At 42.2% G+C, this 144,179-nt stretch overlaps 1 protein-coding gene across 1 annotated transcript; it reads left to right on the forward strand.

Moving 5' to 3' along the window:
- The first annotated feature begins 1,061 nt into the window (after positions 1-1,061).
- On the forward strand, positions 1,062-65,037 carry SLC28A3 (solute carrier family 28 member 3). Its single transcript, XM_065406533.1, has 18 exons — positions 1,062-1,127; positions 11,143-11,226; positions 19,016-19,095; positions 29,197-29,288; positions 31,355-31,544; positions 34,578-34,722; positions 38,141-38,254; positions 40,609-40,686; positions 48,920-49,000; positions 49,120-49,200; positions 49,979-50,104; positions 51,450-51,580; positions 52,487-52,655; positions 54,403-54,600; positions 57,565-57,646; positions 58,604-58,702; positions 61,547-61,670; positions 64,911-65,037. The coding sequence occupies exons 1-18, from the start codon at positions 1,062-1,064 to the stop codon at positions 65,035-65,037; spliced, it is 2,067 nt and encodes a 688-aa protein (XP_065262605.1).
- Positions 65,038-144,179: the final 79,142 nt, after the last annotated feature.

The raw sequence follows: 144,179 nt of genomic DNA on the forward strand, positions 1-144,179 counted from the left end.
CACTACAAATAAAAAACTGTAGGTTCTCTTTTTGATATTGTTTTCTATTCATTGGATCTAATTATGTATCAGTCTTTGTAAAGGTAAAATTCTTTGATTCTGTAGTCAATTCTCTCCACAATGGGTATAAATAGGCTAACTCACAGGAACACTAATGGAAGTTACTTGTGTATATGGAAGAGACAATGGGCCCTTCAGTTCAGTAATCCTTCCAGTTCCCAAAATGACTAGGAAACCAATAATTGTTTTTGAGACAGTCCCATTTAAAGGTGATCTGCATAGAAGAAAAAAAATGTTTTTGACTTTTAGTGTCTTTATACTGGATAAAGAAGAGCTGAAGGGGCTGGTGAGGGTGGAGGCTGGTTGCGTGCTTTGACTGTAGAAACACCTGGGATCTATTCTTTTGTACACAAAGGCCCCTTTACACTACACAAGGCAGAGACTCGGCTGGTGTAAGTTGTCATATTAATTTGCAGGTACAACTACATTCACAGTGCATGCCACTTAAACGTGCAATTGCACACACTTGTACATTATCTCAGGGCCTGATCTTTTAAAAAGCAAGCTTTTTAATATCCTAGGTCTCTGGCTATTTTGACTATTTTTATTAGTCATTTGTTTCAATAGCTGCCAACGGATATTTCATATATTTTGATTGGCATTTTAAGACAAGCATCACAAAAGAGTAAGTGAATGCTGCCTCTCAAAGATCTGGATGAGGAGGATTTTCTGTGCACTACATGCTTTCTGTGTGTGAGTGAATGAAGGCTATGTAAAAATACATGGTTTGCTTTTGGATCACTCAGGAAGGCATTTTTCTTTTGTTGCATGCATGAATCCTTCTGTCATTTTAATAGGCTTGGAATTCTGCTTCACCCTGCCTTTATGTGCAGGGGGATGTTTCAAAAGAGCTAGAAGGTGGGGCCTTGAAGTAACAGGATGGGAGTGGTCACAGGTAAACTTTAAGTAATAGTTAATCTATCTAGTATTCTGTTTCTAAGTGCTGCTGCCAGCCTGCCTTTTTCAACAGAGAGGTAGAAATCCCTGTCCAAGTTACACACATGGAGCTGAAAGAAAATAGCAGTGCTCTTTCTGGGGCGGATGGATTCTATAATTCTTCATTTCAGGTAAGCCTGATTTTTGTAGGGGGTTGGAAAGTAATTACTAGGCTTTTGGAATCTGCACGGAGAGAACAATTTCTGCTCTGCACCTACAACTATTTTACAGCACACTTGCAGACCTATCCTGCCAGTGTGCCAGGCTCTTAAATAAAGGGACTGACCAGAACTGGCACACTTTCAGAGGCTCCATTTACTGCCTTCCTTTGTTACCCAGTGTGCTGGGATAGCTGAGAAGTCTCTTGTTCACATTCAGCCTCCTGCATTCAGTGTGTCACCTGTGCTCCCAGATCTCACCACTGACTTTTCCCACTATCTTCTCTGTGCAGAGCATCTCAGACTAAAATTGTATTCAGTTGTTATTAGGATTGTTAATTTACAGTGCCCGCTTTGATTGCAGCTGAGGGCGTTGGAATAAGTCATCACTGTGGTGCAAACAACTGCCCCATCAAAACAAGGAAAATTAATAGGAGGAAAGCATTAGACCCCCCAAACCTTAACTTCTAATCAAAGAGCTGCCCTTGCCTTAAGAGAAACAGTCACACACATAATCACTCAGGGCAAGTCTTGCTCCTTCACTAAATGCAGTGGCTGCAAGAGCACATTCTGCTACAGGGAGGGACAAGGAGCAGGTAGGATGTAGGGAACCCACTCAGAGGGCCACATGCTGTGCACAACATGGAGCCCAGCTTAGCAAAGGTTCCCTGCATATCCATGCACAGCAAGACATGAGTAGCAGGGCAGGGACAGGAGAAGAAGGAGCAGAGAGGCCAATGGATCCACCATCAGGCAGCATTGTCACCTAAAGTACTGGGGCATACGTGTGGGAGGGGACAGACTATGGTCCTGAAGCTGCTCTGTGCTGGACAGACTCCTTCCTCTCCTTCCACAACCCCCAAACCCACCTTGTTCCAAGTTCAGTGAGAGGGATCAGCAGGAAGGACAGTATTTGGCTTTTACTGTTGCGGGCCATGCACATAAGCCAGTCACAGTTCACATAGGGCATCAAGCTGATATTACAGAGCATCCAGAATAACATGTGACTCCTTTTATACTCTGCATGAATGTTGGGAACATTCACACCAACCAGATATCATCTGTAGAGTTTTTTGCCCCAAATAAACGTTTTTGCTGACTGAACTAAACCCAGCAATGGTATATAGTTATTACTAGTGCAGTGTCTTACAGTGAGCTCAGACAGAGAGAAACCCCAGTCATAGTGAAGTGAAATTACCTCATTGCACAAAGTGCACATTGCAATTCTGGTGCTACAGCTAAATCACAGAACAAATTCAGACTTGGTATAAGAGGGCTCAAATTCTAGGAAGTCAATGAAATGAAATGCACTTAGGACCTGATCCAAGTGACTTCAGTGGTGCATACTCCAGATTATCATATCTGAATTTGACCAGTAGTGACGTTTTTGCTGGAAGAAAACAAAAAGATTTAATTATATAGGGATTCTATTTGTAACACATTACTCATTCCCTCAAAGGACGAAAATCAGAAGATGATGTTTAGCTTCCTGTGCACAAAAATAAATCACTTGACAGGGGCCAAGGAGAAAAATAGGATCATCAGCTCCCCCTATTTCCTTCTGTCTGTTTCTCTTAAGCACAGAGTAGGCCCTTATTGTCTTCAAAGACATGATATCTGGTAGTTTCTGTTGTACTGATTGTATTATATTAAACAACCGATAATTTCCCTGCTATACAATAAAAAGGTCAAAGTAGTCAGCAATTCTCCAGGCCCTAAATATAATGGCACTGAGGAAAGTGATTAATTTAATCTAAACCCCTTTGAATCTGTTGTACCTCGCTATAAACAAACTCTCAGATGTGTATGAACTGTTTAATGATTAAACCACAAAATAACAGAAAATAAAGACAGGGACAAAGTAAATCTGCTGCAGTAAGTTTGTTTTAGAAAGTAAATAAGACAGCTTGCAATGGTGCTCAGTGGACTTGACTGGTAACTGGTTTGTGGTCAAAGGGTCATATCTGCATTTCCCTTCATCAGGCATGAAAGACTATTTGCTTCGCAATGTGGAGAGAGTGTACTTTAACAGACAGGCTAGAACACAAGTAAAGAGAACAATTTATTTTACTTATTATTTCTTACTTATTTTTATTATTTGTATAAATATTTGAGCTTTTTTCAGTTTCCATTTGGCTACAGATACTTAAACAATTCACATAGCCCTAGATAATAGAACAGCATTCTCACTGTCCCACATGAGTATAACCTTTTCTATTGATGTCTTTAGCTGTTCCTGCTTTCAGCCCTTCTTAGGATCAACTTCTTCTCATTTGTGTTACATGGATCCCACTGGAGCTAGTTGTAGTAATGGCCCCAGTGCACCTCCCCTCCCAACTGCTTTGTGATGATACATATGTCTAAGAAACTGCAGTCTTTGTCATATAAGCACTTTCCCCTCATCATTTGCAGCTTCAGCTTCCAATAAGTGTCTCTAAAGAACAAGAGGAATGCCTGTGATTTGTACAGCAGCCATTGCACTCCTTACAAATCCAACTACAGTTAAAACCATATCAGGGAACTGGCACCGTTTAGTGTATAAAAATCATTTTGAAGTAGCAAAAAGGAGTGATGGAGATTCATAAGTGTCAGCTGCTTACATGTATGGCTCACAACATATGTAGTTCCTCCTGCACTGAATCTTATCCATCCCCCATAGCACACTTTTACCCCTGCAGTATAACACAAGATGGCCTCACTGCAACTATAAAACCTACATGCTAAATTCCTTGTTTCAATAGATACCTTGTAGCTAGAACTCATGAATTAACACAAGTCATTGTTGTCAATGTCTTCAGGCTTTTAACAGATGTATTCATTGGAAAATGTCACATAATTTAAGGAACATAAATCGTTATTGTGTATGTTTAAGTATAGATAGCTGCTATGTATTTATTGAACAGAACGTCAGTGTTAGATGTTGAAATATCTGTGTCTCACCCATCTGTCTCTCTCTCTATATATCTATCTAGAATATACATTAGTAGTGTGGTACGGAGGTTATGCAATATTGTGTCATCTAACTTTGAATACTGTTAATGTCACACTTGTGAACACCTCACGGATTTAATTTCTGGATATCTGTGCCATGCTATCGCCTACTCAAGGCTGTGGCATTAGAGCCACAATCTATTCAGTAACAAAATTCAGTTCCCACTGTATAGCCATGGGGCTAACTTGGCTCATCATTCAAACACCCTAATTGGGTTGTTATCTGAAGATTGCTCTAAGTCAGTGCTAAGACTCTGGGCTCTCATTAAAACTGCTGATAATCAAGAAGTTTCAACTCCTCCTCCCCAGACCTATGGGAGGTGGTACATACTGAGGAGTTGTGAGAAGGACTCCAATACACTCAAAACCACCAGCAAAACATAAAGTATAAATTGAGTTAAACACAGATAGGTTGTGAATGTCACAGCAATGGGGACGTCAGGAGGTAGGCAGAGTCAGACTGCCAGGAGATGAGAGCCCGAGACAAGCCAGAGGGCAGACCAGGGAGTCAGGATCATATTTATGACTCTGACTTTTTTTTTTTTTTTTTTAAATGAGCAGCTTCAAGAGTTGCTTCTTCTCTTTCCGCTTCAGTTCCTCTGGTTTTACTTCTCTGCCTGTCTAAAGTGTTGTCTGCTGTGACAGTGAGCAGCTCTCTATTGGTTTCTATAAGCCAGGTTATGCAACACACTTAGCCTGTCTGTCACATCATTCTTACTTGTCCACCCACTGTATCATGGATTTACAGCTGCCTTGTTCTGCACAGCTGATTTAAACCTTTAAATTAAGCCCACTTGTGTACATTTGATATTTTTACACTATTTGTGCACCTTCACTTTGGGCCCACTGAATTTAAATCTGCTGGCTCATCATCCATCTCTCTGTGCTGTACATGGGAGGGCCATTTGCTTGAATTCAATACAAAAATCATCAATGTTTCTCTCTCTTGTTCAGTAACTTTGAACTCTTTCAGCATATGCTGGCAACAATTGATTTAAAAATCCCTAACTCACTATTCCTGGACCTCAGCATTACTGATCTGGAAAATTGTGTCTCAGGATAGAACATGCAGATTGATGCCTTTATAAATGACATGCTAGTTAACAGAGAAGGCAGGATGAAGAACGAAGCCAGGATGAACAATGTGCTGCGGGGGGGGAAATGGAATTTGGTGAATCACATAAAAGACATCTTAATTTGCAACTGGCTGAATGAATGAATGTCTGAAATTTTGAGGAGATGGACTTTACAGGTCAATTAAAAACCGAAGGATCTGGATGTCCAGACAGAAAAAAGCATGAGCAATTATGTACTTATATTTGAACATGCAACTATTCTGATTGTGCAAACAAATCAAATATTTCCACACACTAAAAGCAACTAAGCATCATTTGCGTCAGTAGACACCAGATATGCACGGGGGTTCAAAATTATCCTGACTAATCTCTAACAACAATATTACAGATCCTTCCTAAATAATCTGTAACCCCTAAGTAGTTACCACTGTGCTCTGTCAGCCCATCTTTCATCATCATCTGGAAAAATTCTTGGGTGTGTACTATGTCTAGACAGAATACTAAACACTGATAATGGAAACTATGCTGGCTTTGTTTAACAGATTGCTGTGGAGTCACATCTAGAATATTCTTATTCAAAACTGGTATGATAGAAGTGGAGGAAGTGCAAAAGAAGTGAACCAAATGGTTCCAAATTCAAAGAACGTGGTTACGTAGAAAGGCTATGGCAAATAGACCTGTCTTCTGAGACTAAGAGGATGTCATTTAGGCCTCGTCTACACTGGCAAGTTTCTGCATAGTAAAGCAGCTTTCTGCGCTGTAACTCCCGAGGTGTACACACTTAGTGCACAGAAACTGCACAGTTGTAGTGCTCTAAAAAAAAACAAAAAAAAAAACACCCCGCCGATAGGGGTACAGCTTTCTGCGGCGGGGCTACAACGCTGCAGTGCCAGTATAGACACCGTCGCGATTACAGCGCTGCGATTGGTCTCTGGGAGGTATACCACAATGCCTGTTCTCACCTCTCCGGTCATTGATTTGAACTCTACTGCCCTGCCCTCAGGTGACCAACCCGTCTTAGGGACACTGATTTTTATATAGCCTAAAGTATTCCTTTGTTTAACTTTAAGGAAAATATGTATAGTTGGGAAATATTTTGGTTATATCTAAGGTCACATTTCCACTTAAAAGGTGGAAACCTTAGATTGTTTATTCCTTAAATGCTTAAGATGCTATAACCTTCTTTTGTTATGTTCACTTGCAAATGGTTTGTATTTAAATTCAACCATGTAAGACAATTTACTGATAACCAATGCTGTGTGAGTAGTAATATCTTTTATGTACTGATATGGAATAAAGTAATCTTATAAATGGTTACTATATAAGAAGCCATTTGAGTATCAAATATTTATATTATTTGGGGAATTAGTTAGTTTTCAGGCAACGGTTAAGCAACTTCCTGACCAAACTCAGTTTCACGACTGGATGTGAGCGATCTGACTTAGTGGTCAGAGAAGTCAGGAGCCAGGTTGGGTCTGGATACCAGGAGACAAGAATCTGAAACAGGCCAAAGGCCAGACCAGGAGTCAGGTGTTAGCAGGGGTGAAAGCCAGTACAGGCTGGTACGGCATACCAATAAAAAGTGGCCGCCAGTACTGGCCCGTGCCCAGCTGACTTTAAACCACTGCTGCGGCAAAGGACCCTGCGGCAGTGCTTTAATGTCATTGTCCCTTTTGCCTCCCCCCCTCCCCCCGGCTGCCCCGGGGGGGGGGGGGAGGAGCAGCTGCCCTGGGGCCAGCGATTTAAAAGGGCCCGGGGCTCTGGCCGCCAGCCGCTGCTGCTACTGCCATGGCAGCGGCCAGAGCCCTGGGCCCTTTAAATCGCCGCTGGAACCCCGGGCGGCATGGGCCAGGCAGCGTGGAAGGGATGGAGCGTGGAGCCGGCCCCCGTACTGGTAAGTCTTCGGCTTTACTTTCACCCTGGGTGTCAGGAGCCAGGCAGAGTCAGGTTACCAGGTGATCAGAGTCTGAGACAAGACAGAGGGCAGACTGGAAGTCAGGGTCAAGTGTCAGGCTGGATCAGGATATCAGGAGGTCACAGTCAGGCAGCAGGATCAGGTAGTGTAGGGGAGGCATTCCTAAGCAGGGAACACTCCAGTTCACAAATGACTTCCTGTTCCTCTGCTTGGTTTAAATAGAAGCAGGGAACCAGTCAGGATCCTTCGAGCTTTGCCAGTCAGATCCCAGGACTGGCATCCTCTGCCGAGCTGAACTTTGAATTCTAGCAACTGTTAACAGATCACTGGGAGGCGGGTCAGAACATATGGACTCCTAGAGAGTCCTGGGCTGGCAGTTGAGACCTGTGGACTCTGATGCTCAGACGAGAACCACCTTTCCAAAGATTGTTAAGAAGAGGTAATACCTTCTTTGATGACCACATAAGTTTAAAGACTCTCTAAGAATCATTTAAATTTAAAAGGACATATTTTGAAAGCTCAAAGACTTCTATATGGTAAAAAGGAGCTTTTGGACTCATTTGAAAGGGAATTTCAACGTGTCCAATCTTGATGGAACTAAAGGGGCATTTCCGAAAATGAGTTGAATAAAAGAAAGAGTTAAACTCTATAAAGATGTTCTGAAAATGTCATACCACAAAGACAAAAGTAATGTGAGGTGACGAAAATTTACAACTTTGCTGCATATGCTTTAGCAGATTACATATTCAGGAGCTGACTATCCCATAAAGGAGCCTGTGAAGAGGTGACAGCAACAGGTATTTGCATCCAGCGAAGCCTCTGAAAGAGGTGTGTATATAGTATCTTACTGACGCCTCAAGATAAATCCTTTTTTTGGCAGAACCATGAACAGCAATGAGGAAACAAACTTCCTACTGCTTTGTGTAACTGCAGCCTGCAACGGGGCTGCTTTTGTTTCTGTCCCAACAGGAAGTGCATCCCAGGAAACCCAATACTGCATCTAGAGTACACACGGTGTGGCATCTCTACGTTTTCTGGAAGACTTACTCTGTAGCACAGTGTGGCTGCCACCTTTAGTGAGACTATGGAAAGAGAAGGGTATAAATCTATCTGAACTGAGATACCACTCAGCACTGTCATTTCAGGCTGTTCATCTCATCTCAGCCATGCAAGTAAACAGAATCAAGCCGACAAAGAACAAACAAGCCACAACACAGCATTGTTAAGAAGCAACCTTCCAGTCCAGCACTACTTCTGCAATGTGATGACATCAACATCGTTGATGACTTAATGTTTCAAAAGCACTGCCAATAGACTAGACTTAAATAATTCCTGTAATAATTTTCATATTGAAATGCTATTGTAATTAAAGGTACCAACAACTTCTGTTAAACACCAGATTGTTTAGACTATGTACTCCTGAAGAAGAGATATAAAGTAACCTCAGGGAAAAGAGAGAAATATTGGGACTTATTTGAATTTAAGATTCTTAGCATTCATATATTTGCCTGTGTCAAGATCCTTAAAGCGATTGGATGAGTTCATAAGAAATATTGCTATTTCAGTTGAGTAACTCTTAAATGGCTTCTTTTAAGTAACCGAGTGAAATATTTACTTCAGGTCATGGGACTTAGGGCTTGTCTACACTTACCGGGGAATCCACACATGGTGATCGATGCATCGGCAGTCAATTTAGCGGGTCTAGTGAAGACCCACTAAATCAACCGCAGATCGCTTTCCTGTCAACTCCTGTACTCCACTGAATTGAGAAGAGTAAGGGGAGTTGACGAGTGTAATGGTGCGGGACTCACCCCTGCGGCACCTCCTGCTGGTCATCCTGGGAATTAGCTCGCCAGCCGTCGGAGCGCCCTCTGCAGGCCAGTGTCTTGCTACCGCTGGGCCCCCCGTGTCCCTCCCGGACCCCAGTGCCCCTTTCCACTGGGGTGCTGCCCCCTGGCAGTAACCCCACCATCTCAGGGTCTCCCCGTTCCAGGGGAACCCCCACCCACTTTCCCACCTCACCTCAGTTGTAGGCTACTGCCAGTCACCAACTAGCCCCCGCTCACTGGGGCTGACTGCAGTATAAGTCACTCATCACAGGCAAGGTTGGGTTTGGACCTGCTGCCTCTGCCTAGCCTTGGGCTGCCCTCTGCGACCCCAGTACCTGTTTGGCCTTATACTAGGCCACAGCCTGGGGGGTTTCCAGGCCAGAGCTCCCCAGCTCCCGTAGCCTTCCCCCAACCCTGCTCCACTCCAGGTACCTTCTCTAGCTTCCCAGCAACCAGGCCCGTCTCCCTCTACAGCTAGAGGAGACTGTCTTTGCTCCTGGCCCACTGCCCTCTTATAAGGGCCAGCTGAGCCCTGATTGGGACGTGGCCACAGCTGAGGCTGCTTCCCCAATCAGCCTGGGCTGCTTGCCCCCTGCCACAGCCCTCTCCCAGGGCTGATTTCAACCCTTTAAAGCAGGAGCGGGTGACCACCCCCCACCTCAAGATCCCCTCCACCAGGGGGTCAGGGGGCTCGTTTAAAGTTGCGCAATACTCCCCTATAACGTTGTTTGGCAACTGCCTGCTTTGTCCACTGCTTGCAGAAAGAGCAGCCCGTTGCAGCTAGCTGGTGGGGGCTTGGAACCAGGGTGGGCCGGCAGCCCCCCTATCAGCTCCCTGCTCCCCTAAGTTCCCTGTGCGGCAGCCACCCAGCAGGCTATCAATTGCTGGGCAGTTCAGGTGTCCCTCCCCCCACTGCCATGTGCTGCTCCTGCCCTCTGCCTTGGAGCTGCTCCCGGGAGCCTCCTGCTTGCTGTGCATGGGGTGGGGGGGGAGAAGACAGAGGGGTGCTGATGTCAGGGTATCCCCCTCCCCTGCTCCTGTACCCCATCTCGACAGACATGGGGGGGACACTACAGAGCTAAGGATGGAGGGAGCTTGCTGGCAGCAGCAGCTGTCTCAACTTGCTGATCTACTTAAAAAGGCAGTGGACTTAGAGTGGGGTCAGTGGACTTAAAGGGGCAATGCGCGTCTCTCTCTCTCTCTCTCTCACTCACACACACGCGCGCACACTCACCAGCACTTTGGAAAGTGGAGGGAATGGTGCGCTCCAGTGGAATAGCGTGGGTTCATCACGTTCAATTTCCGCACGGAATGTTTGCAGCCACTGCCATGCGTCTATTGTGTCTCCTCCCTCCATTTGTGCTGCCTTGTAGAGTGTGAGGCTACATTAACAACATGTTAACCCTTGAGGGCTCAGCCGAATGCTAGTTCATCATTTAGCACAAGGCATTCCCTGGGAAATATCCCACCCTCTTCCATCCTCTGACTCCACCACCTCAACCAAGCTTCACAATCATCATTGCTGTGTACAGTATTAAATTGTTTGTTTAAAACTTATACTGTGTGCACACAGTATACATATATATATTTTTTCTCTTGGAACCTAATCCCCCATTTACATTAATTCTTATGGGGAAATTGGATTCGCTTAACATCATTTCGGTTAAAGCAGAAATTTTCAGGAACATAACTACAATGTTAAGCCGGGAGTTACTGTAGATCTAAGCTACATCGACTTGAGTTACGCTATTCACATAACTCAAATTTCGTAGCTTAGACTGACTTTTCCCTGTAGTGTAGACAAGGCCTTAGTTAAGACAACTTACCTCTGTCCATCCATGATTCACCAACCCTTAAATGAAATTCCCTCACCCATCTATAAACTGTTTTTATTATCTCTCATACACTTAGATTGAACTCACTACTGATAGGGGGAATAATATACTTTGGTCTTAATCTATCTAGAGAACAGCACCCCTTTCTCCTCCATTCTCCCCTTGAGTTTTTCATGCAGATCAGTATCTGAGCACAGAGCAACTCTGTACTTTTGCTGTCTTGCTAAGGTAAAGCGCAGAAGCATGATTGTCACAACTGGAGTCAACTATTCCTACATTAAAGAAAGATGTTTGATTCTGGTTTTGAACTAACGTCTTGTTTACAATTTTGATATTTTTCAGAATGACTCTGAAGATGAGGTTATAAATGAGGAGGGGTTAAGAAGCAGGAATTCACAAAATAGGGATGCTGTGCATAGTAACCCGGTAAGTTTTTGTTTTTCTTCAGATTAAAATAATATCCAGTCACTAGAGTAACCATGTTTACACTCAGAACGAACCAGAAACATAGTAGGGTTAGTAATACTGTCAAGGCAGAAAATAAATATGCACTTGTGATAGTATATCCAGGAATAAAATGAATAACTGAATTAGAACTGAAATCAGTAAGCCAGTCCTGTTCTCAGAAATCCATCAAAAATACATGGAGACATTGACATCACTACCGTGATTCCTGAAAATGTTTTATAATTTCATAACAGCTCTACCCAAAATGTACATGGGGCATAGCAATGCTGGTCATGATGAGTACTAAAGGCAGAGAGCTGACATATGGTATGTCTGCACTTTGAGTTGTAAATGTAATTTCCAGCTTGAGGAGACATTGCTAGCTCTGAATGAGCTAGGAAGCTAAAAACAGCAGTGTAACCATAGCAGTGGGACAGACTAGCCATGTCAAGTATATGCCTAGCTTCTTGGATGGGTACATACTCAGGTGGTTAGCCCCTTCTGCTGCTTTCGCACCTCTGTGGCTCCACTGCCGTTTTTAGCTTCCTAGCTCGATCAGATCTAGTAAGGGTATACCTTTTAAATCTGGAAATTACACCTCCAGCTCAATTTGCTGATATACCTGTAAAGGGGGTGGTGACAATTTTCCATAGAAAGTATTATAAATAGTCTAAAGTTTTTAATTCAATGGAGCTCTTCCAGATTCAAATCTATGTAACTGAGAGTAGAATGTGGTCCTTTATGGTAAATTCTTTGTTACTATGAGGCCCCTGATTTTTTTTCTTTGTCTTTATCAGAAGAGTTTTTATGGGTTTTATTTAACTTATTAATCTAAAACCTCATGGGCAGATTCTACACTGTAAACATTTTTGACTATGAGCAAATGGAATTCCACTTTCCAGAATCCACTGAAAGAAGTATTTTCTTCCTCTTAGGTTTGGCTGGTTTTTGGAAAACCACAGTGAAAATGTTGGTCTGGCTCGCCAACACTTTTAGTGAAGCTATTTTTCAGACAGGACATAAAATTAGACCCTTTCTCCCTGAATTGAGCACATACTTAGTTTTGCGTTGTAATTACCCATCCACTAGATGGCCCAAATCCCAGGGCAACAGTAAATAAGCGGCAACATCCAATGGTCAAAGGGTGACAGAAATGCTATACAGATGGTTTTACATCAAATGTTTCTATTTCATTTCCTTTGGCTGTATGACTTGGCCCATGTGGTGAGTCACTAATCACTTAGATATACTAGAGTTAGTCAAAAAATGTTGAAATTCAAAACTTTTCTTTCCTTCCTTTACCTTCAAAAGGGCAGACAATTCCGGAACTTGAACTTAGGGCTTGTCTGCATGGTGAAGTTAGTGCACAGCAAAGATTTCATCAATATTTTCACAAAAATATCTTAATATTTCAAGCAGCTCCATTAGATGCTTTAGTTAATACATTTGCCTATATTGAAGTCTTGTCCAGTGACTGAGTTTGGTGGCAAGAGGCCTACAAGCAGTGGTAACAAGTTTTTCATTTGCTGCCCTTAAATGCAAGGAGTAAGGCGTGAGTGTGCAAGGCCAACATTTTTTTGACTTCATCCACTAGCTACTCTGATTGCCTACAATGGCTCTGCTCTTCCACTGGTGACATGTTACGCCAGGTTCTGATCTAAAATACATGGGTCAAGATGAGATCAGAATCTGGCCCACTGCATTTGTGGTGGGCCCAACAATACTGTTTTTTGGAAGTAAATCCAATCACTTGGAGAAATATGGGGTAAATGCTCACTAGCAGAACTCCAACAGTCTGTACCACACTCCAGCAACTCATACGCTAGAGTAATTTCCAGCAGTGCTGGGGGGTTAGGGTCCTCAGGTTAAAATATTGTAGACTTAAAAGGGCACAGCAGTGTGGGACCCCTAACAAATGCTTTCAGACACAATGAGTCTGAAAGCCAAAAAAATCAAATTCTATTCCAAGTTCATATTTTTTAAACATTTTAACTCAATAGACGTAGATTCAGGGATATTTAAAGAAATTGCTAACATTGTAGACCCAGTGGGGGTGGGGGAGGGTGTTACCATTCCGTCTCTGTGCTGATCCCCTGAAGATATGAGTTGTTACAAACCACAGCTACAGAGCTATAGCTCAAGCTGCAGTAGTTCATGTTTTTAATTCTGGAGGTCACCCAACGCATTCAGTCCCTGGTGTGTCAGCCAAGAGAGCTGGTGTCACATGAGACAATTCCAACTGCTTCTGAAGCAAATTGTAATTATTTTCAAAACCTTAACTATTCAGTACCTTTGTTATAGTCTACTTTAAATAGGAGCGGGGGACAAAAGAATCCCACTTTACAAACAGCCCTTCCTTTATAAGGATGTTATGTATTAGAGATAAATAAAAATCTTTTTTTTAAAGTGGAACTACAAATTAATCTAAAGAGCCATCAGTGAAATTCTTCAGGTTAGAAAGAGTACTGGTAAGGTAAGATTGGGCCCTTAAGACCCAGCCCATGCTAGACAATCTCTCAGTCCCAGCTCTGGGATTGTGTCTGGCCTTGTCACAGGAAAGAAAGGAAGTAAGTTTCTTACCCCCTCTTCCCTCAGATGCTTTTAGACCTGCGCAGGGCCAGACACAGCGTAGCCTTTAACTTTTGTTTCTTTTATCTCTGTTTTTCTTGCTGTTCTAGGAAGGCAGATTGACAAAGGTATCATAAATTAGTATCATAATATTGTATTTTAAACATTTTCACCGGTGCAAATAGGTACTCTTTGTTATTTTGAAAATCCAAAAGAAAAAAGTTATTTGGCAAAATCCCTGATATATAACCATTTGAATTAATTTTCCCCCCTCAGTTCCTGAGTATATTAGCCTACCAATGTATTATACCAGTTCAAAGGGGAGGGAAGTTATGCCTGGAACATCATAGCCTTGGATGTTCTGTGTAAAGTATTATCCTATTTATTGCACCATCTATGCAGTTACCACATTATGTTTTTAGATGTGTTTAGAATTGTACGTGTGTTCTGGAAATACCTCTCAATTTTTTATGCATCTTTCACAACAGGGGCTTCAAACTCTAGGAAGAGCTAAGTACATCTATTTTACTTACAGTTTGTCTACATTGCACCACAGTCTGGAGTATGGGAGCGTGATTTGTAGAGCACACTAAATGTTGTGCTCTACCTGTCCCATGGAGACCTTGCTTGGACAAACAACTTTAATTCAAATTAGGTACCTTTTAGTTTGTGCCAGCAGGGTCTACATGAGGCAATTAGAGCACAACGCTTCAAAGCGCTTTACAGATCAGACCCCGTATTCTGGATTGCGGTGCTGTGAAGACAAGCCCTTAATCTCTGTGAAATGAATTGCATTTAGTTCTAGAACTATTAGCAAGAGATCTGCCTTTTATGATCTATCACAAACAAATGGCTGAAAACCCAGGTTTCACTGCATTTAGGGCCCTGTTGATTTCTAGGGCACTGCTTGTGTGAGTAAAGTTACTCTCATCCATAAGTTTTTGTAGAACCAGGCCCTTGGTGGATCTCTGACATCACAAGACAACTGACCATTATATAGCACCAGCAAATGCCAGCAGAGTAGCATGAGAATGAACATCCTGTAAGTTTCTAGTACAGTGGTGGGCAACCTGTGGCCCGCGGGCTGCATGCAGCCCATCAGGGTAATCTGATTGCGGGCTGCAAGACATTTTGCTGACATTGACCATCCACAGGCACAGCCCCCCGCAGCTCCCAGTGGCCGCGGTTCACCATTCCTGGTCAATGGGAGCTGTGGGGACCCCCCTGCCGCTACCATGGTAGCAGGGAGCTGGGGGGGGGTCTCACTGCCCCACTGCGGCGGCGGGGAGCTGCGGGGGTCGCCCTGCCCCATGGCAGCAGCTAGGGAACTGCAGGGGTTCCTCTGCCCCGCGGTGGCAGCCGGGGAGCTGCGGGGGTCCCTCTGCCGCTTTGGCTGGCAAGGAGCTGCATGGTACCCCTCCCTGCCTGTGGCGGCTGGGAGCTGCAGAGTACCTCTGCTGTCCATGGCGACTGAGAGCTTGGGAGCCTGCTGCCTCAGGTGGCAGTGGTACCTTACAGCTCCCTGCCACTGCGGGAGGTGGTGGGACCCTGCAGCTCCCAGTTGCCGAGGCTGAAGTCATGGAGGTCTTTGGAAATCATGGATTCCGTGACTTCCGAAACCTCCATGACAAAACTGTAGCCTTAATTATGACTCCCAAGAATGCTCCCTTTCCAGGACACTCAGAATCATATTTTAGCCCCCACTGTTTTGGGTAGTGTGACTCAAGCATTTTAAGCATGACTGTATCATGGCAAAATTGAGAGTTAAGAGGTCTGACTTGGGAAGATGGAATGAAAAATGGGCACATTTACTTCGCTCTATGTGATCAGCTGTAATTTAGGTTTGAGTGTCTTGATTCCACCTATCCAAAATGAACAGATGCAGTATAACCCTAATTTAATTATAGAGAAAATGGCACTCTGATAGCCTCATCCCTTTAGATCCATCAGGATAGAACCCTGCTACAGATGTACAGTGGAAAAGAACCCCTTGGTTGGCAAATACTACCTACAGTACGAGTGGCTTGATTCACGTTTGATCTTCATTTTATTTCCCAGTGAATATCAAAAAGAGAGTAATCAAAGTTAAGTAGAATAGGGCAGATAATATACAACAGTCTAGCTCCACAGAGCTGAAAGGCTTTCAAGACCCTCTCATGGAAATTTGAATCACGAAGGCTAAAAACAGACCTCTATCCATGTAGTTTTGGACTATCACATAGGAAAATGAGTGGCAGCTTCTGAGCAAATTTTTTTTCCCCTATATGCCACTTTAATTATTTTGTTAGTTTTCCCATTGAGCTGTTTTGCTTCATATGGTCTCCCTGGAAACTAACTTAGGGCATTTCAGAGCTTTCAGCAGAGTGTATAATATGCAGCAGAAAAAAAATAGATTGAAGAGGAGAAAAAACAGTGATAGGTCTTGATTTATAAACTAGTTTTGTGAATGTAAGTAGCATAAATATTTATGGCATACAAAGACTAAAATTACTCAACACACAATTGCTCCAAACTACCAGCCAACCTGAAAAAAACTTCTTTGGAGACTAGTGTATAGTCCATAGTATGGTTGCATCAGTACATATTTTTAAGAAAACATTGTCCTGCTTCACAATATAATTGCACACTGTAATATTTCCAGCCCCATACCAAGTAGTGTACAATTGATTATTACAATCTCTTTCTTCACATGCTAAAATAACACATTGAAAGGGGATAAGAACAAAAACAACATATGAGCACTACTTTCCTTGTATTACAGAAAATTCAGTTAAATATGTGAAAACCTTCAGTTTCTTTGTCAGCTGAAAACTGTAAAGTGAGAACAGAATTTACACTAAGGCCTCTTTTCACCATTCTGGCAGTGTAAAAGGATCTTACAGGGAGTGTAAGTGTAATACTCTTCCAGAATGGTTTAAAGGGCAGTAGTATAAATGCAAATCAGGCTCAAGAATTGTAGCTGAACTTCAGAAATAAATTTGGCATTGATATATTAAGACAAAATTGTGATATTGTTTGTACAGATTTATTTTGGTTAATTTCTATTTTTAACATTTTAATTTATAAAGGACAAAGAACAACACCTTATGTTGTGATGTACTGAAAAGAATCTATGTTTCATATCTATATCTATATCTAGAGAGAGAGAGAGAGAATGAATTATAGATATAGATATATAGAATATGAAAGCAGGTGACATTAGGAACTTTGAGTAGAAAGGGCAAAAAGAACATAAATGACTGGAAGGTACTGAGTTGATATTGGTAGAGAGGAACCAGTCCCAGATATAAGTGGTGTTTTGGAGGAAATCCCATTGTAATGTAAACTAAACTGTATTCTACTGTTCAGCTACTAATTGGCAGTGTGTGTAAAATACCTTATTTAAAGCAAACCTTAGCCATACCTGGCAGCGCATTAAAGGATCTTATAATGGACATATCCGCTGTGTATAAGCGTGCTCTGTGACCAGTCCATATCTGGGACAGAAGTACATGAGATGGTGTCAGGAATAAACTAAGAACAGAAACAGAAGGAAAGTCGTAACAAAGCTGGCAGGATCTCATGAACATGCCACTCTTCAGTGCCCCCAGAGAATTTCGGCTGTGACAAACCTTCAGAATGGACAAACTAGAAACAATATTTTGAAATATTTTTACATTGCTACCAAGCACCACAAAGAAACTAGAGATATATAGGTATCTTCTTTAATTTATGCTATGGGGAAGCAAGCAGATCATATCTTTAAATTCTTTGACTTTACTGAAGTCAGACACAAAGATGACTGTGAAAGTGTTCTGGCTATGTTTGATGCATACTTTATACCTCAGAGAAATATGGTTTATGAAGGAGCATGTCCCCGCCAACTTCTAGTCAGTTTCTCCTCCCCCAAGTAACTGTCTCAATCTACTTCTTTCCCTCCCCCAACACTGCCTTTTGTCCCCTCTGCATTCAAATCAGGTGGTTTCCTCCTTCCCACTGTCTGGGTGCCAGCAGGGGGGAGGGTCACAGAGAGCACAGGAGAGACAGGCTCCTTGCTTTCAGTTCCAGTACCTGGCCCCACCCCAGTCTTGAGCTGTTGGGAACTGCTATTACAGGGAAAGTCCTTCTGAGCCTCCATATCACTGGTCTGGAGCATGCTCAGTCACTCTTTGGGGATTGGGCATGTCCAGTTTGTTTACCTGTAGAAGTTGTGAGGGGATGGAGCATGCTCAGTTTCTCAATGTGGATTGCACATGCAGTCTGGTCAGCACTAGGAGCTGTGAGAGGCTCAAGCATGGTCAGGGTGGATAAAATCTTTAGAGTTTTTAGCTGTTAAAATCAAAAGCTGTCATATGTAAACTACAAAATTTCAAAGGCTTATAACTTGGCCAGATGTAGTTGTTTCTATGAAAATCGGCTTAAAAGGATATCCCTGACAAAAAGGCTACCTCCCTGCCAAACTTCAAGTCCCTGTTCTAAAGCATGGGGGTGCTAGAGATTTTCAAATAAAACGTTTCCAGAATTTTTTAAACATGGGCAAAACAACATAGTCTTTCCTAGCCACCTTCTTGGAAGCAGCTGGACCACTTTGACTGAAACTAGCCAAAAAACATTGAGCCTTGGGCAGACACCTGACATGGCAAATTTCAGCCCAAGTGGTTAAAGTTTGGCAAAGTTATAATTAACTGAAAACAGGGTCTTATAATGAGAAGTGTCAGGTAACCTTAATAGGCAGTGCTACAAGATCCACCCAGAATATAAGATTCACTTTTGATCATCTATACAAAACTATTCTGTTCTTGGCTCTTTTCCTCATCTAGTGACAGAGGGGACAGGCTAATCTCCTTCTTTACCTCCCCCTTTTACATTTTGTGGGCTTTGAGAAGGTTCAAAATTCAAAAAGCTCATCACTTGACAGCTATGCTATATAACTACTGGGTTTGCTTGATGTTAATAACAGTGTTGGTACCACACAGCAGAATCAGAGCTGTGTATGCAAAATGAGAGAGAATGTGTGTCATGAATAGAGCAAGTGGAATGAGATGTTACTCTTGAGAGTTCCTGTTGAGACTGCATGCCGATTGTGATTCAGCTACAGAATGAAACCAAATTTTGCCCTGTGAAACCACCTCACCCAGCTGTCTTTAAGAGAATCTTCTCTTTTGAAGATTACTCAAGAAATATGTCAGACTCATTATATTTTTATGTATCTGTTTTCCAGGAGGATACACACATCAATATCGAGAGTGATCAGCATAAAAACAAACAAGACTCCGTAGCTGAGAGAACATTCTTAAAAGGGTAATTTTTTTTTTTTAATGAGCAAGTTTTCCACCCATTTCACCCCCACTCCAAGCAAAAATTTGCCAATGTCTCAGCCTCCTGCATGACAGGCCAAAATTCAGCTGCCACATTACTAAGCCAGGCAGTCCTTTGTATCTCCTAGTAATTTGTGTATTGAAAAAACTACATTATATTTAAAATTATTATGCCTTGCAACTGACGTATATGATCATGGAACTGAGCATGTGATTATGATCAGGAATCTTTGCAAATTAGAGAAGCTAATATTTTTACATAAACTAGATTTGCCCGTTTGATCCAACAGCACCACTTTTGCATAGTAGCTTATATAATAGTTGAGCCTGTTAATGGATTCCTACTGAAAGTTCAAGATTCATCATTGCCATGCATACTATATAGTAATTCACACCAGTGCAAAGTAGATAGAAACCACTACCATCCGGATTCGGTAGTGTTTTACACTACTTTGCACAGGTGTCTGTGATTACACAATGAACTGAGCTGATAGTCCCTGTGTGTGTGTACATCCAATCTCCATAAAAGAGGTTCCTGAGCTTGAGATAAAATACTGACTTTTGAATTAACATGCTTCTGCCATATTGGGATGGGAGAAGTTTTCATATAAGCACATTGTGCTCTGCGCTTTACTCTTTCCTTCAATTTCTATCACGGCTTTGTTACGTATTGTCTTCACAACTTTCAGTTTTGAATCTCAGTCTTCCTGTTTTATAATTCAGCAAGCTCTAGAAACTCAGCTGCTGGGTAGCCAGGTATTATTTTGAATTTATCTCATTCAAACTGGGTTACTTGACCTGGCCATGTGCATGTAAAATTACCTAATTTATATGCACAAGTTGGGAATTTGGATCCATAAATTAAGTATATGCATAAAATATGCATTACACGCTTAACTTGGAAAACCAGGCCCATAATTTGGTCACTTTCACAAGCAGTCATAACATTAAAATATTTATCTTAAGCAGTTAGCATTAGTTTTTATGCCACACAACTTGTAAAGTAATTAACTATTTTTACATAATCAAATGAACTATTCTTCTCTAGTCACTCCTCCCTGCTCTTTGGAAATTTGTGGTTTTACTAGCATTTATGAAACTATTGCCCATTTTAAACTTTTAGGGCCATGTTAAAAAAAAAAAAGGGTGGAAATCGCTGTAATTGTGAGTGCAAATTAAGCATTTGAGTGTCTAAATAACCATTTGCAATTACCATAGTTGTGTGTACAAACGAAGCATCCGCAAACACGCAGTTGTGTGCACATTTTTGAGCAGACACTCCCATTCTCAGAATCAGGCCCTTAAAGTTTAGAATGTTATAATCATAGAACTGGAAGGGACTTTGAGAGGTCATCTAATCCACTCCCTTGCACTCGTGGCAAGACTAATTATCTAGACCATCCCTGACAGGTGTTTGTCTAACCGGCTCTTAAAAATCTCCAATGATGGAGATTCCACAACCTCCCTAGGCAATTTATTCCAGTGCTTAACCATCCTGACAGTAGGAAGTTTTTCCTAATGTCCAACCTAAACCTCCCTTGCTGCAATTCAAGCCCATTGCTTCTTGTCCTATCCTCAGAGGTTAAGAAGAATAATTTTTCTTCCTCCTCTTTGTAACAACCTTTTATGTACTTGAAAACTGTTATGTCCCCTCTCAGTCTTCTCTTTTCCAGACTAAACAAACCCAATTTTTTCAATCTTCCCTCATAGGTCATGTTTTCTAGACCTTTAATCATTTTTGTTGCTCTTCTCTGAACTCTCTCCAATTTGTCCACATCCTTCCTGAAATGTGTGCCCAGAACTGGACACAATACTCCAGTTGAGGCCTAATCAGAGTGGATTAGAGCAGAAGAATTACTTCTCATGTCTTGCTTACAACACTCCTGCTAATACATCCCAGAATGATGTTCAATTTTTTTGCAACAGCGTTACACTCTTGACTCATATTTAGCTTGTGGTCCACTATGACCCCCCAGATCCCTTTCTGCAGTACTCCTTCCTAGGCAGTCATTTCCTATTTTTTATGTGTGCAACTGATTGTTCCTTCCTAAATGGAGTACTTTGCATTTGTCCTTATTGAATTTCATCCTACAGTATTTACTTGAGACCATTTCTCATCCAGATCATTTTGAATTTTAATCCTATCCTCCAAAGCACTTGCAACCCCTCCCAGCCTGGTATCGTCCGCAAATGTTATAAGTGTACTCTCTATGCCATTATCTAAATCATTGATGAAGATATTGAACAGAACCAGACCCAGAACTGATCCCTGATCTCTGCGGGGCCCCACTCATTATGCCTTCCAGCATGACTATGAACCACTGATTACTCTCTGGGAACGGTTTTCCAACCAGTTTTGCACCCACCTTATAGTAGCTCCATTGCATTTCCCTAGTTTGTTTATGAGAAGGTCACGCGAGACAGTATCAAAAGCTTTACTAAAGTCAAGATATACCACGTCTACCTCTTCCCCCCCATCCACAAGGCTTGTTACCCTGTCAAAGAAAGCTATCAGGTTGGTTTGACATGATTTGTTTTTGACAAATCCATGCTGACTGTTACTTATCACCTTATTATCTTCTAAATGTTTGCAAATTGATTGCTTAATTATTTACTCCATTATCTTTCCGGGTACAGAAGTTAAGCTGACTTGTCTGTAATTCCCCGGGTTGTCCTTTTTCCCTTTTTATATATGGGCACTCTTTTTGCCCTTTTCCAGTCTTCTGGAATCTCTCCTGTCTTCAATACTTCTCAAAGATAATCTCTAATGGCTCATATATCTCCTCAGTCAGCTCCTTGAGTATTCTAAGATGCATTTCATCAGGCCCTGGTGACTTGAAGACATCTAATTTGTCCAAGTAATTTTTAACTTGTTCTTTCCCTATTTTAGCCTCTTCTGATCCTACCTCTTTTTCACTGGCATTCACTACGTTAGACGTCCAATCAACACCAACCTTCTTGGTGAAAACCTGAACAAAGAATAGTAATGAATCTATAATAGGTAGGAGTGGAAAGATGAGTAAGGGCAAAGAAGATGAAGGGCACATGTTTAGGAAGTTATTAATTCTGATTTATTTATAATACCATTGAAAGTTCCAAAATAATTAAGTTTTATCCACAGTGCTTTATTATTGTTCCCCAGGTCATTTTGTTCTTCCATCCGCAGCTCAATATAATTACTTGCAGTAAAGAAATCTCTATTTACACAGTAATCCAAAGAGCACTTTGCTTCACTTGAATTACTCTGAAGCTAGCTTTTGATGTCACTGAACATAGAGTGGGAGTAGAATATCAGGCATTCGGTGGGGGTAGTGGTATGTCTATAAAATTGTTATTCGTGAATTAAAACTTCAAGATGGACCTAACATTTAGCCTGACTTTTTTCCTCTGTTCTTGAAAAGTCCATTCATTATGTGTCCTTTATTTTGAAGGCCAATGCCTCACTGATTTATTTAAAAAAAAAAAAAAATCACTGCCAATAGCCAAGCATTCCTGTGTCGCAAGCCTTGAAACAAATCAATCCATTAACAACAACATATACAAGGAGGAGGAAGAAAAATTGCTTTTCTTAACCTCTGAGGATAGGACAAGAAGCAATGGGCTTAAATTGCAGCAATGGCGGTTTAGGTTGGACATTAGGAAAAACTTCCTAACTGTCAGGGTGGTTAAGTACTGGAATAAATTGCTTAGGGAGGTTATGAATCTCCGTCATTGGAGATTTTTAAGAGCAGGTTAGACAAATACCCATCAGGAATGGTCTAGATAATTAGTCCTGCCATGAGTGCAGGGGACTGGACTCGATGCCCTCTCGAGGTCATAGAATCATAGAATATCAGGGTTGGAAGGGATCTCAGGAGGTCATCTAGTTCAACTCCCTGCTCAAAGCAAGACCAATCCCCAACTAAATCATCCCAGCCAGGGCTTTATCAAGCCTGACCTTAAAAACCTCTAAGGAAGGAGATTCCACCACCTCCCTAGGTAACCCATTCCAGTGCTTCACCACCCTCCTAGTCAAAAAGTTTTTCCTAATATCCAACCTAAACCTCCCCCACAGCAACTTGAAACCATTACTCCTTGTTCTGTCATCTGCTACCACTGAGAAGAGTCTAGATCCATCCTCTTTGGAGCCCCCTTTCAGGTAATTGAAAGAAGCTATCAAATCCCTCCTCATTCTTCTCTTCTGCAGACTAAACAATCCCAGTTCCCTCAGCCTCTTCTCATAAGTCATGTGCTCCAGCCTTCTAATCATTTTTGTTGCCCTCCACTGGACTCTTTCTAATTTTTCCACATCCTTCTTGTAGTGTGGGGCCCAAAACTGAACACAGTACTCAAGATGAGGCCTCACCAATGTCGAATAGAGGGGAATGATCATGTCCCTCGATCTGCTGGCAATGCCCCTACTTATACAGCCCAAAATGCCGTTAGCCTTCTTGGCAACAAGGGCACACTGTCAACTCATATCCAGCTTCTCGTCCACTGTAACCCCTAGGTCCTTTTCTGCAGAACTGCTGCCTAGCCATTCGGTCCCTAGTCTGTAGCAGTGCATGGGATTCTTCCGTCCTAAGTGCAGGACTCTGCATTTGTCCTTGTTGAACCTCATCAGATTTCTTTTGGCCCAATCCTCTAATTTGTCTAGGTCCCTCTGTATCCTATCCCTACCCTCCAGCGTATCTACCACTCCTCCCAGTTTAGTGTCATCTGCAAACTTGCTGAGGGTACAGTCCATGCCATCCTCCAGATCATTAATGAAGATATTGAACAAAACCAGCCCCAGGACCGACCCTTGGGGCACTCCGCTTGATACCGGCTGCCAACTAGACATGGAGCCATTGATCACTACCCGTTGAGCCCTACGATCTAGCCAGCTTTCTATCCACCTTATAATCCATTCATCCAGCCCATACTTCTTTAACTTGCTGGCAAGAATACTGTGGGAGACCATATCAAAAGCTTTGCTAAAGTCAAGGAATAACATGTCCACTGCTTTCCCCGATCCACAGAGCCAGTTATCTCATCATAGAAGGCAATTAGGTTAGTCAGGCATGAATTGCCATTGATGTATCCATGCTGACTGTTCCTGATCACTTTCCTCTCCTCTAAGTGCTTCAGCATTGATTCCTTGAGGACCTGCCCCATGATTTTTCCAGGGACTGAGGTGAGGCTAACTAGCCTGTAGTTCCCCAGATCCTCCTCCTTCCCTTTTTTAAAGATGAGCACTACATTAGCCTTTTTCCAGTCATCCGGGACCTGCCCCGATCGCCATGAGTTTTCAAAGATAATGGCCAATGGCTCTGCAATCACATCTGCCAACTCCTTTAGCACCCTGGGATGCACTGGGGGAGTCAAAGTCTGCTTTTCTGAAGTCCAGGGTCCGTATTCTGCTGCTCTCCTTTCTTCCTTGTGTCAGGATCCTGAACTCGACCATCTCATGGTCACTGCCTCCCAGGTTCCCATCCACTTTTGCTTCCCCTACTAATTCTTCCCTGTTTGTGAGCAGCAGGTCAAGAAGAGCTCTGCCCCTAGTTGGTTCCTCCTTGCACTTGCACCAGGAAATTGTCCCCTACACTTTCCAAAAACTTCCTGGATTGTCTGTGCACCGCTGTATTGCTCTCCCAGCAGATATCAGGGTGAGAACCAGGGCCTGCGATCTAGTAACTTCTGTTAGTTGTCGGAAGAAAGCCTCATCCACCTCATCCCCCTGGTCTGGTGGTCCATAGCAGACTCTCATCACAACATCACCCTTGTTGCTCACATTTCTAAACTTAATCCAGAGGTTTTTCTGCGGTTTCATACCGGAGCTCTGAGCAATCATACTGCTCTCTTACATACAATGCAACTCCCCCACCTTTTCTGCCCTGCCTGTTCTTCCTGAACAGTTTATATCCATCCATGACAGTACTCCAGTCATGTGAGTTATCCCACTAAGTCTCTGTTATTCCAATCAGATCATAATTCCTTGACTGTAACAGGACTTCCAGTTCCCCCTGCTTGTTTCCCAGGCTTCTTGCATTTGTTTATAGGCACTTAAGATAACTCACTGATCATCCTGCTTTCTCAATATGAGGCAGGAGTCCTCCCCTCTTGCGCTCTCCTGCTCGTGCTTCCTCCCGGTATCCCACTTCCCCACTTACCTCAGGGCTTTGGTCTCCCTGGTGAACCTAGTTTAAAGCCCTCCTCAGTAGGTTAGCCAGCCTGCTTGCGAAGAGGCTCTTCCCTCTCTTTGTTAGGTGGAGCCCGTCTCTGCCTAGCACTCCTCCTTCTTGGGACACCATCCCATTGTCAAAGAATCCAAAGCCTTCTCTCCGACACCACCTGCGTAGCCATTCGTTGACTTCCACGATTTGACGGTCTCTACCCAGGCCTTTTCCCTCCACAGGGAGGATGGACGAGAACACCACTTGCGCCCCACCTGGAACAAAGCACTCCCAATTCACACTTTTCAAACAATCAAGCAGTTATATGATTCTATGATTGCATAGACAGTATAATGTATACTCCATCAGTTAGGCATTTTATGGATTATATACCAGCAGGACAGTATTGAGGTGCATCTTCTAGGAGATGAATGCAAGTAAGAATAGTATCAAAGGGGTAGCCGTGTTAGTCTGGATCTGTAAAAGCAGCAAAGAGTCCTGTGGCACCTTATAGACTAACAGACGATTAGTCTGTTACGTCTGTTAGTCTATAAGGTGCCACAGGACTCTTTGCTGCTTTTGCAAGTAAGAATAGTGATTTGTATAGCTACTTGTAGCAAAGCGATGACTCACCGGCACGGTGCCTCCTGATGGTCATCCTGGGAATTAGCTCTCCAGCTTATGGAATGCCCTCTGCAGACCGGTGTCTCGCCTGCCGCTGGCCCCCTGTCCCTCTCAGACCCTGGTGCCCTTTACCTCGAGGTTCTGCCCCAGCAGTACCCCACCACGCTCTGGGTCTTCCCTCTCAGGGGAACCCCCAACCCTCTAAACCCACCTTGCCTCAGTGGCTACTGCCAGTCGTCATCTAGCCCCTCTCACTGGGGAAAATTGCAGTCTGTAAAGGCCACTCATCACTGGTAAGGGGTTAGGACCTGCTGCCTTTGCCTATCCCCAGGCTGCCCCTCTGCAGCCCCAGTACCTTTTCATAGGCCTTCATCAAGGCCTGCAGCCTGGGGGTTTACCTGGCTGGAGCTCCCCAGCTCCCCTTGCCCTTCCCCAGCACTGCTCCACTTCAGGTACCTTGCTCCCAGCAGGGCTAGAGTGAGACTCCCCCCGCTCCTGGGCCCCAGCCCTCTTAGAAGGGCCAGGTGGGCCCTAATTGTCGAGCTGGCCACAGCTGTGGCTGCTATTCCAATCAGCCTAGCTTGGCTGTTTTAACCCCTGTTCTCCAGGAGTGGGGCAGCTGCCCCACTGCACTACTGATAACCTTAATTTTAACGAACTCTATGTTCTAAAAGTGCCTTTTTTAAAATGACCATTCTTATTCAATAGATCTACTACCTGTTCCAAATAAGTAAAGTATTTAAGCACATGCTTATCTTTTAAGGTAAAGTTTACAGGAATAGCATTCAGAAAATGACATCTGTACTTATGAAGTGAGCAGACTTGATAAGGAATCATTTATATAAGGGGATTCTAAGATTATCACTCTGAGTGTCAATGTGAAGCAATGGAAACAGCTACTAGCATGATTGAGAGCTCTTTTTGTTCAGAATATCACCAGGTTCAGGCATCAGTGGGATTCATGGTCTATTACTGTTACATTTTTTATTTCTCAGTCATTTTGGCTTTTTTACACTTTACACATTACACCCATACAACCAGATCGGCTTTCAGTTCTTTGAGAGATAATGAACTAGAACCCCAAGATGCTATTCTTCCAAAGGAAGAACATCTCAGAGTAAAATTACCCATTTATTATCTGTGTGTTTATTCAATATTCAATTGTTTTAAGGAGCCTGGATGCTAACATGATAGGCACTTAAATAAATAAGTAATCAAACCTAACCCATTAAGCAAATGATGTAGGGGCAAAAGAGATTGTAAGAAAATACAATTCAATTTTATGATCTCTGAGTTAGAATCAACAATAAGGATAATTTGTAGAATTATACAAAATATCTTGAGAATATACTGTAACAGAGCAGATTGTGTTCCACTATACAATAAACGAAGAAGCATAAGAACGGCCATACTGGGTCAGACCAATGGTCCATCTAGCCCAGTATCCTGTCTTCTGACAGTGGCTAATGCCAGGTGCCCCAGAGGGAATGAACAGAACAGGCAATCATCAAGTGATCCATCCCCTGTCGCCCATTCTCAGCTTTTGGCAAACAGAAGCTAGGGACACCATCCCTGCCCAACCTGGCTACTAGCCATTGATGGACCTATCCTCCATGAATTTATCTAGTTCTTTTTTGAACCCGCTTATAGTCTTGGCCTTCACAACATCATCTGGCAAAGAGTTCCACAGGTTGACTGTATCCTTTCATGACCATACCCTATCTTAACTATCTATTACTAAGTTGTAAAATAAATCTGTCGATTACTATATCACTGTAAGAATACACCATAGCAGGTAATCGCTAATAATCTTTAATTCATTCACCAACAATTAAAATTGATAAGGCTGTTCTGTCTTATATATGCGTCTTTCCCTTCAGCTTTCTTTCCTTTTCCTTTACCTAATCTCTTTGCAGAGGCTTAGTGGGTAACTTAACGTCCTATCAAATAATAGCTATAATTTGTATGGCAATAGAAATTCCAGTAATAAAACTGACATGTCAGAAGCAAAAAACATTTATCAAAGACCTGTTACTGTTTGACCTGGTGAGCAAACTTGTTCCTAATCTGTTGTTTGAGTGCTAATCTGAACTAAATAAAAATGAATCACATTACAGTGGCATGTGCCATTTCCTGTTTCTTTTAAATTAATCATTATTTACCACAGCATAAGGAGAAAGCTCATGCTAAATTTCACTGCATATTTGACTCCAGCTGCATCTGTTTACCATGTGAATACAGTTTGGATAATTATTATCCTTAAATATATCTTTGCTTTTCTAGTCTAATGGTTGTCAGGAACTGACTTAGAGAGTCATATCTGTAGCTGTGAATTCTTTCCAAGCTTACACAAAGCTTAGGTGATTGTCTAGCTCAGCGATTCTCAACCCGCAGCCCACGGGCTGCTTGCAGACCAATCAGCACGCATCTGCGGCCCCATGACATCCTCAGGGCCATATAGGTAGTATATATATTCTGTGGTGGCCCACATAACACACACAGAGCTGCACCACTGGTCTAGACACACACTTTGTACCACCATATATCATATTCATGAAAATCTGGGGTGAATTCATTCCCTTACACTGTTCTTCCCTTACATCTTAGTGCACCATGGTAAAATCCTATGGCATTCACTACAGATATGAAAAAAGAACTAAAAATGGGTCACTTAACACCTGGGGAGGGCAGATGCTAAGATACACTCACAGTATTTGGACACACTAGATAATTTTAGCTTCCATATAATCAAAAGTTTGATAAATGTTGAGTGCCTGTAATGATGGGCTATATTTTCAAGAGATCCAGAGTTACTACAGTGATTTTGTGCATGGACCTTGGCATGCACAAAAAAACTACACCTTTGCAATTAAGCTCATGATTATTGCAGATGTGCACACAAATCTGGTAACGAGTACACTAATGACTAGTTAAGAGCCTAACTAGTTTATGTTAATTCTGTTATCTAATTTCCACACAGTTACAGTAATTGCAGACACAGTACAGTTGTGCATTTACATGTGCATTTTGTGTGGACAGACCCACATCTTAATCTTTCAAAATTTTGGCCCTTTAAGGGTCTCCCAAATCCATTTTCATTCTACTAGTCCAAAGTCAAACAACTAATACTAAAATAGTTCCCAAAAGATAGCCAAGACTGTCAAAGGAGTTTTATTTTGCACTTTGGAATGCAAAATTAACTCTCTGGCAGTCCAGGAGCTTTGATAGATCTAATGCAATGTTCCTATATGAATTACTCTTCTTTCTGCTTTGGTGGAATTTATTTCTTTGTTCTGTTTGCTTTGGTTGCTTGTGTGTACTTCTAGGTATCTGGAAAGGAAATATGAGGAAGTCTGTGACTTTTGCAAGAAATACAAAACCAGAATTCGATATGTGATATATGGAATTTTAATAGCAGGTACTTTATTTTTTAAAACCATAGGAAATAACTGTACCCTCTTTCAGTTTTACTTTGATTTCAGGCTATGCATGTTTTGCTTTCAATGTTTGAATTAAATAGTGTGAAGTGGAATTTAATTGATATAACATACTGGAAAACTATCAGACATTTCTACAGATAAGAGTCCATCAAATCTTTCTGAATGTTTTTGAGAAGATATAGGAGATTAAAGTGAATTCTAGTCCTGGATTATGGTTTCAGACTGAAATTCTCCGTTTATTCAGCAGACAAGTACAGCAAGAGCAATAATAGTGGAAGCTTCCCAATGCTGTGCCACCAATATGCTTCATCTCTGACCTGGACAGACTACATTTAGGGATGAAAAGGGTAGTTCAGTTATCATGTCCATTCAGTGATCAGCTTCTCTGCTGAGACAGTGGGGTCAGTTATCTTAAATTATATCTTCTAGGAGCTTGCTTGAGACTACAAATTCCTATACTATACACCACTAAACAGCAATCAGATACTAATGACTTTTAGTTAGTACCAACTTAGACTGGATTCAAATCAGTGTTCTAGAAGTGTAAGGCTCCTTGTCCTATTAACATTCTCCTACCTGAGCCATTCAGTGCCCACGCCAAAGTGTTTCATTATGGAAAGGTCATGCCACAAAGCCTCGGCATTCCAGCATACATAGAGAACTCATTCAAATGGTCCTGTTTGTCCCTCTCCTGATTGTGCAGTAAACTGGGTTGTTCCATTCTGTCCTTTTATGAGCTTCCTTTTGGGTCCTCCGACCTAAACTCTTTACAGAGGTAAATCCCTGAATGCTTCTCCTTATTTCCACTAATATTTTCCACTTTCATGCATATCGTGGAAGATGGAATAGGCACCATTATTTTTAAATCACTCCATTTGTGCACAGAACACATGCTGCTCCGTAGGATGTTTCACTTTGCCCCAGTGATCAAAGAAACTGCCTTCTTCTAATATATGGTAGGCTTTATTCAGCCAGAAATACATCATGGAAGCCCCTAAAAGCCAATTTTTATTTGGATTACTTGAATACAGGAGCAGAATTATTTCTTGTTTAATCTGGGGATTATTGTTTAATGTACACCTTAAATCAGTTGTTATTAGAGTCTTCTCTGCTGGTTTCTTTACTTATCCATTCCTCATCCCTGCCCCATGTTCATGAGCCAGGTCTCATCTCATCTCTCCTCCTATCCCATCTGCTAGCTATAGGTTCCAACCATTCTTATTTAACTGCATTGCTCTCCCCTTCCTCATAACTATTTATCCCTGAAATGTTTATAGTGCACACATCAATGTAGTAGCTTTGGTATCTACTGTTGCCTCTTACTTCAGCAAAGCCTAGTTTTCTCTCTCTCTCTCTCTCTCTCTCTCTCTCTCTCTCTCTCTCTCCTAGAAATACTTCCTGCCCTCTTACTGGCTCTCAGCCTTCAAAACTCCCTTAACCCAACTACAGGGCATTATCCAAATTCTGTGTCTACTTTTGACAACTATTTGCATCACATCACCCCATACTTCTGGCACCAGGCCTGTAATCTGAATGAACATTTACTGGTTTTGTTTTTACATACTACCATATGTAACACTACTAGTGGTGCTTACCTCCTTTGTAAACTGCTTTGAGATTTAAGGATGAATAGTGCTGTTTATGAGTTTGGTTTATTATTATTACCTTGCTGCTACCTTAAAAATGGACTTTGCTTTGGCCACACACCAGAACCTCTTTCTCTCCCCACTTCCCAGTGATGGGGTTTGATAGTGACTGAATATGTTGTATGTAATGGCACTGTCCACATTTAAGCCAGGAATCAGAAAGCTATCCTTCAGGACAGCACTTAAGCACATGCTTAGCTTCAAGCTCATCCTTAAGTCTCATTGAAATCAAGTGGAACTTAAGTACATGTTCAAGTGCTTTCCTGAATCAGGGCTTTACTTTCCTATTTCCTAATTAAAGCTCAAGTAAGTAAATAGCCATCTGTTGTGTGTTTTGCTTGTTTGCTTTTTTTACAGGACAGATGTAACTGACATACATATGCTTGTTTCCTTGACAGCTTACCTGATGATAGTCATCGCAGCGTGTGTCCTGAATTTTCAAAGAGCCCTGGCGCTTTTTGTACTCACTGTTCTAGCCATCTTCTTCATCTGCTGGGATTTTTTAATAGCCAGATATGAAGACAAAATTGCTGAGTTCTTTTCCCCTTGTGAAAGGTTTCTGAAACAACAGTGGTTTTGGCTAAAATGGTAAATGAAACTGGCTTCTTACTTATGCAAAGGGACATAATATCATTAAGTTAATTTAGCCTTTTAGCTGTTTATAAATTTTATGACTTCACTGGGACCATTTTTTAAAAACCATTTTACTGTTTTCACTGGGAAGTGAATGTAAATGCAAGTTAATAAGCACCCTGAATGAATCTTTCTCCAATATTAGATCACTGGTATTCAAACCATTACTTAGCACTCAAGTTGTGTCAGGTTCCCCATTATAAAGCATAATTCTCAGGGCTTTATACATATCTAAGATGAACAAATTGTTGAAGCCTGAAATGTATTATATCTATATCTAATCTGTCTAGGTACTTGTATGGCCCCATCACTGTGGTATCTGAGCATAATTTTACTCCTCAGGAGACAAACATGTCTACTGTGCAAAATAACATGTTATTAACAAAGCGGTTGGTTATTTGGAGCACTTAGGATCAACTCCTCCTGGCCCCTACCTGGCAGCAAAAGGAATACCACATTAGAGTGATGTGCCGGAGGGGAATCTTAAAGGTTCCCATCCTGTTAAAATCCTGACACAAAAGGGAAAGGAAATTGGCCAAAATTCCTGCCTCTGATGCAGTTCACACCCTTTCTCAGTTATTCTAGGGCTCAAGAATATTTCTGAAGAGCAATTTTTTTTTTCTTTTTTTTTGTCTTTGGGAGGGATCTGTTTGCACTTAATAGCGGGGATTTTCAAGTGTTTCTCTGGGGAGAATGCCCCCATACATATGTGCTCATAAAGGGCCTGATTCTTCTTTCATCTATACTGATATAAATCCAGTACTTCACTGGAGTTAATCCTGACTGACACCAGTGTATCCATCCTGTGGTCTTCACACACACACCACTCAATCCAATTATAAAAGTTGAACATTATATTGTCTCCGAGCAGTAAGAACAGAAGTAGTCCGAGTAGAGGCATGTTCACTGGGAGGGAGGGGGCAAAATGGGAACAAGCTGGGAACACCCCCTCTGCCCAGCACTATCCTGGACCCAGAACTGTGCAGGGGAGACCCACACACACACTCTGGGGGCAGTAGGATGCAGATGGTGCATGTGGTAGAAAACTGCAGAGAGGAGCCAATCAGACACTCTAGCCAGCAGGGACAGAAGCAGCCAAAGCCAGGACCTCTGGACATTCAGAGAATGTTCTATAGTTTTAACTGGACTTTCTCTGCCCTATGCTAACTGGCTGTTGCTCCAACCCACCTCCCACCCTGTTTCTTTACCTCAGGTTCACTCCACACCTGCCCCTCTTACCATCTTCTCCCCTTCCCTGTCCCCCTAACCCCCCTTCCCTTTCTGATCCCCTCCTAAGCAAACCCACCCCAAAAATTAATTTAAAATGTGGCACTAACATGCCATTTTCTGCCATCACATAGTTCACTCTGCTTGTGCATTCTACCCCTTCCCCCACCCTGTGTCTCGTCTGTTTAGATTGTAAGTGCTTCAGGGCAGGGACCATCTTGGGTACTAGCATAATAAGCATGTTGATTAATAACACAGAAGAAGGCTAGTCTAGTGGTTAGGGTACTAGCTTGGACCTGACAAACCTAGGTTCAATTCCGTGCTGATGTGGGACTTTCAGCTTGACTATTGACAAGTCATTTGGTCTGCATGCTTCAGTTCCCCACTGGTACAATGGGGATAACAGTACTGCCTTACCACAGACAGGTTTTACGAATGTTTGTGAGGTGTTCAAATAATACAGTAGTGCGGGCCATATAAAATGTAAATCAACACAGTATATTGATAATCTAGTAACTGAGACTCCATCCCTGCACATTTTTTCATGACAAACTATACAAATATCCAGCCAAGTGCAACTTGTTTGTTGCTTCCTTCTTTGGTTATATGTATGAGAAGATATTGTTGTTAAAATGGGCTAACGAACAGATTCCGCAATCCCTCCCCCCTCTGCAGGCACATGTACTTCTGATACCTGGGACTTGACACAGGATAATGGGAAAAATTTTAGAGTTGCTTGTTCAAATATTCCCATCACATCATTGCCCTATTGTAAGACCTGCAATACAGACTTTTCTTAATTTTGATTGGTTTGTGCCACACATTTATTCATTTATGTGAAGCTTTTGGCATGTTATTATTGGGCAGACATATTATTTTTTCCTGGGAAACAATTATAGAGAGAGAAAGAGTGGTCTAATGTCTAGGGTGCTAGCCTGGATCTTAAGAGACCCAGGTCCAGCTTCCTGCTCTCTCACAGACTTCCTGTATAATTTGGAGAAGCCACTTAGACCCAGATCCTCAAAGTTATTCAGGCTCCTAATTTTTATTAATTTCAGTGGACATTAGGAACCTAAATACCTTTGAGGATCTGGGCCTTAGGCACTGTGTGCTTCAATTCCCATCTATAAACTGGGGATATTAGCACTTCCGTCTCTCACAGGGCTTTTAGGATACCTACACTGAAGATTGTGAAGGGCCCAAAATAGGTACCTAAGATAGTAATAAATAATATGAATAGCTGTGTCTGAGATAAGACAGAGCTAGTCCAAAAATATCTGAAAGTTCAACAAAGTATTTAAAATGGAAACAACAGTTGTGCAAAAAAGCAAAAATATTTTTCCTCTATTTTGGCAGTGATTGGAGAAGGATTCTGGTGGTGGTTTGATTGTAGGGTGACCAGACATCCCAATATTATCAGGACCGTCCTGATATTAGTGGCTTTGTCTTATACAGGCAACTATTACCCACCCCCCACATCCTGATTTTTCACACTTACTATCTGGTCACCCTATGTGATTGACAGATTTGTATTATATTCATATTGCTGCTGGGGTAATGTTGTCTCTGGCTAATTGCCTATTTATGTAGAGATGTATTTTTAAGAATTTGCCACCGGTGCTCAGAGGCTGGGGTGGGTGGTCTTTGATGTAGCAGTATTGATCTAAAAAAATTAAAATAATATAGAAATTGGAGTAATTGATATCTCTTCTTTTTATCAAGATATTGTGTATGATATTATATTTGTTTCCCTTTTGATAGGGTGGTGTGGATAGCTCTAATTGCAGCTATCATTTGCTGGCTCATCTTTGACACTGCCAAACAGGGAACCAATCAGCTCATCTCCTTTGGTGGGCTTGTGATGTATGTTCTCTTGATGTTGATCTTTTCCAAATACCCAACCAAAGTAAGTATTTGGCTAACTCTTGATCTTTTCCTTCATTTTGACTAAGTCTCAAGAATGTACTCACTGGGACTGAACAGTTCCACCCAGCCAACTGCAATTTACGCGTAATGATATAAATTTTCTAAAAACCTAACTGTAGTTACTATATTTACTGTACTGCACAGTGAATTCTGGCATTTCCTAACTTGAGTGCTGGACTTTGCAACTTTATTTTTAATGTAATATTGAGAGATACCTATATGGTCATATGCATGGATGCATTTGGTCAAATACTTGTACACTTACAAAAATCTTAATCATTGTTCTGATAAACAGCAGTCACAATGGGCCTGACTCTGAAACCCGTACTAACACTGAGTGGTACTTCATGTTAAGAGTTCCACTGAAATCAATGTTTATTTTGTGAAGTCCGTGGAACTGCTTACATACAACACTACTCAATTTGAATAAGAAAATGCGAGTGGGAGTTGCAAAATTGTGCCCAATAAGAGCAATAGAAAATCCAGGATTCTCTAGATTTAGACTCTGACTATAATATTTTCTATGCTCTGTAAAATTAAAATACAAGTCTATACAGAACATTTCCACCATTTCTCTATAGTAAGAAAAGAAACCATTTCACTCTGACTTCATGTAAAAACCACAGTACATGTTACATTTAATAGCTCAGGGTCAATTAGTGAAAATTATCTTTGTTGTTTGGCTGGCACTCAGGCTTCAATGGTCTAAGTCCCTTTCTACATATGTTCAAATAATCCTATTGACAATGAAGACACATTTGCTAGAAGGGTATCAGCAGGAATCTGTTTTAGTAGTATCCAGTAAAAGGGAGAAGGGGAGCATCAATGGAAAAATGGAATGAAGTACACTTCAGTATCTCCTAAAACTTTAAAAAACCATGAGCCAGATCCTACAGTCCTTATTCATCTTATGTTGTATCCTTAATCAGATGAAACTCCTATTAATTTCAGGATTTGCCACAATGGGAGTTTTGCCTATTTAAGGACTGAGTACAAAATGAATCTGTACTTTAGAGATGTTGTTTTTCCTAGTAGCAATGACCAGGCCTATCATAGCATTAGGTACGGTATAACTCCATGGAAAAGGGGAGGAAGCATGTAGGGTGCAAAGTATTAATTCAAAGGCCCTCAGAGGTGCAAGGCTTCTGCTCTAATTCACTCTATTTACCCCTTCACTATATTTTCTACATATGCCTGTTGGTTTACTTATCTTTTGTTTTCCAAGGAACTGTGATAGCCGCTTCAGTACTCTGCACTGGAGAGATTTTTGTAAAGGTTGTGCTTTTATTGCCACAAATCCCTGTTCAATTTTTACTTGCTGTTTTTATGCATAGCACTAGTGTTTTTCATCTGAGTCATATGTTAATCCACTGTCTGGTTCATTAGATTGCACAAAGCCTCCTGGAACACTTCTATATCTATGCTGAAGCTTTTCATAGCCAAGGGAAAGTGCAACACATAGAACTCCAGAGGATGCTTATTTTGTCACTCTGTCTTCCTGACAGCCCCTTCCTTAGTAATGACTGTTTGGCTTTTACCCCATAATCCTTTGCAAAGCATTACTACCAGCAACTGAAGTGAGAATTAATAAGTGCCAGATCTGGTGTTCTCCCATGGGTCTTCATTACATCTAATTGGCCTATTTTATTAAAGTGGGAGCAAATCAGCAAGGCTGTACCTTACTTCAGTCCTTGTAAATTGATCAGATTTACAATATACAAACTGTGATAACAGAGCAGAAAGCCTGAAGTATAGGGTTATAGTCATCCATTCACATTTCCAGATGGAATAACCCAGGGGTGGCCAACCTGTGGCTCCAGAGCCACATGCAGCTCTTCAGAAGTTAATATGTGGCTCCTTGTATAGGCACCGACTCCGGGGCTGGAGCTACAGGCGCCAACTTTCCAATGTGCCGGGGGTGCTCACTGCTCAACCCCTGGCTCTGCCACAGGCCCTGCCCCCACTCCACTCATTCCCGCCCCCTCCCCTGAGCCTGCTGTGCCCTCACTCCTCCCTCCCCTCCCCACCCCCAGCCTCCTACACACCACAAAACAGCTGATCGGGAGGGAAGGGGAGGCTCTGATTGGCAGGGCTGCCGGTGGGTGGGAGGTGCTGGGAGCAGCGGTGGGAGCTGATGGGGGGCTGCTGATGTATTACTGTGGCTCTTTGGCAGTGTACATTGGTAAATTCTGGCTCCTTCTCAGGCTCAGGTTGGCCACCCCTGGAATAACCTAATAATGAATGCTTGTATATTATTGTAATCATAACATTTAACACTCATGTAGCCCTGTCAGGGCCAGGCCGTGGGCAGCCTGTGTACACCAGTCACCAGTCCAGTCAGAAGACAAGTAGTAGGGTCAGGGGCAAGCCAGGTCAGGATACCACAAAGTTAGGCTCAGGAACACTTGCAGGCAGGAAGGAAGTAGCAAAGTGAGCATCAATCTGGGTCAGGATACCAGGAAGTCAGAATTAGGCACCTAGTTAGAGGCAGCAGGCAAGTAGCAGTCAGGGATGAACCAGGGTCAGAAGTCAGAGTCTAGGGTCCACAGCAAGGCAAGGCCTAGAGCATGAGCAAGCAAGCATTGTTGCTCAGACAGCTCCCTTTGTTGGCTTCCTAGTTTATCAGTGGGCTGCAGGGGCAGCCACTCAAGCTCTGCTGGGTGGTACTTCCTGCAGTATCTAGCTTCAGGGGCTCCTCTAACAAAAACCCAGCCTAAACTTCCTATGCAGAAGCATCAGCAGCCTAGAGCCCACAGGTTCTCCTAAGCCCTTTTTAGTCATAGATGTTCAAGCACTTTACAAAGTTGAGAAAGCATCATTCTCCCTATTTTACAAATGGGGAAACTGGCATAGTCAAGTGCAATGACTTACCAAGATCACATAGTGAGACAATAGTAGTCTCCTATTTCTCAGCCCAATGCTTTATCCATTTATATGAGCAACATCGTGATGTTATATTAGCATCTAGTGATATATTCACTGCTATGATGAAAGAAGAATCATGTGTTAACATTTTTGTTGTCTGTTGCATTCACATAACAATTATTTCACCTCTGTACTATATACAGGGAGGGATATGTCTCTTGTTCTTTTCTTATTATTGTTCATGGTTTGTGCTCTTCAGGGCTCAGCATGCAATGCTCCATCTTTATCTGAGCAGTTCTAACTTGGATCAAAAGGGGGCATCACATTGAGAGATTTGGCATTAGTCCATCACTCCATAGTAAAGAGGAGGGCAGCTGTGGTAACCCAAAGAGATGAAACCTCCTTATGCTCCATTTTGGCAACCCCAATACACTACAATGTAGCTAAATCATCATTAATTATATGTATGTTAAACTAACATATTTCTTTTCATATCAAGTGATTTCTGTATTTTCATTTTTCTGTATGGCTAGGTTGCCTGGAGACCAGTATTTTGGGGAATTGGAATGCAGTTTATTCTTGGACTTGTTACTCTGAGAACTAAAGCAGGATTTGATGTATTTAATTGGCTGGGTAGACAGATACAGGTAAGGCATTAGCCAAAAAAAAAGTTATTTTCTTTTTAACATTTTCTTTATTGGGGTATTTATATTAGAACAGGAGCATGTTGACTGCAAAAGTAAACAAGACACTAATAAGAGAAAGTTTTATATATTCTACACAGTATAAGTCTGCAGTCCCCTATTACTCAGAAGAGCTACATTCTGTTACACACGAATACGGCACTAGAAACAGTCAATTAGCCAGATTATCAGAGTCAAACGTTTGTTTCTTGAACACAACTGTCACCCTCTTTTCCTCTTGGGATGAAATGTGGCTTTGTTCCTAGGCTAATGCACCAGGTGTTCCATAAAGTCGATGGGAGTTTTGCCATAGAAGTCAAAGGGAGCAGAATCAGATCCTTACTGTTTTGACTTCCTGGGAGAAATAGGGTCCTCTGTGGGGTAACCTGCCCAGTGATAAGATCCAGTCACCTCATTTCTCTCTGCATACTGCCTTCAAATGAGCATGTTATTCTTACGCCAAATTGTCAGGCCTAAGGCCATGCCTACACTACAGAATTATGTCGACCTAACTTACGTTGTCAGACAGCCACCGCCATTATTAAATCACTTGTGTGTGTGCACACTTGGCTTCTTGTGTTGGTTGTGCATGTCCTCACCAAGAGCACTTGTATCATTTGTTTTGTCAGTGTGGGGCATTGTGGGATGGCTCCTGAAAGCCAGTAACAGTTGACATAAGCAACACAGTGTCTACACTGACACTTGGTCAACCTTATTACAGGTGTTACTAAATCGGCGTAGAGAGGCACTTCCGTTGCTGGGAGCCAAATTTAAGTGAAGACATTTCCACAGCTAGGTTGACACAAGGCTGCTTATGTCGACCAGCCCTGTAATGTAGACCAGGCCTAATAAATAACAATTAGAACATGCCCCATCCTTGATTGACCATCACCTCATTTGGGCTGAAATCAGAACCCACCCCATCACCAGACAAGAGTATCATACTGGTCCACTCACAGAAGCTCATGGTCCAATTCTGAAACATCCTTGCAAGAAACTCTGTCCACTAAAATGCCATGTAATAGAAGATCTAATGAAATACTATCACCACAGCCACTGTCACGCTAGCACCAAAGCCTACACTCCTTGCCCCCACAGACCCCATGGTTCTCAGATGACCTGCGATAGAAGAAACAGAAGGAATAAAATTCAAGCATTGGTGGCAGAAACACAAGTGGAGATGGAGATAGAATTCTGCACAAGGAGCTGCTCATTGAAACTAGCGTGACTTTGTAGTATTGCTGGAGTGGAGGCTGCATCCAATGTGAGCTCCTACATGTGGCCAACCTGCAAGACAACTGATGTAAAAAATCATCCACTGCTGGAGAGTAACAGTGGAAAAGGTGGGCAGAGTGTTATACAGTGAGGGGAATTCAAACTTTTGGCACAGAAAGATACTGTGTCCCTCTCTGATAGTTCTTAAAAGGTACAGGTGAATAATCCAATGTAGACAAATAATGTGGCACTATTCCCACATAAAAATTTTATTAAAATATAATTACCCCCATTCAGAAATGAACCCTAAAGTATGGTCACTAATCTCCAGGAAACAAGAGTCCCTGCCATCCTTTCCTTGCCATTCTGATTCAGATGGGGCTGGGCCGCTCAAACATTGATCCCACCTGGCACATGGCCATTCTTTTGACAATACCTTCTTTTTGCCTTCAGGCTTCAATTTGAAAATGGTTAACTTATTGCTCATAGTTGCCCTGTGAAGTTCTGCCAACAGCATGTAGAATGTGCAGATGCACCTCAATGGCATCTGTGCAGAGTGAAAAATAAACATTTCCTTTGGACTAGCATTTTGCCACTGTCCTGGGGCAGGAACTGTCTCTTACTACGTGTTGAACTGTGCTTAATGGGTCCCCAATCTCAGCTGGGACCACTAGCCACTACTGTAACACAAATACTAAATAATAATAATAATTAATAATGAACAGGTGGCTGGGTGGTTCTGCCCCACCCCAAGGGAAGGTTTAGGATGGTGCACACTACTCCCCTTTCCACAGCTGGTCAGCTCAGTAGTCTGGTACAGATGGGCAAGTGTGACTTATGGCTATGTCTCTCATCTGCTCCCTTTGAGGCAATGTTCACCACTGGGTCCTAGAGAGCAGATTCTGAACTACAATTGTACTTGTTCATTGGACAAGATGCAGAACAGAAGGAAGGCGCCTCACCTCCCCACAAAAACCTGCAATAGGGCCAACAGCCAATCTGACCCTTTATGATTTTTTTAAATCTGTGCAATATTTGCTTCTTATTTAGCAGTGACCCTCTGCTTATAACAGATGCTTTGTTTGTTTGTTTTTTCTCTTTAGATTTTCCTGGAATACTCTGATGTTGGTGCTAAATTTGTGTTTGGTGAAAAATATACAGATCATTTATTTGCCTTTAAGGTAAACAGCTATTATATATGTTGTATTTTACATATAGTTGACCACAAAAAGAGTTTCATTGGAAAACATATTCCATGTATGATTTACATGTATGAAATTACCAATGGGAGAGGAAGTGTCCAGGGGACAATCTCCCCAATAAGATGTGACCCACACTATGAAAAAGTTGGGGAACTCGGGATTAAATTTGCCATTTAATGTTATGCATTTGTTTGCTCTAAATTTATTTAATCCAGCTGCAGCAATTTACATTTTTGATAGGATGACAGTATTAGCAGACACGTTTTCAAAATGGAGGCATGACAGGATACAGGGGTCTTAACTGGTCAGTGGTAAGCACAGGGTTAACTTCTGCCTATCTTATCCTCCCTCCCACAAGTACTCAGGGAAAGATGCCAGTACTGAGATACCATGGAAATAGGCGTCTTATAAATACCATGGATAGGTGGAAAGAATTAAGAGGAGGCAGGGTTGGAGGGTGCAGGCCAATAAGGTTCATCATTAGGAAGGCAAGAAACTCCGTAAAAATAGCTGTTTAGGGGACAAAATGAGAAACTGTTTTGAATTAAGCATTTTTTTACCCAAGGCTCTCTCTGCAGCTCATCACAGGTCAACAGTACTTCCTTTCTTTGAAAGAGCTGACAGTTAGGCAAGTTATCTTTCTCCTCTCCCTTCCTCAGAAGATAGGTTGGGAAATGGGCTATCACTGATCCCATTGTTCCAGGAGATAAGAAGCTGAAATGTCTCTCTATCCAAACTCTTATACCTTCTCTCTCCCATAGACTGAGGTGATAGCCCAGACTGGAATTATTCTCATTTAGCTTCCTAGCTATATAAGACCAACCTGGTTTGTTCCTTTTGTAGACGATAGTTAGTGCACTTTGAACACAAACACTGAGTGATAAAATCCAGTCAGGGGAACACTGTGTTTTTATACTTGACCCGCTGAATCACTCTGCCACATTGAAGGCCCAAGGTACACATAGTACACAGTTCATGAGAAATTGTACGCCTCTGTTTCCATGCACAATTCCCATGATTGTGCATTTATAGTGGGTTATTACTAAGGATAATTAGAAAAATTTAGAAAAAAAATCAGCAAAAGAACCCCAAAATTTCAACAAAAACCAGAAGGGGAAAAAAAAAAATTTCTTTCAAATATTTTTTTTCCAGTTTTCCAACTCTCTCTCACTTTTACAAAGTCAGGCACCTAAGTGACCATTTCCATGCTCAGTCACTGTATGTTTTGTGAAAGCATGATGAGTGCATTGCACAAATAAGAGTTTGATTCACATGGAGCTATAGCCTATTTTTTTAAAAATGCTCCAGTAGTGATAAAGGCATGTTGTGGACTGATATGTTAGCTAGGGCTACATTTTCAAAAGTTTGCATGTGTTCAAACATCCATATGTGCCCTTTTCTATGGGATAAACTGGAGAAGGACACACATGGAAATTTTAAAGTGGGATTGGATACTAGCAGAATACGTTCACACTGAAGGACAGACAAGTCAAAATGGCCTGCATGGTTGATGTGGCCTCAAAACTGTGCGTATGCTGCTTATTTTCAGAATTGCACATGGCTCAGTTTAGGAATATGCATGCTAATCATGTGTCAAGCAGGTACCAGCCTGAAGGTGATTGGGTCTCCCATCAGCCCTCCATTGGCCTATGGGCCACCTACTGTAGGCCAAAAAAAAGCAGCAGCTGGGACACATTGGTGCTTCTTATCCTCCCTCTGGCTGATCATCAGTATGGTTTATCTTGGAATTTGACTTCCTCCAACTTGAATAAAAGATACATTTAAGGAGACAGACCCAGCCAGTCCATTTACCTCCTGCATATTCCAACCCTTGCAATATTTTTTCCAGTGCTTGGGTATCAAGCTGGTCAAAAGTGATATTACTATCTTCCATTCTTTGCAAGTGGAACTCTAATGCACTGTATTTTGCAGTAGCTTCAAAGAGATGATGAGGTACCACCCAAAACTGTGTTGGCCCAGGAGAGGGGGGGAATGAGCAGGATAATTGGATTGCCCCTTTGCAATAACCCAGTGCCTGCAATGAGACTCAATGTCCAGACCCCAACTTTGGCTGCACACAGTTCTAATCAGATTGCTAATTAGAGTGAGTGCATGCATAAAACTTTGTACATAGCCATCCTCCTGTGCACACAGAAGAGCACATCCCTATATACATGGGCAAGAGTAACTGAAAGTGTGGACTAGGATTTATCCTCTGCAGTCATATTCACTGAATACACAAAGAGCAACATTTTCAAAAGCAGGTATCCAAGATATGCCCACAAAATAGGCAGGCACAGGCAAAAGCAGTAATTACCCATACAAAATATGTATATACATGCAGAAAATGGTTACTTTTAAATGCATACTATTGCATATTTGTGTGTATACATGCATATTTTTCAGGCACAATGTAGACCTATTTTTGAAAATATAGCCCAGATAGTCAAGATTAAACCCATTATTTAAATATTTATTCTCACAAACAGAGATGTTATAAATATCATCTCTGTAGGCAGGTGATGCTACCCTTTTCCCAGCTCTATAAAGTAAGATCACACCCAATTGCCTCTTGACATAAGTAAAGATAGATCAGCTAAAACTTACTTGTCAGAATTAAATCTTTTATACTTCTTTAGAGATGAAATGTTATTGGATTTTGGTTATTTTGACTGCTTGCTCTTTATTTATGCCAAGAGCTTTCTGGTTCATTAAGTATAAGGGTCTAGTTTGAATAGTTGAGGTTGGAGAATCTTCCAAAGGTTTCAAACCTAGAATGCACCTATACATCATCTGCCACCTGCTTCTTATTTGGGGTCTTATTGTGCAAGATGCTGAGCACCCACAATGCCCAGCTTCCATGGGAGTTCTGAGTACTCAGCATCTCAGGGTCATGCGCTACATACACAGTCAAATGACACTTCTATAGGTCCAAAGGTGATTTCTCATATTTATCAGAATTAGTAGTGGATGTGTAACAGTGTGGCTAATCAAAAACACATTATAAAGACATAACAACGAGATAGTTCTATTTTCTTTGGGGGTTTATTACACTAATAGCTATTAATGTAACATTTGTAGCTGACAGACATGAAATCGTAAAAAGCTTTTTGAGACTTACTTTTTCCATTTAGATGTTCATTTTTATTTAATTTATTCCTGGTTTAGGACTTGTCTGCACAAGGAAATTATTCTGGTATATGGTAGAATGTGAATTTAAAGTGCTATGTTTATACCAACATAACTCCCTATGAGGACTCTTGTATTCTGGTAGATGAGTGTCCAGTGAGTTATACTGGTATAACTATAATGGTTTAACGACACCAGTATAATTATACTGGTATAACTGGTGAAACTTTTCCACATAAACAAGCCCTTACTCACCTTCATGGGCATTAGCATAGCATAGTGGGCACAGGTAGAACAGGGCATAGTTGAGGCTGAGTTCCAGCTTCTATTCTGACCTTCTTAACATTTGCTCATAACTAAGGCTGTGAGTCTTTCACAGAGGTCCCAGAAAGTCAGGGATTCCGTGACTCCTGCAGCGGCCAGTCCGGCTGACCCCAGGCAGCTGGTCCCAGGCACTGCCCCAGAGCAGCGGTCTGGGAGCAGCAGTGGTGGCGGGGCCCCAAACCGCCTCCCCACCTGAAGCAGCGGCGGCGGCAGGGCCCCGGGCCGCCTCCCCCACAGCAGCGGTGACAGGGCCCTGGAGTGCCTCCCCCAACGGAGCAGCAACTTCCACCCTAATTCTCCCCCCCCCCCCCCCCCCCAGAGCAGCAGCATCCATGGGAGTGCCATTTAATGTTATGCATAAAATGTTTAATGTTATCCATAAAAGTCATGGACAGGTCATGGGCTGTGATTTTTTGGTTATTGCCCATGACCTGTCCATGACTTTTACTACAAATACCTGTGACTAAATTGTAGCCTTACTCATAACTTTCTCTTATGTATTCTCTTTGGGCTGACATTTTTCGTCCATGGTCGCAGCCTAGAAAGTAAGGGGGGAGGGCATACAGGAAAAATCTCCCTTTTATCTCTGATTCAGGTAGCCATACACCTGCAGAACCACAAATGAGTGGTGCACAGAAAGAAGAACTACCTGGGGGCCCGAGAAGCACGACGCTTGGTGTCCGCCCTACTCCTGCTTTTTCTAGCCCAGTTTCATGCAATCAGTGCATGTTTGCTCCCTGGTGAAGAACAGAGGGGAGCATCTGACCTTTTATTGTCAAATACATTTCACAGTCTAACTAACCCAACAAAGGAAAGGAAAGGAAAGGCTGATACTGTACCCTTAACTTGGCCTGCTGTGCATAGATTTTTCTGTATCTACAATGTATGTGACTGCCCCCTATTTAGAGAACCCTGCAAGACCTAGGCATATTGGTGAGAATTAAGGCTGTTATTCCTTCATTCAAAACAGCTCTGCTTTTGCAGCACCCCTAACATTAACATAAGGGTTTTTTCTTTGTGTTTGTCTAATATGGGCCAGTGAGCACAGCACAACTGAGACATCAGGGTGGGTGCAACATGTGAAAATAGTTTATCACATGCTGCATGTAGTTCAGTTCTTCTGGGTCACGCTAGGGAAGGAAAGTCTGACATTTTCAAATTGACTCCTCCATGCTCTAGATAAAAGCTAACCTGGGTATGACAGGTCATCTCAGTAATTAGATACATGCTAATTGGTTGTGTGCCACTTTCTGTTGAAGACATTGACACAAAAGTTACTATCATATTAAATAATCAGGGACTGATTTTTTAAAAACTAACTCGCTAAGTTCCATACCCAATCAAGGGTGCAGATGATCACAATTGGAAAATCCTGACTTGTGGGAACAAAAACTGCACCTGTAATTGTCTTCAGGTACACAATGGGCAACCACTTTTAAAACTCAGTTTCTTAAAGTCAGTTTGTAAAGTGATTTTATCAGGGACAAGCCTGTAACAGCATTGGCCACTGACATGTGTAGTGAGAATGACAGAGGAGTAGCAAGTGTCACATCTTAAATGGCACGTTCTTTCTTTCCCTCTCCAACTTGTCACACATTCCCACAGCTACACTGAAACCTTCTGCCTCCAGTTAGGCTGTGAGAAAGGAAAGATATTTGCTTGTAATTTTGATCATCTGCTACTTGAGGTTGGTGGCCACCAGGCTTCTTCCTCTCCCTGCAATGCTTTCCTGCTGGATAATCATGTTCCTAGAATCTGAGGAATTTCCATCTAACTGCATCTCTTGTAGGGATACAAGTTTAAGTATAGAATATGTGATGAGAAGAAAGTTGGGACCCATTGTAAGGATTATGCCTAGAAAAAGAGAGTGGTGGCCGTTTGATGGTTTATTTAATCTCACTTCTGTGATACTTCTCCCTAATTCCTGAACCCTCAATGCATCACAAGCTAATGCTAAAATTCCCCTGTCTGTCAGCTAGTATCAATTTAAATGATTAAATGCATTAGAGGAACAGGGTCAAGCTAGAAGTATCCCAATAGTAACTCTTTTGAAGGGCAGAGGCAGTTATGGCTATGAGCCACATTAATATATTTTGAGAGAGGGTGTTTTTCGAACTTCATCAGTATAAGTTATGGTAGTAACTTTCCTCTGGAGAATTAAGAATTGAATTTATTGACAAATACTTTAGTACTGATGCATTTGATTTTTTTATACTTTTTTTTATTCTGTTATGTTCATTATTTATGACGTGTGACTCCTTCAATTGTACAATTAAAAAGCTTTCTGGCGTTAGAGGTATTGGTTTAAACATTACTAATCTCTCTGCCTTATCGTGAACCTGTACTGAGAAGTTTTTTCCCTATTACATACTAGCATCGAAATGTTGAGTTCCTGTGTGTTTAAGATATATACATACCAAATGATCCCATTTTAATTCAGGATGAAAAACAAAAAGCAGCTAAATTACCTGCCAGACTGTGGGCCATGCATGTGTTACTCCATTTGTGATTCTTTTAAACTGTATGTTTAAAGAAAGTTCTTTTCCTTCAGTTTCACTGCCATACAATGAATAGATCCCCGTGGAGTTACTTTTAAGGAACTTAGTGACTCTGCTCACTGCTGCAAAGCTCAAACATCCAACACTGACATAATCGGTGTTACAAGGGGAGCAGATAATAATCACCTCAATAATGACAAGAAGAGGACTTTGTTAATACTGTATATGTTGTTAATCTACAGTTAAACTAGATGGGAGTGAGATGAGCAAGTTGCCCTTGCTCTTGTGAATGTCAGGTCAACATGGGTCCAAACCAAAACCTTTGATCCAAACCCTCTCAAACTTCTGGGAAACTTGGATCCAGATCTAGACCTGAACCTTTTGTCTGCTCCATAAATCTATAAAGATCCAAATTAAAATTTTCCTTTCATTCATACATACAGAACAAGAGAGTCAACATGGCTTTTGTAAAGGGAAATAAGGCCTCACCAATCTATTAGAATTCTTGGAGGAGGCCAACAAGCATGTGGACAAAAGTGAACCAGTTGATACAGTGTACTTGGACTTTCAGAAAGCCTTTGACAAGGTCCATCACCAAAGGCTCTTGAGTATACTAAACAGTCATGGAATAAGGGAAGGTCCTCTCATGGATCAGTAACTGCTTAAAAGATAGGAAACAAAGGGTAGGAATAACTGGTCAGTTTTCACAAAGAAGAGAGGTAAATAGCAGCGTCCCCCAAGGATCTATACTGGGACCTGTGCTGTTCAACATATTCATAAATGTTCTGGAAAAGGGAGTGAACAGTGAGGTGGCAAAATTTGCCAAAAATACAACATTACTCAAGATAGTTAAGTCCAGAGCTGACTGCGAAGCGTTACAAAGGGATCTCACAAAACTGGGTGACTGGGCAACAAAACGGCAGATGAAATTCACTGTTGATAAGAGCAAAGTAATGCACATTGGAAAAAATAATCACAGCTATACATACAAAGTTGTGGGGTCTAAATTAGCAGATACTGCTCAAGAAAGAGATCTTGGAATCATTGTGGATAGTTCTCTGAAATCATCCGCTCAATGTGCAGCGGCAGTCAACAAAGTTAACAGAATGTTAGGAACCATTAAGAAAGGGATAGATATTAAAACAGAAAATATCATAATGCCACTATATAAACCCATGTTACACCCAAACCTTGAATACTACACACAGTTCTGGTCACCCCATCTCAAAAAAGATATTAAAATTGGAAAAGGGGTAGAGAAGGGCAATGAAAATGATTAGGGGAATGGAACAGCTTCCATAGGAGGAGAGATTAAAATGACTGGGACTTTTCAGTTTAGAAAAGAAACGACTAAGGGGTGATATCATAGAGGTCTATAAAATCATGAATGGTGTGGGGAAAGTGCATAAGGGTGTGTTAATTACCCCTTCACATAAAACAAGAATGAGGGGTCACCCAATTAAATTAATGAGCAGCAGATTTAAAACAAACAAAATGAAGTACTTTTTCTCACAACGCACAGTCAGCCTATGGAACTCATTGCCCGGGGATTTTGTGAAGGCTAGAAAGTATAAATGGGTTAAAAAAAGAATTAGGTAACTCCATGGAAGATAGTTCTATCAATGGCTATTAGCCAAGATGGTCAGGGACGCAACTTGATGCTCTGGGTTCCCCTAAACCTCCAAGTGCCAGAAGCTTCTGGCACTGGCTACTGTCTGAGACGGGATATTGGGCTAGATGGGCTATTGATCTGACCCAATATGGCCATTCTTATGTTCTTGTATAACAATGGGTAAATTTGGTTCCAGGTCTGAACTTTGCAATGCAGGTCCACCAAACCCCACATCTGAAACACGTACAAAGTTTACAGAATTTTGATCCAGATATTTGCAGATGCTAATGGCCAGTAGGTATCTGAGTGGCTGACTACTGAGGTGCTTTAAACATGGCTTACAGCCAACCTGCAATATATTGTTAGGAAACCGTTTCAAAACTATCACAGTTTGATCTGGAAAGTATCCAAATCCATGAAAAGCAATTCATCCAAACTCAACACATCTACATGGAAAACAACTCTAGGAGTTCCAGAGTAAAACAATTTCTGAACTGAATAGTTGAGGTTGAATGATTGAGCTTGCAAGATTTTTAAAAGATTTCAAAACCAGAATGTATCTCAAAGACATTGGCCTTTTCTTTCAGACAGAGAAAAAAGAAAAACTCTTTAAAATTGTAAGTTACTTTATTTTGTGTTTCCAAATTAGGTCCTGCCAATAGTGGTTTTCTTCAGCACAGTCATGTCCATGCTTTACCATGTTGGATTCATGCAATGGCTCATTAAAAAGGTACCATGGCACAGAATTTTGTTAATGCTTTTTATTTGAGATATTCAAGTATTACACAGCTGTTGCAACCATAGAGTCAAATTGTGGCATTTTTAAAATTTAATATTTATCATTTTTAGGTTGGTTGGATAATGCAGGTTACCTTGGGGACAACTCCTGTTGAGTCCCTAGTAGCAGCTGGCAACATATTTGTGGGACACGTGAGTTATGAAATAGAAAAATAGGCTAATACCCTTAATCACCCACCTATTAAAAGACAGAAATCCTGGACTGTGGAAAGTGAAATACCACTGTTTAATGAGCTTCTGTTTCCAATAAACACCCCTTCTGTGTGAAGTTAGGACTCTAATGCACCAGGTCAGGTGCTTGTTTTTTTGGAAGCCAGAATTCCGTCAGTTTATAAATCAGCAATGACACGCAATCAGGTAAATTCTGAAGGTTATACTATGTTCACACATGAAGCTCTGGCATGAAGCTGGGAGATAGACCCCCTCAAGAGGGCACTAGACTAGTCTAAAAATAGAAAGAAAGCAAAAAAAGAAAAAACTAATAGAAAATGGAAATAGGATAAGAAGGGGGGAAAGGGAACAGAAACAGAAAAGGACAAGCGAGAGAATGGCAAAAAAATAAGATAAGGGGTCCACTGTGTGAGGACATGGCCCAAGGACATACAGGACAATGGGGACTCCAGTAAAAAAAAAAAAACAGATTAGGAACCACTACATTAAAGCAACCAAGAAATTACCTTCAACCAGGCGAGGTGGGTGTCCAGCACAATTGCACTACCTGAAAAACAGCATTTAGCCTTGAGAAAGCCCCATGCATATTCAGAGCACTCATCAGCACAAACATTAACTGTCTGATAGCACCAAAGACACTGTGATTGAACCATGTCTAGCATTAATTCATAAAATAACTGGTCACTCTGTGAGGGTTTATACAGAAATTATTCATTTGACTGTTGCTTCTCATTTTCAGACAGAATCTCCTCTTCTAGTGAGGCCCTATTTACCGTATGTCACCAAGTCTGAACTCCACTCGATCATGACTTCAGGGTTCTCAACCATCGCTGGCAGTGTCTTAGGAGCATACATTTCTTTTGGGGTAAGGAGGGGGAAATAAATCATGAAAATATAGTGTGTGTTCAAATCCCCTTTACAAATTCCCCTGTAGCAGTCCTAATTCCCTTCAGGGTATTATGGATTCAAATTCAAACAGCACTTTGAATCACAAGGGTGTCTGTAGCTGAGATTCCTGACCTATAGTGGGTCTAATGCTTCCATCAATGTGTCCAAGGTTTATATGTGTAATTTCCATTATGACTACAAAGAATTATCAATCTTCATATGTGTATGGGAAACTAGACCCATTGATTTGACCTTTAGTGCAGCATTCAGTAGCAGAAATGTTTACCTTGGTAATATAGAGATTCATCCAGCTCTAGTGCAGAGGGAATAATGGATGTATTTGTGTAGTTATATTTATAGTTTACATGCAGTAGGAACTGGCATAATGGAATATACCCATGGTTCAACTGCTCCAGGATCCTGGCAGTGACCTAAAGCACATATTTCTGAGATGTATTATTATTTAGTTATATGATGGAAGCACCTAAAGTTCCCATTCAGGATTGGGGCCCCTTTGTACTAGGCAATCACATAAGACACTCCCCACCCCAAAGAGCTTACAGTCTAACAGACAAGACAGACAGATGAGGGAAAGGGATACAACATACACACGGAATGATCAGGATGACTGCGGAACTAACTTGATGTTTGTCAACCCATTACAAATATACATTATAAGGGCAGGGGCAGTGAGAGGGGAATTGTTTAATAGGACTAAGGGAATAGGAAAAGGAAGGAAGCGATGCAAGACCCTGCAGGAGGTGAGGAATGAAAAGATGCATGTGGGGCTGTGTGGGAGAGGGTGGAAAGAATATAGGCAGGAGGAGGTCAGGCCAAACAATCCAGAAGAAAAGAATGTCCAGAGTTCCAGCTGAGGAATGCAGTCTGCTGACATCACTGCTGTCCAGGGGCTTTGAGGCTACGGGGTCTGATTCTTACTCCTCCATTGCTGCTTTTGCCACAGCTTCTGCCAGTGGGAGTCACTGCTCCTGGAAGCTGGCTTCACTCTCCGGAGTGCTACTCTCCCTCTCCCTAGCCCACCTCGGTATTTGGGACTTGGTGCCACCAGAGTGGGGAGGGTGTTATCACCAGAAGTAAACAGGTGGTCTTCTCCAAACTATTCACTATTTTGTATCCCTGTATCGTACCTCTGCTTACTCTTCTCCCATATAAACAATGCTGGTTCTTTCAAGCTCTTCTTGTATGAAAAATCCTCCAGGTGTCTAATGATTTTCATTGCCTTTCTCTGGAACTTTTTTCTGTTTCTATGTTCTGTTGAGATGAATTGACCAAAGCTTATTTTCTGGCATCTGGAATTCCAGGTTTCAGCCTCCCATTTACTAACTGCTTCTGTGATGTCAGCACCAGCATCACTGGCTATCTCCAAACTATTCTGGCCTGAGACTAAAATACCCCAAGTAACTCTGAAGAGTGGTATAAAAATGGAGAAAGGGTAAGTAGATCTATGCCTAGAAACAGCAATATACATAGGTCCTCAAATATTATGTTGATGAGAGCTGTACAATGCTTTTGCACACATTACACTAATTACACGCTAAGGAAACCAAAAGTAAGTAGTTTCTGAACTCAGATGAAGAACAAACAGACCGAGCTGTACAGAGGTGTAGCTGTCCCACTGGCATTTTCACAGAGACAGAACTGCAAAAGTCCAATGCAATTCTACGGGATGTTTTTCTATTTGTTTATTGTTGCCTTTGCTTTACTCAGAAGCATGTACTAAATGACTGTAAGCAAAAGTGAAGGCGGGTGGATTATTCTGCATACAAAAATCAGAGAATTCAGTGCATATAATTTTTGATCAAGAAAATCCCTGTGGAGGAGTGCAAAGAGGCAGAAAATACAAGGAGCCTCTCTTCATCAGTTTGCACCTCTGTGTAAGGCCTGACCTTGACCCTGTGGGGAGCATAGTGCCCACACCTTCATTCCTGCAGGCATGAGCAGTGCCCGGGCCTGATCCAAAGTTCACTGAAGTCAATAGAAAGAGTGCCGCAACTGACTGCAGTAGGCCTTGGATCAAAGCCCCAAAGAGCCAGGGAAGAATGAGGAGCATGTTCCACTCTTTCCAAGGATGGCAAAGCTTGAGGGCATCCTCAAGGTCACTTCCTAGGATCTCCTGGGAGGAATTCTGAATCTGCCAGAATTTCTCTTAGAGGCTTCATTCACATGGTGGCCCCTCTGCATCCCCTCCAGAACACCTGAGAGCACCAGGCGAGTGTCCAGTAATGTAAATAGCTAGTTTATAATCAACTGTAGTGTAACCTTTACTGTTTCTCGACTTGTCCGTGAACTGGAAAATGTCTCTAGTTTTCAAATTCTCTTTTTGTTTTCCTTGGTAAAGAGACTCAAAAAACCTGCTGGAAGCTGCTAGTCAGGGTGCCTCTGCCTCCATCCCATTGGTGGCGAACATTGCTGTGAACCTGATCGCCTTCCTTGCTTTGCTCGCTTTCATTGATTCAGCACTGTCTTGGTTGGGGAATATGTTTAACTACCCACAGCTGAACTTTGAGGTATTGTCCTCATAACTTTTTTTCATGATTTGTCTTTCTTTTAATCAAACATTGGATATTTAAATGTATATTTCTTTTAAAAAGAACAACTCCTTTAAATCCCTGTATAACAAAATAATCTGTGAAAAATACCTGTTGCAATGTAAACATTCTGTAGCCATCAATGTCTATGACTTCACCCCAAAGAGGCTGCCATTTTGTGCAGAGTGAGTTTGCTTTAGCTCTAATCTGTGCCAGAGCTACCTTCAATGAATAGAAAAACCAGAAGAGCTATTTGCATGCACCAGCCACACAATTAACACTTCACTAAACACCCACAATGGCTTTCGTTTCAGACCACTGCACTGAATCTTTTATCCTTACCTAAGCAAAGCTTGTGAGGGTTATGTTACACAAGAAATGGCACAGCAGCACAATGATAGCATTGTAGTGTAAACATTTACTACATTAATGGAAGGGGTTCCTCCGACGCTGTAATAAATCCACCTCTTTGAGAGGTAGGTCAATGGAATAATTCTTCTGTTGACCTAGCAGTGTCTACACCAGGGCTTACGTCAGCTTAACTACATCACACAGGGTGTGAAATTTTTCACAGCCCATAGCGGTGTAGTTAAGGTGACCTAACTTTGCAGTTTAAACCAGCCCTTCCACAGGGAAAATGAGGTGTATCAGAAACTGTTTTAATTGGCAAGGTTTCGAACAGCACTTAGTTCCTAGTTTAGACAAAATTTTGTTTAAAAATGTGTTAGCTGAGTTTGTAGATTTTTAATTGCAAGACTTACCTACATCATTTTGCTGGGCTAAGAGACTTTTTATAGACTCATAGACTTTAAGGTCAGAAGGGACCATTATGATCATCTAGTCTGACCTCCCACATGATGCAGGCCACAAAAGCTGATCCACCCACTCCTGGAATAATTCTCTCCCTTGACTCAGCTGTTGAAGTCCCCAAATCATGATTTAAAGACTTCAAGTCTTTAAACTGGACGGTCTCTGGCCTGGTCTACACGCAGTTTTTGTACAGGTATAGCTATTTTGGTCGGGGGGGGAGAGTGATATTTTTTACCAAAATATTATAAGCCTAATGTGCACAACTGTACTGGTATAAAGGTGCCTTGTACTAGTATAGCTTATTCCTCTTCCCATACAGGAATAAGCCACACTGCTATAAGCATTTTTATATCAATACAAGGAGGGAGTATACGGCTTAACTGTACCAGTATAGCTAAAGCTGTACATCTTTTATATATAGACAAACCTTTGTCTACCCTAGGTGGTGGTCAACATAGTAATTAAAACATGTTAGTTAACATATTTTTTAACACTCATTTTCTCAGTGTAGCTACACTAGATTATGTCAGATGATAAATTAAACCTCCATCTCTCTTACCAATTCCCTGAACCATGGCCCCCATTTTAGGCCACAATCCAACAAAGCTTTTAAGCATGTGTTTAACTTGAGGCATAAAATTAAACTATATGCTTAAGTACTTTGGTTGGATCTGAGCCTTAAATTGCTACTTTTGTGATAATTCAGGTAGACTTTACCATTAAAAATCCCCAGACTATTAGAGATAGCAGCAAGATGCCAAGAACTATTTTTATATACTTTTTCAAAATATATATAGAAGTTTATTTTAAAGAATTTAGCAGATACCTTCATTCTTTGATTGACGTTTTCTCTTGTGATTAGCAAATATTTGCGCTTGTGCACCTGGCCCTTTTCTCTGTCTTGTATATTTTGCAGATCATTTGCGCTTATGTCTTCATGCCATTTTCTTTTATGATGGGGGTAGACTGGGAAGATAGTTTTATTGTCGGTGGACTCCTAGGTTACAAGACTTTCTTCAATGAATTTGTGGCTTATGAGCGTCTTTCAATGTTGATCCACTTGCGGGAGAAAGGTGGGCCCGTGTACGTTGGTGGCGTGAAGCAATATATGACCGTGAGTAACATTTTATAGTCTACTGATTTACTGGGCCCAATTCTTACCTGATGGCGCTCCACTGATTTTAGTGGAATAACACAGGGATGAATATGGCCCATTACTTTGACATTTTCTCTTGTGTTAAACCTCTTTTGATCTTTCCCCAACGGACCTCAGTTATTGAAGTTCATCCTTCTCCAGACCCGGCTATGTTCTTGCAGCCATGGCATCCTGGACTGTGAGCATGTCAGATGTCACAAGCCAGACAAGGTCAGGCCTGATCACTTCTAGGATTAAAGAACTCCAAGGAAAGCCCAGTGTGCCACAGGAAGTGGTGTTAGAGACTAAGGTCTTGTCCCTATTGGGAATTTGTCCTGACTCTAGTACTGAATGGCCAGGCACAAATGTAGCTACACTAGTTGGAAGCCCAAGCTCATGGTTTGCACCAATAGGGCCTGGCTTGGTTTCGATTGGTGGAATCAGGGCAAATTGCCAAGGTAGACAAGACCTAGTTAGGTGGCATTCTTCTTTCTGAGTGGAGCTGGTCAAATGAATTTAGCAAAACTTTTTCCCATCAAAATTTTCACAACAGAATTTCTGGTCAAAATGAGAGAGAGAGAGAGAAAGAGAGCCCCATGCACCTCAGAATAGCCTGATGATTAGGGCATTCACTGGGGATGAGGGAGACCCAGGTTCAGAACCTGCTCTGAATCAGGCAGGGTTCTCTCATGTTTTTTTATGAAAAATTTCAAAAGTCTAATTTTTGTCCTGCATGGGAACAAAACCATATGTCAAAACCTCAAAATGTTTTCAACAAAACAGAATCCTTGTTTTCTGGCCATCCATCCTTATGAGCCAGTATTGAATCTGTGACCCAGTGTTGTGATATACTGCAGGTGCCCTCTCTTCAGATAACATTTAAAATTGATAACTTAACCACTTATGGTCATTAAAGATCCCATGGAATATTTTCCAACAGCAGAGTTATTAACGCATTGTACCCTAACAAAGAGCAGTATGTGGCTCTAAATCTCTGAGTGAACCTGAACTTTGAAAGATGGATGCTGTTGGCTACCTGGTCACATCTCACTTTATTATTATGCTCTGTGGCACAGAAGAGCTACTTTCACTGTTATTGGTTCATACAGGCAGTCAAACTAACTCTCCTTGGTAAAGAGCTTGAGATCCTCACATGAGAAAATAATAATCATGCACAGCACTCATAAGAATTTGCATCCATAGGTTTCAAAGCACTTTGCAAAGTATCATTTTCCCCCTCACTGAAGGTAGATTTGAATAAAATAAATATCACTCATTTTACAGATGTAGAAACATGGGAGGCTCAGAGGTTAAGAGATTTTCCCAAGGTCATGGAGGGAGGGAATGGCAGAGCCAGGAATTAGTGATGCAACCACATACAAAGGTTGGAGAGAAGGGGGGAATCAAGGATGGGATTGCATTAGTCTTGCATCTGCATTGAGAGGGACATTTCCCCTTCATCCTCCTGAACCTATGCTGTGGTGCAAAGGATTATTATCATTACTGCAAGAGTTGGAAATTGCCAGTAGCAATTTTAAGTGTGACCTGATGGCTTGGACATGAGGGTGTTTGGGTTTTCAGATTTAACTTCTATTCAACCTCAGACCCCTCTAATATATCTATGTGCTCAGAGAGAGCAAGAGAGAGCACTCTGATGCATCCACCCCCACAGCCCATAACAACAAGGCTTCCTGTTTTTCAAAGCTAGGAGAGTACAAGTGAAGGCAGGGAAATCACAGGAAACAAAGCCGTTTCTAGGGAAAGCAGATAGAGTGAGTACTTGACAAGCATTCTCTTGCATATGTGCCTCATGACTGCAAATATCTACAAATTGGTTCTCAGAAAACAGGAGCAGGAACAAAGGAGCTTCTAATCAACAGGAAACCTATGAGAGCACTCCTCAGACTTCAGTGTGGGCTTAAAATGCAATTAATGGGGAAGGGATGCAGGGAGCAAAGCTTTCCATTTCCATGTTCCCTGCTTTCCCATACCTTTCAACTAGGTTGGCTTCTTCAAGGACTGTAGCCTAGTTTCACCCTCGGGAAGCTATCATATACCCTGCAAGTGGCTCTTGTCAGTGGAAAGTAGGGTGACTAGACAGCAAATGTGAAAAATCGGGACGGGGGTGGGGGGTAATAGGAGCCTATATAAGAAAAAGACCCAAAAATTGGGACTGTCCCTGTAAAATCAGGACATCTGATCACCCTAGTGGAAAGTCCATTGAGGAAAGAGGTGAGCATCTGGAAATGGAAAGCAATACAAACTTCTCTTTGCTCTGAGGCCCATAGAGAGCAAGTGTTGCCCCAAAAGAAGATGGCACTGGCCAGGGAGTAGGTATGCACAAGGGCAGCCAGGGGATGCACTGATCCCGACTCTGCCCCTGGGGTTCCTGGGGAGCCCCAATAACAATTTAAATGTGCTCCTTTCCCCTGAAGGAAGCATTCAGCAAGTACCACCGCCTGTCCTACCTCAGAGTGAATGCCTCCTAAACTGCAGCATTTCCAGCTAGTGCAGGGGCCCTAAACCAGTTTGGACAATTAAACCCTCTGGGATTTTCAATCCCAATCCAGACAACCCTTTTAATCATCTGAATTTGAGCTGGGATGCATAAAGAAGGAAATCTCAAGAGAAGTAGAGAGGTTATTTTACCTCAGCACATCCTATCCACAATGACTTCAAGATCTCTTTCTTGAGTGGTAACAGCTAATTTGACCCCATCATTTTGTATGTATAGTTGGGATTATGTTTTCCAATTTGCATTACTTTGCATTTAACACTGAATGTCATCTGCCATTTTGTTGCCCAGTCACCCAGTTTAGTGAGATCCCTTTGTAACTCTTCACTTTGGACTTAACTATCTTGAGTAATTTTGTATCATCTGCAAACTTTCAAACAATTGAATAATTTATTTTCTGTCTGAGGTGTGTGTTTGTTTGTTTTTAGATCCATTCTGAAACCATTGCCACCTATGCCCTCTGTGGATTTGCAAATTTTGGTTCTCTGGGAATGGTGATAGGAGGACTCAGTAAGAACAATATGTTTTTCTCATTTTGACAATTTTTTTTGAAGTATAATTAAAAAGAAAACCACTCTGTGGTATACATTCTTGATGAACTGCAACACATCACCAAGACCCGGATTCTCAGCTGCATTAGGGCAGCTTTTGCCTCTCCCCAGTGTAAAGCTGCCCTAAAGCTGAATGAGTAAGTCACCAAAGAGCTTTAGTGCAATCCTTGGGTGGTGTAACACTGCTGTGGCAGTCCCTATGCTCCACTCCTGTGGCTGGGGGTGTGGTCAGGGCAGTCCTATGCCCTGGCGGTCCTCTGCTGTTGTACCCTCCCTTCTTGGCCATTGACAGCCAGTGCTACAGAGCAGACTTTGCACAAAATAAACCATTTCATTAGGTTCATTGTATTCTTGCTGGTATTTCGGAAAATATTGGTTTGCTTTCTGTAAGAACGCCACAAGTGAATCAGTTTCTAAACTTCCAACTTCCCTGTTCTTCAGGAGTATCAAAAAATTAAAAATGAACTTTGAAAAACAGAATGTACTGTTTAAAATAGGCTTACCTGATCCTATATAGGCTGTCTCCTGTCTGCTTTGGGTTCTGTGAGAGCTCTGCTGTCAGAGAATGGTGCGTGCTGGGGCAACACAGATGAGCAGGAATCAATGGGTGTGACAGTCTGATACAAGGGGGGGAAAGTGGTTTGACTGTGGTTGGTATCTATTAGCCAGCTTCAGTCGGGTATTCAGCACATATTGTTGAGGTAAATGGAAATTACATTTTTTATTTGCAGCTCACCTTTTAGTAGAAAGACAAATATGTATATACTTTGTGTTTGTATATCTCCCTGAGAATATCAGATTTATTTTACTTGCCCCTATTTGTCAGTACCATGATTTGCAATTTGCTTTTCTAGAGGATATGCTTCCTAGGAATTTCATCCTCTTTTTATTTGATTTTTTCTAATTTTCTTCCCAGCATCTATGGCTCCTTCCAAAAAAAGGGACATTGCTGATAGTGCCTTTAGGGCGATGATTGCTGGTACTGTCGCCTGCTTCATGACAGCTTGCATTGCAGGTACTGTGTATAAATTTGTAATATCCCTGACTGACCACGAGGTGTCAGTATGTTAGTACACTAATTTTATAACGAGATCATTCATGTTATCTACCTGTAAGTTACTCCTCGCTTTGAGAGGGTTAAAAGTTGTTAGTGAGGAAGAGCTCCTGGAATTTGGCATATAAAAAGACTTTGCCTAGTTTGTCTTTTACATCTAAGATATCAATTTTAAAATTTTTAGTCAACGTATAATTACTGATACATCTAGAAGAAATGATAATTACCAGTTACAGGTGAGTTATAGGACCTCCCCCACATCTTTATCCTGGTTTAATTTAGAACTAGAAGGCAAAGAAGAGGTACAAGAGGGGGAGGAGTGGGGGAAATAGAGTACTTTTATTTTTTAATGGGCCTGATTCCATTCTCAGAGTGGGATAAATCAGGAGTCACAGCAGTGAAGTCAATGAAGTTACTCCAGTATAAGTGAAATCAGAAACTAGGCCTTTATTTTCAAAATCCCATCAAAATGTGGGTAAAAGTCTCAAGCTGAATCATGAGTTACAAAGAAATTACTATCTCAGAGAGGAAATGAAAAGAGGACGTAATATCAGGAATCATACCACTGAAGGGGTTAATTCATTAGCCAGTTAGTGAGATTTCCAAAAAAAAAATCAGCTGTGATTAAATTGTGCAACAGTATTTTCCCCTAACTATCCCTCTTGCAGTTTCCTTTCTGAGCATGTAATATCCAGAACTGTCATTATCAAAATCAAAGAATTGATGCTTCTTTAGTTTAGACAGGATCTTGGTGCATAAATAGCACCGCCAGATCATGTCCCAAATCAGAAAAGTCCACTTTTAAGTATATCAGTTTTTTTCACTATGGCCCCATGTAGCTCTTTCCATTTTTTGAAAGCTATGAAACTAGCTTGACATTACATGAGTTCTACAGCTCTCTGAGTTTTTGACAAATGACAACTTTACCTTGCATGGAAAAACTGAGGCATTAGAAAATCTTAGCAAATAGTGTAATTTGAAGGTCCTGGGTTGACTAAGAACCCAGAACATCCATAGGCAAATCTGTATATACTAAAATCTATTGTGGAAAGAAAATTGTATTCCACCCACTTCTACCATAGTTAATGCTTTTCTTATGCCTAGAACAAATTCTGAGATCCAAGTAATTTCTGGTAACCCTATCTCATAGAACTGGAAGGGATGCTGAATGAAAAGGTCATTGAGTCCAGCCCCCTGCCTTCACTAGCAGGACCAAGTACTGATTTTGCCCCAGATCCCTAAGTGGGCCCCTTCAAGGATTGAATTCATAACCCTGGGTTTGGCAGGCCAAACCACTGAGCTATCCTTCCCCGACTTTCTGAGACTATATAGACATAGGACCAAGTCCTGAAACCCCATAGACATTAATAAACATGGTTCTCCTCAGACCATTTTATACCTGTGTATTTTATATTTTGGAAAATGCTTAGCAAAACTTAAAATTTATGCCCAAAGCTACCAAAACAATGGGCCTAATTCTCTGCTTACCTACCCTGATGTAAATCAGGAGTGACTCCATATTAGTCAACAAAGTCACACTGACATGAAACCAATATGAGAGGAGATTTTAGGGTAAAATTTCAGAAGGGATTACGTGATTTAGAATTTTCAAATGTATTTAGGTGCCTAAAGATGCAGATAGTCACGTGGTGGAATTTTCAAAAGTGCCAAAGCAGGTTAACCACTTAACTCCCATTGATATTAGGCACCTAAATACTTTTGAAATTTTGACCCTTAGGAACCTAAGTCCTATTAGATTCCTAAGTAACTTAGACACTTTCAAATATTTTACCCTTAGGCTTAAGCTCCCTATAAATTCATGGGCCACTGACTGCCATGCTCAAACTCCAGTCACTGTTGGTCTCTCAGAGGCTATGTCTACACTTGGAAATGGGCTCATTCCTCCCAGGTCATGTAGATATATTTGCGCTAGCTCTCATTGAGCTAGTGCACTAAAAATAGTAGCGTAGCAAGGGGTCGCACAGGCAGCAGGGAGCAATGGCATGGGCTAGCCATGCTGAGTATGTACCCATGGGGTACCCTGCCGCTACTCACTGTTGCCCATGCTGCCGCAGCTACACTACTATTTGCAGTGCATTAGCTCAATGGGAGCTAGCGTGAGCATGCCTGTGCAGGCAGGGAATCACACCCCTAGCTCCAAGTGTAGACACACCCATACAGCCCTGATATCACCATCACTAAAAAGGTTTCCCTTCCCGGCTTGCAGGAGATAAACCCTCGAAATGTTAACTGATACGTAAGAACTTATTTGAAAAATGACATCACTCAGTGCCTAGCAAGAAGCATGAGGAAGGCAGACAGCTGTCCACTCATTTTTAAAGAGAGATTATTTCAGAACTGGAACAAAGGATTTGATGTGTCTGAAATGAATGAGCTTCACCCAGAATCTGGCCTCTCCTGTTTCAGCAGCATTGTGTGTCATATGATATGAATGGGAGAAACTGTCCATCACTCGTCTCTGAGTTTAGTGTGGTATCTTAGGCTCTGTATTCAGGAAAAAAGGAATATTCTTACTTTACATTAGCTAAAGCGTGGTAACTAACACGAGGTAAAAAATCCTAATGAAGACACAGCTGTTTATAGTTTCACATGAGTTAACCTTTACCTTGACCTGCTAATTCCTATTTAACCTACAACTTGCCTTGTCGTCACTAGGATTTTACCTCATGTTAGTTACCACGTTAGCTAACATGAGGTAAGAACACATCTCTTTTCCTAGTGAAGACACCCACCTACCGATTTCTATTATTAAAGGAAACTGACACTACTGTATTCAATTTCCAGGAATATTATCTGTACCGGTTGTGGAGGTTCCATGCCACATTTTATTAGGGGATGCCTTCAATGCAACAAATTTGCCAAGCAACACCACAAAAGTAGTTGGATGCTGCCAAGATCTCTTTAACAGGTACTTATGAGCGCATCATTCTCTCTCATAGTCATTCTGTGAAGTCAGTTATTCCCCAGGGCTGCTGTATTTTCATGGCAATCTTTTAGGAAACCGTGGTAAATAAAGGCATAAGTAATAGAAATATAAGGGGGGGGGGAAATCAATATCCACAGACATTGCTTTGGAGCCAAAATAACATTTTCCAGTGTAAATAACCAGACCAATGCACGTGGTGCCTCAAAAGTATGGAATATAAGAGTGACCGTCTAGAGCATATGTAACTTTTTCACTCACTTGGGCTCTTTAGCTTTGCATTTGGACATCCAACAGCCTGATTTTATTTTGAATATCTGGGTCTGTCTCCATCCACTGGCTGCAGGTGATTTTTGCACGCCTCAAAGAAATTATTTTAACCCTGTTTGTTTTTCTTGTAATTGTGCATTTCCTCTCCATCAGATATCAACTAGAGATGGGACAGCTGAGAAGTTCAGAACAAAATGTGAAATTCAAGTGAATTTTAGATCTGGAACTCTCATTTGCATCACTGTTTTGACGGTCGCATTTTTGACCCAGAAGCACATGTCCCCAAAGTCTGAGTATTATTGGATCCTGTGTTATGATTAGGGCTCATCTCTAAAACTACTAAAACCTTAAGTATTTGAACTACCACAGTACATGACCATAATCACATATCTGAGATAGGCCAGGGTCCTTTCCTCCAGCAGTCTGTGTGTCTGGTTAAAAAGAGAACATCTTTTCTTTAGAAAATATTGTAAACATTTGAACCAAAACAGGTCTAGAGGTAAATTGTATATTTATATAACTTTCCATAAAATATTTAGGGGGACAAAGAAAATAAAGATATTAAATAAATAAGGAGTATATTAAACCAAGTTTAGATTGTGACATGAGGCAACAAAGGTCTATGTTTTCTGCGTTATGGCAGGCACATATTTTATTCACTCTAATATGCCTTCTTTTCACTTCCACAATAAATCTATTCTCTGTTAAGGATCAAGGGTCTGATTCTTTATGCTCTTACACAAATGTAAATCAAAGGAACCTTATGGAGTTTTCTGTCTCCCTTCATCGTCCACTCCAGGTTTCTCGGGGGGGGGGGGGGGGAAGAGGATGTAGCCCTTGTATAATTGCAGTGATGACTGAGAAAGACTTTAGGATAAATCATAGAAACACTTCCATAAACTTGGTTTAATATAGTCCTTATTTATTTCATATCTTTATTTACTTTGTCCCACTAAATCTTTTATGGAAAGTTATGCAAATATACAAAAAATAATTTATAAAGTAAATACCGTATAGATGCTGCTGGAATGTAGCCTGGCTGTATTCTCTGGCACAGATCCTCAGCTGGTGTAAATTGTACTTACTCCACTGACTTCAATGGAGCTATGACAATTTACATCATCAAAGGCTCTGCCCCTCTGTCTCAGCCTCTGCTATTCATTCCTGTCCCTGCATGCAAGAGGCTGGACATGTGATCTTGCAGAGTGTCCTGCAGGATTTGTGGCAACTTAAACTTCCAGCTGAAATTTCTCTCTTTCTAATACAGATCTAGGTCACAGTCCTAACATTAATTTTCTATTTTTGTTATTTTAAGATTTCTAAATATGTTTCTAGCTTGGATGACTTTATATGAAAAGTAGCTTTCAATATTGCATATGCAATGGGAAAGATGACCATATTTTCAAAATCAAAACCTTGTACGCTTTTATGATGACATTTTTATGGTTACAAAAACTCATAGGCAAAGTACACGGTTTTGGTTTTTTAAACTAGTATGTTGGTGCCATTACCACCAGCTTCTTCTGACTAAATGCATATTACTTGGAGTGAAGGACTTTTTCCTGTAACTTAGTGTTCTGAATGAGTTTATCATAAAACAGTGAACAGATGTGGCTAACATTTACTTAGAGCAAAAAATCCAGCTCTGCTGGGATCCTCTCTCATTGGCATATTCAGGGCCAGCTCCAGGCACCAGCAAAACAAGCAGGTGCTTGGGGCGGCACATTTCTAGGGGCAGCATTCTGGCGCCGGCCATCATAGGCGCCGACTCCGGGGCATGGGGAAAAAGTGCCCCCGCCACCCCAGCTCGCCGCCGCCACTCCGCTTCTCCCCCTCCCTCCCAGGCTTGCCGTGCGCGAAACAGCTGTTTCGTGCAGCAAGGCTAGGAGGGAGGAGAAGCCAAACGGCGGAGGTGAGCTGGAGCGGGGAGTGGTTCCTCTTACCCCCCGCTACTTCCTGCAGTCCCCCGCCCCACTCTAGCTCACCTCCGCTCCGCCGCCTCCCCCGAGCGTCCGCCGCTCCGCTTCTCCCCCCTCCCTCCCAGGCTTGCCACGTGCGAAACCGCTATTTCGCGCAGCAAGGCTGGGAGGGAGGGAGGGAGGGAGGAAGGGAGGAGAAGCCGAGCGGCGGACGCTCGGGGGAGGCAGCGGTGGTGGAGCGGAGGTGAGCTGAAGCGGGGAGCGGTTCCTCTACCCCCCCGTTACTTCCTGTGCCCCCCCACCCTAGCTCACCTCCGCTCCGCCTGCTCCCCTGAACGCGCCGCTTCTCCGCCCTCCCTCGCCTGAGAGGAAGGGGGGAGAAGTGGAGCGGCAGCATGCCCGGGGGAGCAGGCGGAGCGGAGGTGAGCTAGGGAGGGAGGTCACGGGGGGCCCACAGGAAGCAATGGGGGGGGAGAAATGCGGCACGCTGGGGGAGGAAGCGGTGCTGGGGATTTGGGGAAGGGGTTCAGAAGGGGTGGAGTTGGGGCGGGGCTGGGGGCAGAGGGGCACGAAAAAGAAAGGGGGGGCAGCCAAAAAATTTTTTGCTTGGGGCGGCAAAAATCCTAGAGCCAGCCCTGGGCATATTCCATTCACTCCAAGCAATGTTCATCACACTGAATGTTCATTCCACTTGATTCTTTGTTCCTGGTAAACACAGAGCAAGTTCTACTCAGTATAGTGATATTGAGCAGACAGTTTGAAGATTAAAAAAAAAAAAATCTGATTGAAAAAATGAAACAGTGGAATATTTCAGTTGTCCTGGAAGAATTTCCTGGGGCACAGGGATTTCCTATGGAAACTTGGGACTGCCCCAATAAAACCAGGACATGTGGTCATTTTAGCATTGCAGGGGTTTAGAACTGTCTATTTTAAGTCCCATTTCAGGTATGATAATTTAACATTCTAAACCCCCTGGCCAAAATATGTATATTGTGAAAATAAACCTGACTTCCTTTTTTTCCCCCTCCTTCACCAGCACCAGTGCAAACAATTCTCAAGAGATCTTCTTAGGAGGAAACTACAGCCTAAACTCCTTGAGAGGATGTTGCCAAATACTGGAATCTCCCACTTTTAATTGCAGTTGGACCACTCCATTATTTTGAACTGGGACCAGTCATAACCAAGAGGCTGGAATAGGGTCACATCTGTTTGTTGGACAGGTGGAAAGAAATTAAGAGTGGAGACATCTTTTTCTGCTTAAGGAATGTGCAATAGTTTGAGCCTTAGTTTCCTTTCACACGAGTACAACTCCTTTGATTTGAGTGGAATTACTCCGGGGTAAATAAAAAGACAACCAGGCCCAGACAACCGGATCAGTTCTCCAGTCATGAAATCAGCCTGAAGAGAATGTCAGAACTACCATCATGGGCCTAGCTGCTGGATCTGATTCCCCTCTCTCTTGCGCCAGTGTAAGTCAGGGTAACTCCACTGAATTTGATGGAATCTGTCTAGTGTAAAACTGCTGTGAGGGGAGAATCGAGCCCAGTGCATTGGTAGCTGTTCAGTTTTGATTCATAATTTTCCCATGTTCAAAATTGTCATCTACTGCCATTGGTATTTCTTCTTTTTATAATATTGAGTCTAAAGTTTTTTACTATGCTAAGACAAATGACCTCGTTTGCTGTCTGAAATCTCTGTAGCAGGATTCTTCGTGCTCTTGCAGAAAGATGGTAACTATATAATTGGAAAGGTCCAGTTGTGACTTAATTTCCAAATCAGATGAGATTCCAGGTGAAATTCATTGTATTATCACTACTGGTTCCTTTGTTATTGCAATTCTGGGGTCTGATTCTGGTATTACACCAGGCTAAATCAAGAGTAACTCCATTGAAATCAATGGAGTTAAGTTGATGTAAATCCTGTGTGAATGATACCAGAATCAGGCCTCTGCTCTGTAGGTCACTGCTCTGTAGGTCACTGACATGGGGAGAACATCTGTGAGTCTTGAACACTGAAATTAACCATGAAAAAAGAATAATCTGTCAGCATTACAAAAAACTTTCTTTTGGGAAAACTAGCTAATTTTATTTGTCATCCGGCTGTATATATTTTAGTAAAATGTGTTGAGATTAAATTGACAGAGCAAACTAAAATATTTTGTGCCTTTTCATAATAAAGCTATTCTATATTTGAGAGATCTGGGCTTTTTTAATTGTTATTTAGAGAAAATATGATAATTAGCCTATGTTGAGAATTTTCTTTAAAAAAAAATGAAGAGTATATGTGTCATGATTTAGGCTTTATTCTTTTCACATGATAAGTTACACCAAGGTTTTTTGAGCCTGAAAACATTTTCATGGAGTTTACTTTTTTAAAGCTTGTATATATTTCCACAGCACAAGACCATGTTAATGCCAAAGATGTTACTATAAAGCTAAAATGAAGAATTTAAATATGAAAATCTGAGGAAATTGTTGGTTGAGATTCCCACACCAACCTTAACTCATACAGGTATGGGATAAGTCAACCAGTTCTACCAAAATAAGAACTAACAAACCCTTCACTTTTCCATCTAAACACCTGAGAACCTGTTTTTGGCACTTCTGATTGGTTCATTAAATTTTTATCCTTACATGGCTGGGTCAAGCCCTTAGGCCACTGCTGCTAGCGCTATTTTCTTGGGATTTATGATAGTCACTTCTGATTCTAGGTTCCTTAAGAAAAGTGTCCACATTCTGTAAAACTGAGGAGGAAGAGTGTGTATAAAAGGAAGGATGTCTATTACCTCAGCCCCAACACAAAGAGCAAATGCCAGTGCTGCCATCTCTCATTATTTTATTGCAAGGCTCTTTTTGCTTGCTGTTTTATTTTTTATTTTTTTTAAAAAAGCCCCAACTGTTAGAATCAGGAGATTGCTTGAGAATCTCAGCTTTTTCTTTTTTTAAGGTAAGTTTATAGCCCTCATGGGTTGCAGATGAAAACTTGAAAACATGAAATAAGTTCACCCTAAAGGCTCAAAAACCAAAAGGAAGAAAAAAAAAACCCAAAATGTTTTTATCTCATGATTTTTGGTGGAGCCTGACTTGTGATTTTTGAAAGTTTAGGGTTACTGAAATGCAGAAACATATACTCTTAATAAACAGTCAATCAAAAACATTAGCTATACAGAAAAGCAAAGTCAGAGCTACTCCTGAAATCTCTTTCCTAGGTAGCAATGGGACTTGGGACCAGAAGTAACATTCCTCCAAACTTCCCTGATGTAGAACCTCTTTTCCTATCAATGAGAGAGGGATCCTTTTTAATAGGACCCACAGACTCTCTCTACTTCTCATTATTTCCGAGCATGCTCCACCCCAGTTCAGCCTTCTAAAATGGCTGCCATTGATGTGACTGCATTTCCAAGCATGGCTTGCAAGACCACTCTCTCTAGTAAAAGTACACAATTGGTAAGTCCCTTCCTACTTTCAAAAATGACTCCTGTATGACTTGAGGGAGTAATCTTTTTACCACTTGGTTGATTTGGCATGTTCCCTTCCTAGAGGAGTTTTCTACTGTTCTGTTTGCTTCTGGGCAAACAGGTCAGCTACCTGGCCTCCTGTACATTCAATTAAAGGAATCTAGTGACAGAGAGGTGTTCAGCCCACCCTGTTCCTAGAGCTCTTAAGACAGAACAAGGGAGGCAGAGAGAACAGAAGGAACTTATCATCAAGGACACTCATGCTTTCCAAAAGACCACTTTCTGTCAATGACAATCTCCACTGTCAGAGCTTTCTGTGGTAGTGGTGTGACAACGTGCTAAGGAAGCTCCAAGTCTCATATATTCTAGGGCTAACCCAAAAAACTGGGAAAGCCCAGAGCAGGCCAAATTTCTAACAGCCTAGCTGCCAACAGTCCTGCTTGTCTCAGAGACCAGAGTTTCATAAACAAGTGGTGCTGGTCTCCTAACCACAGTCCCAGGATGTTTAGAAGCTCAGGCTCCTTTGGTGATAACATTTCTAGAGTCATTCCGCATGCACATTGTCACACAGCAAACATCAGTCTACAAGTTATCTTCTAAAACAGAATGGGGGAGGGGGGAGAATCAACCTATTAAAAGTTTACATAGTGTATATATACACAGCATATATTCCCTGTTTATTGCCATACTGTTCCTACTTTTTTTAATGGTTGCTGTAAAAATGAGTGGTTGTTATTAATCAGTAAACCATGGCAGAGTGTGAATTACTGTGGAATAATTCATACTAACTATGCATTGGTAGGCAGCTAAATAATAATAATACCTCACTAGTACATAGCACTTATCAGTAGATCTCAAAGCATTTTACAGATGAAGAAACTAAGGGACAGAAAGGTAATAAATAAATGTTTTTTAAAAAATTCAAATTGCCAATAATACTTTGTTTAGCATTGTTCATCTAAGGATCTCAAAGCACTCTTCAAATGACATCTAATTAAGTATCTCAGAGGATGCAATGAGGCCTAAGTAGTAGTATCCCCATTTTACAGTTCCCACACACAAGGGAAGGTTGCAACTTTATTCTTCTATGTTACTGACAAACCAGAATATAAAGTGTTGGATCTAATCCAGGTGATTTGTTAAAATAGGCTCAGTTATATCATGTATGCTAACTACCAGATGCAAGGATGTATTCTAAGGCCCTGAGGAGTTTTGTTATATAGTATGGTTAGGAAGTTAGCTAAGCTAGTCAGTTGATTGACTATAATTCCAGCAAACATATTAATACTCTTTATAATGCAAAAGGAATATACAATCAAATGAAATTGCTTTCGTTTTAACACAAGTTCTCTCTGGGCACAATCTAGCAAAGCATTTAAGAGTCTGTGTAGCTTTAAGCACATGAATAATCCCATTTTAAATCAAGAGGACTATTCACATTCTTAAAGTTATGGATGTGTTTAAGTGTTTTGCTAGATCAAGGCCTCTGTGAATATCAAAAACCAGGAAATAATCCATATTAGCAGCATAATTGTTACACAGAAAAAAATCTGAGTAAAAAAACAAATGCTAACATTTATTTTTTGCCTTAGAATATTGTTAGCCCTTTTTGACCCCAGCGGTTAGCCAATCTGGGGGGACTGGTGGGTTGTTTTGGCTAGTAGGAAAGATTCCGGGTGAAGTCAGGTATTTCTCTGAGGCAAGCCTGTTTATTTACAAGGAATGTACATAAAGTCCTGTTTCCTTCAACATAATAAGAAGGAAACAACAAGAGATATTTTCTTCACTTACATTTCCAAACATCTTTCATCCAAAAGCACTCTATAACTTCCCGCACCATCCCTCCTCAGGATAACACTAACAGGGCTGTGTCTTTGGCTTTCTGCTTCTTCTTTTGTGTTTCAGCTATCTGATTCAATTAAAAAAAAAAAACCTCAATTGCTTTTCACATTTACCCTGAATGCAACTATGCAGCTGTTACACCCACTACATTCAATGAAGTTTCACCCAACCCATAACAATCTATTGTATTATCAGACAAGTATTGTGTGCTACAGATGCTCTTAAAATAGCCTTGCAAAACTTTGGGCCAGCTACTTCAGTTCTTACTCCTGGGGGAATTGTGTGCCAAAAAACTATGTGCCAAAAATTAAAAATTCTGCACACAATATTTTAAAATTCTGCATATTTTATTTGTCAAAATAACAAAATATAATCACACCAGTTTCAATTATTTTGGTAATTTATTTCAATATACCCATCAGCAAGTATGTCTGTAACAATACAGACAACAAAAAAGATTCAGGAAATGTTTTTTGACAAATAGATTCCTTACTAGGGATATTAATACAGAACTCTGAGTAATAATTAATTTAAACTACAATATAGACCCATATTTCCTGCACCCCTCCAAAGCAGTGAATAGGCTTGGGGGAGTCAGGGGTAACGGAGGAGCTGAGGGAGAGGGAAGTAATTGTTGGGAAGGAGCCTGGAGGTGAACTTGGAGGGCTGTTGGGTATGGGTGGGGAAAGTATGGAACAGGGTTTTGGGTGGGGAGGCGGGGAGGGATTGTTAAGGAGCTTCCCCCATGCACACCTTGGCTGACCCCTAGCCTCTCCCATTCAATCAGACTCATCTGCCCCTGCCCCCATGTGTCCCTGCACCCCCATGTATCATTGCACCTCCTGTCCACATGTGTTCCTCCACTCCCACTCAGACACCCACTCCCAACCCCGTGTCCCTGCACCGCATCCTGTGTCCCCATGTGTCTCTGTGCCCCCACTCAGCCATCCCTCTTCCCCCACGTGGCCTTGCACCCTCTCCCATATCCCCATGTGGCCCTGCACCTCCCTCTCCCATTCAGCCTCTGCCCCAGTCTGTCCTCCCCCATTAGCCCTTACAAGCCTCTGTCTGACCCCCCAGCAACCCCATTCTATCTGTCTCTCCATATCCCCTGTCTCCTGACCTGGCATGAGAGGCGCTGTGAAGAAAGCACTGCAGGCTCTCTCTCTTCCCTAGCTGTCTGGGAGCAGCTGCTCTGTTCTAGCACCATAGTGCCCTTTAGTGCGCAAAAGGCAGAACTGCAGCAACCCAGAAGCTACACATTAATTACGCACGCCTGCTGTGGTGCAGAATTCCCCCAGGAGTAAGTTCTCTGGCAGAACTTCCATTGAAATTAAAAGGACTCCTATTGCCATTAGCATGGCAGTTTGACTTAAGTTAGAATTGCAGGAGTAGGCGGATTTTTTTTAATAGCCCCTATCAATTTTAAATCTTGTCAATTTAAAACTAAATTAAGGCTAGCTTCAGGTACTATACCTGCCACTGTGTCCTCCTGGGAATTTTTGTGGCTTTTCTAATCCCATTTTCCTAAGTTTTTAATTGGCTTTCCCCCAGACTGTCCCACCCTCTGTTTTAAAAAGTAGGAAAACATGATTGTAAAACCACAACACTTAGCAGTGGAACTCAGGGGCAAGTGCGGTACCTGAAATTACTTTTAACATTTACAAAAAAAAATTGGCTAGATTTCAAGTTGATGATGTCCCTTAAAAGAGGGTGAGTATCTTCTATGAGAAATTCGTTCTTACCCACTAGAGGGTACAAGAGCTGTATTTGTGTATATTTAATAGCTTATATTAAAGTTAAATATGGAGAAGTTGCTACCCCTGTAAGAGAGACGTTTCAACAATGATACGATTCAAGGGCATTTATTAAGCAAACAGTTTTCTTATGATCTAAGACTGGAGCGGTTAAAAAGACTGCCAAAAGACGCTGTCAGAAAGCGGAATAACGAAACTAGAGGGAATGGCATGTAGTCTATAAAGTAACAAAATAAACACAGGATTTTAATTAAAATGAGTTGCTTTTTCTTCATACAAAATGGAAGGGAGCTCTGAACTGCCATGCATGGGAAATATGCAGTGGTGTTGTAGCATTGTTGGTCCCAGGATATTAGAGAGACAAGATGGGTGAGGTCATATCTTTTATTGGCCAACCTTCTATTGGTCAGAGAGACAAGCTTTTTGAGCTTACACAGAGCTCTTCAGGTCATGGATGGGAAGATTAACGGTGCCTGATTCTGCATCTCTTACTGGTGCTAAAAAAGTAGTTACATGAACAATGCCATATTCAAGTCATTGGGACTGTTAGTGTGAATAAGGTTGAAAATTGAGTCCCTAAACCCAGACCTTTACTCACAGAGAACAATGTTGTACTCTACAAGTAGCCTGATGGGATGAATGGAACTCCTTACAGAATAAGGCAATACTCAGCATGAATGTGAACAACGGACTCAAGCCTAAAATGTAAATTCTTCAGGTCAGGGACCCTTAATTAAAATCTACTCCCACTGACACCAGTATAAATTTGGAATCATTCTACTGAAGTTGGAGTTACTCTGCATTTACAACAGTGTAAAGGAGGGTAGACTGACTCGCTGGGCTTGATTCTGCTCTCATGCTGGTTTAAATGGGATCTGAATCCGGTCCAGTGTATTTATACACACTACTGTTATCTTTCCTTGTGTAGCTAAGTAAATGCAACACAACAGAATAGGGAGTATCACCAAGTCTTGGCTCAGGATTAAACAGGCTCTTTAGGTTGCCTTGTAAACAAACAAGAATTATGGCATTTTCTTGTTGCTATAGTATACTGCAGCATAGGGACTCACTATAGCAACCAGCATACAAACCAGAGAGACATTGATTACTATGCATGGGTTGCCATGGTGAAAACAGACCCGGGGATTTTTTTTCTCCCTATTGACTGTTGACTTTGGTGCCAGGTAGCTAGAAATGTCAGGCAGCTACAATAGCCTTTCATCAACGTGTTAGCATGTAGGTTTGTGTTCAGTTGTGGTGAGTGTGGGTTGGAGTTCAGGTTTGGGTTTCTCAAGAGGAAACCAGAAAATAGGCTGCATTTTACTAATAATGCAGAAAAATGTAATAAAATTATTTCATCTTTAAGAAACTTCACATTTTTGTAGCTTTTTCTTTCTGAGGCTTTTCCTAGGTCTAGGAGAATGTTTCTCTCACTCAGCTTCAAAAATCATATGACCTAGTAACATTAGGAAAGTGAGTTCCCCACTTAGGAAGAATGGTCTTGTGGTAAAAGCACTGGACTTAGACTCCAGGACAGTTGGGTTCAATTTCTGGCTCTGCTCTAGACTTCCTGTGGAAACATGGGCAAGTTATTTAATCTCTCTGTGCTTCAGTTTCCCAGCTGTAAAATGGGAATAATACTTCCCCGTCCCATAGAGGAGTTGTGAAAGTACATTCATCAGTGGTTGTGAAGTGGTCAGCTAGTACAGTGATGGGGACCAGGCCATTGCTAGATGGATTGTGAGGGCAGGATCATTGTACGCATGTGAGCATACAAAGGCACTTCCTCACGTCTGATGTTGCACCTAGGAGTGAAGGAAGAGTTAGAAACCACAGAGCAAATACTTTCTCCCCACCCCAGTCATAGGCTCAAATTCAGGCTTGATATAAGCAGAGGCAACTCTATTGTCTTGGGCCTTCGACTTAGAATAGGACCACTCTAGTCCACAAAAGGAGGAAGTGAGTAGTCCCTTAATAGATGACAGATAGAAAAATAATATTATCTAATGCAACACCAACCAATTACTATAGCACCTGGTTGAAAATGAGGCAGGAAACAATAACAGGAGATGCATTTAAATTCATTCAGTAGCAAGTAGTCACTGTTTACCATCATGTGATCCACAACTGCCTACTCTACCTAGTTTATTAGCTCTGTGGGCCAAGTGTTCAAAACTGGGTCCCATCATTTGCATATACACTTGCATGCAACTCATTCAATTTTGCCCTAATCTGCCACTGATTACACAGTTCATAGGCTCCATAATATCTCTTCCATGTATCTTGAATCATTTGTGTTGCATGCACTACCCAAGGAGGCCACTGGAAAGATTCAGTGACAGTGTGGTAGGTGTACAGTATTGTATGAATGAAACGTAGCCCCATAGAGTCTGAAAAAAACTGCCCATGGATTTTGCTCAAACTGTTTGAGAGCAGAATTCAGCTCTATAGCCATGCAGTTATTCTAATGGAAGTCCAGAGCAATGCTACCATGTAAACTGAATTATACCGGATTTCCCCCAATGTAACTAGTTCAGATTCTGGCCCAGCCGGAGTTTGATCTCAATTATGCTGACCTGACCGCATCCAAAGAATCCCCTGCACCAGAGGGATTCCCTCAGAATGGTCAAGCAGCTCTTTACACCCTCTTTAGGATGGCTGAACTGCCATAATTAGTCCACAGTGCAGCCCAGAATGAGACCTGCAGTTGCACTTTTCCTCTATGTCCATGTGACTTTCATGCTACTAAGATTGTGGCTTCCTTTCTCCCAAACGTCTTTTCCTTTTTCTGAAACATGTATTACTGGTACTTTGCAATGACACCTTTCATGTACTGTGGTGCAGTCAGTACATGGTTCTGGGTTATTTTTGCTTTGATTCCCACTATCCCCATATGGCAGAATGTTTGAATGTTTCCCTCTCAGATAAATATCACTAGAGGGCAGAATATCATCAGTGAAAGTTCTTCACAAGAAAACCTGCATACTGTAACAAACCAGTTCGCTGTATTACTCTGAGACAAGTTGTTTATGTCTGTTGCCCACGATGAAAGCAGAAATATTTTTATTAACTCAGTCCAATACCCAGTTTAATACAAAAATACCATCAATTTTGGACCACGATTTTGAAGAGTGACTAGTCACTTTGGCTGCCTCACTTTTAGGATGCCCAACTTGCGACTCTTTTAAAGGGGCTGATTTTTAAAGTGCAGAGCATCCACCCTCTGAAAATCAGGCCCCTCTACAATGACTTTCATTCATCACCCACAATCACTAGTCACTTTTGAAAAATCTTGGCCAGTGATGTTAAAAGCTGTTTTCACTGAGGTTGTTGTAGAATTATGGTGGCAAGTGATTAATATTACAATTAAAAACAATTAGGGTGAGATTTTGTGTTATACTAAGAGACATAGCACAAAACTTGCAAGTAAGGAGGGGGTGGACAGGAAAGTTGGTTTTATGCCACTTTTGCATCCTCCTAATTCTGGGCTGCTTGTAGGAGCCAAAATGGCCCCCAGTAATATTAAGAAGCTGGGGAGAGGGTGCGGGCTGCCTGAGTTACAGCAGCCCTGCCACACTAGCTATAGGCAGTTATATAACCCAAATAACTCTAGCAGCCTCTGCTGGAGTCCCACCCTCCAGGCCTCAGCATGCCCCCTACGATGGCATTTGCAAAGGGGCCTCATAAGACAACCTGAGGTGCTTATCAAGTTTGTGCACTGGGGAATTCTCCCCAGCTGGATTCTAATTGTAAGGGGAAGCTGATGTGGTCAAGCCGTCTAAGAAATGGAATAAGATATTAAAGGTGCCAAAGCTAGTGGCGCTACAAAATATTAGCCTGGGCAAAGAGAGGGAGTTGGAAGTATTGCAGAGGGATAACGAAAAGGAACTTTAGAAAAAAGTATGATCATTGACCTCAACCTTAGTCCAGATGGAAAAATGTTATGTTTCTTGAAAAGCATTAGTTGTCAATCTTGGTAAACTTTTATATAGAAGGCTGAGGAAACACAAATAGCCTTGCCCTCCAAAGATGCTAGAAACCCTACTCGTGGGCTTAAATACTTATCATGCTAAATATGGAAAAGTAATCCACTTCACGGAACAGTAACCTGTTTTCAGTAAGATGCAAGAGCTTGTACAGTACAAAGAAGGCTCTTTAATTCTTATCAAATCTTTTCAGAATAGAAGTAAGATGGTGTCCTTCATTTTTCTCTCTTGGAGAGAGACTGAGATGTTCCACCTTCTAACGTGTGACAACAAATCACAGTGTTGCTTACTTGGCTGTTCTTGTCTCTTGTAGCTGTGGCTGAATTATTTACAGCTTCAAGAAAAAGCGGGCTTGGAGGTGGAAGTATTCTGAGAACTAATTCTTACCTCATGGAAAATTATCCTGAAACCATTCCGAAAACACCCTAAAAACATGGAAAGGCTTAGAAACTGGAGGTGGTATGGCTGAGATACAAAGCCTACAAGCTTCTCAAGCTGCTGGAGAAAGCTTTTATATACACACATTAGATCTGCTTAAGTGAGCTGTTTTCATTTTCTAGTACTGTTCTAGCTAGGTTCTTATGCAATGCTCATTACCATGGTAACCGAGCACCTAGTTTTCGTAACATAATTCACTCCACTTACTTCAGATGCACTGACTCAAGATGGCTACTTTACTGGACCATCTCCCATTGAAACAATTTAGCCTCAAAAGGGCTCTTTTGCATACACCCCTTTTTTCAGCTGTACCAACCACTTCTTGGTGCAGCTGAGACACTGGTACCTAATCCATTCCATAAACACAGTTTGGTAATGGCTTCTCTATCCTGTAAGATTAGAAATGTTATGGCTGGCCTATAGATATCTATTTAATCAGGACAGCATATGTTCTAGAGATGCTTTCAGTTGGTACCAAGTGGTGCAGTTCTGAGCTGCAGTCTTGCAGACTTTTCAGCTGCCAAATAAAGATTAAAAGAAAAAGATCAAGTAAAAATAAAATAGAGTGAGTACCGCGCTAAGTCATTGCAGTATTTTTTCCTATTCCTTTTGTTCTCAGAGACAGTACCAAATATATTAATATCTTTCCCTTCTATGAAGCATAATGCTAGAAATTCTTTCCAGAGTGTGTTGCGCATTGGGGATAATGAGATAGACCTGACCTGGAGCGGGAAGTCTATCTCAATAGCAAATAAAAAAAATGTTCAGCTAATCATTGCTATTTCCATCAGTATTGGTGAAATTCATCACTGTGCAAAAGGCCTATTTTGAGGGTGTAAGCAGGACTTCAGATCTGCATATGCCTTGTTCTGGCCTTCTACCTAGGAGTGAATTTCATTCTACTTTACTTTAAATTACTGATACCTAAAGTCCAACATTTGTATCCAAAGAACAGCTGTGCTGAAAGATAAACAAAATCTGTTGTTCTCTGGAAATGGATTGTATTGTTCTTATTAAGGCACAGAGAGCTTGCATTTAAGAATCAAATTATTATTTGAACTTTCCATAATACAGCAATGAGAGCCAGCTAAAAGCTCCCAGCAGTCCAGAACCCCTCTTCAAAAATAGAGGATGACTGTAATGGGGTTCACTCACCACTCTGGCACCTCCTGCTGGCTGTGTTGGGGAATAGCACTGCATGTTAGTGTGCCCTCTTCAGGTGGTGCCCTGCCACCATCACTTCTCCTCTTGGACCCACATCTCTCCAAAGACCACAGCGTCCTCTTCAGCGACACAGCCCTCTGGCCGTGCCACATACTGTGCTCCCCCCTTCCAGGGGACCCACAGTCCACTGTTCAATCACTTCCCTTAGTGGCTACTGCAGCAAATTGTCTGGCCACTTCCTCATGGCCCCAGCATTCTCTTTGCCCTGGCCTCCGCCTGCAAACCCCAGCAGCCAGCCAGAAACTGTCTCCAACTCTCCTAGTCCCTGCTAGCAGCACTGCTCTGTCCAGGATCCTGATAGTTTTCTCAGTCCTCCAGAGACACAGCCCTTCCTTTCTGGGCTCCCAGCAGAGAACTACCTTCCTCTGACCTGCAGCTCCCTTTTTATATGGGCCTGCTTGGTCCTGATTGTCTGCTTCTTTCAGCCCTCCTCTGATTGGCTGCCTCCTGCACAGCCTCCCTAGGGCTCTATTAACCCCTTAGAGCCCAGTGTGGGGCAGGCACCCCATCACAATGACCTTTGGTCTCTGCAGCTGCATATCACATCCCTACCTAACAATATTAGCTGGTCCACAAAAGGACGTGGCAAAAATGGTCTCTTCTTACTCAGCAGAACTGTTCCTTGGGTGTAGTCAGTCATATCTGCTTATTTAGGTGGCAAAATTAATAGTTTACTGCTTTTTACTCCCGCTAGCACTACAGATTCAACACAGCGAGGAGGCAATGAGCTGGATTCTGTTCTTCCTTGTGCATCATCAAAAAGAAATGTTCCAAGCATCTCTGTGCACACCGTTAAGGTAATAATAGTTACACAGATGTCTCTGGTGATGTACAAGAGTGGAAGGACCTAACTTGATTCTCAAAACCCTGTTTGAGTTTGCAGCACTAGCAGTTAGAAGAAAAATCTCTTTTTTTCTACATGTAAACATCTAAGACCACCAAACAGTGTGCCAGTAAGACCTGACCTGATATTCCTAATGTAAAAAATAACCAGAGGGAAAAATGATAATCTGAATATTTTATTTTCATTTATTCTGAGGGGGAAATGTTGAGACTTACATTTTATTGAAATGCACAGCTCCCTCTTTTTTGCAGGTCTCCTTTCCCAATACAGAGGGATCAAGGAGACAACACTTAGGCCAGGTCTATACTCAAAAGTTAAGTCAATCCAGCTATCTCACTCGGTAGTGTGAAAAATCCACACCCCTGAGCAATGTAGTTAAAACAGCCTAACCCCCAGAGTAGACAGTGCTAATCGATAGAATAATTCTTCCATCAATTTAGCTACCGTCTCTCAGGGAGATGGATTAACTATGCCAATGGGAGAACACTCCCATCATTGTAGTGAGTACCTAAACAGAAGCTCCGCAGCTGTGCTGCTGGAGCATTTCAAATGTATGCAAACCCTTAGCCCTGAATACATATGAAATGAGGTTTATCCAGGGCTGGATTTCCAATTAAGAACAGTAGACATGTGCCTAGGGGCACCAGCATTCTAAGGCTGCCTTACCTCTTTAAAACTGTGTGCAACACAAAGCTCAGCTGTAGGTGTGGGGCAGGGGCGCGGCGCTGAAGATGCTGTGCCTAGGGGTGCATAAAGTGTAAATCCAGCCCTGGGGTTATCTTGCCAGCATTGTAAATTATTAAATTTTCCCACTAGAAATAATCCACTCAATACTATTGTTATGATTTCAATTGTTGGTTCTGTGGGATTCAGCTACATCTGGTAAAGAGCCCCAGATAGTAATATGTCCCAGCTCAAAATGCTGCACTGAGACATTTCTTCCTGAATAGGCCAAAATAAGTCTGTGTTGGTCTTGACACTGTTCTGTTCAGCAGCAGTGTTGGAGGCAAACCCTATCCCAAAACACATTATGAAAATAATACACTATTATTATTTATTCCTAAGGACCCCAAATAGGGACTAGGCCCCACTGCACAAACAAATAACACAAAGACAGTCCTGGCCTAAGAGAGCTTTCAATCCAGTTGGTAGAGCAGAAAAAGCTAAAGAAGGTGTGGCGGACAAGTTAACGAGAGACAGGTTTGTTTGTGTAAATTAGTAATCATAGAGGTGCCTTCCTGATTAAATTAAAAACAGTACAAATGAAGCAGCCACTGATGGTACAATATTGAAGTATAGTGCAAATATACTCTAGCCTCTTTCCAGTCAAGAGAATGAACATCCAGCATTGTTTTAAACTAGTTCTATGGCATATTCCCTGGATTTTAATGAACTACTACACTGAGCCGAATAATATCTCTCATTTACTATTGTGTCAAGGGTATAACACAACACTGTGGCTGTGACTACACCAACAAACTCCAGAGCTGTCATTCAGCACTGGTGGTGAATTGCAGCTTCAGTTTGTTCATATGGACAAGGCCATTGAGACTATGTGTCCATGCCAGACAACTCACCATGATGATACACTATAGTTTTCAAATGTAGGCAGACCAGGGGTTAAAGCTGCTGGTGGCCACTCTACACTAGTACTCCCAGTCTTGCTTGCATTGGGGGAGCTGGAGTGGGTTTCATTTTACAAATATTTGGTTCTATGGGGTTTTTAATATACAGAATGTTGTTGTGTGCTATAGTTTTGCAGAAAATACAACCTTAAACATACAGCCAAATGCTAAAATGAGCATTGGGCCCAATTCACTGGTCCCCTAGTGTAGTTCTGCACCAGTCTCCCAGCAAAAACCTTCCTTAAAACCTCGCAGATCTGGCCAGTGGAGGATTCTTTTTACGTAGATGGTGTAGAACTGCCAAAGGAACTCCAGTATCACCAACCAGCCCTTGCCCCTGGAGTAGGGTGTATGCCATTGTTTGCGACATCACTATATCCCAGAGATCCCCAACTGCCAGAACCGCCCGTGGAGTCTGTTGTCCACCAACATAGCTTAGAGAAGCCCTAAGATTGTTGCTTCAATCTACATTGAAAACTGGAGACTGGAGATGGGGATGCAAAGGGCTCTTTTGCATACACCCCTTTTTTCAGCTGTGCCCACCACTTCTGGGTGCAGCTGAGACACTGGTACCCAATCCACTCCATAAACACAGTTTGGTAATGGCGTCTCCATCCCGTAAGATTAGAAATGTTATGGCTGGCCTATAGACTTCTCTTTCAAGGACCTGAACCTGCAATCTTCATTCATGGGAGTAGTCCTTCGCTCATGTCTCAACGTGCCACTCCTGTATGTAAATGTTTCCAAGGTTAGACCCTAAAACCGCTTTGGTAGGCCCTGCTCATTGGAGTTTAAAACTAACAAACTCCAAAAGCCTAAATGCTACATATTAAACAAATCACAAACACACTAAATGACTCTAATGGAAATATCACTGAGTCATCACCTTAATTTAACTCTCTGCCTAATCAGAAATACAAAACTACCTTATTTGACTATTAGTTTCATAAAAATGTGATACAGGTGCAGGTCTAAGGCCTCTAGTTAGTGCAACCTCTATCCCTGTTGTTTTCTCATTACTCTGACACAAACTATCGGAGCACTTAAGGATAAAATGTATTCTTTTTAATCTTGGTTACTTAGTTACAGTGAATTTCCTGACTAGGTGAAATCCATTTTAGAGGATCTGAAGGGGACAAGGGACATCTGCACAGATGCCTCTTGCTTCCACTCTGGTGTCCATCCTCCTTGCCCTGGATAGCTTGTCTATGCTGGGTTTTATTTTTGCTGAACTGATACAACCCCTAATGCAGCTACGCTGCACCAGTGTAAAAAGTGACTCACCCTAGTGTAGCCACACTGGTATATTTTATACCCAAACAAAAAACACAGTGTAAACAAGACTTGAGGACTGATTTTCAAGAGCTCAGCTCCCTTTTAGGCATCTAAATAAGGGACACATTTTAAAAATGCTCAGGTCCCAGCAACTCGCAATGTGATACTTGTGGCCAGATATTCAAAGAGCTCCATACCAAATGAGCTGAAGCCTTCTGACAATCTGGCCCTTATTTAGGGAGCTGAGTTCTTTTGAAATTCTGACCCTCACACCCCAAAGCCACAGTGCAGAGAAGCCCTTAGTGACTCAGCAGCCCCACTGGAGGCAGTCAAAGTCCTTTTAGAGTGGTCATCTACAGCTACAGCACCTTTATCTTCCACCCCCTTAAAAATTGCCCTTACTGTTGTCTTTGTTTGAGCTTTCCAGATGGAAATCAGGTTCTTTGACTCTCACAGCATAAGCATTGTGGAAAAGCTAAACCCTGAAAAAATATAGCAAGGTCTGAAATAGTGATTTGGAGACCCAGTACAGGGGATTGTAGGAAGGGGAACACTTATTTCCTTAGCGTGAAGTATATGTGCATATTTCCTGCATCTATCCAATCAAGAAATAGTCCTGTCCACTCTCAGTTGAAGGGATAGTGACCACATGAAAGACTTTGATACTAGATAAGGAAATACAAGCAGTTTCTAAGAGATCTGAAAGGGGTGTAGAGGTGGTCCGTGGTTGCCACTGTATTATTAAATTTTCCTGGGACAATTTTCCAAGAAAACAGGGGGGCTGTGAGGTGTCCAGCTTGCAAAGGGTTATGTCCTCGTTATGTTGGATTTATTTTCTTTCCTTCTAAATACCAGTATTTTAATTATCAGCACATCAAAAATTAAAGTTTTCAGACAGTTCTTAAAAATTTCCCCAAAAAATTTACAAACCCCTTCATTCTATGCATCTTATATTTCATCCTGATATTGCATCAATGTACAATATTTCATACCTATGATACAGTGTTGTGGAAATATATTGAGCTGCATATGAGCCTCAAAACTCCATCAGAATACCAAAACATGCTTAGTGATGTGGATCACAAAGCTTCAAGAGCATCCTAATATTGGTTGCTTATCTGAATTTATGGCCTACCATCAGGTTCTGTGAGACTCTCTTTTACCTGTTCACAAGATGTCATCTTGTGGAGAAGCCTAGTGGCTTGCTATCCACATCTGGTGGGATTGTGGGTGAGCTGTCCCACAATGTTTGGGCAGTTTTATGAACTGACTTCTCAAGACAGATAGGAGGACCTGGAACACAGGCCAAAAACTCAGGACTGTCCTATTCAAAACAAGTCTGTTGAAAAGTTTAATCTGCCCCAAACACACACTCCCCACTACTGGCCCCATAAACACCAAAATAAAGGATGAATTATTTTTAAAAAATGAGAGAGGAGTTTAAAAATATCAACTATTAGGAAACAGTCAAAGTATAAAATATTTTAGAATTGTTGGCAGAATTTCCATATTATAGCTATATTCTAAAACAGGAGAGTACTTTGTTGTCCTGGTTTGACTGAAGCTTTGCATTCATTAATATTATAATTCTGACTTTTATTGATGTTCTGTGTTTGGAATATCTAATATTAAGAAATATATATATGTCATAAGTCTGAAATACAATAGGTTATCTAGGGGAAGTACAGTAACTGATAAAATCAATTTGCTTAAACCTATGTTTGTTCATGAGATAGTAAGTACATAGTGTTTGCATTTAAAACCTAGTTTGCTGAAAATATTTTAACAAGATTTATGCCCATGAAATGTTTATGGGGTCAGACAAGTGTTACAGCCTGACCCTCCACCATGAGACTCTCATAAGGGCAAATACATTTATCATTCATTCATTCATTCATTCATTATGTTGTCTGGAAACAACATTTCCTCCTGACTCTTAGATTTACCCAGTTTCAAAAATGTCATTGCTACAGTAAAAATTTAAGTGTGCCTTCTGTGGAAATTTTGTGTTTGGAATATCTAATATTAAGAAATATACATATGTCATAAGTCTGAAATACAATAGGTTCTCTAGGGGAATTACAGTAACTGATAAAATCAATTTGCTTAAACCTATGTTTGTTCATGAGATAATAAGCACATAGTGTTTGCATTTAAAACCTAGTTTGCTGAAAATATTTTAACAAGATTTATGCCGATGAAATGTATATGGGGTCAGACAAGTGTTACAGCCTGACCCTCCACCATGAAACTCTCATAAGTGCACATACATTTATCATTCATTCATTCATTACGTTGTCTGGCAACATTTCCTCCTGGCTCTTAGATTTACCCAGTTTCAAAAACGTAATTGCTACAGTAAAAATTTAAGTGTGCCTTCTGTGGAAATTTTTTAAGACTGGAATTAATGTTCCCTCTTTAAACTTTTACAACTTTGGAGAAACTTTTAGTTTCATTTTTCGGCTGCCACAACATCTCTTCAGTTAGCTGGTGCTTAGATTCTATGGTGATGGGTACTCTAGAAATAGTTTAGATTGAGTTGCACTTATCCCCCAGACCAGGCACTCTATGAGATGGTGACCTCACTTTGAGCTTCCTGGCATTCCACTGTTAATAGTCTCATCTGGCTTTATCCTGTCTAGGCATAAGAGGATTCTCAGGACTGAAATGACAGAACATTAAGAGTACTCTAAGACCCTAGTTTTCCATCTCATGTGTTTGCTGGACTAATAATACTTGAATCCAAGGTGAGCTACTATTGTGCAAGCATACCACTAGAAAACATGCATCATCATGACCTTTATCCAGCTTTGATTGTCTCATGCCTCAACTATTGCTACCTTCTCCCTAGCCTCACCGAAACTCATCTCAGCCCTCTCTAGGGTGACCAGATGTCCCAATTTTATAGGGGCAGTCCCAATATTTGGGCCTTTTTCTTATATAGGCGCCTATTACCCCCTATTCCCTGTCCTGATTTTTCACACTTGCTATCTGGTCACCCTAGCCCTCTCCAGTCCATGCAAAAATCTGTTGCTAAAATCATCTACATTGCCAGTTGCTACTGCCATGTTCAGCCCTTCCTAAAATCCCTTCCACAATTTAGCTCCCTCCCACCTCTCTGCTCTTGTTCCTCCTCCCCCACATCTCAATGTTACCCTATTCATGTTCTTCTCTGACTCAGGCCATGTCTACATGACAAATTTGGTCAACAAAAGTTATAGTAGCATACAACTATTGAAGTTTGTATATCACTCGTGCATGCACACTTTGTTGCTTGCATTGATGCGGGGCATACTCACCAGGAGTGCTTGTGTAGATGCAAAGTGAAGTGCATCATGGATAGATATCCCCGTATGCCATGTGCCACCCTCCAGCACAATGCCTTTTGGGAACTGATTGCAGTGTTTTGTGGGACAGAAATGAGTTGTGCTGGGATCTCTGGGAGCTAGGACTCAAGTTCCCAGCATGCAACTTTCTCCATTCCATAATGCCATCCATATCCCATCATGGCACTTTTTGGTGTCCATCATCTCTGACAAAAGCATGGAGCCCACAGAGCTCTGCACTATTCTCATCAATGTTACAAATACAGCACACACAATTCTCCTGTATTTGCAAATCCACAAGAAGTAACGCAACGACGGGAGACATGATGATTCCTTTGAGGACAGTTTGCTAAGAGACATAGCAAAAAAAAATTCAAGGTTTTTGGTAGCATTCAAAGAGCTGCAGCAGACAGTGAAGCGCTGCTTCTGGGTCCAAGACATGAGCACTGACTGATGGGATTGCATCATAATTCAGATTTAGGACAGCAAGCAGTGGCTGCAGAATTTTCGGATGCAAAAGGTCACATTCTTTGATCTTAAAGACTAACAGATAAATCTGCTAATCTTTAAGGTGCCACCGGACTCCTTGTTATTTTTGTGAGTAGACTAACACGGCTACCTCCTGATTCTTGGATCCGTGTGCTGAGCTTGCCCCAGCCTTCCAGTGCAGGGACACCAGAATGACAGCTATATTGACAGTGGAGAAGTGAGTGGTGATCACACTGTGGAAGTTTGTAATGCCAGATTGCTACCAGTCAATGAGAAATCATTTTGGAGTTGGAAAAATCCATAGTGGGGGCTGTGGTCACACAACTATGTAGGGTCATTAATAGTCTCCTGTTATGCAGGACTATGACTGTCAGCAGCGTGCAAGATGTAGTGCAGTGGTTTTCAACCTGCAGATTGTAACCCAGTACTGGGTCATGGAATGTAAGGCACTGGGTCGCGACGGCTCTTGTCAGCACCGCCAACCGGGCCGTTAAAAGTCCTGTCGGCGGGTGCTGCCCAGCTAAGGCAGGCTAGTCCCTACCTGTTCCAGAAGCAGCCAGCAGCAGGTCCAGCTCCTAGGCGGGGGGACCATGGGGCACCATGTGCTGCCCCCATCCCAAGCACTGGCTCCGCATTCTCATTGGCCGGTGCCTGTGGGTGAGAGCTGTGCAGAACCACTTGCACACCTCTGCGTAGGAGCTGGACCTGCTGCTGGCTACTTCCGGATGCAGCTCAGTCTGCAGTGCCAGGAGAGGCAGGAAGCCTGCCTTAGCACCCCCACTGCACCACTGACCAGGAGCCACCCAAGTTAAGCCCATGCCCCAACCCTGCACCCCAATCCCCAGCCCTGAGCCCTCCCCAAACCCAGAGCCCCTTCCTGCACCCCAAACCCCTCATCCCCAGCCCCATCCCAGAGCCTGCACCCCAGCCCAGAGCCCTGACCCCCTCCCGCACCCCAGCCCTGAGCACCCCTAAATCTGGAGCCCTCTCCTGCACCCCAAACCCCTCATCCCCAGCTCCATTGGGTCACGGGCATCAACAATTTTTTTCAAGTGGGTCACCAGAAAAAAAAATTGAAAACCACTGATGTAGTGGATAGATTTACAGCAATGGGATTCCTGAACTGCAGTGGGGCAATAGACACCACACGTATCCTTATTTTGGCACAAACCCACCTTTCCCTATTCCCACCTATTAACAGAAAGGGCTATTTTTCTATGGTTATACAAGCATTCGTGGATCACCAGGGATGCTTCATGGATATCAGTGTGGGCAGCTCAGGGAAGGTGCATGATACTTGTGTCTCTCTAAGAACATAGGACTTTTCAGAAAGCTGGAATTAAAGACATTCTTTCCCAACCAGAGGATTATCATTGAAGATACTGAAAGGTCAGTAGGGATTCTGCAGGACCCAGCCTATTCCTTGCTCATAACACTGTACACCAGCCAGCTCGAGAGCACCCAGGAAAGATTCAAGTATTGGTTCAGCAGGTGCAGAATGACAGTTGAATGTGCTTCTAATAGATTGAAGGGATGCTGGTGGTGTTTACTCACTAGATTTGATTTCAGTGATTAAAATATCCCACTTGTTATAGCTGCCTGCTGCATAATATCTGTGAGGTAAAGGGAGAAAAACTGCCACCAGGGTGGATGGCAGAAGTGAAGCATTTGACTTTAAACAGCCAGACACAGTGGCCGTTACCAGAGCTCAGCATGGAGCTATGTGGTTAAAGGAGGTTTAAAAGAGCACTTCAATGGTCAGCCACAGTAGTGTTCTGTCCTGGACTGTTCTCTGGGCTGATGCATTGTGTGCTGCTAGCAATGGTGTAGTACTTGCTGTACATTTATAAATATAACTATGTTTCCCTGAAGTTATGAGTTATGTGATGCTTGCGGTACATTTACAAGTACCAAGTGTTTTAAGTACTGCAATGCATTCTGCAGTATGTGTTGTGAACTTCATTGACTGGCAAAAATAGTGCAGAAAAATAATGTACAAAAACCAACAGGCAACACAATGCAAACTTTAAACAAACTAACAGAATGGGATTTTGAAATTGAAAAGGCAGCAAACATTTTTGTCAACTTCAGTGCACAAATGTAGTATGTTGTGGCTACACATACACTGAACTGTCAGAACCGTTATTGATGTACGTGAAGCAGTGGTTTTCCTTGCTGTCCTCTGATGTAGAGTGATAGGGGTAAGGATCCAGCCTGGGATGTCATGTGGTATGTTGGATGTAGGGAGCTGCAGCCATGGAGTTCTCCAAGGACTGCAAAGGATGAGGAATTTGGGATTTTTGGACCTGTATGTCAACTAGGGTCTGCAGCATTTGAGTTTGCTTCTTGAGAATACCCATTATGTCCTGATACATCTCCCTCTTTTCCTGCTGGAATTCCTGGTCCTTTCTCCATGCCATCTGCCATGTAGGCTCTTTGCTTACAATCCAATGCAGCACTTCCTAGCAGACTCTCTCACTGAACATGTCCTCCTAGTCCTTTTCTTTCTACTTTTCATCAGGGTCATGCATTCTGCAGGTTTGGAGGAGGACCCCTCAAGGCCACAATGGCAAGAGGCTGCTGATAAAAACAGACAGACACGTCGTTGGATTTACAGCCACAATGGAAAGGGAAAGAGTTTCAAAACTTCCTTCCCTTATTCTCATAACTTTTAATAAGACATACTTATTGACACTTCAGCTTTGGAACACCCCTGCACAGCAGCTCTCCAGCCCCAGCCATTGTGAGTGTGGCCCACCAAGGGTGAGTTGGGGAAAGAATTTCAGTTGCATGAAACAAAAAAAATTTGGTCCCTATTCCATGGGTACAAGTATAGGGCAATGGTTTTGAATACTGGCATTTTCCACAGGCAGTGATGGTTTAGTCTGATATCTCATTCCTGAAGTTAACAAAGGCACAGAGCTGCTACTGCTGTCCCAAAGTTGCCAAGGCCCATATGCTGTTAACCTGTTTACTGCAATGATGCCAGCTGAACTCATCATGGAGTAGTGTGAGAAAGTGTGACCTATCACAGAGAGAGAACTAAGGCTGCTACCCCTAAAAAGCTTCAGGAGAGAATTGCAGAGTATCTCCATGAAAGTTTCAAGCCCTCTCAGCAAGATAAAGGGTACATCCCTATGTACATAAACAAACTGCTCTGTATGCCCTCCGCCCCCACCTAATCCAACAGAAGAATGAAAAGCAGATGCCAACTCTACCTTTGTTTGCTGTACCTCTACCTCTTCTCATAAAAGTAAAACAATGAAAAGTTGATACTCGTGTCTTGTCAACTTGGGGGTGGTCTGGGCAACATCTTTATATTTAAACTTTGTAAGGAAAAATGCATACACACAATTACCCAAGGTCCTTCCCCTTCATTGGGCTCATCTGTATGTGGCTACCAGGACTGACTAGACTTCAGTGGAGCCTCAGGGCCTGGCTTATGGCATTGCTGGAGCCCACTCCCCCCAGCGCTTCTGCTCCTCCTTCTTCTCACGGCATGGGAGGGGTCTGTGTCTTGAGTTCCTCTAAGCTATCCACGGTGGTCTGTGGGGAGCTGGTGGGATCTCCGCCCAATAGGACATGCAGCTCATTGTAAAATAAGCAAGTCTGAGGCTTAGCCCCAGATTGATTAATGGCCTTCCTGAACTTCTTGTATTCCTGACAAAGTTCCTTCACTTTCATGCGACACTGATGATGATCCTTGACCTAACTCCTTTGCCTGCATCCCCCGTGCAATCTTTTCATAGATGTCCACGTTTCTACACCTGGTCCATAACTATGCTTGCACAGCCTCTTCGAGATCCAATGCCTCCTGGCATTGGAGAGCATCTAGTGCATGGAGCCTGCATGGTTGGTTGGACAGCTGCACACGACAAGGGAGAGCTGCTAGATGTGCCTCCCAAGGTGGGTAATCAGGAAAAGGCATTTCAAAAATACACAGAGGGCTTTAAAGAGGATGAAGGTTTCCAGTCTCCATGATCTCTGGGCAGTGGCATTTACAGTTATGACTACAGCAGTCACTGTTCCAAGGAATGGGGCATTGTGGGACAGCTGCTGGAAAACAGTTAGGGTTGACACAGGTCACACTCACACTGCCTCAGCAGGTCAACCATGGCTCCACACCATTCAGTGATACCATTTTACTGTGTCAGTGTAACAGGGCTTACATCAGTCACAGACAAGTTTTAGAGTAGATATTCACAAATAGGTTGATGCAAGTTAGGTCGACCTAACTTTGTAGTTTAGACCAGGCCTCACTTCTTTACTTTATTTCACACAACTCTCTGTTCTTGGAATGGTTTTTTTGATCCCATCAGCTACACTGCATTCCTCTCCTCTTTTAAATCCCATCTATTCACTTTAAACTTAATCCTTATATATAACTAAGAATATTTTAACCATGTACTAACCTTTCAAGTGACTGCATTATCATGTTGTCCTCTTCCTTATCCTATCCCTCCCCAACTCCTCTGTGTGTTGGCTCTTCCTGTTGTTCTTATCTTAATTTATAAGTTCTTCTGGGGGAGGGAATTCTTTACCTTTTCTACAAGGTGTTCTAGGTATTTATGGCATTATATAAACTGTAAAGACTAAAATATGAGTATACAAAGTACTCAAAATCATTCCAATCTAAAGTATTATTAAAGGATCACAGCATTACTGTCTAAGTAGTGTAGGGCCTGATCCAAAGTTCACTGAAGTTAATGGAAATGCTTTGTCCTCTGCTCTTGGTGCAATCTCTCTAGGGGTCCCAGCTGTTTCCTAACTGGTCCCCTTCAATTCATCTGCAATTAGATCAATCCATAAACTCTTAGCTCAATTCAGTTATCAGCCCTTAAGCTCCAGGGCTACAGTCTCATTTTGTCTCCTTGCTGGTTTCTCAGAGGCAGCATGATATGGGTTTGTTGCCTTTCTGCTTCCTTTTCCCTCTCTGTCCCCCCTCCCCTATAACTGGGCTTGTTTTCTTTATTGGTCACAGCTGTGGGTGCATGTCTCCATGATTGGCACTTCTGGCAGCTGTGCAGGGTGTGATCAGCCTGATTGCCTGTAACATGGAAGACTCTCCTGTCCCTTGTGCCTATACCCAATATGGAGTTTAACTCCATTACAGGCTCCCACTGATTTCAATGGCTTTTTGAATCAGACTCAGAGTGTATAGTGTAGATGTGGCATAAGAAAGATAGATTTATGGACATGAAATATTGGTTAAGGGTATGCATACAAATATACTGTATGAACAGTAAAAGAAATACACATAGACTCTACCAATGTTGCTTTCAGGGAAATATAATGCAGGAATGGGTTTAGTAAATTGCATGTGCTGTATATATGTTATGCCTGATATAGGAATTCTGGAAGGGGATCTTAAAATACAATTGGTACATGTGCTTTATTACAGAAATATGTACTGAACTAACCAGGCCAATGGGCCATTCAGTATGCAAACAATTAAAAACTTCAATTTCTTCTCCTTTTAGGGTTCTACTGAAATGGTACCATGCAGTTCCTGTGTGATGGCTCAGAAGAAGACACCAAAGACTGCAGAGCCAAGCAATAGGGTCTTAGGTAAGTTACTGTTTCTTTTGGATGGGTTGGCTTTATTATTTGTTTTTGCTGTTTCCCAAAAGGTATACATTACTATTTTATTCAGCCTTGTATATGACTCTGAGTTGCTAAGAGACATTAAACTGAGGAGAGTGTAGCAGAAAAGTGTGTGATATCTCCACTGAAGTCCAAAGATTCTAGTTGATTTCATTTGTTGTTGTTTATTATTTGCACTACAGTAGTGGCTAGTGACCCCTACTGAGATCAGAGGTGCAGAGGCTGTTCAAACAAAGTGAGAAATGGCTCCTGCCCTGATGAGTTTACAATCTAAAGGTCAGATTCTAATACCTTTACTCACATTGAGTAATACCTTAATCCAGGTGAAGTCAGTGAGAGTATTCACAAACAAATGTGATTTCTGTCTGGCCCATAATAGACAAAAGGTGAGAGGGAAAACAGAAAAGTGGCTTTCCCAAGGTCAAAGCTGGGACTAAAACCCTTCTCTCCTGAGTAGCTGCACAGTGCTCTACCCATTAGACAGTGCTGCCTCTTTTCAGCATGCTTTGGATCAAGCCCTATGTGAATCAATGTATTGCCACCTGGATTTATTCTACTAGCTCAACATGCCACCAAAAACCAGGCCTTGCTGCAAAAGGAAGAATTGAAGTTAACGTAGGAAGCTTGACTCTGAATTTCCTGACTATTTAGGGATTAAATTCTCAAATTTAATTTTGTATTAACTGAGTATGTTTTGTGGGGAGAGAAAAATCACTGCTGTGAGCTATAATTCTGTGAAAACATATCAAGGGTCTGATGACATGGTAACCAGAAGAGCGACTCTCAAGTGTCTTGAAATATTATCAGGACCCTGAGGGGGGGTATGTGCATGTAACTAGCTTTAAGCACAGTTTATCTGCATTGTGGTTTATATAGAGAGGCTATCCCAATGTTTTTAAGAAGAAAAAGGTGTCCCTCGTCTCTTCAAAGGACATTGTATGCACACAACCCAAGTCAAAATTTAGTCTTGTTACTATATTTTGCTTTGTTGTTTTTGTTCTTCTTTTTTGGGGCGGGGGGGGGATGTATATGACTGGAGAGCTCAAGGGACTGTTGGTGGGCTACAGAGTCATTCTCCTCTAGGTAAAATCCTCTTCAGAAAACTTTCATGTATGATTTGCATGGGATTTGAGGATTGTATACTATCTGGATGTTTCTGCTGAAATGATCAGCAGCAAAATAGTTAATATTGTAAACTGTCATCATGAGTTTTCAGAGTTCACCTCCCACTGAGATAGATGAATAACTCACATTTCTGAGCTGTTTCATGCCATCTACAGACTCACTGCACGGGTTATACGTGGTTGATGTTTTAAATGCTTTTTTCATTACCATAAGGGCTAGAAAAAAATTGAATAGAAGTTTGGATTCTGGGGCACTAATCTGCAGCCAGGGCTGTATAAAGGTGCCACACCCTATGTAGCTTCATGGAACATGTGAGAGCTTTCTTGTGATATTCAAATAACAAACATTTAGGAAGCTAGGAAATGGGTTTCTTTTAATATTTAATAATTCATAAAATATGAAATGCACAGTTACGGTCACCTGAACAGTCTTAACTCTGCTCTCTTTGTAATGCACTAACTACCCTGAGACAAACAGCAACTACTGTGCAGCTTTATAACTTACAGGAAGGGAAGGGAGAAGTATGGAAGCAAGAGAAAATATGGGCGCTAGAGAAGGAAAGAAATATTTGGAGAACCAGAAGAGAGGGAGAAGAATGAGGGTAGAAAAGAGAAATCAGGGAGCCAGGAGAGAGAAAATTGGGGAGGAGGAGACCGAAGGGGGTTACTAGAAAAGGTGGCAGGAAAGAGTGTAAAGGGGTAACCTGGAAAAGATGAGAGGGGGTGATGAGTGGACCTAAGAAAGGGTGACAGAAAGCAACAGAAGGAGAGAAAGAAAGAAGGAAAGAAAAGGGAAGATGAAATGCACATGAAAGTGGGAGGGGGAAATATAGGAACAAGATAAATAGAGGAATATTGAAACAAGGAAAGGAAAAGCAAGATGCACAACTGTACTTAGAATTTGTCTATGTATAAATCCTCTTGCTGTTGTTGTATTTTCCCATGAGAAATGTGCAGATGAAGGGAGAGGCAGAAAGTCCAGATTAAGCCCAGGGTGAGTCTTTGGGCAAACCTTGGCCTAGACAGGGTGGAGGGAAAATCTTCTATTTCATTATGGCCCAGCCACAGGGCTGGCCTTAAGCTTGGTGGCCCCAATGAGAAGTAACACCTGTAGGGATCCCCTAGCTCCTTCCCCTCGTATAATAGTGCATTCCTTCTCACTCACTCCACATACCAATGCCATCTCCTGCCTGTGACCCACACCCAAGCTGTGGGAAGTTCCATACCCTTAGCCAGCTGATGACGTCCTGTGGCTTCTGGCGATACACTTACCTGGCCCAGGAAGCCAAGTATAACTTTCCAACCAGGAGAATAGTGAGAGGATTCATTCTCTGTGTCCTGCTTGTCCACCAGTGAGGGAAGACAACAGGGAGTTAAGGACAATGCTCCGACTTACAGGAGATGTATCTGGTAGGAAGAGCCTATGGTTCCTTGTAAGACACACAGCCCTCAGGTTGGGCCTGCTCACCATTGCATGCGGATTGTCTTCAGACTTGTGGCCCACGGGAGGGAACAGACCAGCACTTCCCCCCACATCCAGATGAAGTGTTGTGCATGTGCTTTCTGTAGTCTATTCTAAATGATTCAAGCAATGGGGCTTCAACCATGTTACTTAGCAAGCTATTCCTCAGCCTAATAGACCTATAACCAGTCCTACCCCCTGGACCACACTAAATCATTCCCCTCCCTCCTAAGTGTTTCCACCTTTCCACTGATTATTTTCCACCACTTTCTTCCATCCTTTCATCAAGTTTAATATATTTACAACAGTCCATTTAATCTTGTCTTCTAAGGAGATGAAGCATTTTTCTTGCTACAGTCTTCCTCTGGTTGAAGTGCCCATAACTCTAACCACAAGCTCAACAGTAGAGTGAAGAGGGAATCATCTATTCCCTAACATGAGGAAGAAAGGAAGGATGATCCGGTGGTTAGGGCCCTAGCCTAAGACTGTGAGGCCTGCGTTCAACTCCCTGCTCCACCACAGACTTCCTGTCTGACCTTGGACCAGTCACTTAGTCTCTCTGTGCCCCAGTTCCCATATTGTAAAATGAGGAGACTAGCACTTCCTTACCTCACAGGGGTATTGTGAGGGTAAATACATTAAAGATTGTGAAGCATTTTGAGATCTACTGATGAAAAGCACTGTAAGAGTTAGGGGTGATGATGCCTCTGGATCTGCCGTGCAGAAATGCAATGGCACATTTTTGTTTGTTTTTTGGCTGCTTTGTAACTAGCTGTATCTCTTTCTCTTCTAGCTGATAAGTATAAACTTCTGTTATGTTTTCCCTCTCTTCTTCCTGAGAAACTGGCATTTTCTTAGAAAAATAGTCCCCCAAAATACATTTTAGATTTTTAAAAAAATCCTCCTCTGGGTCTCTCCCAGCATATACAATCTTCTCTCTCTCTGTCTTTTTAGATTGTAAACTCTTTGGTATCAGGACAACTCCTATAGCAGAACAAGGACATTATCAGACATTAAAAAAAACCTCTCTGTAGTCAATGGCCCCTGTTGTATTTATTCTGATTAACATTTATCAAAGTTAATAAGTTTATTGTAAAAAAAAATTAACAAGCTAACCTGATTCTCATGTTTTACTGAATAATAGATTTCAGTTTTTTGGCAATACCTTTACAAGTACTTTGCTGATAAGCTAGATAAAGGCTACACGTCTGTAGCTTTACATAAGAATGCTCCAGAATGTCTTGGGCAATTTATCACATTCAGAGGCCACATGGAGTACTGCACACAAAATGGAGCCCTGAGTTTCTTTAAAGACTTCTAAGAATTTTCTTGGTAAACCATCCAGGCCCTCTGTTTTCCCATTATTTAGTGCATTAATGGTCTTCTCATCTAATGCATTTTCTAAGTTATCCTTTTGTGTGTGTGTTTGTAGATTGGGGCATCTGTAGATTGTTAAGGAATCCATTAATTTTTTTTATTACATCAGGATAATCATTTTCAAAGTATATATCTGCTGAGACTAGCCTACAGACTTTATCTACTTACTTATTTGACATTACTTCCCCATATTATATTATTATTGTTGCTCTGTTTTTAAGTGAATATGCCAGTAGGGCTGCCAGTTTTGGTTGGATATATTCCTGGAGGTTTCATCACATGACATAATCTTTAATTGAAGATTAATCTTTAATTCCAGGAGATTCCAGGACAATCCTGGAGGGTTGGCAACTATATGCCAGACATTTCCCTGGTTGCTCTCCATTTTCCAGCATCATTCCTTTAAGTGGCAATGCAGCATATAATGAACATTGGGGCTGGGGATCATTTTTACTTTATAAGTGCTGTGAAGTAGAAGATTCATTCCTTTAGAACAATTAATGTTTTCTAAATTTTAATTTTCACGAGTCACAATTTTTGGTGGATCAGTAATACTTGTATTTCTGTAACATCTTTCATCCAAGGAGCTAAAAGCACTTTGCCACAGAAATTAAGCCTCACAGTACCCTACAAAGTTGTAATAATTATGTATAGGGTATTGCTTCTCCCACCACGTAATGTAGCCAGCTCTTGGGTGCAACACAGCCACTATTAAATACTGCATAACACAACAACACCAGTTTCTCCTGGTGGCAATGCTACTACTGTCACTGGAAACACATGCAAAAAATCTAGGAGGAGTACAAAGGGGAATGAAAACTCCCTTTGGTGGACCATAGAGGGAAGGAGAAGATAGGAGCTCTGCTGCTGGAGGGTTATCAAACAAGAGGAGAGTTAGCGAAGATGGTGAGGGAGTCAGTCTGTGATGTTTTGATTTTATTTTTTCCCAGATAAGTCTCTATGATAAACTTCCATGACAATCTCTTTACATTTTGAAATAATTTTATGATGGTTTTAAAGTTAACTCTGCAAGGAAAAGAGACCAACATTTTTGTTTTTTTGTAATGAAAGCTTAGATCTCCAGCAGTCATTTGGTATCATCTGGTTCTCTAGAACCTACAAGATTATTCTAACTTTCTAAGTTTCTTATGCCTTTCCCCATCATGGTAAAGGATCTCATTAGGATCTTTCAAATGAAGTTCATGTCAAGTTTCTAATACAAGTTGTTTTGGGAATGAAATGTGGCAAAAAACCATTAGAAGAATTTTCCATACATTTTTTTTCCTGAGTCCCAGATTTCAATATGCTCTCGAAATCACCTGAGAATCAAGGGAAAAAATCTTTTCTGGACACAGAGCACACATGCAAACCCTGAAGTGAAAAGAACTTTTAAAAAATTCGACTTGTAATGGAAAGCTAGTCTCCACCATAACTCATGAGTTTGCCGTCCTCGCATGGCAAGACACCTGAGGTTTAAGCGAGAAATCAGGAGAAGTTCACGTTTGTGGGTGATCTGTTGACTACAAATTCAGCAAAATGGAATGGGAATCCAAACGCTCTTCCTCCCTCTGCTTTTGGGCAGGACTCCCAGAATGCAGAGCTCTTCTAGGATAGTCATTGGAAAAGCTTCCTTTTATGTCACCACACAAATTCAGAATACAAATGTCACACAAGCATCTGCTGAATGCAAGTTGCACTTTCTGGATCATGTTTCAGTAGACTAAACCATGACAGTCTTGGCTGGAGGAGAGGAGCCTCCTGTTTGCACCTGAACAGTTTTCCCGGCACCAAAATAAACCTTTTCAGAACTCATGTAGTTGAAACTTTTTAGGAGAGAATTTTCAGAAGTTCGTATGTTGAACTTGGATTTTCCTGATGAATTTCTCTTAAATCTACTTGCATTTTATATTGATGTGCTTCTCCAGAAAGACTACATTTTGCCCCCAAAGGGTTTAAGAAACAAAGATCCAACTGTTTTCTGGAGGCTCCCCTGTATGGAGGCCCACACAGTTTCCTGCTCCTCCATATACAGCTCTAAGCAGCCGCAGGTGCCAAATGTGACAGAGATAATAGACTTGGTTGATTTTGTAACATGAGAAACGTAAGGCTCATGGTTCATTCATTATGTGTTCATACATAAAACAGCAGGAGCAGTTTGGTTCAAGTGACACTAAAATGTTCTGAAGCAATCAAGGTACACAAGGCAACTCCTTTTAACAAACCCGCCGGATTGGCAGGCAGCGATCGATCCAGCAAGGGTCGATTTATTGCATCTAGTCTAGACGCGATAAATCGTCAACGGGAGAGCGCTCTCCCGTCGACTCCTGTACACCACCACCGCGAGAGGCGCAGGTGGAGTCAACGGGGGAGCGGCAGCAGTTGACTCACCGCAGTGAAGACACCGCGGTGAGTAGGTCTAAGTACGTCGACTTCAGCTACATTATTCACGTAGCTGAAGTTGCATAACTTAGATCAATCCCCCCCTCCCCAGTGTAGACCAGGCCTCAGGGAACTTTTTGATGAGGAACATTCTCAGGAGAAGCACTTTGTACAATGGGAAAGCAATACATGTTCTGAGCTTATCAGATTTTGACTCATAAGAAATGCAGTGTTTCAAAATGTTTGCTCTGGGTTTGTTCAAAATATACATTTTGTTTATCTGTAAATACTCCTATCCTCCTCCCACCCAGAATTTGTCATGAACTCTTCATGATATGGACCTTACAGTTTAAGGACTCGATCTTAGTCCTATTAAAGTCAATTTGAGTTTTGACTTTGACTTCTATGGGAGCAGGGGCAGGCTCTTAAATTGAAATCCATTCCTGTTTATCTAGAAATGAGTGATAAACCAAGTGTTTCAAAATAAGCACAGTGCTACCATCCATGAAACACCCTACTATAATAACACACAAAAGTGTTAATAATACTAAGGTAAGAAACACAGAGAGGTGGATTAGGGGTTTGTGGGACCCTGGGCCAGAACAAGTGGGGGCCCCTCCCTGCCCCTTCTGCCTGCAGGAGTGCCAGGTGGGCAGAGTGGGTCATTGTGCGGGGGCATCCATTTTTCTGAGGGCCCCCCAATTGGCCGGGGCCCCTGAGCACGGGTCTTGTTGCCCAGTGACTAATCCGCCACTGCTAACACACACTATTAAAGAGCTGTGAAATGTGTTATTGCTGAGTTAAGTGTACTGCTAGCAACATAAGTTACGGGGGAGCTTAATTGTGAATTGTCTGTCTTTGGTCACTTTCAGTAACTTTACTTAAATGCTGCTTTTTTCCCTGTGAATTATACAGGAATGGCCAAATTAAGTTCTTAAATACATGTATGCAACTGCTAACTTGACCCAAAGTATCACGGCAACATAAGTGTATTTGAGTATCATGTTGTATCCAGAGATTTTAATTATTATGATTAGAATCATAGAATATCAGGGTTGGACGGGACCTCAGGAGGTCATCTAGTCCAACCCCCTGCTCAAAGTAGGACCAATCCCCAACTAAATCATCCCAGCCAGGCCTTTGTCAAGCCTGACCTTAAAAACCTCTAAGGAAGGAGATTCCACCACCTCCCTAGGTAACCCATTCCAGTGCCTGTGATCCAGTAACTTCTGTTAGTTGCCAGAAGAAAGCCTGGTCCACCTCATCCCCCTGGTCTGCTGGTCTATAGCAGACTCCCACCATGACATCACCCTTGTTGCTCACACTTCTAAACTTAATCCAGAGACTCAGGTTTTTCTGCAGTTTCATACTGGAGCTCTGAGCAGTCATACTGCTCTCTTACATACAATGCAACTCCCCCACCTTTTCTGCCCTGCCTGTCTTTCCTGAACAGTTTATATCTATCCATGACAGTACTCCAGTCATGTGAGTTATCCCACCAAGTCTCTGTTATTCCAATCACATCATAATTCCTTGACTGTGCCAGGACTTCCAGTTCTCCCTGCTTGTTTCCCAGGCTTCTTGTATTTGTGTATAGGTACTTAAGATAACTCGCTGATTGTCCTGCTTTCTCACTATGAGGCAGGAGTCCTCCCCTCTTGTGCTCTCCTGCTCATGCTTCCTCCTGGTATCCCACTTCCCCACTTACCTCAGGGCTTTGGTCTCCCCGGTGAACCTAGTTTAAAGCCCTCCTCACTAGGTTAGCCAGCCTGCTTGCGAAGATGCTCTTCCCTCTCTTCGTTAGGTGGAGCCCGTCTCTGCCTAGCACTCCTCCTTCTTGGAACAATATCCCATGGTCAAAGAATCCAAAGCCTTCTCTCTGACACCACCTGCATAGCCATTCATTGACTTCCACAATTCAACAGTCTCTACCCGGGCCTTTTCCTTCTACGGGGAGGATGGACGAGAACATGACTTGCGCCTCAAACTCCTTTATCCTTCTTCCCAGAGCCACGTAGTCTGCAGTGATCCGCTGAAGGTCATTCTTGGCAGTATCATTGGTGCCCACATGGAGAAGCAGGAAGGGGATTAAAAAGTAATCTCTGGCTGCAATGGTGGTTTCAAGCTACTTCCTAATGGTCTCACTAAGAACTTGTCTACACTTGGAAATGTAGCAAAATAGCTATTCTGGAATAATTATTTCCATGTTAGCCCCCGTGTGGACACTCTTATTCTGAAATAACTATTCTGTTAAAGTTCTAAATGTAAACAATTCCTAACTATGTAAATGGAACAGATAACTCACTGCTCCTGAACATACCAAAAGTGATAAGGAAGTTCCTAAGCCTTCAGAGGATTTAATCTTAGGAACTCCAGACATTCATTTCAAATTGTATGTTTTCACTGCAGTTAATACTAGTGATTGGCACTGGGGTCTGAGCAGCTGGATTAGCCTAGCCTGGGTGTGAGCAGCCACAGTGAAAAAGCCATATCTGAGTTACTGTGTTCTCTCCTGTGTCTCTCTCCAGGACAACTCAGGGCACATCCCACAGCTCTTTGTGCTGCAGTAAGCTGAACCACTTCAGGATTCTTTCCCAGTAAATTGTGGGAGAGCTTGTCTGTCTTTCTGGACACCCAGTAGGAATTAATTACCGGAAGGCATGGGAGGACTATCAGCATTGAAGTGGTTTAGCCTGCCTCTTCATTGGAAAGTGGACAGGCTACCAGCTTTTAGCTCATGACCCCAGATGAGCCAGATAGCTTGGGTTTATGCTCTGATGAGAGGGTTTTGTGTGTGAATGAGAGGGAAGTTAGGGGCAACACCTGAGTAGAAGCCCAAGTTAAGTCTGCAGTGACAGCATCCCCAAAGAGGGAGACCATGAGCTAGGAACCACTATCGATAGGAAATAAATAGATCTGGGTTAATATCCATGAAGTATTGAGACCAAAGAATGATTAAATATGGTACCAAGGACAATGGAAAATTACAACTGTCCCAACATATGGTAACTGACAGTCCATGTGACAAAGAGCTTATACTCTAAAACAGTGTTTTTCAACCTTTTTTTGGGCAAAGGCACACTTGTTTCATGAAAAAAAATCACGAGGCACACCACCATTAGAAAATGTTAAAAAATTTAACTCTGTGCCTATATTGACTATATATAAAGTAATTCTCTTGAATAGGAATCAAATAAACACAAAGAAAGTATTTTATAATTACTTTATTATGAAATAGTAAGTAAACAGAAATATGAAAAATTATAAAATACTTTATTCAGTGCGCAACCTGGGCCTGTTTGGCTGAACACAAAGCTGATATTCTGAGCTATTTATAGTCCTTAACATCAGTGGTGGGATTCAAAAATTTTAGTAACCAGTTCCGACATTCAAGCATGGTTTAATATTTTTTTCCCACGGCACACCAGGCAACATCTCGCGGCACACTAGTGTGCCGCGGAACAGTGGTTGAAAAACACTGCTCTAAAAGACATGACACAACAAGTTGATGAAACAAACTAGCCAAGCAGAGGGGCTCAAATTGAGAGGGCAAAATGGTAGTAATGCTCGTCCCTCAAGCCAAGCTATGCCCACCTGAGATACCAAGTGAGATGTCGCTCACAGTAGATTGTGCAGATATTCAAAATACGATCACATGGACTCATCTGGGCTCCTGTACGCTTGGCTTTCCATCTGTGAGGTGTGGTTACACCCTTGGGCAGGCCCAGATAAAGGCATAGGGTTCTGCCCATGTGATATGAAAATCTAAACTTCCATTTACTATAAATGTTTCTAGCTTTCATCTTTGCAAAGGGAAGCCCGAAAATGGGAACTGAGTGTAACCAATGCAGTGCTGTCTTCTGGAGGCTGCAGGCAGCTTCCAGGAGAAAGAGGAGTAGCTGGTCCCGACACTCATTACCAGAGCACACCACTGGGTGGAGTGGCTCACTGGAAGAGGGCTTGGATGCCCCAATGAGCTCTGCAGTGTTGGCTTCTTTAGTGGGTCTCAGGTACCCCTCTGGGCTCAGCTCCCCTTTGGCCTTTTGCTTCCATAGGTCATATTGAGAAGAAATAAAAAAAAGTGATACTTGCCCAAGCGCCATCCTATGATCCTAAAATTAAATGTCAGGTATAGTAAGTAGATTGGGCAGATCAGTGATCCTGTCTCTCTTTTTACATGATTGCTCAGTAGTAACATAGTCATACAGTTGATATCTATATTATCATTATTGGGTGTCTGTGTTAATGCCTAACTGAGGTTAACAGAACAGTTCAGACCTCTCATAGCTGTGATTCCAGGCTCTCTGCAGATATCACTGTATTGGTTATAGCAAAAAGCCACACTCCATTTTGTAATCTCTCTCCTAACAGTAATAGAGAATGGCCCTTAGCAGGTGAACCGTCTCCCCCCATTCCCTCCCTCATTGTAATTAACCCAGAATGGCAGCAAACATCTTAACAGGCTATGTTGCCAGACCTTCTGCCACATCCATCTCAAGTCTTCCCGCCACTTTGGACTTCTCTGTGAATAGGTCTTTGGACTCTGAGCCTAGCTCCAACTGCTCCAATTCGCCATCCTCTGGCTCTGTATGCTCCCCCTGTCCACCTAATCCACTGATCTGCCTGGTGCCTTTAAACAGCCCAGTCTAAAATGGGGGTCCATGGTTGGGGTGTTGCTAATGATACAATCCATCTCATCATAATATGGGCACATTATCATGGAATTGCTGGCCTGGGAGCTATGGTCCTTGGCTATTCTGTACTGCATCTTAATGCCTTTGATTTTCTCCCTAAACTGTTATCCCGTAACTTCTTAGAAATTTAATAGTAAAACTGCATTTTGGTTCTTGCTTTCAATATTGTGGGTCTTGCTGTCCTCTCACCAGAAATCCACCAGTACCTGCCTGAGTACCAGCCTCTGTCTAGCTGACAGCACACTGAGATGATGTCAGCTTGGAAGCTATTTTCAAAATGCAATAGTCTGTGCCAGCAGTGTGTGCAATTCCTGCTACCAGAAGCTGTGTGTGCCTCAGGTGGGAAGAATTCTGAGCAGGTCTGTTTGCTATGGTAGGTGGCTTCTGGTCTGAAAATAGTGATTAGACAAGATGGCAAGAAAAGACCAGAGGAAAGAGGGGTTCTGGGGGATTGTGGGAAAGCATTGGAGGACTAGTGGCCCTAGATTGTTGTCATAGAATCATAGAAGTGTAGGACTGGAATGGAACCTCAATAGGCCATCTAGTCCAGTCCCCTGCACTCAAGGCAGGACTAAGTAATAACTAGACTATTCCTAGGTGTTTGTCTAACCTGTTCTTAAAAGCCTCCAATGACGGAGATTCAACAATCTTCCTAGGCAATTTGTTCCAGTGCTTCACTACTCTTGACAGTTAGGAAGTTTTTTCCTAATGTCCAACTTAAACCTCCCTTGCTGCAATTTAAGCCCATTGTTTCTTGTCCTATCCTCAGTGGTTAATCAGAACAATTTTTCACCCTTCTTCTTGTAACCACCTTTTATGTACTTGAAAATTGTTATAATGTCCCCACTCAGTCTTCTTTTCTCCAGACTAAACAAACACATTTTTTCTTCAATTTTTCCTCATAGGTCATGCTTTCTAGACCAGAAAATGTGTGAATAGAATTGTTTCATTGAATTTTGCAGAACAATTTACCAGCCTTACCACATCACATGTACTTGATCACACGTACCACATCAACTTGGTTTTCAGCCACTGGGAGTTACTATGGGACTTTTGGTGGATATTTCCAAAGCTGACTTGGATTTAGCCACACAGCTCCCATTAATTTCAGTGGAGTTGTGTGGCTACATCCCCTAGTAGGCTTTGAAAATCTCAACTTAAAAAAAAAATGTTTAATGCTAACAAGAATTTGAGCTCAGCTTGTTTTTTCTTGTGGATGTTTCAAATCAACAAGGAAAGACATTAGTGTCTAACCTTCTGTTCAATTACTCCACTTCTCCCCAGTTGCCTTTTCTTGTTTACAGTAATAAGCAAAATACTAATAATTGCTTTTTAAGCATTATTATGTTACTAAGAGCCAGAGAGAGAGCTGCTTGAGTTTACTTAGCAAGGTCCTTGTTGTTTGAGAACACATGTACCTGATGCTTAATTGTGAAATATAGCTACTGAAAAAATGATCCTACAATCAGAGGGGTGCGGAAATGGTTCATAAACTCTGCTTAGGCCAAATTAGCAGTGTGGGCAACAATACTGTGCTGTGTTTTCTTCTTCAATGCATATATTAGCAACTACACATGCAAAACAAACTCTGCTTTGTGGAGAATGAATTATGTAAATGTAATTTATAGCATTAATTTGGGCTTGTAAATTTAATCCACTCAAACATAAAAAGCTTTTCGTGCAATGAATATTTCTGAGGTGGTTTAATACGTTTAAAATAAATATTGAGCAGCTGACAAAAAAACATGCCCTCCACATCACAAAAGCTGTTTTAAAACAATAATTTAAGTGCCTAATGAATATTTACTATCCAAGGTTTTAACTCCTAAGTAAATTTTTGCTTCTAAAATATTCATTATGTAGTCTATACAGGTGGCAGGTATTGATGGTGTTGGATCACAATTGTTCATGCTAGAAGCATAGTGGGGAATAAGTGCTACCATATTAAAAGGTACCTTTCATGGAACCAGATTATTTAGTAGAAAATATAGTGCAGTAAAGAACTATTATAAACATGTTCATGTTTCAGTGCTTTAGAATATGCAGTGGATTTTCTGTCACCCAATAAGCTTCCTGAAAGTGAAAGTTGCATAGTCTTCCCTGAAAAAAGGTTTTTAGTTTTACAAAATGTTTATAATAAAGTCCTCATAAATTGTTTATTTGTAGTTGTTGCTGAAGGGAGCCCAATCCAACAAAGGGGACTGAGTGCATCCAATTATAATCAGTGGGACTAGGGATTGCTAAACACCTTGCTGGAAACATTAGCCACATTGTAGGATTGGGCCAAAGTGTATAAAACTCCCTCTTAAGCAATCTGTCTTTTGAGAAGTTATTAAAAGGGCAGAAAAATACCGCTGTGAAAAACTTGGAAACTGATCCTATTGAGTAATTTTTTAAAAGCATTTAAGTGACTTAGGAGCCTAAATACCAGTGAGTTGGGAGTTAGGATCCTAGTCACTCAGGCGCTTTTAAAAAATTTTTGTCTGTGGTTGTTACTCCGGAAAAACTGCCTAGCTTCAATGGAAGTTTTGACTGAGTCCTTAAGGAATACAGGATTGGGCCTTTTGCTTCTTCCTGATAAGTTTTATTGCAACTCAAACACTGTATCACCACTGTAGTCGGTATAACTGAAGGAAATCCAAGCAGCCATCATGCAGGCTGTATTTAGCTTTCAAAATTCTTTCTCTTCCTCCTTCTGTTTTTCTCTACTCTCTTAAACATTTATTTTAAAGGTAGACTGCAAAAGAGGGAAAAATGGAGTTTGAGCCCTTTTTTGTTTTTGTCCTGTTTGAAGACCTGATATGATTGTTTTATCAACTTTTTTTGATCTGTGTTTGTTTTATATAAGAAATTCAGCTCTTGTCTACTCTTTCTTTCTTGAAAGATCTTATAGCTGTGTCTACACTAGGACTTTGTCCTCACTAGGAAAAGAGGTGTTTGTTTGGCATGTGTTATGTGGTAAAATCCTAGTGTGGACAAGGCACTTCATAGTTTTCACATGTTAGGTAATGAAGGCGAGCCCTCGAATTTCCCGTAGTCATCCTGCTCACATATGTGAAAACTAAACACTTGGATTTTATCACATATTAGTTACTGAGTGTTAACTAACATGGTGGTTTAAAAAAATCCTAACATGAATTCACCTAAAGGTTTTACCTGGAGTTATTTGTCAGTTAACTCAAGGTAGTTAACATGTTTCTAAAGACCACTCTGAACACTCCACACTCATTTGTTCCAGGCTACACATATTTGTCATTTACTCTATCTGCTATATAACTCAAATGTTTGAGGAATACTTGAAGGAAAAATGCCTTTGTCGTGGTCAAAGACACCCACGCATTGATTTTAGTTTACAGACTCAAGCCTGAGGCCAGTTTATTGACATACATACCAGTGCACTGGGGTGCAGTCCGAAGACTGACACACCGAGGACCGCTCGCAGGTGGCTTTTATTTCATTAAACCGCAAGCAAAGTACAAACAATACGTCATGAGTTAAGAAATTGGGGTTGGGGTCAGTCCCCTCTTCCCGGCACCTTCCTTATTATTTTCCGAGAATTGGGTGATTTATTTGGGTACGGGGGCGCTTGGTGGTTTTCCCCAGGGGTGGTACTTGGCACCAGTTTTTGGGTACATTTCTCGGCAAGGTACATGTTATTTTCCGGGGTTTTACGGTTAAGGGGGTTACCATGGTGTTGGTGTCACTAGGCATAGCTACCAGGTAACTCAGGGGAGTGAAAGGCCAAAAGAGCCGATGAAGCTCTTCTGCTCTGGGTCTGTGAGCCACAAAACTCCATTTTGTGAACTCTCACCTACTTCTATGCTAACTGCTTACATGTTGAAGCAGAAATGTAAGGGTCAGCTTTTCTCTAGCATACAGCTGCTGTTTTGCTCAGACTGCTGTAAACAGGCCTTGCAAGGCCAAAAGATAAGCAGACGAATGGGAATTTTTCTAATTGTAACTGCTAGAGAAGGGAGGGGTGGGAGGGGTAAGAGGGAGTAACAGACAAAGGCTTACACAGAAACAGCTTGGAGTATAAAAGGTAAAAGTTGTTTGTATGTGTTGCACTGGATTTGAGACATACTGGTCTCCTAGTGCCATTTCAGAGCTCTGAAATAAACTTGGCTTGCTTTCTCCCCTCGGTGTCTTTATTGGTGCCAAGCACACCGGGCCACGGACCCCTGTTTGCCATATCTCGGGGCCCAGTTTTGGGCAGGCAACAATGGGATGCCTAAAGAAGATCTATGATTGGCTAATTTTGCAGATAGCTGCAACTGCAAGAGTGATCAGCTCTTTGCAAAAGCAATTTCTTAATGTATTTCATAAACTTGCGGTTATTATATTGCTAAAGCAGTTTCTGTTGTAGCCTTTAGCATTGTTCTTTGTTTTTCCTCCCCCCTCCTCTGGCCATTACCCTTGACCGAGTTTGGCAGAGAACTGTGTTGTTCAGTCTTGCTTAGGCCTGGGCCTGTACTGCTCTGTGTAAGGGTAGTCAGCATAACAGATCTCTGTTGGAGGGTTTATTTCGGGGCCTTCAGATTCACAGCTTTGGCTATTAAAAAGAAGGCCCCCCTGTTCTATTTACCCACACTCCATTTTCTTCATTATAAATGTTCTAACTTGGCATGTGTGATACAATTTGACTGTGAGATCACATATGCTCTGCATGTGAGAAAATTCAGATGTATGGTGGACTCAGTGAACTTATATAAATAACATTTCCAAATGTGAGATCATTTGTTGCCTATTGCACATTCAAATACATGCATGTACAAGTGATGATGAGTTGATCTGAATGTGTAGTCAATCACAGGTACCTTATTTCTTTTTTTTTTCTTTTTTTCTTTTTTTTTTAAGATGAGGAAGTTAAATGCAAAGGACTACAGTACACTAGCACATCATCACACGTTTTACATATACAGATGTCAGGAGATGGAAAGTCACTGTCACCCTAAAAACCATAAAATTCAGCCACATTTCATCAGCTGGACTGCATATTTTACTTTTCTTTCCTGTTTGTTGAATCTCTTGGTGCCTAAGAATTAAGAGTTGTGATCAAGAGATACTAGACATCAATATAGCATTCTATAATAGACCAAGGATTTCCTGCCAAGGTTTGACAGGAAGTCCTGTATTATATTGGCTGAGCATATTGAGCCGCCCTTGCATAGTATGAATGACCTAGTGAGCCTGGTATGCTGACTTGTGTGTGGGCATAATGCCGTTATAACACAGCTGTTACAAAGGGCTTGATACCATAAAGTCACTGGGAAGTTAAGCCAATCAGCTCCAAAGACTGATCACCGTGTCCATAGAATTAGACATGCAGTAGGTAGTTATTGTCTTCTGTTTTCTTTCTCCTTTTTTAGTAATGGTTGATTGTTATAACTTAAATACTTTAATGTGAATAAAAAGAGAGAAAAAAATGTGATTGTATGAAAATAATAAATGCAAAGAGCACCTTCTACTGTGCTCCAGAGGGAACAGCTGCAAGCTCCCCTCCTCAGGCCACTTTTGGATGCTGCACCAGTCCTGCGCTACAAGCTGTGTTCTGCTTTCTCCCTGCCCTTCCGCACCTCAGCTCTCCTGAATGCAGGGACTGCTATTATGCCTGACTTTGTAGTGCTCTACCTCCACCGTGGCGGGTGGGAGTGTGTGTGCATATAAGGCCCATGCATAAACAAGCCATGAGTAGGCAGCTTGGGATTTTGCCCTAAAATGGAATGGGAATCCAACTTTTCTTCTGAGGGGGGAAAAAAATCTGCACAAATATGCATCACTTGTATTTCAGCAGGAAAAAAACATTTTGGCATTTCCTATGGCTGATTTTTCTTGTATAACTGATTCATCATGAAGGTGAATAATACAACAATTTTTTCTTATCGAAGGACTTTAAATGCAGGGTTTGTAATGTAATTAGAACATGCTCACTGTATCCTCTCCTGGAATTAAAATGTATGTCATTTTGCCTACCTCCAGTATAAATAATGACTGAAATATAATAATTCCACTTTCTTGGTAGAAAAACACTGTCCAAATACAAGATAAGCTACTGTTTTTGTTTTGTGTTTAATTACCAGAAATGTGTGTATCTCTAAGAGATACAGAAATGTGAAAGGCTCTTCCAAGAGACACCATAATTAGAAATGAATTGGAGCTTTAGTTGGAGTTAGAAGAAGCACTCTGTTTACAGCCAACAATGGTATATACTGTTCATTTAATATTGCAGACCATCTTTCAGCTGCACTCTTGTAAATTGCAATTTAAAAAATCATGTTTTGCTCCTTCTAAATGTCTTTGTGGTTTGCTTCAGGTCTCAGATGGTGTCTTTAAAACACTCCAGAATGCACTTTCTGAATTTTAAAAGAGCAGTTTTGTTATATTTATAATCACTTAGGCATCAGAGAAGACATGAGTGCATTATGGATCCTCCTTTTCTTGCTATTTACAAGTAATTTTAACATTACTCCTGGAACTTTCAAGTGAAAATACTGAAATACAAAAGCAGCTGATCCAATAATTCTCAGACAAAATCTATTTCCAGCTGCCTTTTTTTTCCCCATGTCTGTTTCGGGTGTAATTCTCCCACCCTTAGTTATGTTCAGTACTTTAGGCCCTGATGCTACAGAGAGAGGCAGGTAGACACCTGTGCCTGCATGGAGCCCCACTGATTCTAATCAGGCTCTGGGTGATAGAGGGATCTGCCTGCATGCATCTCCTTTCATAACTGGTGCTTTACTCATGAGTTGTCCTATTTAATCTGTGGCAGAATTGGGCCTCTAATCATTAGTGGAAGCAGGGTAAGGTATCTGCAGAAATAAGTATATATGTGAAAAAATCATCAGAGAATTGAAGGCAAATCACCAAAAGGTTTTGGCACTTTAAACATATACTGTACCTGTTTGGTTCAGTCAAAGCTTTCCAGTTTATATGAAGGAAATCTAACAAGACTTCCTCAGAAAAATTCTGCTTTATTATATTATTATCAGAATAGCTTTCACAGAAGAACTTATTTTATTTATAGTAAATTTGCTGCTCATGAAATTGCCAGATTTCTCAAGGTCCAGCACATGTAGCAAAAGCACCAAGTGTCCCCCACACTATGCAGCCAATGTGCCTCAGTCCTGTTTGGCAAGACCACCTTTCTGGGCCAAGAGAAGAGTTCAGTCTTCATGTCTCACTGCTCCCTCGGTGCTCTGCTGAGATTAGTAAGAGAGGTGCCAGGGATGGAGGTTAGGTTTCTGTGGAAGGGTCATTTGTTCACTTGAAACTGAACTGAGACCACATACCCCTTTCATACAGACCACTAGCCAACAATCAACAATGATCAGTTATTAAAAAACAGACTGGTGACCTAGAGGCAAAAGGTTCAGCATCCTATTACCAAGTCCCTGAGTTATCCAGTCCCTTCATACAGAAATATTTGTAAAGGTAAAAAGTCTCCAGACCTGGTGTAACCTCCCCTTATCTGACTCCAGCTGTGAGGAGAGGAACAGATCCTGACAGGATTTCTTTTCCTTCTTTTAAAGTATGGGTGTATTTTGAGACTGATGATTAAATTGTGAAGATTTTCTATGGTTTTAAAGTTAGGCCCAGTTAAGGAGGAAAGAGGGTGGTGGTTCCTTTTAAAGAATTTTTTTTTTTTTTAATTAAATCCAGACTGCCAATTTCATAGGAAGTGAAATATAAATTTGACTTTTCCTGTTTTTTTTTATATATATATATTTTTGTTGAGCTGTTATAACTCAAAATGTCTTCATTTATAATGATGTTTTAAAGGGTTTTAGTTCTCAATGTGGACTTTTGGTATCTTTTTTAAAAAGAAAACTTAAAAATTTAACTGAGGCACAGTTTTTGAATATTACAACAACGAAATTTTAAATATTTTAATATGCATAGCTCTATTAGCATAATAATGGATTCAAATTGTAGAGCAAGAATGTATTACAAAGAGGGAGCTTTTGTTTTCTGAAAGCATTAGGAAGATACAATTTTCAGCAAAGAAAAGTAATGGCTGAAATCCTCTATATTCTACAGCCCCTGCGGAGAGCCCACACAATGCCTGATTACTTCAGGTGGAAGGGAGGATGTGTGGTGATGAATCTCACCCTAAAGAAAATGTGGAGGGTTGGGCCTTGAAGGAGACCTGTCTCTGGGCCAATTTTTTAAAGTTATTAGGCACCTAATGGTGCAGATATGCACACAGTGGGATTTTCAAAAGTGCCTATCTCTATTTATAGGCACATCTGGCCCCTTGTAACTATAAATATAGCTCTCCCCTGTCCAAGTCTTTACGTCCAGATCTTCCAAATATTTATATACATGCTTAACTTTATGCAAATGAATAATCCCATTGGAGACAATGAAGTCCCAATGACATCAATGGGGCTTAGCATGGGTGTAGGGATGAGGTGCCTGTTGCAGAACTGGAGTCTTAAAGCCTGTCAGTTCTAAATATTTTGTCTCCATCTAATATAATGGGGCCATGGTCCTGATGGGGCATTCTCTGGCTACTACTAACATATAAAAGTTAAACAATAATAAGTTAATTGTTATTTTGGCTATCAAGCATGTTTATTTTGGTGGTTGTTTTATATTTTTCTCCTGATACTTTATTTTTTGTGTGCTGCGTATTGTATTTATATTCATCACCCTTAGCATGTTGGAAACTTTTGCAAATTAATACAACTTTAGGGGCATTGCGTACATTTTAAAAGGCCTGTGCTATATTTTGGTCTTTGAGTTCTGCATTCATCAGTAAAATACATCATATGTTAATAAAATTCATGATTCCTTTTAGTTTCATATTATCATAAAAAATTCAATACAAATTAAATAGACAGGAGAAATATGCAGGAAAGCAGGTTTAGAATTATGTCACTCTCTAGCACAGAATGCACTGTGAGTGCTTGCAAAATGTTCAGGCTGCAAAGGTTGGGAGCAACAAGAATAACATTAAGATATTTCAGTCTACACCAATATTTACTGGCATATCTTGATAACAAGGTTTTTAAATATCAATTTAATTTTAAAACTGCAAGTATTAACTTACAACTTATGTAAAATGCATGTGTCATTGCCCCTTCTGAACTGTTATGCTCTGGCTATCTAAAACAACTATTTATCTAAAAGGTGCCTAAATCCTACAAAAGAGCTGTTACAGTTTAGTAATTAAATAACATGGGGCCCAATCATCCTCTCCACTCCTAAAAGTATAGGATGCATCCTGCTGGGGGCAGCTGCAGTTCCATGACATCCTCTCTCATTCCTGGGGACCTCACTGAAGTCCCTCAGCTAGAGCTCCATAGGGTCAGTGCTCCATGAAACTATGGGAAGCAGAGTTGTGAGTGGGAGGAGTTGGAGGCAAGAAGCAACCATTCTCCACACCATATTCCCATCTAAAGGTGGGGAGAGGGATTTTGCTGAGTAAGAGCAGGGTGTGAGGGAGGGACCCTCCATGGAACTAGAGCTTCCTTAACCAGGGACCCCTAGGTTCCATAGGGTTATGTGGCTGCATCCTCTACCTACTCTAAAGCCCATCCATACCTTTTGAAAATCAGCCACTTTTAGTTAAGTGCCGAGATCTGCATTCACCTCCCACCCCAAATCCTGCTCTTATTCTAGAGGTGAAGAAATGAATCCATATCTTGTCACTGTGTACAAGTGCCCTGATTTTCAAAAATACTGACCACCTGCAACTCCCATCCACTTCAGTGGGATCTGTGCATTCTCAGAACTTCTGAAAAATCAGACCACCCTCATTTATGTAACAAATGTGTGGATTTAGGAGCCAAACTTTAGGCACTCAGATCTGAAAATATTAGCCAATGTGTGTAAATTATTTGCAGAGTAGAGTGGGAACTCCACTAGTTTACAAGCACACAATAGCCATTGTTGAAATGGTCTAAAACTATACAAGTGATGTAATTATAATGACAGTAGTGAGTAGGGTACGTCTACACAGCAGCAAAAAAGAAAGTTTCAGCAAGTATCAGCCCACGTCAACTGATTCGGGCTCACAGGACTTGCGCTGAGGGGCTGAAAATTGCAGTCTAAGACCCTCCCCCTTTCGTAGGTTTCAGAGCCTGGGCTTCAGCGTGAGGCCAGACATCTACACTGCTATTTTTTAGCCCTGCAGCATGAGCCTGAGTCAGTTGACCCAGGCTCTGAGACTCACTGCGGTGGATCTTTTTTTGCTGTGTAGATATACCCTGGACTAAAATTTCCCAGTATTGAATCACGTTCAGGCAGGAATGTGGTTTTATTTCACCTAGTAGTCAGCTACATTTCTAAAATATTTTTATTTCTTCATCATGAAGTTGATGTGTGTGTACTCACTCACTACAGCTCCTTTGTGGTATTTAAAAGTAATGTTATGTTAAATCCCCATGCACCCTGCATATTGCCTGAGTTGAATTTAAGAACATTAGTAAACTGATTTCTGAAGAGCTCCTGCTCCCATTTAAGGGGTAAAGAAGTGAAGATGAGACTATTTTGATCTGCAAATAGAAGTGTTTAGCTCCATAGCCCCTATCCTGCTCCCATTGAAATCAATGGCATTTTTTCATAGACTCCAATGAGAGCGGCATTTGGCTCCTGATTAGATTGCGGCTGAGCAAGGAGGAAACCTAATAAAAGTGGAAAGGGGATTAAGGGGGCAAACTCTAATTATCTAATCTATTAATCCTCACTTACCAAATCTAATGTTTTAAACCATATAGGGCTTGACCCCCATCTCCACATCCGCCCTTCCAGTAAGGTACATTAATAACAACCTCCCTTCCTCAAACAAACAGAACTAGGATGTAGCCCAAGACTAATTGGCTCCTAAAATTGAAAGAGAAGAACATGTAGTAACATATGTATGAGGAGGTGTTTTATGCAGCTTAGCAGTGATTTGAAATGGTCTGGTTCACCTGGGTCTCTGTGGTTTTTAAATGTCAGAGGCAAATGAAAACTGATTAAATGTAATGCTGTAGTAAACAAGAGGGCACCGTGGAGAGGGCCAGAGTATAACAACAGATGGTATGTGTTAAGTCTATTTATTAGCAGTCACTTGGCAGTGAGATTGAAAAAGAGGAAGAATGCAAGAAAATAGATATGTGGAATATAACATTGGTATAATGATTCCATAGCCTTAAGACCAAAATGCACTACATTCTTATTGCCCCATCCTTCACCCCTCACAAGCTTTTTCTTTTTCTGAATTATAAATCTAAAAAGAAAATTACATTGCATTTACTCTAAAATACCATTGGTCAAGTGGTTTTCCATTGCTGAAGGGGGGAGTTGTTATTACTTGACTGGAAGGTAAATGGACTCATGAGTTGTGCACAGCAATCAAGATGCAATTGGAGAACTAGTCTCTCTCCTGCCCCTTAATTTTTCTTGGAAAAATCCTGTTTACTCATTTGAAAAGACAGCAAAATAAGATGTGCATCTGGACTGACTGCCTATCAAGTGCTTTCTAAATAAGGTATACTCCCAACTTCATTGTTTGTTACACCTCTGCCCTGTAAAGATTAAAATGCTGCTCTCTGCATACATCTCTTTTTTTAAATGTGAAATTTATGAAAGAGTGGAATTACATTTTTACTGTTTTAGTTTTACCTTTAGAAACCTAAAGAGCAATACAAAGGTCTAGGAGTTCAGAAGATAATCACCATGTTATTATTCCCTTAGAGCTCATTAAAATGGCAACACATTGTTACTTTAAGGGGATCAGGGTGCTCGCCATGGTGCTAATAATATGATGATCATCTCTCAATTTTCTTTCTCTCTTCCCCTCCCCCCCCCCCCCCATCCCCTTTCAAAAGGTTTTGGGCTTATGAGAAATAGGGTAACTTTGGTCACCATTAAATCAATCTCACCTCATATCCTTTCATAAGTGTGAAATTAATTCTGAGTGATACTGATTATAGCAACTGTATACTGGCCCTGGTCAAACCTAATTACAATTTCATGCAGTGTCACACTCCATTATTGTTTCCAGGTAATGTGGCCTCTTTTTCACACAGCAGCCTTTACAGACAGCTTGTTGTTGATGAATAGATAGAGTTGAAAAAACCTACACAGAGTCTCAAATGACCTCTTTTGCATTGTAAAAAGATATGTGGATTGATAAATAGACTAGGATGTATTATTATCCATTATTCAGTTTTACAATCAGTGAACACCTGGCATGGGGAAAGTGAGATGGCTGTTTGCTTCCCATCAGTATTAATGTTGATGGCCCAGAGGAAACACAGAGCAAACCAATTTCCCCTTGTTAGAGGAGAGAAAATGTTAAACAAAACAAAAAATTCTGCTTAATATTTAGAGTGTACAGATTTAAATTTTAACTTTGTAAAGGTTATGGGTTACAGCTGCTGGGCATATGCCATTATTAGGTATCATTTATTTAAGGTTTATTTATGGAGTCAAAATAAAAAGATTAACAGTTGCAAAAGGCTGACATATTTCAAGTCTAACCAAATAACAAGGTGGTACACCAGGAAAAGAGAGATCTTAACAGTCTGACTTGGTATCATCAGACAAAGGCGAACATCTTGTTTTGTCTAGTTGATATTACCTAGTGGGACTCAATTAACCTAATTTTCAAATAATCTTTTTTAAGAGAGTTGTTTTAAATCACAGACGTGAAAGCTTAATTTTACATGATTGACCACACTCGCTTGCAAACATTTCTCAAACATCTTTGATCTCTGAATTTATCATTTTCTGTGTGTTTTTTATAGTCCTCCAGCCCCAGAACTCCACAGCTAGCAGTTAGACAAGAATTGTCTGGCTACTTTGTATGATCAGATTTAAAACTTTAATATGAAATTAAGGCAGAGAGAAACAATTTTAAGAAAACGACAATTAGACACCCAGGAAAGCTAAGGTTACAAGTAAATGAAACCCAAACCTTTGAAAGTATATAAATCCACAGTTTAGAACACCCAAACAACTTTGATTCTTCCCCCATAGTGATGCCAGGCTCCCGTCATCCCCTCAAAAGTGTTATGTTTGGATCAAGGATTTTCTAAGAACTTTAAGACAGTGGTTCCCAACCAGAGGTACGCGTACCCCTGGGGTATGCAGAGGTCTTCCAGGGAGTACATCAACTCATCTAGATATTTGCCTAGTTTTACAACAGGCTACATAAAAAGCACTAGCAAAGTCAGTGAAACTAAAATTTCATACAGACAATGACTTGTTTATACTGCTGTATATACTGAAATGTAAGTACAGTATACATATTCCAATCAATTTATTTTATAATTATATGGTAAAAATGAGAAAGTCAGCAATTTTTCAGTAATAGTTTGTTGTGACGCTTTTGTATTTTTGTCTGATTTTGTAAGGAAGTAGTTTTTAAGTGAGGAGAAACTTGCGGGTAGGCAAGATAAATCAGACTCCTGAAAGGGGTACAGGAGTCTGGAAAGGTTGAGAGCCATTGCTTTAAGTAGTCCATAGACTATGGGCTTGATTTTGCTCCCATTCCAGTCAATGAAAAAACTCTCATTGACTTGAATGGTGCAGAATCAAGACGTTATGGCTGTGGACATCTTACATTTGGAAAAGATTTCTATATTGATACAGTGACTTTACCACCACTATCTTCCCTCCATCTTTTTTCACAAGGGCTTTAAGAAGTCTGCAGTCTGTGCACATCTTTAAATTGAGAAAAGACAATGTACTGTACATCTTACAGATAGAGTATTGACAATAGCAACCGCCAAACATCATTTTTATCATTGGTTTCAAATTTTAGAGAGAGAGTCTTTCCAATACTAACCATGATGTTTCATCCTGTTCTAACCTTTGTTCTTTTCTTGCAAGTTCTATACCAGGGGTCTCAAACACGCGGCCCGGGGGCCGCATGCGGCCCGTGGGGTTATTTTCTGCGGCCCGCGAGCTCCTCGCAGCCCCCCCCCGCCCTCCCCCTGTGTTTACCTAGAGTGGCTCCGGCCGGACGTGCAACGGGGGCAGGGCAGGCTCCCTGCCTGCCTGCCCTGCCCAGTGGCACTCCGGGAAGAGAAGGGGGGGCAGAGGGGCTGTGTGTTGCTGTTGCTTCAGGCAGCGCCCCCAGCAGCTCCAATTGGCCGGGAATGGGGAACCGCGGCCAATGGGAACTGCTGAGGGCGGTGCCTGAAGCAACAGAAACACACAGCCCCTCCGCCCCCCCTTCCCCACGTTCCAGCCTGTTCCCGGAGCAGCGTGGGGGCAGGGCAGACAGGCAGGCAGGGATCCTGCCCTGCCCCCAGTACGCGCCGGGCCAGATCCTGCCCCCCGAACCCCTCCTGCAGCCGAACCCCCTGCCCTGAGCCCCCTGCCGTACCCTGCACCCCTCCTGAACCGAACCCTTGCCCTGAACCCCCTGCCTCACCCTGCACCCCACCTGCATCCCAACCCACTGCCCTGAGCCCCCTGCCGCATCCCGCACTCCTCTTGCACCCCTGCCCTGACCCCCTGCTGTACCCCTCACCCCTCCTGCACCCCACACCCCAACTCCCTGCCCTGAGCCCCTGCCACACCCCTCCTGTGCCCCCTGGGGGCAGGGAGGGGGCAGAGTTGGGGTGGGGATTTCAGGGAAGGGGTTGGAATGGGGGCAGGGAAGAGGTGGGAAGAGGCGGGGCAGGGGCGGGGCCTCATGGAAGGGGTGGAGTGGGGGCCGGGCCAAGGGCGGCGGGGGGGAGGTGTCAGTTAATGCGGCCCTCGGGCCAATGTACTAGTCCTCATGTGGCCCTCGTGGTCATTTGAGTTTGAGACCCCTGTTCTATACTGAACTGGGTCCAGGATATCTGTATAATATAGATACACAATCTGTGTTTGGTTATACCTGTATAATTGATGCCACTTACAATTTAAATGATGAGTGGGGAATGATTGCCTTCAGTATGCTAGATATATTTTTCAAAATTTCTAATTAGATATTTTCTTCTTCAAATTGGATACAATTCGTGGACACATTTGAAATGAGAAGGACCACCTTGAGGATTTTAGCAGGTAAGCCAAAATCAGGCTTATAATGGAAAGAAAGAAAGCCTCAGCCTTCAAGATGGAGCCGCTAAATTAAACTCTGGACTAGTGAGGATCAGATAAGCAAATACATGTCCACATTAAATGTCAAAGCAGCTGCAATGCCACATCACCGCTGTGCAGGGAAATTCTGCAGCCCCTGTAAATCACACAGCTGTGCTCCACAGTGGTTCTCGCCACTAGGGAAATGGATTGGGGCAGATGAGAGCTTGGTCAACGTGTCTATGCACATTGCACATGTGCTGGCCAAAAATCCCAGATAGTGGAAAGCAGTGGACTGCATCCACTACACTCCTATAGGTTGGCCTGACTGTCCATCCACTACTACAAATTAGGGCTGAGGATTCAATATGGAGAGTCACTGGCATCCTGGCTACTGTAGAAGTCAGGCTGTGTAGGGGCTGGGAGGCAAGTGACTATGGGTATGTCTACACTACGGGATTAATCCGAATTTAGATAATTCGAATTTGGGAAACAGATTATATAAATTCGATTGTATGCGGCCACACTAAGCACATTAATTCGGCGGTGTGCGTCCATGTACCGGGGCTAGCGTCGATTTCTGGAGCGTTGCACTGTGGGTAGCTATCCCATAGCTATCCCATAGTTCCCGCAGTCTTCCCTGCCCATTGGAATTCTGGGTTGAGATCCCAGTGCCTGATGGGACAAAAAACATTGTCGCAGGTGGTTCTGGGTACAGCCTCACCCTTCCCTCCCTCCCTCCCTCCCTGCATGAAAGCAACGGACGGCAGACAACCATTTCGCGCCTTTTTTCCTGGGTGAACACTGCAGACTCCATACCACGGCAAGCATGGAGCCCGCTCAGCTCCAGACAGCAGTCATGAACATTGTAAACACCTTGCACGTTCTCGTGGAGTTTATGCTGAGCCAGGACCAGAAAAACGAGGCGAGGAGGCGGTGGCGGTGGCGGCGGGAGCGCAGCGACCAGCGTGATGAGGACATGGACATGGACACGGACACAGAATTCTCTCAAACCGCGGGCCCCGGTGCTTTGGAGATCATGTTGTTAATGGGGCAGGTTCTATCCATGGAACGCCGATTCTGGGCAAGGGAAACAAGCACAGACTGGTGGGACCGCATAGTGTTGCAGGTGTGGGATGATTCCCAGTGGCTGTGGAACTTTCGCATGCGTAAGGGCACTTTCATGGAACTTTGTGACTTGCTGTCCCCTGCCCTGAAACGCCAGAATACCAAGATGAGAGCAGCCCTCACAGTTGAGAAGCGAGTGGCGATAGCCCTGTGGAAGCTTGCAACGCCAGACAGCTACCGGTCAGTCGGGAATCAATTTGGAGTGGGCAAATCTACTGGGGGGGCTGCTGTGATGCAAGTAGCCAAAGCAATCATTGAGGTGCTGCTACGAAAGGTAGTGACTCTGGGAAATGTGCAGGTCATAGTGGATGGCTTCGCTGCAATGGGATTCCCTAACTGTGGTGGGGCGATAGATGGAACCCATATCCCTATCTTGGCACCGGAGCACTAGGGTAGCCAGTACATAAACCGCAAGGGGTACTTTTCAATGGTGCTGCAAGCACTTGTGGATCACAAGGGACGTTTCACCAACATCAACGCGGGCTGGCCGGGAAGGGTTCATGATGCTCGCGTCTTCAGGAACACTATTCTGTTTAAAGGGCTGCAGCAAGGGACTTACTTCCCGGACCAGAAAATAACCGTTGGGGATGTTGAAATGCCAATAGTTATTCTTGGGGACCCAGCCTACCCCTTAATGCCATGGCTCATGAAGCCATACACAGGCAGCCTGGACAGGAGTCAGGAGCTGTTTAACTACAGGCTGAGCAAGTGCAGAATGGTGGTAGAATGTGCATTTGGCCATTTAAAAGGTCGCTGGCGATCGCTACTGACTCGCTCTGACCTCAGCCAAAGAAAACTCCCCATTGTTATTTCTGCTTGCTGTGTGCTCCACAATCTCTGTGAAAGTAAGGGGGAGACCTTTATGGCAGGGTGGGAGGCTGAGGCAAATCGCCTGGCTGCTGATTACGCGCAGCCAGACACCAGGGCGATTAGAAGAGCACACCAGGAAGCAATGTGCATCAGAGAAGCTTTGAAAACCAGTTTCGTGACTGGCCAAGCTACAGTGTGAAATTTCTGTTTGTTTCTCCTTCATGAAAACCCGCCCCCTTTATTGACTCATTCTCTGTAAGGAACCCACCTTCCCCCTTCCCCCAGCTTGCTTTCAAACCAAATGAAGTCACTATCGTTTAAAAATCATTTATTCTTTATTCATAGATTATAAAAAGAGGGAGGGAACCCGGGTGGGGTTTGGGAGGAGGGAAGGAAAAGGCCATTAAAAAATGGTTAAAAAAATGACAGCCTTTTGCTTGGGCTGTCCACTGGGGTGGAATGGGAAGGTGTACGGAGCCTCCCCACCCCGCCCCGCGTTCTTACACGTCTGGGTGAGGAGGCTATGGAACATGGTGAGAGGGGAGGGGGTTATACAGGGGCTGTAGCGGCACTCTGTTATCCTGTTGCCGTTCCTGAAGCTCCACCAGATGCCGGAGCATGTCTGTTTGCTCACGCAGCAGCCCCAGCGTTGCATCCCGACTCCTCTGATCTTCCTGCCGCCACCTCTCATCTCGAGCATCCCTCCTGTCCTCACGTTGGTCCCTCCTGTCCTCACGTTGGTCCCTCGTGTCCTCACATTGGTCCCTCCTGTCCTCACGTTCACTGGCTTCTTTCCTATACTTTGAAACCGTGTCCTTCCACTCATTCAGATGAGCTCTGTCACTGCGGGTGGATTCCATGATTTCTGCGAACATGTCGTCTAGCGTCTTCTTCTTCCGACGCCTTATCTGTGATAGCCTTCGGGATGGAGGAGGGAGGCTTGAAGAATTTGCAGCTGCTGGAGGGAGGGAAAAAAGGAGAGAATTTTTAAAAAAGATACATTTTGCAGAACAATGCTTATACTCTTTCACGGTGACCAACACTATTCACATTACATAGCACATGTGATTTCTGTGCAAGGTCGCATTTTGCCTCTTAATATTGAGTGCCTGTGGCTTTGCTGCTAGAGATCACAGACGCAGGTCCGGGCAACAGAATTCAGCTTGCATGCGGCCATGGTAAGCCATTGTCTTTCGGCTTCTGTGCCCTCCTTTCCCACATACCAAGCAAAGCCCGTTGAGTGCTGCGGTTTTCCTGTTAACCTTCAGCAGCAGAAAACAAACTAACCCCCCCCCCCCCCGCCCTCCAATTCTCTGGATGATCGCTTTATCCCTCCCCCCACCGCGTGGCTGGTATCAGGGAAGATCCCTGCAGGAACCAAACTAACACCCCCCACCCCGCCATGAATTCTCTGGGGTGATCGCTTTATCCCTCCCCCCACCGCGTGGCTGGTATCAGGGAAGATCCCTGCTAGCCAAACGCGAAAAGCTCAGGGCCAATCCCCCTCCCCCCCCGCGCTCGCCTAACTGCAGGGAAGGATTTCTTTTCAGCCAAAGGCAAACAGCCCAGTAGGAACGGCCACCTCTGTCCCCTTAATTAAATTCCCGTATTTCAACCAGGTTACCATGAGCGATATCACTCTCCTGAGGATTACACAGCAAAATAAAGAACGGATGTTGCTTGAATGCCAGCAAACACCGGGACCATACGCTGCCAGGCTTTGTCATGCAATGATACCAGATTACTTGCTGCAAGCATGGCGCGGTCAAGTGTCCTACCATGGAGAACGGAATAAGGCTGCACTGCCCAGAAACCTTGTGGCAAGGCTTTTGGAGTACCTCCAGGAGAGCTTCATGGAGATGTCCCTGGAGGATTTCCGCTCCATCCCCAGACACGTTAACAGACTTTTCCAGTAGCTGTACTGGCTGCGAATGCATCCCAAGTCCTCAGGGCAAAATAATCATTAAAAAACCTTGCTTTTAAAACAAGTTTTATATTTTAAAAGGTAAACTCACCTGAGGTCCCTTCCATGGGGTCGTGGTCTTGGATACTGGCTTGGGAGGGTTCGGAGGGTACTTCAGTCAGGCTGAGAAAAAGATCCTGGCTGTTGGGGAGAACGGAGTGCTGGGTGCTCTCCGCAAGCTCATCCTCCTCCTCCTCTTCCCCCTCCGCAGAATCCTCAGGTGTAGCTGATGAGATTATCCCCGCCTCGGAATCCACGGTCACAGGTGGGGTAGTCGTGGCGGCCCCCCCTAGAATTGCATGCAGCTCGGCGTAGAAGCGGCATGTCCGCAGCTCTGACCCGGAGCGACCGTTTGCCTCCTTTGTTTTTTGATAGGCTTGTCTGAGCTCCTTGACTTTCACGCGGCACTGATCTGAGTCCCTATTGTGGCCTCTCTCCATCATGCCCTTGGAGATTTTTTCAAAAGTTTTGGCATTTTGTCTCTTTGAACGAAGTTCTGCTAGCACTGAATCCTCTCCCCATATAGCAATCAGATCCAGTACCTCCCGTACGGTCCATGCTGGTGCTCTTTTTCGATTATCGGCCTGCATGGTTACCTGTGCTGATGAGCTATCTGTGGTCACCTGTGCTCTCCACGCTGGGCAAACAGGAAATGAAATTCAAATGTTCGCGGGGCTTTTCCTGTCTACCTGGCCAGTGCATCCGAGGTCAGATTGCTGTCCAGAGCGGTCACAATGGTGCACTGTGGGATAGCTCCCGGAGGCCAATACCATCGAATTGCGGCCACACTACCCCTAATTCGAACTGACAAAATCGATTTTGGCGCTACTTCGCTCGTCGGAGTAGAAATTTCTGGAGTACAGAAATCGATTTTAAGCGCCCTTTATTTCGAACTAAATGGCTCCGTTGTGTGGACGGGTGCAGGGTTAATTCGAATTAACGCTGCTAAATCCGAATTAAAGTCGTAGTGTAGACCAGGCCTAAGTGTGGAAGCCCTTTTCCTCATGTGGTCCCTCAAATGCATGCAGATCTTTGAGGATTCTCCTGACTATTTTTTGGAGTGAAGAGGGGCAAATCCCCATGCTCCTCCCAACGGAGAATTATCAGGAAACTTCCCAAGTTTGAATTTGTGGATTTTTCATTCACCCTATGAAGGAATAACCCAGGCAGAGGAAAAGCTGACTATTGGTCTATATTAAATTATAACATTATTAAATGCAAACAAGATACACAAAGTAATGTTTGTTTAGGAACAGAGCATGAAGAACTGCAGCACATAATTCTCATTCATGATAATTGGAGATACTTATCCAAGTCCCTCTGAAACAGCTAAACAGCAGTCCTCCGGGAACTAAGTCAAACTGACTCAAGCTAGAAAATTCCTAACTAAGTCTGACATTTATCCTTGACTCCCTCTGCTGTGCTTGCATATACTGCAGCCCACAAGAACAGTGGGTGATCTTACATAATATACTATAAGCTTTTATGCCTTTGCATGTCAGAGCCACTTAATGGAACCAAATTCTGAGGGGTGGTAGGCACCTGAAATGTTTGTCTTCTCTTCTTCCTTGTGACACTTATCACCATCACAGATTATTGAAATTGAAAGAATTTTAAAATCTGATGTCCTTTTTCCCATGTATGATGTTGCTTTTTGCATTTCATCCATTTTTTCATAATAATTTCACTTTTCTTTTGGTCATTTTTTTTCTTTTCTGGCTGTTATGCACTAGGTTATAAGCACTGCAAGTGAATGTCTTAGGAATACAAAGAATTTCTGGAAAGATTTCTGTGATATTAGGTTTTATCAAATATTTTCCCAAATTTTAAGAAAAAATATTCGATATTTGAAACAAGATTCTAAGTAAACATATTGTCCGTATAGGTGGGTTCCTTGTTTATCAGTCCTGGGCCAAATCTTGAGGGGTTCTGTTAAAGATTACATGATTCATAAGTTCAGATTTGGTTCAAATTCAAGAAGTGTTTCATTCAACTTGAAACAAACCAAAAACTGGCAGGGAAAAAAAAATTGGGGGATAGAACAAAACATTTGATTTTACCCGAAACTTTTTTTTTCTCACTTCAGTGAGGGGGGGATCCCAAAATTAGTTTTGGCTGAAATTCTTTTCAGATTTTTTTCAGTTTGGCCCCTGAACTAAATAAATCAATTATTCACTTAGCTCTAGTCCAAAAATGGAATTAAATCATGGCCATATTATAGACTAAGCCACTGCATATGCTCAAAGTACATGGTATGTGGGGGTAAGGAACAATATCAAAATCACAAAAAAATTCTACTTTAGTATCTCCTAAAATCATAAAGGCAGAATATAGGCCACATCCCTTCAAATAGAGCTGGGTATACAGGCCCTTGCATCCTCATGGAGTTCCATTGACCTCAATGGGATGCTGTACTGGTGTGTGTATTAGCAGAATTGAGGGGTTTATGTCCAGCCTCTATGATTAAAAGATAGTGGTCACAGGAAGTGGGTTAGGTAAATCTCATATTGTACAACATAATATACTACAGCTAATGGCTAAGGCAAGATCACTATCTTCATAGCCCTCCCCCCCCCCCCCCATACTGAACATGTAAAGGAGGAAAAGAGAGAAACAAAAAGATTTTGTCTTCCCTACTGTTTTCCCTACAGTTTCCTGTTTCCACCTCACATTCAAAATCCAAACCAAAATATAGTATTCACAGATTCATCTGGAGGCAACAGCTTTTGAGGGAAGGGCAAGGAATAAATACCACTCACTACCTGAATGTCACCTCTAAAGGTTAGGGCCAGATGCTGAGAGCCCGGAGCTCAGCATGACCAAGTGTTATTTTTATTTATTTAATTTTTAAAAGCAGACCTACGTTATGGTCCTAAACAATTTGACAGTGCCCCTTAAAGTACACAATAACAATAGCTTGCTGGCTTCAGACATTTTACAGTTGTATTTGTATTTAATTCCCTTTGCTGTTTTAATGCTCCTATAAAATAACGAATACAAAATAAACATGTTTTTAAAAAAAGTCTCCCACTGACATCTCAGTCTCATTTGCATTGACGTCTTTATGGCTTTGATGTGAATGCAAGTCCATGAGACATTAATGTTGTAAATAAATCCTTTTAACAACTTTTCAGGTCCATGGGTCAGCTGGAGCTAATATACATGAAACTGTTCTAATTAATCCACCGATCACATTGACTCCATTTCAGTGAAGATGACATAAGATGCCCCCATATCAGCTCTGTGGGCCTTTTGGACACAAGGCAGTATTTGCAATAAGGTGGTTTTCATTAGGGAGGTAAAAGCTACTCCTCTACTAACAAAGCCTTCAGGGGTCAAGCTCTGTGTGGGGAAACTCCAGGGAGGTTGGGAAGATGGAATCCATGTGCACACAAACACACACCCTTGCAGGGCTGTAAAGAGCAGCCCCTCTATGACCCAGAATAGAGGCCAACCATTAACCTCCATTGGTTTTAAGCCACTAGCTCTGCAGTAGTTCCTCCAGCAGCACACCCTTAAAATCTTCCTCCACTTGACCTCTCCCTGCATGGGAACAGGGCAGGATTTAAGTGGTGTAGAGCACCCACAAGCTCTCATTGCCAAACTGAATTTCATTCTGGTGCAATACTGCTGGTGTAGCCAAAGAGGGTCCCCTGGCAGTGCAAGAGATGCACTTCTGCTTCACAAAGGGTATGTCTACACTATGAGAGTAGTTCGATTTTACTTAAATCGAATATGTGGAATCGATATTGCAAAGTCGAACGTGTGTGTCCACACTAAGGACAGTAATTCGACTTTGTGAGTCCACACTAACGGGGAAAGCGTCGACATTGGAAGCGGTGCACTGTGGGCAGCTATCCCACAGTTCCCGCAGTCCCCGCTGCCCATTGGAATTCTGGGTCGAGCCGCCAATGCCTTCTGGGTAAAAAAATGTGTCGAGGGTGCTTTTGGGTAACTGTCGTCATCCGTCCGTCACTACCGCCCTCCCTCCCTGAAAGCGCCGGTGGGAAATCAGTTCGCGCACTTTTCTGGTCAGTGACAGCGCGGACGCCACAGCACTGCGAGCATGGAGCCCGCTGCGACCATCGCTGCAGTTGTGGCCGTTGTCAACACCTCGCAGCTTATCATCCACCTTTCCCAGAGGCAGATGCAGAGAAATCAGGCGAGGAGGCTACGGCACCGCGGTGAGGACCTGAAGTCTGAGAGTAGCACAGACCTGTCAGAAAGCACGGGACCCAGCGCCGAGGACATCACGGTGGCAATGGGTCATATTGATGTTGTGGAACGGCGATTCTGGGCCCGGGAAACAAGCACGGACTGGTGGGACCGCATAGTGCTGCAGGTCTGGGATGAATCACAGTGGCTGCGAAACTTTCGCATGCGGAAGGGGACTTTCATGGAACTTTGTGAGTTGCTGTCCCCTGCCCTGAAGCGCAATGACACCCGGATGCGAGCAGCCCTGACTGTCCAGAAGCGAGTAGCCATAGCCCTCTGGAAGCTTGCAACGCCAGACAGCTACCGGTCAGTCGCGAACCACTTTGGCGTGGGCAAATCTACCGTGGGGGTTGTTGTGATGCAAGTAGCCAACGCAATCGTTGAGGTACTGCTCTCAAAGGTAGTGACCCTGGGAAACGCGCAGGTCATCATAGATGGCTTCGCCGCGATGGGATTCCCAAACTGCGGTGGGGCTATAGATGGAACTCACATCCCTATCCTGGGACCAGACCACCAGGCCAGCCAGTACATCAACCGAAAGGGCTACTTTTCAATGGTGCTGCAAGCACTGGTGGACCATAGGGGACGTTTTACAAACATCAACGTCGGATGGCCGGGCAAGGTTCATGACGCTCGTGTTTTCAGGAACTCAGGTCTGTTTAGACGGCTGCAGGAAGGTATTTACTTCCCGGACCACAAAATAACTCTTGGGGATGTGGAGATGCCTATAGTCATCCTCGGGGACCCAGCCTACCCGCTAATGCCCTGGCTCATGAAGCCCTATACTGGCGCCCTGGACACTGAAAAAGAACTCTTCAACTACCGGCTGAGCAAGTGCAGAATGGTGGTGGAGTGTGCTTTTGGCCGTCTCAAGGGGAGATGGAGAAGCTTACTGACTCGCTGTGATCTCAGCAAAACCAATATCCCCATTGTTATTGCAGCTTGCTGTGTGCTCCACAATCTCTGTGAGAGCAAGGGGGAGACCTTTATGGCGGGGTGGGAGGTTGAGGCAAATAGCCTGGCTGCTGATTACGCCCAGCCAGACAGCCGGGCGATTAGAAGAGCCCAGCGGGACGCGCTGTGCATCCGGGAGGCTTTGAAAGTTAGGTTCCTGAGTGAGCAGGGTAACCTGTGACTTTTCAGTTTGTGTACAGAGAAGCTGAACCTGCCCCCGTTTCTTTACCCACTAAATGTTCAGTATCCTATCCAGTTACATACCCCGTTCCCCCCCTTACAACACACGTTTAAAAATAAAATCACTTGAATTTTGTTAATGAACACCGTTTTCTTTATTACTGTTTTCGTGGGAAAGTGTTGAAACTGGGACGCAGACTGTGGTGGGGAGCGGGTGTAGTGTAGTGATGCAAATGACGCTTCTAAACTCCAGGAATGACAGGCTCCGCAGTGGTGGACTGGTGGTTTCAACGGAGCCTGCCACCCCTCCTGTTCGGGACTCTGGGGGGGGGGGGGGCTATGTGACTTTGTGGCAGGGGGAGGACGGTTACAGATCCCCTGCTGCGTGGCTCTGTGATCCAGGATAAGGACCGCTGCATAAGATCTGTAACTGCCCTCCCCCGCCACAAAGTCACAGAGCACCCCCCACCCACCACAGAACACTAAAACCACCTCCCAGACTGACCAGAGTAACTAGTGACTGCAATGTGTGTGTGCCCTGCTGCTGAACCTGCCCCCGCCTCTGTACCCTGGTAAAGGTGACTGTCCTGTCCAATTACCAACCCCCTTCCCCCCCTTCAGACAGACTCTCCTCTAAAAGAACATGATGGAAACAGTAATTAACAGAAATGTATTTTTTATTAGCAACTACACATGAAACTGGGGGGTGAAACTTGGACAGGGGCTTGGGTGAGGCGGGAAGGAAAGGACTTGTCAAATTTTGGGGAATGAGAGCCTTCTAGTAGTAGAGCAGTCTGCAGGGGTGGAGTGAGAGTTTTCACGGACTCTGCCGCCCCTCCTTCTTTGGACTTTGGGTGAGGGGGGTATGGGACTTGGTGGCGGGGGAGGGCGGTTAGAGAGAGACTGCAGCGGGGCTCTGTCCTCCTGCCTCCGGTCCTGCAGAACATCCACAAGGCGCCGGAGCGTGTCCGTTTGCTCCCTCATTAGTCCAAGCAGCGTTTGAGTCGCCTGCTGGTCTTCCTGCCGCCACCTCTCCTCCCGTTCCATGTGTGATCGGTGCATTTGGGACAAGTTCTCCCTCCACTGGGTCTGCTGGGCTGCCTGGGCTCGGGAGCAGCCCATAAGTTCCGAGAACATGTCCTCCCGTGTCCTCTTCTTCCTACGCCTAATCTGCGCTAGCCTCTGGGAGTGTGATGCCAGGCTGGGTTGGGAGACAGTCGCAGCTGTGGGAATGGGAAAAAGGGAGTGAATTCCTCAGAAAGATAAATTTAGTTGTAAACAAAGAACATAGTCTTTCTCTGTGAACAAGACCATGCACAGCACCTATCACATGCGCACTCAGGACAAGGTCGAATTTTCGGCCTTCGCATTCAGTGCCTGGGGTCTTGCAGTGCACATCAGAGAAGCGGGGCAGGACACCGGAATTTGTGTAGCAGGCCGACATGGTAAGCCATAGACTTGTGGCTGCTTAAAACTTTAATAGTAGCACTGGCCTCCTTTCACATTGAAAGCAATGCCAGTCCCTGCTGCCAGCAATCCGGCAAGCATGAACTCTGCCCCTGTCCCACCCCCTCGCGGCTGTCCCAGGGAAAGATCCCTGTATGCTGCCCCTCTCCCGCCTCCACCGCGTGGCTGTAAACCGCCAGTTACAGTTCTGTAAAGGAACAGGCAAGCAGTCCCAATACTAACATTCCCCTACCTAATTCAAAGCAGGTCACCATGAGCGACATCACTCTGATGAGGATTTCAGAGACGGAAAAAGAAAGGATGCTTCGGGAAAGCCTGCAAAGACCAGGGCCGTATGCCGCCATGCTCTGCAGGGCAATGATCCCGGAGTACTTGCTTGTCTCCTGGCGCGGAAACGTTTCCTACTACGGAGGACCCAACAAGGCCGCTCTCCCCAGGAACCTGATGCAAAGGCTTTCCAATTACCTCCAGGAGAGCTTCGTGGAGATGTCCATGGAGGATTTCTGCTCTATCCCCGGACATATAGACAGGATTTTACTGTAGCTGCACTGGCAGGGACTAAACAGTAGAGCGGCTTGGGCAGAACAATCATGCTAAACCGGACATTGTTAGATTTTTTTTTAGTAGTTGCACTGCCAGGGACTGAACCGTTAAGCGCCTAGGGCAAAGTAATCATGCAAAACCCATTGTTAATATTGTTAATATTCCTGTTCTGTAAAAAATAAATGTTTAGATGTTTTAAACACTTACTGACTGATCCTTCCCCTGATTCCGTGTCCGGGTTAACGGCTGGGGACGGTTGGTAGGGGATCTCTGTAAGGGTGATGAAGAGATCCTGGCTGTCGGGGAAATCAGCCTTGTAAGCGCTGTCGACTGCCTCGTCCTCCTCATCTTCCCCGTCCGCTAACGTCTGAGGAAGCGGCCGTCGACAATATCCCATCCTCAGAGTCCACGGTCAGTGGTGGGGTAGTGGTGGCGGCCGCACCTAGGATGGAATGCAGTGCCTCATAGAAACGGGATGTCTGGGGCTGGGATCCGGAGCGTCCGTTTGCCTCTTTGGTCTTCTGGTAGCCTTGTCTCAGCTCCTTGATTTTCACACGGCACTGCGTTGCATCCCGGCTGTATCCTCTCTCTGCCATGGCTTTAGAGATCTTCTCATAGATCTTTGCATTCCGTCTTTTGGAGCGCAGCTCGGAAAGCACGGACTCATCGCCCCACACAGCAATCAGATCCAACACTTCCCGATCAGTCCATGCTGGGGCCCTCTTTCTATTCTGAGATTGCACGGCCATCTCTGCTGGAGAGCTCTGCATCGTTGCCAGTGCTGCTGAGCTTGCCACGATGTCCAAACAGGAAATGAGATTCAAACTGCCCAGACAGGAAAAGGAATTCAAATTTTCCCGGGGCTTTTCCTGTATGGCTGGTCAGAGCATCCGAGCTCGGACTGCTGTCCAGAGCGTCAACAGAGTGGTGCACTGTGGGATAGCTCCCGGAGCTATTAGCGTCGATTTCCATCCACACCTAGCCTAATTCGACATGGCCATGTCGAATTTAGCGCTACTCCCCTCGTTGGGGAGGAGTACAGAAGTCGAATTTAAGAGACCTCTATGTCGAACTAAATAGCTTCGTGGTGTGGATGGGTGCAGAGTTAATTCGATGTAACGGCGCTAAATTCGACATAAACTCCTAGTGTAGACCAGGCCAAAGAGAAGAGGGTTTGGGCTGATCAGAAGTGGTGGAGGATGGGCACCTCCTACACTGTGTAGATATGTGGGCCTTTCAGTTTCAGCAAACACGGGAAAAGGTTCTAAGAGGGGAAGCAGTGTAGTCTAGTGGCTAGAGCACTGGACAGGGAGTTAGGAGAGTTCAATTTCTGGCTCTGCAATTGACTTGGTGTGTGACCTGGAGCAAGTCACTTTACATCTCTGTTTCCTCTCCCACCCTTTGTTTATCTTGGCTAGAAGATGAGCTCTTTGAGGAAGGGATTGCCATTTACTAGGTGTTTGTACAGTGGCTAGCACTGGAGGACCCAGTCTTGGCTGGGGTTTCTAGGTGGTACAGTAATACAAATAGTAAATAGTTATAACAGAATGATAGGTTTAAACAGCAGTTAGAAGCCTGCACATCCCACTTCACAGAAAACTCCTGCACACAGTTCTGTCTGTGGATGGACAAACTGTTAGAAGCTAGTGTATTTGTTCATTGTTCCCAGACACTTCTAGCCAACTGGTATACTGGAACTCAGTAAGAAAGAATTTTGCTCTCATTTACACAGAAGCCATTCCCCCTGAAATGAATGGTAGTTGTACCCATGAGAGCAGAATTTGGCCTGTTGACTCCACTATAATTACACAGGCTTGAAGTCGGTACCTCTGTTTGGTAATGTGCTTTCCTTGTTCATTTAAAAATGAAATGTTAAACATCTCACTGCAACTGTAGTACAGAGTTACAATACATTAGTATTTTGAAAGCGTGCACACACGCTCTCTCACACGCACATATTTGGGAAATGAAGAAAATAATACTTTGTCCATTTCAAAGTATTTATAGATTGCTGTTTAGTGACCAGAGTATCAGTAAATACTAGTTAGTCATTATAAGGCTCTTATTATTAACTATTACTTATGGAAGTGCCTAGAGGTCTGGGTCATAGATCAGGACCCCATTTGCTAGACACTACAAACACATAACAAAGAGATGGTCCCTGCTCCAAAGAGCTTACAATTTTCTAGTGTCATCTTATGAAAAGAAGCTCTTCATTAAGATAAATTTGCATGCCATAACTAAGGATATGTCTGTAGTGTGTGTACTTGCATCCTGACTTGTGCACATGCATTCGCGTGTTAGCCAAGTCCACTGCCAGAGTCCACTCTGCAGACTCTCACATGTGTAAGACCCCATGTAGCTGTGTCCATACTGGTGCTGTAGCTACATGTGATTCGTGCTTGGATTTATGGGTGCATATCCCATAGTCCTGTACATCCTCACACCTGGAGCCGCTCTAATCCTTGATTTGTGGTGTGTTATGGGAGAATTTGTCTGTCCTTTTCAGACCCCTATGCATAAGTGCTTTCAGCCAGCAACATTTCAAATGCAGTTTTTTTCTGAGGCACATCTGGCTGTGCATGCTCCTCACTTCTGTGCATTCCAACCCAGAGACAAGGCATGGATCTATTTGATCAGCTGCTCCTGCTTGTGGGTAAATGGTTTATGCAGCAGAACAATCAGCAAGATGCTGGATGGCATTCCAGGAGCTCTTTCTCAGACAAATAAAAAAAAAAAGTGGTGGTACTCGGAGGGGGATTAATTCATGGCAGACTGGACAGGCCTAATGAATGCCACAGTTGGTGCTTATTTTCCATGGGTAGACTAGTGTTTCTGTGAAAGACAATTACCACAGCACGACGGGAACAAATTGTCCTGCAGATCTGGGATGACCTGGAGTGGCTCTAGAACTTCCGCATGAGAAAGTAAATGTCCCTGGAGTTGTGTGAGGAGCTTGCACCAATCATCCAGTGCCAGACCACTTGAGTCAGGGAGGCAATAGTAGTGCAGAAGTGGGTTCCAATTGCCTTCTGGAAACTGGCTAACATTTGTTAAGGAGCATGAACCAATTAGTTGCAAGATAGGGTTTCTGTTTACTCTTTTGGTTGTAGAACCCAAACTGGTTGACTGGGGGACGTGTGGTGGCACTCAGAGTACAGAAGTTGAGTAATAGTAAAGAAGAGAACAAAAAATAAAGAAGCAGGAAAGAGTGTGGCAAGGGAAAAGAAACAAGTTTTGATACATGACTATCTCCAGCAATGGACAGTGGTCACCCAATTTTCTGACCAGTCTTACTATCATAAAACATGACCAGAGAGAACTTGAAAATAAGGTTCTTCTACTTGCAGGAGCAAAGAGGAGACTGGCCTCTTTTGCTCTGCTGTTGGCCAATTACAGGTGATTCCTCCACTTCAGTGCACACTTACCTTACAAGTGGCTTCTTGAAGCGGATGTTTCCATGTCAATAACCTCCTCCCCTGGCGACAAGTCTCTCCTCTTCACACCATTAGTATAGTTTGCAAAAGTTTTCTCTAGGGATGAAAGAGCCTATTTCCCCTACTTTCACTGAGAGTTTTTAAATATTTTTTCCTCCAACTCTCTGCTCCTCCCTCTATCGGGTGAGATCAAGCACTTCATCATCTTACTTTTCACAAGCCCTGTCCTGCCTTTCCCCACTTCAGTTGTCTCCTTTCGGATGTTACTATTTCCTGTTGTTACATGAGTACCTTTTCCATTCCTTTTTTGTTCCCCTATTAATGATGCTTGGAAGCTTGTCCTTTTTACCAGTTCTCCCACTGAAGGAAGCTGAAGACACTCCACACATATAAAGAGGTACTCAGAGCACTGAATGGCTGTTAGAGAGTAGTACACCAGGAGAGAGAGAGAAGGCTTCAGACAAGCGGCATAGTCATGTGTTAATAGAGTTGTCTCCCACAGTCAAGGACATCCATGTTCTAGCGTGTTTTTTTTAGTTCTATAATTACTGTATAACATCACCACCAGGGATCTCTGTGCTCTAACCATTTTCTTTAATAGGACTGTGGATAGGACAGCATGTCAGTGGTAAAGCTAGAATAGGTCTGCTGACTAGCCCAGGATCCTTATATAGTTAGGTATAGAAATATGTTCTCTTATCCACACTAGCTTATTAGAACTAGACATCCCTAGCAGTCGAAAATACATACATGTAGTGTGGAGAGGCTGTTAGATGCACATCTACAGCAGGCTGGTGTGCCTTCCCTATTTAATAATAATGCTGAGCTCTTATGTAGTGGTTTTTGTCTTTTAGCTCTCAAAGTGCATTACAAAAGAGGTCAGTCTCATTATCCTCATTTTACAGATGGGAATACAGAGGTGGGAAGTGACGTGCCCACAGTCACTCAGCTGGTGAGTAGCACAGCTAGGAATTGAACTGTGGTTTCCTTGGTCCAAGTCCAATGCTCTAGCCACTAAGCTATAATGCCTTCCTTTACCACCACTTTCAATAAGCCCTATTGGGGCAATGGGGTGGGGAGAGCGAGAGTGTGAGAGAGACTATCCTTCAACTGCATTTTGCTGAAACACTGTATAAGAAACATAATTCCCTGCTCCTACTTACTCCTCTTGTTTATCATACAGTATGAAACAATTAAGAAAAGACTCATTAAAATGTTTGCTATAATTTTATATCTAGCCCCATTTGGAAAACATTTGATTCTTTGTCTTCCACATACAATGTCGTGATTCATCTGAATGCAGTTCCTTCTTGTTTGTTTCAGTATTGCCATAGCAACATTTGCCATTCAAGTACCATGTAACTTGTTGAGAAATACATTTTTATTTTAATTATATAAACAGCATGCTCCTGTAGAGGTAAATAGTTTATTATTATGGGCACAAACATTTCATTCATTGTACCTACTCTCCCCTTTCTCAATACAAGCATATCCATTAAAATCCAGTTTTTTCATTCTTTTCTCACAATGACATTCAAAAGATTTGTTTCCAAGAATGCCCAGTAATCAAATTAGAAATTGGTGGGGGGTTAAAATTTACTTTTTTAATTAATCTTCTGTAATATCCCTGTGCAACTCTAGCACTTAACAATGAAAAGCCCAACAGATATATGCAAGAATTCCCATCTAGCATCTCTATGTAAATGGAATTACTTTTTCTCTCTCTGACCCAAATGCAAGACTTCCAAAATATAGAGAAAAGCCTTAGAAGATACATGGCTTGAAAATGATTGTGGGGTGGGGTTTCCACTCTCAAAATCAGTGTCTTATTAGGACTGCAAATAAATATGGAGAGAGGAAGGGAGTAAACAGTGCATGCAACCTGATTGTCCTTAACAATCCATATTGCGATACCCATTGATAAACAGCAAGGCAGAGGACATCCAGTTTCAAAAAATAAAGTATTTTACAGAAAGCAAGGTAACTTTTGGGGAGTCAAATATGTTGAAACTAAAGACTACCTTGCAGTATATCCATCTAGTTAGGTTATTAGACTATGTCCATCACTGTAGTACCTGAGTGGCCATGTGGTAATACCTACCATGGTGTGGCTTGGGCATAGTAGCTATCTTTCCAACTGCTGATGGGTTGTCATGCAGCAGCCAGACAAGTTTTGCTTGTATTGTACCCTCTCCTTATATTAGTGAAAGCATGTTCAGTTTTTATGATCTAAAGACTCAGTCCTGCATTGAAGCCTGCATGGATGTAGGTGCCATGCTAGCAAATCCTGATGCAGTATTGGACCCGACAGAGAGTAACACTGACTCATCCCTTACCATTACAGACTTGCTACTTCTGTTAGCCAAACTCCAGTGCCATTAGATACCCAATCTGATCCCCAAACCTTGATTCCACTCTCTAGTTGGGTTCCATGGTGGATGTGGTATTACTGGCATACTGCATGCTGGGACATTTTAGGTAAGGGAGTCAGAATCATGGCTTTTAAGAACCTAAAAATAATACTTTGTGCTTCTATAGCACCTCTATTCAAGCATCTTGTAGCTTGAAGTCTAACATTAGCGAATTAAACCTCATACTGCCCCTCTAGGAAGGAAGTATTAATATCCCAATTTCACAGCTGTGCAAACTGAGGCATAGATAAGGTCAGTGAATTGCCTGAGGTGATTTCCAGTCCTGTGCTCAAGTTACAAGACCAACCATCCTTTACTTAATAAAATAACAGTTCTTTTAAAATCTACCTTTTCAGTTCCCCTCTTTTGCTATTGGGGCAGTCCGCATTTAAACAAAAAATCTGTAATTATGGAGTTAAGACTTTGATAATGTAACCTCTAAAAAATTGTTTTATTATTCAGATGTTGCATGCTGCTTACTTTTTTATTTTTATAAAAATTATTAAATAAACTGAGTCAGGAAACAAATTTCAATGTCAGACTCTCAAAGAGTTTTTATGAACAACAGAGAATGAAAATGAATTTTAAACCCTATTTAAAAACATTCTAGGCTGCATCCTTTTCACAAAGCCTCAGAAATTGTGTTTAACCTATAAACCTGTACTAGACACAAACTGGCAAAGGAAAGTATACCAAAGTCCTTGAAGGACTAACAAATGTAATCAGCATCTGAACTCTCTGACAAAGACATATCCAAATGCTTAGAAATTTCAGCTGTCTTGCTATCAGTAGAAGAATTATTCCCCTTCATTTGAATTAGAAGATAGTTCAGAAAAATTCCAGTACAAAACCTTTAACAGAAGAGTGTGTTGACAATCCAGTGGCTGAAGGTTGAGGCTAGACAAATTCAGATTGGACATAGGGTGTAAATTTTTGGAAGCGAGGGTAATTAACTGTTGGAACAATTTACCAAGGGTCATGGTAGATTCTCCATCGCTGGCAATTTTTAAATCAAGATTAGCTGTTTTTCTAAATTATATGCTCTAGGAATTATTTTGGGGAAGCTCTATAGCCTGGGTTATGCAGGAAGTCAGACTTGATAATCACAGAGGTCCCTTCTGGCCTTGGAATCTATGAATCTAAACAATTAGAATTAAATTCCTGGGAGCAGATTTATTGCCCTACTTCTCGCCCTTTGTTCTCTTTGAGTAATGAAAAAAACCAGAAAGTACTATATCTCCCCTGCTGAGGATTAGCATAGTATTGGAGAGTCACCAGACAGCACAGAGCTGGTAAAGTCAGCACCTACACCTCCATCCCCAGCAGCCCTACTGTAGAGGGTGGGGAAGCATGTGAATGGAGCATGCTGCTGATGAACAATTTGCCAGCTGGTGTAAGTCAAAGCAGCTCCCAAACTTTACTAGTCAATGTTGCAGAGGAGCCAAACGAATCAAGGAGTTATAACCAACTCCCTGATACCCCACCCCTTCCATTGCATTGAGCAAAACTCAGCAGCAGAAGAGAACCTGCCCTCTGATTTACGGTTTCAGACCCAGTATATTCCAACAGTACATAAAGAAGCAAATGTCTTCTTTTTATAGGTGATATGAGTCCAGTGTGGTATAGTTGTATCTGAGGTGTTGTCATGGAGTGCTCTATTCACCACTGGGTGGCACTCCTTTCTGGCGATTCTGGGATTAGCTCCACCCAGTTCAGCACCCCTTTTCTTTTCTTCCACCGTTACACTCTCCTCCCGCTCATGGAGTCGCAGTACGGCTACTTCATGACTTGGCCCTCCAGCTGGGTCATACTGTGATTTCCCCTTCCGGGGGAGTCTTTCCAAGTCACTCTGCACAAGCAGTGTCAGACAGTCTTCATGCCTGCTGCCTTGACTATGTCACTCCTGCAGTGACTCTGACAGTCTTCCTGTTCACTGCCCCAAGGAATGCCACTCTGCAGTGAACGGTAGGGGAACCCAGGTCTCTACCCCTGGGTTCCACTCCAGAGCCCGTTAGCAAGCAGTATGTACAAGGCCAGCATGATGTAGTACTGCAGTATCCCTCAGTTGCTTTTCCGAACTTGTGACCATAACTCTAATACTTTTTCTGCACCCCTGTTATGTGCCTCTGTTCCTGCCAGTCTCTTATCCCCACTTCCATCTTTCCTAGATTCTTATCAAATGTAATTCTCCCTCTCTGCTACTCAACAAGCAGTTTGTGTTGTGTGTGTGTGTGTGTGTGTGTGTGTGTGTGTGTGTGTGTGTTTCTGACCCAACTAAGTTTGGTGCAGCCATTCAGTGCCCTGAAATGTTTTTTAAAATACTGATTGAGCGCTCATCCCTCAAACCCACTTCCTTGGAGCACAGGAGAACCAGGCAGTTGTCTGTGACCATAACCAAATTAGAAGTGGATTTTGCCATTTTCTCCAGGATCTAAACTTTAATTTAAAATAAATAACACTTCTGACTTTTGGTTGTGAAGATAACTTTGACAACGTAAACATAATACTGTTGTTGTATGTCATGTCCCAGTGCAATTGTCTTGTTGTGTCTGCAGCTAGAAAGTCTGAATCACCATAATTAAAGTACTATTCTAGTCTGAAAATAATCTTATAAAAATGTCATCATGGAGTTTCTTATTCATTGTGTCTCTATGATTTCCATAACAAATCTGATCAGTTTACAAGTTTAAAAACATTTGTTCTACCTCCCAATCCTGCAAATTCAACCTGGATGTCAAATTGTGAGGAGAAAGGTCATGGGGGCCAAATTTAGGCTACTAGGTAAAGTCCTGGACCTCCATGGCAGCATTCTCTGAAATGCATCCCGTTCCACATGTAGGGTCAGAAAGATAGGCAGAACTGCAGGGTCTCAATGCAGGAATGAGACTATGGTGTAGGGAGGCGGGTTTTAGGTTTATTAGGAACTGGGGAACATTTTGGGGAAGAAGGTGCCTATACAGGAAGGATGGGCTCCACGTAAACAAAAATGGACCCAGACTGCTGGCATGTAAAATTTAAAAAGTTGTAGAGGATTGTTAAACTAAGGGCTGGGGGAAAGCTGAAAGATGTGGAGGAGCATACGTTTCAGACAAAGATATCCCTTAAGAATTAATTTATTAAAGGGGAAAGTCTATATCCTAGTAAAGAGGACAGGAAAGAAGTTAGTAAATTACAGGTAGGAGCTAGTGAGCAACAGACAAACATAAGAGTCCCGTTTAAATGTAACACATGAAGGCAAGCAACTGAATATTGACAATATGTACAAATGCTAATATATAAAGGCTAGAAATCTAAATACTAAGATGAGTGGATTAGAGTGGCTGGCACTAATGAGTATATTGATATAATAGGCATTGTGGGAACTTGGTGAAATGAGGATAATCAATGGGGCATGGTTATACCAGGGTATAAAATATATAGGAATTACAGAGTAGGTCATGCTGGTTGGGGAGGGGCACTATATGTAAAAGTAAAGTAAAAATCTTAACTGAATCAAACTGTACCATGGAACCTCTATGGATAGAAATTCCAGGCTTGAATAATCAGAGTATAGCAGTGGGAATATACTATTGACCACCTGACCAGGATGGTTACAGTAATTGTGAAATGTGAGGAAGACTAGAGAGGAAATCAGGAAGATTAGAAAACACAGTAATAATGCGGGATTCCAATTATCCTCATATTGATTGGGAACATGTCACCATAAAATTTCTAGACACCATAAATGACTGTCTTGGAACCCACAAAGGGAAAGGCAATTCTTTATATAGCCCTAAGCGGAGCACAGGATCTGGTCCAAGAGATTAATATAGCTGAACCACTAGGTAATAGCAACCATAATGTAATTAAATTTAACATTGTTGTAAGGGGTGGAAATGCCAAAGAAACCTGCCACAGTAGCATTTAACTTCAAAACTACACAAAAATAAAGAAGCTCTTTAAACAGAAATTAAAAGGAACAGTCATGAGAGAAATGCCTGCAAACTGCATGGAAACTATTTAAAAACGTAATAGAGGCTCAAACTAAATATATACCCTAAATTAAAAAAAGAGGTTAAAAAATACCACCATGGCTAAACAGCAGACCAAAAGAGGCAATGAGAGGCAAAAAGGCATCCTTTAAAAATTGCACATCAAATCCTAGTGAAGAAAATAGAAAGGAGCATAAACTCTGGCAAGTGTAAAAGTATAGTAAGAAGGACAAGAAAATATTTGAAGAGCAGCTAGCAAAAGAGACAAAAACTACCAGAAATTTTTTTTGGAAGTGCATCAGAAGCAGGAAGCCTGCCAAACACGTGGTGGGGCTACTGGATGATTGAGATGCTAAAGGAGCACGAGGTAAAGACAAAGCTGTTGCAGAGAAGCTAAATGAAATCTTTGCATTGATCTTCACTGCAGAGGATATGAGGGAGATCCTCACATTTATCACCTTTAAAAAATGGCTTGCGTGTGGGGAACTGTCACAAACTGAGGTGTCAATAGCGGAGGTATTCAAAAAAATTGATAAGTTAAACAGTAATAAGTCACCAGGACTTCTGAAGGAACTCAAATATGAAACTGCAGAACTACTGACTGTGGAATGTAATCTGTAACTTAAATCCAGCTACCAGATGACTGGAGTGTAGCTAATGTAATGCCAATTTTTGAAAAAAGCTCCGGGGCAATCTTGGCAATTACAGGCTGGTAGGTACTTCAGTAATAAGTAAATTGGTTGAAACTATAGTAAAGAATAGAATTCAGACTCACAGATAAACGGGGAATAGTCAACATAGCTTTTCTAAAAGGAAATCATGCCTTACCAATCTATTTGAATGCTTTAAGGGTATCCACAAGCATGGGGACAAGGGTGATCCAGTGGATATAGTGTACCTGGACTTTCAAAAAGTCTTTGACAAGGTCCCTCACCAAAGGATCTTAAGCAAAGCAAGCAGTATTGGAATAAGAGGGAAAGTCATCAGTAACTGGTTAAAAGATAGGAAACAAAGGATGGGAATAAATGGAAAGAGTTAAATAGCAGGATCCTCCAAGGATCTATACTGGGGTCTGTGCTGTTCAACATATTCATAAATGATCTGGAAAAGGGGTTGAACAGTGAGGTGGCAAAATTTTGCAGACAACAAAATGGGGTCTAAATTAGCTGTTACCTCTCAAGAAAGAGATCTTGGAGTCATTGTGGATAGTTCTCTGAAAACATCTGCTCAGTGTTCAGTGGTGGTCAAAAAAGGTAACAGAATGTTAGGAGCCAATAGAAAAGGAGAAGATAATAAAACAGAAAACATCATAATGCCACTATATAAAGCCATGGTATGCCCACACCTTGAATATTGCGTGCAGTTTTAGTTGCCTTCTCTCAAAAAATATATATTAGAATTGGAAAAGGTACAGAGAAAGGCAACAAAAATGATTAGGGAGATGGAACAGCTATCTAAGGAGAAATTAAAAGGAGTGGGACTGTTCAGCTTAGAAAAGAGATGACTAAGAGGGGATATGATCGGGGCGGCTCCAGGCACCAGAGCAGCAAGCACGTGCCTGGGGCGGCAAGCCGCGGGGGGTGGTCTGTTGGTCGCCGTGAGTGCAGCAGTCAGGTGGCCTTCAGCGGCATGCCTGCGGGAGGTCCACCGGTCCTGCGGTTTCGGCGGCAATTCAGCGGCGGGTACGCCGAAGCCGCGGGACCGGCAGATCACCCACAGAAATGCCTCCGAAGCCGCGTGACCGCGGACCGCCCACAGGCATGCCACCGAAGGCTGCCTGAATACCGTGCTTGGGGTGGCAAAAAACATAGAGCCGCCCCTGGATATGATAGAGGTCTATAAAATCATGAATTGTATGGAGAAAGTGAATAAGGAAGTGTTCGCATAACAGAAAAGCCAGGGTTCACCTGATGAAATTAATGGGCAGCAGGTTTAAAACAAACAAAAAGGAAGTACTACACACAGTCAGCCTGTAGAACTCACTGCCAGGGGATGTTGTGACGGGCAAAAGTATAACTGAGTTCAAAAAAGAATTAGATACGTTCATGGAGGACAGGTCCACCAAGATGATCAGGAATGCAACCCCATGCTCCAGATGTCCCTAAATCTCCAACTGCCAGAAGCTGGGAATGGACAACAGGGGATGGATCACTTAAAATGCCCTGTTCTGTTCATTCTTTCGGGAGTATCTGGCACTGGCCACTGCCAGAAGATGGGATACTGGGCTAGATGGACCATTGGCCTGACGCAGTATGGCTATTCTTATGTTCTATAGTTTTTTTCTGACTCACACTTCACTGGCAATACAGATTCTGCAACTGGAATGTGGTTAACAATTCCTTTGCTGATGCATGAGCCAGAATAGAACCCATCTTACTTTCCCAATGCTCTGCAGAGCCAAGAAGATGGAAAAGGTTTTACGAACTAACTTAGTAAAGTCTGCTGATATGATTCAATACATGTGCTGGGTAAGTTGGTTGAGTAGAAGCAGTCTTTTTAAGAGAGAGGTAAACTGCCTTTATTTATCTTAATAGAGTACTAACATCAAAGCCTTATTTTTATTGCTTAAGTGCTAACAGGCATCAAAATATATAATTAAAAGTGGAGAAGAATAAAAGGGAAAGAAGGCCAAATTCTGCTCTTCTGCCTCATGAAAGTTTCTTATTGTGCCATGAAGTAGTAAGATTGTTTTGTATTTTATAGAAAGTTTGCTTATTATGACATTTTGAATCAGATTTATTGTTGGTTTAGCTAATTCTAGCAAAAGAATCTTAAAATATGGGCAGGGAAGTCATACCTAAACTACTTTAGATCACCCTTTTTCAAAAGTTGTCAAAATATGCAGGCATGTTGTAAATGCCATGTTCTTTCTTCTTACTAATTAGTAGAGCTTGTTGGAACATTTTTGACAAAATGTATTTTCATTGAAATATACTATTTCATTAAAGTTGAAACAATGAGACCTTGATTTTGATTACGTTTTCAATGGTAACGTTTCTGAGGTCCAGGACTCCCTGGTCACCTCTGGGTTCTGACCAAAGAAAGCGAGACAAAGAGAAATTGTTTTGAACCTTTTCAGTCCAGAAACAGATGTTTCAATATCATTCTGTTTCATGATAACGTTCACAAGCTTTTGTTTTTGTTCTAATGCAAAATGAAAACAAATTCTGAAAACTCAAAAGTTTTCATGAAACTGAACTGTAATTCTCCAGTCAGCTGTAACGATCAGTAAAGATGCTTTGCATTTCAGCTTTGCCTTAGTGAGGACTACATGATTGGATTCAAAATGTCCATCTGGATAATAATACTTTTCTTTTTAGAGCATCTTTCCTCCAAGAATTTCAAAGTGCAAATAGTTAAGCCTCACAACACCCCTGTCATGTAAGTATGATTTCCTTATTACAGATAGGGAAAATATGACACAGTGGTCAAGTAACTTGTCCATAGTGAAAGGTAAAGCCTGCTGTTTCCTGACTCCCAGTCCCATGGACTGATCACAGATCACTCTTTCAAGATGTGGAAACTATTGACTAAAGTTAAGCCACAACCTCAATTATTGTCATTGTCCGGAAAAGCCCAAGTCACACTATAGGCTTGAAAAAAGAGACAAATGTTATTGTGAAAGCCAAATTGTGTTTAATAAGTGACTTACTGTCTGTTAACAAAGAAAAGTTCAAAACAATTTATTTCCTATTTAAGAAAAAAAACAGAAACTGTTTTAGCATTATGGTCATCAAGTGCTGCACCTCTGATTTAATAAATAAGACAGCACTATTACATCTGAAATGTGGACTAATTATTCTAAAAGCATTAATCAATTTGTTAAGAACTCTTGAGTAATAATGCAGTTTCTTTACTGCTACCATGGTAAGATTTATCCCACATAACCATAATCTGCTTATTGATACAAATACCTCCTCCTTTTAGTTAATTTAAGGAAAACATTCTCGAAGTGCTCTAGGCTGAAAGGGATGGTAAATAATTTTTAGACAGAAAGTTGAAGTGGATTGATTAGCAGCAATTTTTTATGTTTTACACAATAAAAAGATGAACTACATGGTTCGCAGAGCCAATTTGCAGAGCAACCTCTTCTCTCTAATTGCTGCTAGACTAATGTAGAAGCACACTCCTAGGAAGGAGAGAAATCCATTTACCCAACCTTGTCATTTAAGTAGTGAACACATGTAGTGGATTTTTCCATTACCCTTCATATTAGCCCTGCTACATTCCACCTGTGACCCTCATTTTATGAGGGCAATGCTCTTTTATACAATTCTGTAACTATAATAAAGGTCCACTTTAAATTTTTTCAAAGTAGACTAAGGACATTTTTTTAAAAACATAATTAGGAACATAACCAATCTCACTAATTCCCGGAAATGTATTGTGAAACCAAATTATTTGATAAAAGGTTTAATAAGACCACATCTTCAGGAATAGAAAATACCATTCCATCTCCTCCAGCACAAAAACCTAGTGACTATTCTCATCTGGCTACTTGCCCCACCTACTGCGAAACTGCTTTCAGAAACACTTTTTGTAACAGGAAATGGATAGATTGAAATGGATGGATCTTCATGAAATCAGCATAGATTTATTTATTTCTAGTTCTTATATGAAAATAGATAAAACAGAAAAGACATAACAGTTAGAGTATGTTTACACTGCAGTTAAACACCTGTGGCTGGCCCGTGTCAGCTGACTCAGGCTCACGGGACTGGGGCTGTTTAATTGTGGTGTAGACATTCAGGCTCGGGCTGAAGCCCAAGCTCTGGGACCAGCCAAAGCCAGAACATCAACAATGCAATTAAACAGTCCTGTAGTTTGAGCCCTGCAAGCCAAAGTCAGCTGACATGGACCAGATGTGGGTGTTGAAGTGCAATGTAGAAAAAGACTTGTACATTATCCTTAATACTGCCCATTATAGCAAATCATAGTACATATCATAGAATGTCAGGGTTGGAAGGGATCTCAGGAGGTCATCTAGTCCAACCCCCTGCTCAAAGCATGACCAATCCCCAGACAGATTTTTGCCCCAGATCCCTAAATGGCCTCAAGGATTGAACTCACAACCCTGGGTTTAGCAGGCCAATGCTCAAACCACTGAGCTATCCCCCCTGGATGACATCATTGGGGATTACAACAATAGACACAGTATTCCAAATCCATTCTTGAAGGCATAATCCTTATTCACCTAATTAATTTCATTCACTTCAATGAAAAAATAACAAGAATAAGAACTCTCAGGGAAGCAGGGGCTTGCAGGATTGGGCCCAGTGTACAATGCTTCAGAGTCTCTTCATTAAGAATATTTGAGTCCCAATTATATTAATCATAATTATAATAATACTTAACTGTCATATAGCACTTTCCATCAGTAGATCTCAAAGTGCTTTATTAGTGCCATAAAACATCTAGGAAGAAAACAAAAGTAATTTAAAATAAATTGTTTGAACTAAATTTTCTGGTTATCAAAAAAACAAATCCTCACAGTATCAGATTGTGATATACAAGTTCCCCTTAAGAAGTGAATTATTTTTATATAGCACTTTCAGTTCCTCTGATGAAAGGTACTATATAAGTACAAGGTATTGTAACATTATTACTTCAAAATATTTTCTATGCCTTACCACAGAGTCTAAAATAAGGAGTTGATTCAGCAAGAACTATATCCTGTTCTAGACAAGATGTCTTTTAAAATGTTTTAGCTAACATGTTTTAATTAACACATTTTAAATACATGTATAGACACGGTTTAACACTTTTAAAAAGTGTTAGCACCTTGAAAAAAATATTAGCTGGTCCTGGTCAACCTCTTGACCTTGACCACCTAGCACATTTTTAAACCCTTTTCTACACTAGGTATTAGATGGTGTTTGAAAATGTGTTAATGCCTTTTTTAAAATACCTTTTCTCCAAGTCTAGACAAGGCTACTGCATGCTTCCTATGCAATGCAATGAGACAGCAGAGAGTATCTTCCTTGTGAGTATGCCACTTCAGCAACCCAGAGTGAGACCAGGAATATAAACTTTAAAGTAAAACTCTCTTTATTAGTTATATAACAAGATGGCTCCTACAGATGCTAGTCTCTGAGCATGCAGATCCAGATTGAGGCTGAATCATGTGAGAGATCCATTCCACTGGGAGGCCCTCTGGTGATTACTCGACTAATTTTAAACAATTAGTACCACAATATACTTCAGGCACTGAAGTCAGTGGAGAGCTGGGTAGAAAACCAATGTGAAGTCAGAACTGGGCTTAGAAGTTTTACAGTCAGGGCAATTTACCAAATTATATGGCCTGATTTTCCTCTTACCAATACCAATTTTACATCAGTGTAACTTCATTGTCTTTGGTGGAGTTACTCCTAATTTGCTTCAGTGAAAGTGGGAGGAGAATCAGGCCTGTAATATTTATCCAGCATTAATGTGAATCTTAAACTGGAATAAACTTCATTCAAGGAAAAATAAAATCTGTAAATCTTTTTCCTTTATTCTTTTCTGCAGTGTGGTTCATAGAACCATCTCATTCACTGACTTTAAATATAACATACATTTATTAAATAAATAAGTAAAAAGTTGCTTATGCATGAAAACAATCTGATAGTGTAAGACATAGGTAAAACACAATTATTAACTACTGGATATATTAAATAGCTAGTAATTAGATTCTTTACGCATTTAATTCAAGTAAGGTGACAGTATCTTCTTGAAAACTTCTGCTAATGATATTATAGGTGGCAAAGGTAGCAATGCTTATATAGTTAAGGTTGCCCAGTACAAGATCCTGCTTTCAGTTGTTTATACCTTTGTAAAACTTTAACTGTTTAAACTGAAATCTTCCATGCTGGGTATCTGTCTGTCATTCTGGCAATCCCCAGCTTGCAGAGGCTGCTTTAAACTGTGCCAGCAGCCAAAACAATCCCCAGATTCCCCCAGGATTATGGGTGGTGGGGACAGATTGAAAGTTGGGGTTCTTGCTCACACAAGAGTCTAACCCACTGAATTACCTGTTCCTGAAATAGTGAAAGCCTGCAGACGGGACTATATGGAACCATAGGTAAGGCAATCTGTTTTATTAAACTGTATTATGGTAGCGCCTAGATGCCCCAACTGACATAGGGTTACCATACGTCCGGTTTTTCCCGGACATGTCCGGCTTTTCAGCAATCAAACCCCCGTCCGGGGGGAATTGCCAAAAAGCCGAACATGTCCGGGAAAATGCCGGCCGGGCACTTCCCCTCCCGCGGCTGCTCTGCTCCTCCCCTGACTCTTCGGCTCTGTTTAAGAGCCGAGCTGCCCGAGCGCTATGGGCTT

Source organism: Emys orbicularis, chromosome 6, assembly GCF_028017835.1.
Source record: "Emys orbicularis isolate rEmyOrb1 chromosome 6, rEmyOrb1.hap1, whole genome shotgun sequence".
Classification (NCBI taxonomy): Eukaryota; Metazoa; Chordata; order Testudines; family Emydidae; genus Emys; species Emys orbicularis.

What these genes read in the sequence shown, in the direction of transcription:
- SLC28A3 (XM_065406533.1), top strand. Translation starts at nt 1,062, where the DNA reads ATGGAGCTGAAAGAAAATAGCAGTGCTCTTTCTGGGGCGGATGGATTC. An exon ending in AATGGTGATAGGAGGACTCA is followed by an intron (nt 57,647 to 58,603) that starts GTAAGAACAATA and finishes TTTTCTTCCCAG; the next exon opens with CATCTATGGCTCCTTCCAAA. An exon ending in CATGACAGCTTGCATTGCAG is followed by an intron (nt 58,703 to 61,546) that starts GTACTGTGTATA and finishes TTCAATTTCCAG; the next exon opens with GAATATTATCTGTACCGGTT.